This window comes from Ziziphus jujuba, chromosome 2, assembly GCF_031755915.1.
Source record: "Ziziphus jujuba cultivar Dongzao chromosome 2, ASM3175591v1".
In the NCBI taxonomy this organism is placed as follows: domain Eukaryota; kingdom Viridiplantae; phylum Streptophyta; class Magnoliopsida; order Rosales; family Rhamnaceae; genus Ziziphus; species Ziziphus jujuba.
This window is the reverse complement of record NC_083380.1, coordinates 14788404-14914108: the sequence shown is the minus strand read 5'-3', so window position 1 is coordinate 14914108 and position 125705 is coordinate 14788404. Positions and strand designations below refer to the sequence as shown.

The following is a 125705-nucleotide window of genomic DNA, read 5'->3' as shown; positions in this document are numbered from 1 at the left end:
AGCACTTTCACACTCTCCTCAACTTCCTTAATCACAACAACAACATTGCTCAATCAAAATTTCAAAATAAGCAAACTTGAAGAAGCAAACGAAGGAACTATAGCTAAAAACAAAAGGGTTTGGATCCAAAACAATAAAGGGAAAAAGCATACTCTTTTAGACTGTGGTACCTGGACAACAAGAGGGGTTGTGACACTTGGGTTTTTTTCATTGAGGGTTGCCCATGTTCTTGCTCCGTGAAATCTGAGGAGATTTGGTTTTATGGCCTTGGATTGGGATGGAAATTGGAGAGGGAAATTTGAGGGTCTGAAGGATGTTTGAGATGAATTTGAAGCAACCCAGATGGGAAAAGTGGTGGAAAACAGCTAGAAGGTTGCAGCTTAAGAACCCATTGCTGTTTGCCAATGCTGCTGCTGAAAGTTTTGATCTTTGATCCTGATCCATTCATTTTTTTTGTCTTACCGAGTGGATTGCAAAACTACTGGTATGGATTTTCGTTTCAGTTTTTTACAAATAAAAAAATTTAATATAAGCTTGTCGCTTTTATGTTTTGTACTTGTACAGTAACGCTACAAATTTTATTTTTTTTATGAGTAAAAAATGGGCCCAGACGGAAAGAAACTGTAGATGATTAACAGATGGGACTAGATAATCCGAATAAAAATCCCTAGTAATGCTACAAATTGAATATAATAAATGAATCATATTTTATATTCAACTTGTTTTTTTTTTTTTTTAATAAATTTTAAGCAACGATTTAGTACATGCAAAATTGGAATTAGCGATGAACCAAAAAAATCAGGAAATTTTTTGTGGATTATTTACCTATAAGAAAAAAAAAAAAAAACGGAGAAGAAAATTTTGTGGCTTGAATTGAACGTGTCAGGAAGCTTTCTGCTTATTTTTATTTTATATTAATTTTATTTTTTTTGTTTTTATTTTTTTTAATGGAATTTGTTAGTTGCAATGAATATTTTTTTATAGTGTGTGGAAGCATCTCAGTGGCTCATATAATTTTGGCATAGTAATAATCCCTCATGTGGATTTTGTAATTAAAAATATTATTTATTATTATTAATAAATAATTATTAATAAAATCTACTAGTTAAATATTATTATTAAAAATTTTATTTTAAAAATTTTAAAATAAAAAATAATATAATTAAATATTTTAATTAAAATTTACTTGATAAAATGGTATAAATAGCAAAATTATATTTTAAAAAAAAATAGTAAATCGTATTAAAGGTACACTGGTGCAAAATTTGACTTTAAATTTATCATAGATAAAATTTGGCATTAGATTTCATTATCAATTTTGATATTTGCTATTGGATTATCTATCAGGACCCGTCTAAAATTTTTCATTGGAATCCTAGACAAGTTTTGATCCCAGAGAAATTCTATCGGATCCTCCAATGGAAAATCCAGTAGAACCTTCTCTAAGGGTTGGACTTATCACAATTTTCCTGCACTGAAAACACACTTCTATATACACCACATTATTCCTCCCACATTACTACAATTTAATTCCACAAATCTGCAAAACTCCAAATGAATAATAAGAAATCAGTGCATAATTAATAAATAAATGTCCAAGACAGTGTACAAAGTTTCATAGAGTACAATTAAGTATGGAAGTTATACAACAAGGATGAAAGAAATATTATAATAGAAATAAATGAAAATAAAGAGAACTCCTCGAAATACGACAGCAACGAAGATTAAGCTCGCTCCGGACGAACGTCTACCAATCCTTGTACCTAGAGGAACGAAATTTAAAAATATGAGATGCTAATCATCTTAGTGAGTGACCCTATCTATTGTACAATTATAATAGTAATGATAATTATAGCACATTTGATTAATTAAGAATAAATAAGTAAATAAATAATAATTAATTGAAAATAATATTTTCTCTCAAAATTCTTACCATTCACTCCTTTTGGAAAAGTTCCCTTTTTAAAACATTTTCGCAAAACCCAATCTTTTATGCCCCAAAAATCAAGTAATAATTAATTTAATAAAATTTAAATAATCCAAATATAAATAAAATATAATAAAATAAATTTAGGATACTTGCATTAAAGAAATATAACATAAAAGTGAAATTCAACATATAATTCATAAAATTTGATTTAATAAACTAAAATAAACAATATCAAAAATATAATTTAAATAATTACAAACAGTCATGTAAAATAAATGGTAAAAATATTATAAAAATTCATTTTAAAATATTTAACCAATCTATATAATAAAAATACAGCAAGATGCATTTTAAAAATATTGATTTAAAATAAGTGACATAAAATATAAATAATTATATTTTAGAAAATACTAATTAGAAATAGATGATAAAACAAATTAAATACATTTAATTTAAATACGATTTTAAAGCATTTTGGTTTGAAATTCGTATCGAGAAAATAACTTGACACACCACACTATATACCAGTGATGCCCTATGATACCCAGCGTCCCGAGCACCATCTGGAGGGAGGTTAAAGAGAGAAACTTGCATACGTTCGCTTCGGCATCCCGACAGCGCCGCTGCTTAAACCGTCAACTCGGCCATGGAGGGGGGCTGCTTATGTGCACTAGATAAAATTTGCCTGCCCTCGGTCCGATGGTAACTCACGAGAGACATTATAACTTGCGCATTCATCCACATATACAGTACAGAACACCAGTACTGTATGAGTGCGTTTAAAACAAATAACCAATTTTATTATTAAAATACGCAATTTTTTTCCAAAATTCACCATGAGAATTATACCATTTTTCAAACTCACATTTCCATATTTTTCTTTAATCCTCATCATAAATCCATCACTTTAAAATCCATCAAGTTCAAATCCATCAATTTGAATATACAAATTTTTCATTGGCATAAGGTCAAGCCATTAATATTTCAATGCATAAATATTTTTAAAACATAATAATTTAAATCCATATTTTTCTCAATTTCTCAAAAATCAATTTAAATCAGTAATATGAAAACTATATAAATTTCATATATAATTAACTCATATAATTGTGCACAATAATTGAATAATAACCATAGCAATAATTAAAATAAATCAAAACCACAATTTTTTTAAATTTCCAAATATATTCTTTTGGCACCAAAACATATATTAAAAACATTATAAATTGGCAATACAATTCTAGATAGAAATTCTCGTAATATTGAACACATAAACATATTTTTGAAATATTCCATTATAAAATATTCCAACAATGAAATTTTATAATAATTACCAAAATCTCAAATTCCTTAAAACCAAAATATTTTATAATGTACAAATATTTAATTACATTCAATTTTGGCATCAAAATTCCAAATATAAATTTACTAAATATTCAACACATCAAACATATTTTTCAAATAATCAATTAACACAAAATATATATATTTTAACATCCCAAAATAATTTTGAATGTGGATCACTCACCTCGAGCACGTAATTAACCTAAGATCCTCCATGAGATCAATTCTATGATGCACACGTGCTCCTAAAACAACAATATTACACAATCTCAAATAAATTAATATTTTATTCGGATAAATAATATCCGGTATCTGGGGGGGTTTAACACAAACGTTAACCAAAATTTGTGAGTAATATACCGAAACGAAACTTATGGAACGAGGATCACGGATTGAGGCTTACCTCCCGGAGATCGAACCCGTGGTGGCCGGGATCTCGCTGGGAAGCTCTCAGAACTCAAGTCCTCGATTCTCTTAATCCATCGCAAATTGGAGGAAAACGACCTCGGATTTGGGTTTAGGGAGGTTGAATTAGTGGGGAAGGATAGGTGTGGTGATCGGAAACTCACCGGAATTGGGTTTTCCGGTGAGCCGCCGTGATCACCGGAATCTGCCACCGCCGGCAGCGCGTCGGTGGCCATTGGTCGTGATTTTTGGTGGGAAGGTAGATCAGGGAATGGGTGACTCAATGTGACCGGCGGTGAGGCAAACGGAGGTCGGAATATGGAGAAATCTAGGTTTGAAGTAATCGGCGCCGCCGTCGGAAAAAGTCTCGATCTGGGTATGTTGGAAGTCGGTTGGCCGTGATTTTTGGCTGGCTGGCCGGTTTTCAGGTGGGCTTCAAGCTAGGGTGGCGCGTGTACTGTTCTGGTGGCCAGAAATTGGTGAACGGCAGTTGGCCAATTGGGTTTCTCTCTCTTTCTCTCTCTCCTCCTTCTCCTACTCTCTCCTCCCTCCCCTTCTCAGCCAGTCAAAACGCCCGTGGGTGCCACTGTGCACTCACAGGTGGGTCTATTTTTTTGACACGTGGCACCATTGTTCACACACGTACAAATCCATAAATAGTAAATGCTGTCTCGGAAAAACTTTACAGTTCCGCAACTTTCAAACCACATGTTTAAATTGGACGTGTCGCTAGTCTATAAACTCGTATTGATGAGTACTTCACAACCATGCATGAGTCAAAACTCAACTTTGCATGAACAAAAAGTCAACTCCGGCACCCATTGGACAGTTTGGAGCTCAACTTGTTTTCCTCATAACTTTCAAACCGTAGCTCCGTTTTCAACGTGCTACTAGTCTATGGACTCGTGACAACGTGTACTTTTTAACGATACCTCGGTCAATGTGAAATTCCATCAAGAGCAAAAAGTCAATATTTAATCCCTTCTCGATCAACAACTGTCAAACCCCGTCTACCTTGGTCAAATTTTAGAAATTTTCGATGTACTTCGGAATGGGATGTTACATTATAAATGTTAAAATTTAGCAAATAAAAAAATTAAATGTTAAAATTTAATATTAATATTATCATTTATTATTCTAGTGCTCATTTTAATATCCAATTTTAAAAATAACAATATCAAAATATCATTTATAATTGAAGTTGTTATGCTTAATGTTTTGATAGTATGCATATCCTTTATAATTTTCTTATTTATTAAGAAAACTTTTTTAACTTAAACCTCTTTAAAATGGGAGAAATTATGAACAATTCTGGTTTAGATTTTTTTATTAGTATTTTTTTTTTAATCATAATAGTATTAGTATTTTTAATAAAGAGATTTTTTTTATTTTTTTTTTGTTTTAAAGAAAGGATACGATAAAGTTTTCTTTTTATTATTATTTATAATTATGATCATTCTTATTACTATTTGACAATGTACTAGAGCATTCAAAGCAAGTCTTCAGCAGTGATGTTTTTTTAATGGTGCATTTTTTTTATAACATTTTTAACGTCGGTATCCTATAAAATTAGGATAGGCCATGGATTTAGCTGAAACATAATATCAAAAATGATGAACGTGTAGCACTTATTAGGTATTTTATAATATCATCTACATTTTAAGGAATCTAAATTATTATTATACTCATATTATAATCGTGTATAAGTTAAATTACTTTCAAAAGTTTTTTATTTCTTTTTTTTGCAAAAACTAATTTAAAAACTCCAATTTTTTTATATTTTTAATTAACTTTTATCTAAATTATATGATCATTTTTCATATTTTATAAAAAACTATATGATAATTTTAATTACATAAATTTTCTTAAATAAATTATATATTTGATAAATATATTTAGTTAAATATATATGAAATATTATGATACATTTAGTTGAAGATATATGATAAAGTATTTGATAAATTATCATTTTGTTAAGAAAAACTTATTTTATCAAAATTACAATATATATTTTTTTGTCAAACTGAAAATTATCACTTACTTTAAGTAAAATTCATTCAAATATAGTTTAAAAAAATTTAAAGTTTTCAAATCAATTATTGTAAAAATTAATAAATTAAAAATTAAAAATAATTTAACATAAACAAAGATATAAAATTAATTTAGACACATATATTATATTATTATATTACTTTTAACCTCCTTCCCCCTTTCAGAAATAAAATAAATAAATAAAAAGTCAACCAAAAAAGAATGGTGGAAGGTGTTACATAATGTGTCAAGAATCTCAAGACACAATTCACATCCTTTATTTGACATCATCCTTAGATCACTTACATTTGTCACTTTACACAATGTAATGAATTTTTATTTTTTATGACCAAATACTTACATAATCTTTTTAACAAGGACATTTCAAATTGAACTATATCCATTTCATTTTCTATCAATCAAAAAAATTTAAAAAAAAAATTATACATCGTTGGGTAAACTACCCAAACTCGTTCTCTAGTTTCAAAATTTTCAAATATATTTTTTTTCATCTTTTTTTTTTTTTCCCTTTTAAAACCTCATATACATCCATTATTATTTTAATATTAACATACTTCTCTTTTAGTTTCAATTTTCTTTTACATACTTCCATTTCCTTATTCAAACTTTGAAATATGTTAATCAACATGCTTTAATTTTTTAAATAACAAAAATATCCTCAATATAAAATCTGAAAGTAAAAAATAATAATAATAATAATTTACTCCATCTCTTTAAAAGTTATCTAATAAATAAATTTATTTGTTAAAAAATCAAAATAAACTATAAAATGCCATCTTTTGAACAAAAAAAAAAAATAGATTTATTTATTTTTAAAATTATATTCATTTATATATGTCAATTTAAAGGCCAACTGTACAAACCCCATTGAATTTTTTATTTTAACAATTTATATTGAAGATACTTTGTCATTCTGAAAAAGATTAAAATATGTTGACTGTTAAATTTGAAAGTTTGATTAGAAAAAAATGAAAATATCCGAAAAGAAATTGTAATCACAGAGAGACTGCGTGATAGCTCTGATGGTAAAAATACCACTAATCCAAGCTTATGAGCCGGGATCGAGCCTTGGCAACAAAAAGAGAAATTGAAATTACAAAAGGAATATGTATAATTTTTCAAAAAATGAAGACCGTATATGAAAAAAAAAAATAATAATAATAATAATAAGTAAATAAAGCTTAAAACTAAGGGGAAGTTTGTGCAATTTATCTTATATAACAAAATTTTCCATATTAAGTAGTAGTGATATGATTCAAAATTGATAGTCTCGATCTACATTGGTGAATATCTTGATTATCATAAATGCATCAGATACCCAAATGAAATTTATTTCCAAAAAGAAAAATATCCAAATGGAGTTCTCTGAAAATTCGCTATGTTTTCGTAAATCTTATAAAATTCATAAACCCAGATTTTATTAGGGTATTTTTAATAAAATAGATCTAAACTTTTCATTTTAAAAAACTTTTATAGCTAAAATAGAGAAAATGTATAATTTTAGAGTAATACTATTAGTGATAATGATAGCTAGATATATATATATATATATATATATATATATTAAATCACTTTTTTAGAATAAGTAGTCATTTAATATGGAATTAGAGTCCAAAATTATAAATACTAAGATTCAAGTTACAATACCACTGATTTAAAAAAAAAAAAAAATCACGTCAAAAATAATACGATTTATAAGTGAGGAAAAATGTTGTTAGACACAGCTAGGTATTATATTAGACCACTTCATTTTAGATTAAGCTTTTAGAATTGGTAATAATTTAATATTTTACAATCAACCATTGTTGATATAATAATTATTAATTGATAATATTTAATTATGAATTTATTTTTATTCTAAAATTATAATTTTGAAAAATAAGCTTTTTTATATAGACACTTAAGCTCCAAATGGCATATAGGTTTCGACAGCAATAATCACGAATAATAATAAATAATATTTTTCATAATTTTACATAAAAGTTAGATCTTGTTAGGGATTGCTTTTTGAGCTCCAAAACTTATTATGAAATTATAAAAAAATTAAATTTAAATATTTTGTAAGATTAAAAAAAATCTAATTTTCCAAGAGCATCTATAAGCTGATTTTGAGGAGCATAATGTAACTTCTTAGATCCTGATTTTAAACTTTCTCATTGGCTATTATAAAATACCAATTTCGATCCTTGTTAACGAAACTAATGCATATATTTTTTTAAATTTCTAGTTTTATGATAAATAAGCTTTGATACATTAATTTTTTTCCCCCTTCCCTATAGTTGTGTTGGATAAAACATCGCTATGTTAAACAAAATATTTAAAAATATTATATACAGTAATAAAAATAATAAATATTATTACAATATTATCATTAATAAGACAATTAAAAAAAATAATAATAATAATCAATGTCTTTTTTAGTCATCATATATAGTTATAGTAATTAAATATTATTATTTACTAAACAAATAAATGTTAATTTTAAACCCATTGCAATCTTGAAACACTTTACACTTTCAATTATTTCTATAGTTGATTTTTTCTTTATTACAATTAAAGCGGATTCTTTTTCAAGTTGGTAATACCAACCCAAGCCTTAGCTAATTAAAATTAAAAAATATATTTTTCTATGTTCTTTGTTCTCCTTTAGTTTCTTAGCAACCAATAATTAAGTTTTATATTTGACAAGTAAACTTGGCTTAGTGGTAATATCCCTTGTATCCACACTTTTCGGATGGTGAATTTCACTCATCCCCTTGTTCCCTATTACGTTAAATTGTATTCTAATGATGACTGGAAAAAAAAAAAAATCAAGTTCATATTTTATATTCTAACCAAAACTAGATAAGATAAAATCTGTGAAATCTGTGAATTCTGAAAAATATAAGATAAAAATGTCCAATATTTATGAACAATATCATATTATTTGAAAGAAGTTGATGAAGTGTTATATAAGTATATACACTTGGGATAAATCTAGAGTGATTAAATATTTTTTATCAAAATTTTAATATTCATGATGTGACATCTTTTAAGTTATTTACCTTCTCATGTATATAAGAATAATATCAATAACTCCTACATAATTAGTTATCAAAATTTTGATAAAAAATTTGATATCTACAGTATTGCTTATATACTTATCCCGTTAGAATGAAGCTTTTAAACAAGTCAATTGGGCTTGAACCAAAATAAAACTGTACCAACATGCTAATAGAGCGGGTGATGGATATAGGTTATGAGGACGCCTGTTTTCTCCTCCAATATCATTCCAGCTGTTTTACCACTTTCTTTTCTTTATCATTATCCTCTTTGTTGGAGAAAGGAAAGCATGTTCAATATCATTCCAGCTGTTTTACCACTTTCTTTTCTTTATCATTATCCTCTTTGTTGGAGAAAGGAAAGCATGTTGAGAAGATGTCCATCTCAAGGCAACAACAATGTCACAGGTCGGGCACGTCCTTACTTCTGGCTACACAGGAACGAAGAGAAAGACAAATATTCATAAAAACGAGAGAGTTAACAACGGCAACCGCGTTAAAAGTCTATTTTAATGTTGATATGGTTCTTGATAAGTAACATTAATTGAATTGTTTTGTGTACCATATCCGGCCATCACAAGGAGTTATTGGTTTCAAATTAACCATTATTTGCACCTAAAAATTATTGGTTTCAAATTAATCATTTGAACCTAAAAATAAAATATTATTTAGCAGTAGCTAATAAGTATTGTTAATTTAGTTTTAAAACAATTTTGCGTAATTTCAAATGAAAACATCCAATTTTTTTTTTTTTATTGATTATAAAATTACACAGTGACTTTTTTTTTTCTTTTTATTATTACAATATAAAAGGAGGGGGATTTTTATTCAAATTAAGATTTGAACATTGAATGTGGAGGTGTACTCTTTTAGTAGTTTCATTACTGGACCGGGCTAATAATGAGTAAATACAGTTAATTTATTTACATCATATATTTAGCTAGAATTAGAAAATGAAAAATACCTACAAAGTTAAATATTTAAAAATTTAAACTTAAGCAAAATAACAATAAGATTAAAAAATAAGATTTATTTATTTATTTTATATTTAGCTAGAATTAGAAAATGAAAAATACCTACAAAGTTAAATATTAAAAATTTAAACTTAAGCAAAATAACAATCAGATTAAAAAATAAGATTTAAAAAAAAAAAGAAAATCTAAAAACAAACAAATTCAAATTACAGAATCAGAATTCCAAAAAACGAAATACTAATTAAAATAAATATTAAGCACGAATATTTTTCAATTAATGCATATTAAACTACTGATAAGAATCAATACATAATGTTTAAATGGATAAAGTCTGAAATTTGGAATAAATTTTACAATAAATACAAATTTTTTTAGATAGGTTGATACGGTAGGGGGCAGGCAATTATCCATTTCATTAGTTCATTTAAGTAAATCAATTAATTAGTTATTTAAATTTAATTTTTGGAAATGGTTTTTAGGAGACATTTAGTTAATAAAAACGGTTGTTTCCTTAAGCATGATTTAAGTTTGAATTGCTCCATCTCCAATATAAAGATAACTTAAAAAAAAAATGTATTAGATAAATTAATGCACACTATGTATTGAATAATTTCTCATTATGGGACTACTAGGAAATTCATATGTAATAACAATAGAGTTTATTCAAATTCAGAGAAGACAATTTAATACTAATTGCACCACACACTTTTATTTATTGCCTTCAACTTTCTAAACATATTATAAGCTGGAGTCCTTTTTCATGTCCTCTTCAGCTTGAAAGCTTCAGGCTGAATCAGGCTGGACTGGAATATATAGCTTTCATGAACTCGAAATCATAAAAATACAATCGTACTAATATTAAAGAACTTGTATCTCTTTATTCATCCCTCGAAACCCACATTTTCTAAATTGCTTTACGTTGGAGTAGAACAAATAGAGAGACATTTGTTTCCTCAGGATCAATGATAGAGAACGAATCTTCAAATCTCTTGCATAATAGATCAAACAGCTCGTCCAAAATCTCAGGTCCAAAATGTTTCTCTATCAGTGGTTCTAAGAAAGCTCGGAGTACAGACGAGAAGGCCATAGGTGATGGCTTTTCCAAAGGTAAGGCCTCCATTATTTCTATGCTGAAACATCCATTTCGATCCATAATTTCTTCCACTTGTTCAAAAGTTGCATTGTATTGTGGGTGGTTAAAACTGTCTATTTTCTCTTCACTTATAATACCCTGTTTCAGGAAATTAGCAGCATAGAAATATTAGGAGAGTTAGGCATTTTTCAAACATAAAATGAAAAAGGGGGGAAAAAAACAAATCTTAAAATAAGATGATCTACCACTTTTATAGACATTAGAAAGACATGATTAGACGAAACAACCAACAACAAAAAAAAAAAAAAAAAAAAAAAAGGAAAAAAAAAACCATTAAATGTTTAAATGATGCTAAAATCCAAAAGACTCTTCCTTTTCTCCGAATAGTTTGCCTAGGTTATATAAAGTAACTTAATGAAAAAGCAAGCATTATGCATGCTTTTATTGGGTAGCAATTTGCAGATTAAATTCACCAAATATGATAATAGATATATTAAAATAGTTTACATGTATTACCTGAAGTTTAAAGTTTTCTCTAATTATAAATTAGACTTACCAAATATAGTAATAGATATATTAAAATAGTTTATATGTATTACCTGAAGTTTAAAGTTTTCTCTAATTACAAATTGGACCTTAATCATGTAAACATAGGAGACACGACACTTGCCATATTTGTTTGGAGAGAATATTAGCTCCAGATAATTAATTATCCTAAAAAAAATTTTTTTTGGAATTTATGAAAGAAGGTAATCATAACTAAGGTCCAATTTATCAAGAATTTATGAAGGAAGATGATCAAAATTCATATAAATATTCCTTACTCTTTTGGCCATGTCCAAGAGGCAAAGCCCAAGAAGTTCAGTTGTCTTGTTGAGAAGAACTCGAGAATGAGGGGTTCCATTAGGGCAAGCAGGAAGGACAAGAGCCATCATACCCCCATGCAAAATCTCATGAGCTCTAGCATGAAGAAACCTCTGCATGTCCTTGTAAAATTGAGCCTCATAAGATTTTCGAACTTCGATCGCGGAGTTCGGGTAGTGAATCCTCCCTTTGTTCCAAGCAGGAGAGGTCTTGTCCAACAACTCTTTTGGGATTATTGAAAGCCATTGAGCAGCAAAGGAAGAGTGGACAAAATGCAGAGAAGAAGCCGGGAATAGTCGATCATGGAAAGAACCCGGCACGCCTGTCGCGTAGTATCTCCTTTCCGGAGGAAGCGTGGTGAAAAGCTGGTTGAAATCATTGGAGGCATGATCGTTAAAGAAGACTTGGAACTCGGGAAGAAGGTCAGCGAGTCCTTGGCTTTTATACTTGAGCTCCACGGAATCAACTATGTTTTGGACGGCGAGGAATGTGTTCGGTCCAACTGAGCAACCCAAATCGGCCACTCGAAAGGCGTTTGATGAAGGAAACTTGCTGAGATCAAGCTTCTCAGCAATTCCCTTGTTGATCAGTTCTGTGGCGAGCTCAACTCCTTTTCTCTGCAAATACACAACCTTGTATATCAAACTAACAAATTATACATACTACACGCATCAAAACTCCTACGTATCATCGCGTGTAAATCCATCAATAATGAAGGAAAGAAGTCAGATCTTACACATGCATAAATATAGTAAACATAGGGAGCATTTGAGATCCTCTGTCCCATTTTCTTATTCAATCAGCGATATAATGCCATCCCTTATTTAAAAAAGCATACTGTTTGACATAGTTTTTCAAGTGAGACGGCACGTTATATAACTGGTGGAACAGGATATTGAGGACAAAAGATTTTAATTGAAATGGAGAAATTAAAGTACAAATAATTTATTCTAAAAGTTTAAATTCATAAAAGAGTCAGCATAATTATATATATATATATATATCATGTTAACAAATTATAATACAAAAAAAGTTATGGAAATTAAGAATTTATTGATTCATGATTTTTGAAAGACTATAAGAAACTAGTGAAAGAGATGTACCTGAAAGGTGGAGTTTCTGCTGTAGCTATGGAGACCAGATCCACCAATCATTGGAATTGCTAGTTCTGCCATCTCTCTCTCTCTCTCTAATAGATATGTATGGTTTCTTTGAATGATGAAGAAGAAGAAGAAGTAGCTTGATACCCGAAGTCAATGGCCATCTAGCTATATATGCATTCAAATAGGATAAGAGGATATATATGTATATAGAATAATATTTTACTAGGCGATGTATCACATTGTCAGACAGCCCATTGATCACATATAATTCATCCATAAATTACATATTATTAATTTTTTGTCGAACAAAATAATGTATTTGACGCACCTAGTAGAAAACAACTATATATATGTATTTTTCACGTCTTCTTCTTCTTTTGTTTTCTTTTTTTGCAATACTATTATTCTATTTTATATTCATATATAAAGTACATAATATATACAATGGTATAAAAAGCTTCTTATTGTAAGCTTCACTTGTCATTTGACCCCCCCCCCCCCCCCAAAAAAAAAAAAAAGATATGATTTTTCTAATGTTTTTCATCTGTATTTCTCCATCTCTGCGCTAATAATCTTGTTGATCTTTTATTCAATATGAAACAAACATTCAACATTAAAAAATTTAAGATTTGGCTTTATGGGTTAACCAATATGTTTTTTCATATTGAATGAAACATGAATAATAATATTAAAGCAAAATAAAGAAAATCGAAAAAGAAATCACGTTTTTTTTTTTTTTTTTTTTTTTGGGGGGATATATGACCTCATGTAAAACTCACAATAAGCATTTAAAGTTTACAATAAGAAGGTTTCTATAGCAAAACTCATATTATTAAATACTAATTCTCATTACTTGTCAAAAGTAAAAAATAATAATAATAACATTAATATATCATATAACCCAAACTTCCAATTGGCATGGTATCATTCATTTCGAGTAATGCCACTCGGAATCAGAATCTTTTGTCCCATATGTCTATCCTATTTATGTTCCACTAATGGTATGATGTTATTTAAAAAGCAGTACTAAGAAATAGACGAAAAAAAAGAAAAAGAGAAATAATTGTATTTTAAATAAGGAGACAATATATTGTGATTGGAAATGAGAACACAAACGTTGAACAGAATATATAAATAAAACTCAACTAAAACGAGTTATTAAAAAAAAAAATCCGAGACCTTACTTGGGGTCGGGTATTATTATTAAATTCATTTCTCTCTCTATTTTTTTCTTCTTAACAAGTTTCTTCTTATTATTAGTACGATAGCATTTCAAAATTATGGAGTAGATGACATGCATTTTTTATTTTTTATTTTATTCTTTTATCACAACAGGAATGAAAAAATTGATTATTCAAAAAAACAAATTGCATTTGATTAAGTCCAAAATTAGATCTATCGGTAGAATTGAGATTTTTTTTTTTTTAACCCTTTTTCTGTCCTACTAGAAAAAAAATCCCATTTCATTTTCCATTGTTATTTTTTTAACCTCATTCCTTTTATCTTTTTGTTAATGTTTTTAAATAAAATGGTACAATATCATTGCGGAATATGAATACTAACAAAAGAAAAAAAGAGAGAGAGAGAAAGAGAACAAAAAAGGCCAATCCCTGTCAATGGAGAAATCCGTTAGCGTTGGTAGAGTGGCCGTAGAAATGTTGAGCCCAATCATTTTGCTAAAGGAAAAAATTAATTTTAAAAAATGTTTATTTGCAACTATTATTAACCATTATCTGTGGATCCATACATCATATAGTAATTTTTATAGTTATTTAATAGCAATTTCAATAGTGAACACTACAAAAAAACAAGCAACGCCTACAATTTTCTTAATGTCACTAGAAAAATTGTCACTGAAGGCCTAGCAATTGCGACAATTTGTTTATTGTCACAGTATCATACTGCATCAGTGATAAAAAAAATTTCTGTCACAATATCATCCTCTTTAGTGACAATTTTCATCTTGTCACATAATTTTGTCACTGTGGGCCTAAAAAATTATGGCGCCAAGTTTCCCTCCTTTATTTTCAAAAAGATTGTGATAAATTTTTGGCTTTGTCACCCAAAATGCTGAAGTTGACTGGCCAACCAACATTAGTTACAAGAAAAAAATTGTCAGTATGTGGATTAAAACCAAAACGCAGCGTTTTCACATCCATAACCTCATTTAAGTCCAAATTAGTGTGTTTTTGAGTAATGTAGGATCCTAGAATTTTTTGTAAGTGTCATTTCCCTCTTCACTTATACACACCCTGTTAGGACCCGTCCAAAATTCCTCACCGGAACCCTAGACAAGCCCTGATCCCAGGGAAACCCTACCGGACCCTCCAATGGAAAATCCGACAGAACCTCCCCTAAGGGTTGGACTTTTCACAAATTTCCTGCACTGAAAACACACTTCTATATCGTCCCCTTATTCCTCCCACATTACTACAATTTGATTCCACAAATTTACAGTATTCCCAATGAATAACAGTAACTCAGTGCATAATTAATACATAAATGTCCGAGACAGTATACAGAGCTTCATGAATTACTATTAAACATAGAATACAACAAGAGTGAAAGAAGTATTACAACTGCAATAAATGAAGGCAAAGGTACTTCTCGAACTAAGACAGTGATGAAGATCAAGTCCGCTCCGGATGAATACCGACCAAACCTGGTACCTAGAGGAACGGAATTTAAAAATATGAGATGTTAATCATCTCAGTGAGTGACCCTATCTACTGTACAATTATAATACCACGATAATTAAGTAGATAAATAATAATTAATTGGAAATAATATTTTCTCTCAAAACCCTTACAATTCTCTCGGTTGGAAAAGTTCTACTTTTAAAACATTTTCACGAAACCCTTTATTCGTATTCCCCGAAAACTAATGCATCAATTTATTCAACTAAATATCAAATAAAATATACTAAGTCAAGCATCCAAAATTTATAACTAAAAGAAATTAATTTATTGAATAATTAAGTAAAGGGAAAATTAAACCAATTTAAAATTCCCATTCAATAAATACTAAAAACAGTATTAATTATATTCTTAATTCCAATATAATTTCAAAATATTTGTTTTAAAATCCCAGTTCTGAAAATCACTTGATGCACCCACTATATACCAGTGGTGCTAACAGTACCCAATGTCCCAAGGTACCGCCAGACAGGAGGTTATAGAGAGAAATTGGCATACGGTCGCGTGGCATCCCACCGCGCCACTGCAAATAGGTGTCCCAGCCATGGAGGGGCGGCTTACCCTCATCCGATGGCAAACACAGGACAACCCCATAAATCACCTGCGCACTACTCACACCCAACTACGCGCTAATCACATCCATGTGCACACTAATCACATCCATATATCAGAACACCAGTACGTGTATGGTGCATCTAAAAATCATAAATTAATGCATCTCAAAATCTCAAATTTTCCATAAACATACCGGCTTTATTCCATCCAATTAAACCCGTAAATTTTCCACAATTTCTTTATAATCATCGTCATAAATTCCATGATTTTCAAATCCACCAACTCCCAAATCCACCAATTTAAATATTCAAATTTTTTTTTCCAATGGCATAAATATTTTTGAAATATAATAAATTAAATTACATAATATTCCATGGGCATACTTATAAAAATTGAAGTCACCAACATAAACAAATATTTTCCTTGAAATATTTGAAAATCAAATCATGCCTAAAATAATGTTAGAACCACAAGAATTTCATATATAATTGAATTCCACAATCCTCAATACCATAAAATAATTTTCACATGGCATAAATTTATATAATGCATATTTTCTTTAATCAAAATAAATCCACCAATAATTTCCACAATAAATCAATTAAATATTTGACACATAGAATATAAACTTCAAATATTCAATTCACACAAAATATTCACAAATTTAATTCCCGAAATTAATTTGAAGGTGGGTCACTCACCTTAAGCACGTATATCAATCAAAATTCTCCGCAGGATCGACTCCACTACCCGCACGTGCACCTAAAACATCCACAATACACCAAACCAAATATATTAATATTTTAATCGGATAACTCCCAAATGGGTACCCGGGGAGCGAACACAAACGACAACCAAAGTTGACGAGTAATATACCGAATCGAAGCTTGAGCGACGATGATTACAAATCCGGTCTTACTTCCGGGAGATCGGACCGGTGGTGGCCGGAATCTCATCGGAAAGCTTTCGGGGCTTAACTCTTCGATTCTCTCAATTCGTCATGAATTGGAGGAAAAGTACCCCCGATTTGGATTCAGGGGGTCGGAATCAGTGGAAAGGAACCGGCGGTGCAACTGGGTACTCATCGGAACAGTGATTTTTGGCGAGCCACTACGGTCACCGGCAACCGTCGCCGGCGGTGGCCGATGGCTGAGATTTTTTGGGGGTTTTGTAGATCAAGGGGAGAGGGTTCCAACGGGATCGGCGGTGAGGCAAATGGAGGCCGGACGGCGAAGAAATCAGGGTTTAAAGGTTTTCGGCGCCTCACCGGAAAATGCTCCGATCCCGACGTGTCGGAGGTCAGGTGGCCGTGAAATTTGGTGGGCTGGCCGGAAATGAGGAGGTGGTGAGGGGTGGCTGGCGCGTGTGGCCTGAAAGGTGTCAAACGGCGGTGGCCGGCGGTGGAGGGGAAAAATCACCGTCGAGCTTCGCCGGCTCGATCTGGGCTCGTCCGGCGACCGGCGGTCATAAGATTTTGGGGTTTGGCAGGAAATGGGGAGGCGCTCCCATCTGACCAGCGCGTGTAGCAAGGATCGGCCGGAAAATTTAATAATTCCGGCGGCCGGTCGTTTATCTCTCTCCTTCTCTCTCTTTCTCTCTCCTCCCCGTCGTTTTTGCCAAATAAAAGCCACCATGGGTGACACTGTTCATCCACGTGGACCAATAAGGTTTTGACATGTGGCGTTACTGTACACTTAAGCCAGATATAATAAAATATTACGGTATCCGGCAAACTTCACACGTCTATAACTTTTTAACCAGATGTCCGATTTAAGCGTACTGCTAGTCTATGAACTCGTATCGATGAGTACTTTACAACCATATAAAAGTCAAAGCAAATTATAAAATGATAAAAAGTCAACTCCCGGTACCTTTTGGACAGTTTGCACCACGACTTGTTTTGCCCATAACTTTCAAACCGTAGCTCCGTTTTCGACGTGCTACTAGTCTACGAACTCGGGGCATCATGCACTTCGTCACGGTACCCTGGTCAACTAGAAATTTTAACTGGAACAAAAAGTCAACTTTTGACCCACTCGGTCAATGGTCAACCTCGGTCAACGTGCACGAATTCCGATGTGGTTTGGGACGGGGTGTTACATACCCACCCACACAAACATAAACCTTCTCTAATTTCCCTTCCCCAAGGTCTCCGTATGAAACCCAAAGATCAAAATCAGCTTCCATAAAATCACTCACCTACTCAAGTAGCTAACCCCCTCAGTCCAATGTGCAATAGAAAACAATGGTGGAATCGTCTTCGCAACTACATTAGAGGCCCAGAACCTTGAAGAAGATCTCCAAACTCTTAAGCATTATCGCTCCAACATCGAACGCTAATCTAACTAGGGAATTTTTTTTCTTTTAAGTCTCTCAAAAACTTTGCCCCTGCCCTCAATCGAGTCTCTCACGGCCTATACAGAGGAGTACCAGACGTTCCTCGTCGATGGCTTATGCCGAATCCTCGAAGCCCTCGTAGACTTCAATGGGTTTTCGATGGAATCCATCAATGGAATCGTTTCTTTGACTAGTAGTGCGAACTCAGAAGATGTACGGGGCGAGAAAGTTGATGAATTGCCTAACCCTGCCTGGGAGGTATTGGGTAATTGAAATTCCACATGTTTTTGCTATTTTCTGCATGGATTTGCCCTTTTCTGTGTGTTATACAAATTTTTTCTGGTTTGCATATTGCTGGTAGATGTAAATTTTCTGGTAATTGAAATTCCACCTGTTAATGGATTTGCATATTGCTGCTGTTTTTGGCTTTCTGAAATCTTATAAGCTTTATTAGATTAATGAAATTGATTTATATTCCTCTGCTATTCTATAGAGAGTCTTTTGTGTTGCATTTTTTTTTTTTTTTTTTGGTTGGTGTGTGTGTGTGTTTGTGTGTGTGCGGGGGTGGGGGGGTGGGCTGGTGGTGGGTGGGTGACGAACTCTTCTACTGGGTTTGATGTGTGTTTATTCATATAGAGTTCCTACATCAATTATAAGAAAAGTCTAGTTGTTAACCTAGCGAGATCAAAATCTTCAAATATATAATTTGCATTGCTCTGTTATTTATTTATTTTTGTATGAATTGTGGAACTATTTCATTGTTGGCAAGGAAAATATGTTCGTGTGTGTGTGTGTGTGTGTGTGTACGTATGGAGAACATTGTCGAGCTTGCACTTTTCAAACTTTTATTCATTTGGTCTTCCTGAAATATTGAAATTGAAATGTGGTATTGGCCAAGGTATATAGGCATAAAATATATAATAATGCAGGTGAGGTGTGGATGTGATGAGGTTAACCCCAAAAACTGCATGAGCCTTGAAGGCCAAAGAATGAAAGACACAAGATAGGAGTGGTACTGCTGGCCGACCCACCATGGTGCTATCTTCTATCTTATTTCACTTTTAATATTCAAAGTACCACACGTTGTATGCATATGTGGATGCTAGATCACTCTATGATGCAGATTTATCTAACAGCATGCTTTGCAGAGATGAGCATAGATATTGTTAGGTAAGAATAAATTCGGGAACACTTGTCTCCTATCTGTTTTCTATTATTTTGAAGACTTCTTGTTCACATATTCATCCTTTCCATGTTTTACATTTGCATTTCTGATGCAAATCTGCATATCATTCCTGACATGATAGTCATTAAAGACGAGAAAGTTTTCAGGTTTGCATTTGTGATGTAATTGTAATTAAATTTTTATTTTACTTTATTTGATGATTAATGGGTCCTATACTACTTTGCTTTCTAATACTTCTTTCAGATTAATATATTCCCTTTTGTGGATCACAATCTGGAACTCTATTACTATGTTGATTTGGATATTTTAAGGATTTCTGGTAATATAGACTTAACATGTGATATAATGTTTTAGTACAATAAAAGATTTTCTATATTTGTTTATTCCTGTTTGTCTCTAACATTATTGGAGCACATTTTTCATTTTTTTTTTCCCTTACTTCGGGTTAAACTTTTTGGCTGAGACTATGATATATAATCTCATTTCCTTTTCTATCCATTGGAAATCTATAAGACATCACTTTATGGTAGTTGCCCAGTTTCACATAACCATTTCACATTGTCTTTTATGTTTATTATTATTATTCATTTTAATCATTTAGGTATTTATCTACTGCATATTTGGGAATGTGGGGCTCTTTGTCTGTTAAAAGAAGCTCATGTGGTACTTTCAGAGGATAGAAGGCATTCAAGGAGAATGCTGCAGCATTACAACATCAAGAAGGTTTAGAGGCTAACGAAGCACCATCTCCTTTATTTTTTTCCTCATTTTAGTTTAAGCTTATTGTACTTAGGCATTTTGTTTGGTGTACTTAGTAGTGCAATTTTAATGTAAAAGATATTTGGCGGTAATAATAGATTATTTGTTGTATGTAAATTGCATCATTTCAAATTTTGAAAAGAAAATCATGTAGTGCCAATCATAAAAAGTAACAATGTGAAAATTGTGGCATATCATGTAAAATATCACAGATTAACAGTGTCAATTTCAATATGTAACAGGATTAAATTGTGTCAAGACTAGTGTTGTCACAAATAAATTTGTTGTGTTGAATATCAAAATGGTCACAAAAACAACAGTGACAATATTATGTAACTAAATTACCAGATTTGACAAGATCGTAAATTGCAATTAGTGACAATATACCATTTACTGTGACAATTATTTGGACCCATATAGTGACATTTTTAATGTAGCTAATGCAATATAAAATACTGACAATGTATTTTTTTGTCACAAATAAGTATACTTTCAGTGACAACCACATTAGTGACACGTATAAATGCATTAGCATCACATTTTTTATGACAAAGCTGTGACACTGGTTCGTTGTTACTATATATGAAATTGTGACAAAAAAGGGGCATACACTGACAAAAATGAGCTGTAAGTGTTGCCCCTTTTTCTTGTAGTGGAATATAGAGTACTATTATGTATAGTATATAATTTAAAAGCATTGATATTTATATTGTATAAATATATACACTTTATTAGGTAAAGGAAATTAATATTTTTTAAAAAATATTATTTGTCATCACTATTAACCATTATCAATAAAATTTATATGTCATATGACAATCTAAATGATTACTTAATAGCATTTCTGTGGTCAATATGAATTATTATCTATGTGGTAAAAAATTTTACAATATTATTATTTATGTTATATAAATTTATAACCAATTCAAAAATTATTCTCTAATGACATTGTGTAAAAATTCTATTAAAAATGATTAATTAATTACACCTAAAAATTGAATTTTTTAAAAAAAGTGTTGCTTTCAAATAAAACTTACAATATTTGATGGAACCTCTATAAGTTAACGCCATCTAGATCACATTAATTTGCCTTTCATTATAAGCATTACTATAGGAGCAACTTTTTTTAAAAAAATGTTTATATAACTTATATAACATGTTAGTTAATTTTATGATTTATAATTCCATTAAAATACTCTAAAAAGAATTGACTATTCCCTATTTGAATTTAATATACAAATTCAATGCATAGTTAAGTACAACCAATTAATTATCAATTAAGGTACTATTAATCATTATCAGAGTTATAAACAGCACAGCTCATAGTTTGACTTGATATTTGTTTTGATGTTCGGTGGCAGCAAGAAAGTCATCAGCAATCTCTGTTTCTCTCACTTATTATTTTTTTACTTTTATTGAAAAGTATTACCACAGAGTCTATTGAGTAATATAGCCAAATACGTAAGTAATACAAAAAAAATATTTTATTACAATTTTTATAACTTCTCAATTACTTCATCAGATAAGACCAGCACCAAAAAAAAAAAAAAAAAAAAAAAAAAAAAAGGGAAAAGAGGACAGCAATCAAACTCATATTTCAACTACTTTTTATCTTTGTTTTGATTGTTGGTGGCAGAAGAAAGGCAACAGCGATCTCTGTCTCTCTCACTTATTATTGTTATTATTTGTTATTGAAAGTATTAATATAAAGTCTATTACAGTATTAAGTAATAGAGCCAAATACAGAATATATATATATATTATAAGAATTTTTATGTAAATTTTAAATTATTTCAACAGATAAGACCAAAAAAAAAAATAAAAAAAAGAAAAAAACGAAAGAAAACAAAAGAAGAAGAAAAGAAAAATACTGCTACTGTTTGATTGCATGATTAAGATAAAAATACAGAACTTTTCATTCCAAAGCAAAGCGAGGAGCGTATAGAATAAAAGTAATTACTGGATTGTGTCACAGTTAAATTATTTCTATTCTAAAAAGTTTAAGTAAAAGATGATTCATCATTTCTTTTATATTTGATTATTTTAGGTTCTTTTATATTTTTTTTAATGTTTTATGGAGTTATTAAGTTTTAAAGATAGAACCTTAAGAATTTTTAACTGATAAATTATTTTTTTTTCAAAAATTTAACTAATGAGAGATAAATTATCACTTTTTTTATTAAAAAATCTATTTCAAACAGATTATAATGATTAATGGACTATGTAAGGTAACAAATTGATGCACACACTTTTTTCTTGATTAGTACGAGGAAAAATAATATTAGAAATATCAAATTAATATACTAAGATGTGTATTAAATGTTATGTATTATTATTTGATTGGTATATATTTATTTTCACTTATTGTTTTATGGGTTTACTTATTATAATTATGTTATAATAATAGAGTGATGCTATAGGTACTATCTAATTTACTAATATATTTGTTAAATATATTTATTATTATTTTGATTGGTTAATATATTAATATAATATATAAATGGATATTATTTTCATTAAAATATATATAGAGCCTAACATAACTCTCAAAAATTAGTTTTTATAACACAAAAATAATCACATCTAAAACAAAAATAATCTTAAAAATTAATATTTACAGTTTCAAATTGCACCTTTTTCATGTCATCAATCAAAACTTTCTTTCTTAGAGACAATCAAATGTGGAAAAATTACTGTTTTTTTTTTTAAATAATAATTTTAAAATTAAATTTTCATGTCACAAATCAATAGGAAAAGTTATATGTCAACCGTAAACCAAATCTTACAGATTGCTATTGATCTTGTCTTCAATTCTATAATTTTTATTAATTAAAGTCATTATCATAAAGTCTAATTTCATGCTGCATGTTAGACAAGGCTTTAGTTGTAAGTCGCAAGCTGCAACTGAGTTTTTAATGGGTGGTTTCCAGGAATTATTAATGCATGCTCCAAAGCCACGAGTCCCACGACCCAACTAATTGGGTGATAACGATGTCTAGGGATGAGGATCGATGAATTAACGCATGCATGACGACAATTACTTTACTGTTAAATTCGAACCTCCTTTTGATAATAACTTTCACCGTTTCGAACTTTTTGGGATAACCTTCGCTGTTTTCGAACTTGAAGGAGGAAATTTTCTAAGTGAGGCATATCTGAAAAGTCAGACATCAAATAAAATAAATTATTATAAATGATAAAAAAATTTGAAGGAGAAAATTAATTTATTGTATATATCTTCAAAGTCTGATGTTGTCTCCCTCAATTGAAATGTCATAATATTTTCGTATATATAAAGAAAGTTTCAGATCAAATCTTGGATGATTTTGTGATAAAAAAAAATTATATATATATATATTGCTTATTTATCATATATATATATATATTTGATTAAGCCAGTGGGGTTTAATTAATTTATTTTATTTTTCATGTGATTTATATTATGTTAAATAATAATCATATCTGCAGTCATAATTCCATGGACATATACTACTATTGGCCGTGGCGGCTCTTGAAAAAAGAGGGAAGTCAAAATTATTATTGATGAAACAACGGTCTGACATCTTTAAAATTGCATTAGTAACTATTGGGTTAAAATTAATTTTATTATGCTATGTTTCATTTGTAAAATTTTATCATCTAGATTTTTAATTTTTAAATTTACAAATTGATTTAATTCTAAGTTTTGATCAAATAGATTGATAATAGTTCTTTTTTTTTTTATTGGTTAACACCTTAATTTCTTTTCTTACAGACTATGACGTAAGTTTCTGTGCAAAATTAATACAAATTTATTTAGTATAGTTTGTAAGTTTCTGTGCAAAATTAATACAAATTTATTTAGTTACAATTAAAAGTTAAACTAATTTATAACAAATTCAAAACTTAAAAGATTATATTTTTTACGTTTAAAAGTTAAAAGTCTAATTTACAAAATCTTATAAATTAAAGGTATTAAAGTTAAATTAACCATTAATTATTTTATTTTCAATGATGTATTGAGCTTTAACACTGTATTTTTTTGGATCTGGACATCCATTTGTCATTAGTAATTTCAATTAGAGAGACGATGTTGCATCTTGTCTATTAATATTTTACTCTTCTAGATTATTTTTTATTTGAGTCCATGTATACTTTTGGTCATCCATTTGAGATAGTGTTTTTATCAGCTTTGATAGACGTATTAAATACTCTATTTATTTCTTTTTCTTTTTCTTTTGAAACGTTATAATACTCTTCTAGATGGATTTAAATTTTGGTGCATACAATTTTTTTAAAAAAAAGATTAAGAAAACAGAATAATATAACAATTTTTATTTTTATTTTTATAATTCATTGATTTGTACTCAAGACTTTATATATGAATTGAAAGAGTGTAGACATTATCACTAGAATATCTCTATATCAACTAAAATAATAGTATATAAAGAATATCAATTAAACTTAGTGTTTTAAATTTATCAAATTGTTGTTAAAAAAATGTTAATGTTCTTCCTTCTTTTTTTTTTTTTTTTTTCAAATAAAGAAATGGGACTAAAGTGAAGATAATATAATATCGGAAGACAGAGAATCACTCAAAATCATATTGTCAATGTGAAGAAGATATAATTATCGCTACTATTCCACTATGCCATCTCTCTAAAGATTTTATTCTTGCTACATTTTTTGGGAACTAAATAAAATATTGTGTCTCTTGACCTGATCAAACTCGAGATTTATTTTATGTGGTTTTATTATTGGATCAAGATTATGAATAACGTCTTATGTTAAGTCTTATGCTAATTTGAAGTACTAATTTATAACTTTTAAAAAAACTTTAAAATATATTGTAAAGAAAAAAATTTATATTGATTCAATTGATTAATTATTTAATTTATAATTAAAAGTTATAAATTTAAAATATAAAAATGGAAGAAAATTTTGTAAACGTTAAATAAAATCACCTTGAAAAAACACCTAATTAATAATGTCGGTGGTTAATATGACAGTCTCATTATGAATGTTTAGTTTATTCTTAGTTTGGGTCTTCAGAACCTCAATCACATCATGCTTGACATGTTCTTTTTTTTTTTTTTTTTTTTAATAAAAAATGGGACCAAAATGAAGATAATATAATATCGGAAGACAGAGAATCACTCAAAATCATATTGCCAATGTGAAGAAGATATAATTATCGCTACTATTCCACTATGCCATCTCTAAAGATTTTATTCTTGCTACATTTTGATGTGATTCCGTCCAAATCCGTTCAACCAATAATTCGCTAGGGTGTTGATCCGACATGGATAAAGACCGGACCAATCACAAGAGTTCAAATTAAGAGATTTAAGGACAATCTGGGAGCATTTATATAGGGGATAATCAATTCTCAACAGAGCTTATCCATACTAAAAGATACAAAGTCTATTCTAAGCATCCAAGTGGTGGAACCCGATACGAATCCGGATAGCGATTTTGGTGCAAATATGGACACCGAGCAACATGAAATGGTTCCAAATCTTTATGAATTCAATACATATGTCTAAGAGGATATGGAATCAAGTCAAGCCAGCTTCAAAGGCATTCAAAAAGGGGTTGTACGGACAGCTTCAAATTTGGCCTGTTTTTGTTATATTTTATGCTGTCTTTATTGTATTTTATGGAATTGGCTTTTTCTCTTTCATCCAAGCAAGGGCAACATGTGGGACTCCATAATAAGCTTATTTGGCGTCCTAAAAAGCATATAGAAGCTGATTTGGAGCTCAAAGAGGTTAAAGATTGGTCAAAGTCAACTTAGTCAAAAAGCTAGTATTTTAATTTCTTAATTTGATTCTACTTTTTGTTTTAGGAAATTAGTCTTTTATTTTGATTTTTATTTATTTATTTTCTAGAAAAATAAGTTTAGGAAAGTTATTATTTTAGTATTTCAATTGTAAATTAATTAATTTCTAATTCAAAATAAATGAATTAATTAATCCAAATTAGTTTAGGAAATTAGAAAAAATTAGGCACTTTCCTTTTCTCTACTTTCTTTTTCTCCACACTTTTAGTTCGGTTTTGAATTAATTTTTTTTAGGATTTTTGCTTTGTAATCTTAGCCTATTTAAAGGCTTATTTTCAATGAGAAATCAAGCTTGAATTTTATACAGAAAATTATTTGTGAGATTGAATTCTTTTTATTTTTTTGAACACCTAAAACACAATTAGTGAATAAGTGTTTTAGTTTGACTTATCAATAGGTCTTCCATCAACTATTGTGGCGTCTTCATTATATACCAAGGTTTCTAATCACAAGTTGGTTAAGGGTTAAGGTAACCATTAGAACTTGAACATAAGTAGATCCGGATTAATATAATACAGGTTTAGGAGCAGATCGTCCTAAATTTATATCACATTTTTTGGGAACTAAACAAAATATTGTGTCTCTTGACTGGTCAAACTCAAGATTTATTTTATGTGGTTTTAGTATTGGATCAAGATTATGATTAACGTGTTATGTTAATTTGAAGTTCTAATTTATAACTTTTTAAAAAATTAATTAATTCTTTAAAATATATTGTAAAGAAAAACAATTATGAAGTAAGATTGATTCAATTGATTAATCATTTTAAATTTATAATTAAAAATTAAAAATTTATTTTATTTATTTTTAATTTATAATTATAAATTATAAATTAAAATTTTGCAAATGATAAAAAAAAAAAAAAATCGCCTCGAAAAACCCCTAATTAATAATGTCGGTGATTAATAAGAAAGTTCCAATCTCGTTATGAATGTTTAGTTTATTCTTAGTTTTGGTCTTCTTCAGAACCCCAGTCCCATCAGAACCGTGCTTGACATGTTCTAGAATTATTGGGGCTCTTTTGGCAGAAATAAAGTTAAAAAGAAATACCTTTTTTTCCTTTGTGAATTTTTATATTTTTATATGTATATATATATATATATATTGAAAAAAATAAATTTTATTGATATATGATAATTAATAAATATAATTTTAAATTTTATTTTATGTGATGTAAAATTGAAAAAGAAATCTTTATATTAGTTTTGATATTAAAAATTTGATTTGAACTAAATTATATATATAATTAGTCTTTAATATGAAGATTAACATTAGTATTTTTTTTTAATTATTAGATCATATAAAATATTGAAATTTAAAATTATATTTATTAATCATCAGTTCTAACATAATTTATTTTTCTTAAATAGAACTTTAATATGTTATTAAATTCATATAAAATTACTTTTAAATTTTAAATTTTAGTTATTAATGTGATTTTAAGGTTAATAAAAAAAATCTAACGTTAAAACCATTAATGGCTCTTATGTAAGCCTGACTATATATAATGCTATTTATCACCTTTAGTGATCCATTATTGTAGATTCTAAGCCTGATATGACAAATTTAATTGATTAATACTAAATGTTCACTTTTCCATATGTAATATAATACATATATATATATATATATATAATTTTCCTATAAAGAGTACCAAATTCATTTTATAAGATAAGAATATAACGTCGAATATCATTTTGGAAATGTCAATTTTACTCTAAAACAAACTCTCTATCATACAACAAAATGGACCTATCTATTTTAAGGCAAAACTAACCATTTTAAAATGATGTTTGTTACTATAAAGTGAAACCGATGTGTTCTATCACATTTTATAAAATGATGTTTGCGTTCGAAATATTTTTGAGCTCGATTAAGTTTCTTTTTCTTCTTCGTGTTCTAAGGTGTTGTAATTTTTGGTTGTCATTTTAATAAGGTGGCTTAACCCTATTTTGAAAATCCTGTATGGATGAGACTATGAAGCAATTTCAACAAAGCTTGATTGAGCTTGAAATTGAGGCATAGCATCTCCTGTTAGCTCGACACCAGGTCAGTCACTTTTGGAAACTGCTCTCGCAAATCTGTTTGTTTCAAATGATTGTGATTTTTGGCAAAGCTATTTTGGAATTTTGGCAAACCTGGTGCGGGCTGGATGCAAACGGGAATCCAGTTTGCTCACGAGCGGGAAGGGCAGAAGGGGGGCAAAATTTCACACGTGAGCGTCAACTTTGATCTGGGTCGATCTTGCCAGATGTACACATCCAACAGGTGCTATTTTTATTACATTTTTAGTCCGCATGGTTTCTATGCAGTCAGTCCCTATTTTAGACTCCCTGTATATATATATATATATATATATATAAAGCATGGATTTTCTTTGAAATTCCAAATGATTTTCATGTGAAATTGTGGTCAAGACGATGGTTATAATTTTAATTTTAAAAATAAATTTAAATTCTAACTGTGACTATTATAAGTAGTGACAAATATCTTTACTCAGGTAGGGTCAAGAAAATGTTAGGTACCTTATTTTTAGAAAAAACTTCAACCTTCATTAATAGAACATCAATCATTGTACCGATACTGAGTGGCTGCATTCAGTGAAGCAAATATCGCCGACATCGACGAAAAGTTGCCGATAATGTCGATTGTCGACCACCTCCAACACTGAAAGGGGGGAGAAAGAGTTTCCGTCATGGGTGCCATCGGAATATCGCCGGAATCGACAGGTTTCGACTGGAAACGCAGAAGTCGGTTGGAATTTCATTTTTTGGGTGAATATGGTGGAAAATCGGTATAGAAATCGATGGGAAGTCGTCGGGTGTCGGTGGAATTTTCGGGTAGATGTCGGCCGGCGTGTGTGTGGCTATGATTCTGAGATCTGATCTGGTTTTTTTGTATTTCTATGTTGTGATTTGTGAATTTGTTTCCCTGTGATGTGACTTGTGAATCACAAAACAAAAGGAAATAAAAAAAAAATGCAAAAGCACAAACAAAGAGAAGAGAAGAGAAGAGGAGAGGAAGGGGGAAGACCAGAAGAGGAAGGAAGGGGGATGGCAGAGAGAGGAGAGGAAGGATCTGGAAGGAAAAAAAATATTTTTTAATTGATTTTTTAATTTTTTAAAAATAAATTAATTTGTTTTATTTAATAATTAGAAGAGAAGAGAAGAGTAGAGGAAGGGGGAAGACCAAAAGAAGAAGGAAGGGGGACGGGACAGAGAGGAGAGGAAAGGATGTAGAAGAAAAAAGAAAAAAAATTAATTTTTTAATTTTTTTAAAATAAATTCATTTGTTTTATTAAATAACTATATTGTTTTTTATACTTTTCAATAATATTGCAAAGGAAAATTTACATTGAGTAGGATATTGAAAAAGAAAGAAAAAAAAACTAATAATTAATTTTATTGATTCAGAAAGAAATTGGGTTATAGAAAATCTTGTCAAAAAATTTTCAATTATGAAAATTTACATGTTAATAATAAACTGAAAAGATAAAACAATTAGGATAAAAAAAATTACGAGAGAATTAAAGGGAGGAATAAAATGTAATGTCTATTGTTATATTCATGAAATATCGAAATATGATCATCAATTTGAAAAACCAAAGAGTTCTTTTTTATATTGATAATGTATTATGATTTATATTTAAAAAATTTTTATATTTTAATATTATCTGTTAAATTATTCTACATTTTGATATTAAATAACATTATAGTTTATTCATTTATAATAATTTATAATATTTATGGACTATTTTATTATTATTGTATTCTAATTATTGTATTTTTATATTATTTTACTATATTAATTATCTTATATGTCAAAATTTGTATTCTAAATTAAAAATTTATAGTTTCCGTAACTTTATCGATATTTCTATCGATAATGACATTTCTATCAGCATTTTTATAAATTTATATTTTCGATATTTTTATCAACATTGATATTTTCATCACTAGCTGCATTTACGAAAAAAACATCAAGAGCATAAGGCGATTGCAATGCTTGCAAGCAGATGGTATACATGTACATATATATATATATATATATGTATATACAAATATCAATTAATGGAGTCACAGAGCAGACAATTTTGAACGATTGATGTTAAATATTAATGAAGCAATTTTGAAAAGACTATTATTATTATTATTTTGAAACAGAAAAGACTGCTTGAAGCACTGATAATTGTGATCCTGTATTTACATCATATTATAAATTGGATATGCTGTAGGAAAAAAATATCACAAATTGGATATACACTCGTATTAAGTATCATCATTTAAGGCGGGTTTTATTATAGGGATTATCATGCATCGTATTTTTATTTTATTTATTTTTCCTTGGGTAATAGAATCCTGCATTGTGTTGGATTATTACAATTCTAATACAATTATTAGACTAATTAAATGGTCTTCTACTTACACGACCAAAATCTTCTTTACACTATAAAATTTTCCATTGATATTTGCTTGGTGTCTTACAACAAAATATTAATACCTGTTTGGTGCCCACTGTCATATAGCCGAACATTTGAAGTTACTGGGTTAATATGATTGTAAAGAATTTGAAAATTATAGGCCAATGAGAACTGAAAAATATTGTGTGAAAAAAAAAAAAAAACAAAAAAACAAACAAACAAACATATTCTAGTCGTGCAAAAAGAATCAATAAATTTGGACATGATTTAAAACAAAATAGCCCAGTTTGTTATGCTGCATATGGAACAGCCACAACCATTCAGATTTTCTGGTGTTGTTGGTTCGGCCCACTTTCTAAGCCCAAAATCTACAACAAGTTTCTCATGGGGTTTCTTTTAGGCCTAAAATGGTGGCCCTTCCAAAATTGGATAGACACTTTTTTTTTTTTTTTAATGGTAAAATGTGTAATTCTAGAGTAATTAATTTTTTAACTAAAATTTTGGTACTGAGTGATTTTACATTATGATTTATGATATTATTAATTTAATAATTAATAAACTACCATAGCATTAATTATCAAAATTTTGATTATTAAATTTGGTACTTGTCTGGTAAAAATTAACCAAGACAGTACGTTATTGTTTTTTTAATTTTCTTTTTTGCTGAAAATCTTCCATTGTAGCTGAAGATAATTAATTAACATGGTTATGAAATATTATAGAAGAGTCATCTCAAAGGACTTGCAATGATATATACCTTATAATGCATTTTTTGTTTCTCCAAAGTACTACTAAAACACATGGTTTATTCATCTTAAAAAAAATTAGTAATAATAAAGCACATGGCTTATGATTAATAAGAAAGAAAACTTATTAATATACCTAATAAAGCACAACATATTTTGCAGCATCTCTATCATAAACAAATCCACATCTTTAAATTGGTTCTACATCTTTTGTTTGTCTAAATCACTAAAACCACATTAACAAAATGTTCCTTTACCAGTCCCTCTATCTCAGTTGTTTATATTTGCGTTTAAGTAAAACAAATAGACTGCTTTCTATCTTTAGCTCAAAGATGGATACTAATTCTTCTCATTTCTTGAAAAATAAATCAAACAACTCTTCTAAAATCTCATAACCAAGATGTTGTGTTATCATGCCCTCCGAGCTAGCTCTAACGGTAGATGATATCGTTTTGGGATTCGGCTTCTCTTGAGGTAGGCTCTTCATTATTTCTATACTAAAACATCCATTTCGTTTCACAATTGCTTCCACTTGTTGTAAAGATGCATGGAAAGTTGGTATGTTAAAAGAGTCAACTTTTTCTTCACTTATCATACCCTGGAATCTCATGGAAACGAGAAACATGAACATATGTGTATGTGCCAGCTTAAGTAGCATATCTTAAGCAGTGTGTCTATTATAGGCACTGCTATTATATTTTCTATTTTGCAGAATTACAGATTTGATTTTATTGATGGCTGTATTTGGAGGTTAGTAGTTTTACATAATAATTGTTAATATCAAATGAAATTTAACTATGTATGTTTATTATCTGCAGTGTATTTAACTTTAACAATTGCTATTAGATCCACATACATAATCAATTTTGAATTGTGTAATTTGTTACTCTATACCTATATATGCATGATCTATTATTGTATATATATATGCATCGACCATTGGTCATTAATCTAAGTATATATATATATATATATATATATATATATATGTTGTTTATATATATATATACATAACATATATATATATATATATATGTTGTTTATTTTTATTTTTCTCTTCTCTTAATTATTGGAAACTATGTTATATGTTCTGTGAAATTCTATGAGTTATCTGTGAAATAATTCTGCTTTTGTTTCCATAAAAAAATAATTATTTCTGATACATTCATGACTTGGATATTGTAGAATCATATTTGTGTATGGAATGAATATTTTCTAAACCCCTATTTTTTATCTGAAATACACAAATCATGTAAAAACCCATTAAAACCCATGTATGATCAAGTTGATTATTTATTATTTTTGGGTTGAAATTGTTCAAAATTGGACCTGGATTATGCTTGCTGGTCATCGAACGATTAGATTGCCACTGGAATGGTTAGAAATAGTGACTAGAAAGGCTGTTTTCAATTAGGTAGAAAACTAGGTTGCATGACCCGTTGAGGTAGAACTGGGTCAACTTATGCACCCAAGTGGTTTTAGAAGGTGACCCCAAACGACATGGCGTTTGGCAGTGCCGACATCATCAATGTTGATGTCAGCATGACATCATACGACATGTTGGTGATGCTGACATTAGCATGATGACATCAGCATGACATGTATGCTGATATCATTATGATGTCATATGACACATCATGGGTAAGCTTGTTGATGCTAGCATGCAGTTGCTAATGTCAACATGATGATGTTAGCAGACCCTTTTATTTTTTTAAAAACATGTGATGACATAAGCATGCCTCGTCATCATTCTAATGTCAGTATAAAAAATTCTTTATTAATCATCACTTTAATTAATTAATTTATTTATTTATTTTGTTTCTTTTTTTTTGGTTGATAAATTAAAAAAAAATTCTATTTCAATTTTTTGAATTAAAATACTATGGTCAGAATTAAATAGTGTTAGCTTTCTAAGGCTTTGTGTCTAGTTGGTATAATAGTGTGTGATTTTAGGTACTTACCTATCGTGGAACTTATTTTGCCTATATTATGCATGCTAATGTAATATGTATTGACATTGTAAATAGAATTTTAGGTTCTTACCTCTCGTAAGACCTAATTTATCTAGTTTATCGGTGTCAATACAATATTGACATAGTGGATAGGATGTTCTTGTATTTACCTATTTTATGAAATTGCCAGTATGTTAATTATCTCTCACTAGTTAACCAGAATCGATACAAATAATTAGACTACTTTGTCAGTGATCTTAATTACTCTGTATGATGCTTGGAATTATAGTAAAAGTTGATTAAATGCCATGAATTACAGATTCTAAGTTAACTTATCGGTGATTCAGTTCAATGCATTTGATCGTGGTTATTTGGTTGACTGTCCCTTGCCCATGAAAGGGTTTCTTTAGTCCTACAAAGACCCCAGTAATATTTCTATTTTATGTTTAATGTTGAGGGTCTAGAAAATAGTAATTGCGTTATTTTATGTTTTGAATACTTTGTTGTGTTTGCTATTTTCACAACTAGTAGCATCTTGACTGTTTTGCTAATGACTGCCATAATGAAGTTGGATGGGACAAATTACTAGAAGTGGAAGAAAAATCTTGTTATGAATCTAACTTTTATAGAATTAGATTTAGTTTTTGAGATGGATCCACCAAAGATACCAACCGATGAAAACAATACTACAGCCAAGAAACTCTATAAGAATTGGAAGCATTCTAGCAAATGTTGTATGATGATGATGGAGAACTATATGGATGAATCCATATATGCAAATATTCCAAATGTGAACACTGCCAAGAAACTTCTTGAGGAGATAGAAAAGAAGTTTATTAAGTTTAATATAAACGAGAAGTCTCATTATTTAGATCTTTTGAACAATACTAAGTATGATGGAGTTAAAGGAGTGAGGGAGCATATTATGTTACTTTTTTCTTATTACAGCAAGCTTAAGGACCTTAAAATAGACATTGGAGAGAAGTTCTTAATTTATTCTATAATGACAAGCCTTCCATTTCAGTTTGATAGTATAAGGTCAAGTCTGAATACCAAGAAGGAAGAATGTAACTTGAAGGAGTTAACTACCATTTTTGTTAAGGAAAATGACAATATCAAGCTAAATAGGTCGAGGTTTGTCACTATGGTATCGTATCATGTGGACAAGTCTAAAAAGTTTTTTCAGAAGAAGGTATGGAGGTTTAAGCCCAACAAGAAAAAGTTTTCCAGTGTGAAGTCCAAATGGCATAAGGGTGGTGGAAAGAAGAAAGAATACTTCAATGAAAATGCAACTCCTGCAACATGGTTGGTCACAAGAAGGTAGACTATTGGAATCTAAAGGGAAAGTAAGAGAAGAAAGGAAACTGAAAGGAAAGTAATATCTTGATTATTGAGATCAATATTATTGATGTGCCTATGAATATTTGGTGGTTAAATACTGGAACAATAATTCATGTTATTAATTCATTGTTGGGGATGATAAATCAAAGAGGGCCAACCAGTCTCGAACAGCATGCTTACATGGGAGATAGCTCAAGAGTGAAGGTCGATATCGTAGGAACAATCAAGTTGAAGATTGCCATAGGATGTGTTTTAGAGTTAATAGAAATTTTCTATGTACCCTCAATAAGAAGGAACTTGTTATCTGTTTCTCTTTTGGATAGTCAGGGTTATAGTTTTTTTATTTGGTAATAACAGAGTTGAACTATGTAAAAATGGTAAAGCTGTTGGTTTTGAATCTTTATGTGGTAATTTATTCCAACTTGATTTATTATTTATTTAGTAATGGTCTCACAAGAGTTTGTTGTTGCTTCCAAACACACAAGAGTTAATGATAATCCCTCCATGTTATGATATAGTGTTTGGGACATATTTCTAGGCACAGAATGGAAAGATTGGTGAAGGATGGAATATTTCATAATCTTGACTTCTTTGACCTGTCAACTTGTGTAAAATGTATGAAAGAGAAGTTAACTTACAAAGTTTGAGCAGATAAAATAGCTAAGTGTAGAGATGTTTTGGAGCTAATCTACATTGATATATGTGGACCTTTCACACCAACTACTTTGGGTGGTTATAGGCATTTTATTAGCTTCATTTATAACTTCTCTCGTTATGGATATGTTGAGCTTAATCATGAAAAGTTAGATTTTTTGGTTGCCTTTAAGGAGTTCAAGGTAAAGATAGAGCTTCAAAAGAATAAGAAGGTAAAAGTTATGAGGTCTGACAGAGGTCGTAAATTTTATGTCAGATATAACGAGACTGGATGGATTCTAGAGTCATTCGGCATTGATACACAGTATAGAATGCCTATATATGGTGCAGTATACAATGCTTATATATGCACAGTATACAATGGCATAGCTGAAAGGATAAATCAAACATTGTTGGATATAGTGCAATGCATGTTGGCAAATTCTAGTTTGCCAAATTACTTATGGGGAGATGCTTTAAGGATAATGGCCTATATTCTAAACCAAATGCCGAGTAAATCTATTCCTAAGACCCCTTTGGAGTTGTGGTTACGAAGAAAGCTTAATTTACATCATTTTCGAATATGGGGTTGCAAAGCTGAAATTTGAGTTTATAATCCTAAATAAAGATATTGGATCCTAAAATCATTAGTGGTTATTTTGTTGGCTATTTTATAGGATCCAGGGGTTCCACATTCTTTGATCCATCTAACACCACAAGGATCGTAGAGTTAGACAAGGCTGTTTATTTGAAGGTGATTTTAAATTTGATCACAGTAAGGGTCCAAGAGAGCTCCAATTTGGAGAAGAAGATGTTTTCATTGTCAATGTTATTGTTCCTGATAGAGATATTGTTGATCCAATTATTGATGGACTAGTGGATTACCATTACTGAAGAATAAGATGTTCCAACTGTTGTAGATGCTGAGATGCCTTTGAGAAGGTCACAGAGACTAGGAAATTAATTATTCTTGATGAGTATGTGGTTTACCTGCAGGAGCATGAGTTTGATATAAGTAATAAGTCAAAGCATGAGTTTGATATAAGTAATAAGTCAAATCCAGTCACTTATAAGGAGGCCATGAGCAGTTTGTACTTAAGTTTTTGGTTAGACGCAATGAAAAATGAAATGAAATCCATGGCATCGAATGGTGTATGGGACTTGGTTGAGCTAACGAAGGGTAGCAAAATTATTGGGTGCAAATGGATCTTTAAGACTAAAAGAGAGTTCAATGGTCAAATAGAGAGGCATAAGGCAATACTTGTTGCCAAAGTGTTTAGCAGAAGGAATAAATTTAATTATACAGAGACATTCTCTCCTGTAGCTATGAAGGATTCTTTTATAATTATTATGGTGATTGTGGCTTATTATGACCTGGAGTTACACTAAATGGATATCAGAACTACTTTTATGAATGGTGATTTGTATGAGGATATATATATGGTTCAACTAGTTGGCTTCCGGTAAACAGAGAATGATAATTTAGTTTGTAAGCTTAAGAAGTCTATTTATGGTCTTAAGGAGGTTTCGAGGCAGTGGTATCTTAAGTTTGATAAGGTTGTCACCAAAAATGGATTTAAGGAGAATATTGTTGATAGGTGCATATATATGAGGTTAGTAGGAGCAATTTTGTATTTATGGTATTATATGTTGATGATATACTCTTGGCTAACAATGACACTGATCGGTTAGTTGAGACAAAACAGATGTTGTGCAGTCATTTTGGCATGAAAGATTTAGGTGAGGTTTCTTTTGTTTTGGGCAGCAAGATTGTTCGATATATGACTAATTATATATTGTAGGTGTCTTAGAAAGCCTATATTGATAGTATCCTTAAAAAGTTTGATATGCACAATTATTTTCCTAGAGATATACCAGCCACAAAGGGTGAAAGACTATCTAAGACCAGCATCCCAAGAATAATAGAGAAAGGATGGCGATGAAAAATATTCGCTATTCTTTTGCAGTTGGTAGCTTAATGTATGCTCAAGTTTGTATACAGCCTGACATAGCTTGCTATGGGTGTGCTTGGTAGATTTATGAGCAATCCCAATCCTATTCATTGTCAAGTAGTTAAGAAGTTCTTTTAAGTATCTTTAGGGTACTAAAAATCATATGTTGACATATCAATGCACCAACTCTTTTAATGTAGTTAGTTATAATGATGCATATTATCAAAACTGTATGGATGATAAAAAATCTACCACTGGATATATATTTATTATGGCAGGAGGAGTTGTATGTTGGCATAGTGTCAAGCAATCTGTGACAGCATCCTCGACTATAGAGGTAGAGTATGTGGTGTGTTATGAGGCAACTTATCATGCAATTTGGTTTCAGACTTTTTTCTTGATTTGAGAGTAGTTGACTCTATTAAGAGGTTTATTATGATGTATTGTGATAATATTGCAGTTGTGTTTTTCTCCAATAATTTAAAAGGTACTTCTGGTACAAGGTACATTAATGTAAAGTATTTTGTAGTGATAGAGAAAGTTGAAAGGGCCTCATTATAGTTGTGCACACGTCGACTTACAACATGGTGGTATATCTACTGATTAAGGCCTCACCAATAAGCATATTTGAGTCATTATAGTTGTGCACACGTCGACTTACAACATGGTGGTATATCTACTGATTAAGGCCTCACCAATAAGCATATTTGAGGAGCATGTAATCCTGTATGTGACTGTTAAGTAGTTGAGACTGCTATGCGTCAGTGAGAGTTTATTATGTATTCTGCAATAATGTTCATGTTGAGTATTATTTATTTCTTTAAGTATTATTTATCTCTTTGAGTATTGTATTAATACATCGATATATGTGGATCATTATTTATTTATGAGATATTCATTACACATATTGTTACTCTTCATAGTCACTAGCCTGCTAAAGACTTTTAGTTTATGTATATATGTGTATGTTGATCCACAGGTGCCATGGTGAGTTTCTACTATCTAGTTTGGGTATGTTGCTGTATCTTGTTGGTACACAATATGCTCGAATGAAATGATATCATGTGTTGGAGGATTACACGTGATAAGGTAAATCTCTATAACCTAGACTGATTTATAGCATGCAAAGTGCTAAGTTGAAATGGTATCTAGTTATGAGAGATTTACTGATAAAATCTTTATCACCTAATCTAATATATTGTTGTGCTATATCGACATACTACATATTTAGATGAAATGGTATTTGTTTTGGAAGATTTTGTGGTAAATGAGTTTTGATGATACATATTTGATGATGATTATGTAGTCCAAATGGAAGAATGTTAAATATATATACATATATATATATATATATATATTATGTAGACTTGACATAATTAATTACTTATTTACATATCTCATTTATGCCATTAATGTAACTAACTTATTTTCTTATTCATGTAGTAGGGACCTTTGAACAGACAGTCTCTATAATACTCCAGTTGACTTATTGGATTGGAGAACAAGCTCTCTTTAGAAACCTATTTGACTTACCCTTTTATTATTGTTATTATATTTATTATAAAATTATTATTTTGGTGTGCATTAAAATTAATGGGTAAGTCATGTGACTTGCATATGACTTTAGCCTTCAAAAGGTTGAGATTTTATTGTTGGTGCAAGAGCAAATATACGCAGTATTAGTGTTAGGATTTTCAGAGAGAGATCACTCAGATCAAATAGAGAAGGGTTTGAGAGCAGTGTGTCCATTATAAATACTGCTATTATGTTTTCTATTTTATAGGATTACAGATCTGATTTTATCAACAACAACATTTGAAGGTTAGTAGTTTTACGTATTAATTGTTAATATTAAATGGAATTTAATAATGTATCTTTATGATCTGTAGTTTATTTAAATCTAACAGAGATGCCTTCAAAAACAAGCAACCATGGAATGAGCCTGGCATGCCCATTGCAAAGTATCTGCTTTCTAAAGGAAGAGATGTGAGAAGCTGGTTGAATCATTGGACATATGATCCTTGAAGAAGACTTGGAACTTAAGAAATTGCTAAGAATCGAGATGTCTTTGGCTTCGATACTTGAGATCAATAACACCAACTATGTTTTGGATAGTCAAGAATGTGTTAGGTCCAACTAAGCACCCCAAATCAGCAAATTGAAAGGTTTTTAAAGAAGAAAAGTTATTGATTTCAAGTTTTTCAGCAATTGCCTTATTGATTAGTTCTTTTGCAGCCTTTATGGCTTTTCTCTACCAATTAAACAGAAATTTGGTTAACTAATAGCCTTTTTTTAACCCTAAAGAATATGGAAATCTAGAAAAAAGGAAGACCATGATAAATTATGTCAACATCTAAAATGAGGAAACCTGAAAGAGACAATTAAGATTTCAACATTTCAATGTTAAACATGAACCTTGCCATAGATTCTTTTTTTTTTTTTTTTTCAAACTTGTAAGAAAAAGTTGGATTGGAGTCTGTAATTCAATATATATATATATATGAAAATGTAGAGAATATAAACCCGAAAGGCTGGGTTTTTGGTGTGGCTGTAGGGGCCGGATCCTCCATTCATTGGCTTTGCAACCATTTCTTCCATCTTTCTCTTTTCTCTCTTGGTACCTAGCTTTTAGATCTTTTATGTGATAATTAAAATCAATCAGCAAAGTCAATATCTCTTTTTATATATAAATATAAGAAAAAACCTTCACCTTAATTTTGTAAATTGAGTAAACAAGCATGAAGCACCATGCATCAGACTTTGTTTGACAAACAATCTGCGGAAGATTTGTTGTTGTTGTTGTTTCAGTTTCCAGGTTTTACTATTGATCCAATCGATGCATAGATAATATAATATTGATAAAGTATTGTGTATATAAAACAAAACAAAAAGGAAAAAAAAAATTCTGCTCAAAAGTTATGATAAACTATTAAAATTTTCAAATAATATAAATACAAATCAAAGACCGTACTGGTAAATTGTTCTGGTAAATTATACAGTTAGTGTCAGAGGTTATATATATAATGTTATGTATATAATATTGTAACAACTCAGACCACCCGCATGATATATTGTCCTCTTTGGGCCAACCTGCATGGTTTTGTCAAAATATATCTTAAGGGAAATGTATCCACATCCTCTTTTAAGATATGCTTTGTTCCCATTTCCAACTGATGTGGGACTTGACAATCCTTTCCCATTGGAGCCCAGCATCCTCGCTGGCACACCAATCTGGGTACTGGCTCTGATACCAACTGTAACAGCCCAGACTACCTACATGAGATATTGCCCGCTTTGAGCCCAACCCGCATGGTTTTGTCAAAATGCGTCTCAATGGAAAGGTATTTATACCCTATTTTAAGACATGTTTCATTCCCCTTTCCAACTGTTATGAGACTTTACAAATATAAACAGGATAATAGTACAAAAAAGATCAATTAAATTTGCCAAATTGTGGATATCAAATGATTGTGTGATAACATTTAAATGTGAAAATTAACTACATGCAACTAATTAAGTGAGACTAAATATAACTGTTCTAAAACTAACCAAAACATACAAAAAATACAAGAGTAGAGAAAGAATATATATATTCTCATCTTATTTTATTTGTCTTCTCTTCATCTCAAAGCCTTTATCCGAAAGCTCATACATTGATATGGTTTACAAATAGGACTAATTATAAAATAACGACAAAATTGAATGTTACACTTGTCACCAATGGTAATAAAGTAGGGAGTGTGTTGAGTTTTGTGTTTCCAAAAGAAATTATTGTGGCATACATATTTCCTTTCTATGCAGAAGGAGGCTTTTCAATAGATTTAGATTCATCTTGAACTGAACTTCAAAAAAATTCCAAGTGTTTTCTTTGTTGTTTAGTTTAAATTTGTGTATTCTTTTATTTTAATTTTTAATCCAACAGAGTAGTTATGTTGTTAATGACATGAAACGTTACAAAGAGGCTTTAAAAGTTTTTCAAAACTATATCCAACTGCACTAAATAATTATCTTAGCTAACTTTCAAGGCTGACTAGATTAATGTAAAAATCAAACATTATATCTAGCAATTTGTCAAAGTTATCTAAGCCAGTAATAATTAATAGATACCTAACCTCTAATAAGACAGTGTTGTTGTAATAGTTTTTTTTAACAATTTTGTAAGCTGTATCACATATATCCTTTAGCTATCATAGTTTTGTATACATCCTTTAGCTAGGCCTATTTTGTTGTACGTAGCTATCTTATCCATCCATCACGTATGCATATATCAACTTATTAATAATACTATTTGCACTTTTTCACCTCAGTCAAAAACCTTTATATGGTATCGGAGCATATTTTCTTCACTGAGATCTCCTTTTTCTTTTTTCTTTTTTCCATGCTATATCAAATCCAACCGTTCCATTTTCTCAAGGGTCCATTGTTGCTGAACCTTTACCAATCAGCCAATACTTGCCAGTCGATATGTTGATAGTTATTAATGTTGCTACCAAAGCTCCATTAAAGCTTACTAAAACAACATAGCAAAAGAAGTTTGATGCTCTTTTTGTTGGTATGATCTCTACATATTTATTGATGGTATAATTCATTATCCCTCACCAACTCTATCAGATAACTCTTCCAACCAGATTATCTTTTTTGAGTACGTCAAGACTCTTTGCTTCTTGGGGCTTTTCTTGGTTCTTTACCACTTGAAGTTCACCTATCTGTGTCAACAGTAGACACATCAAAACAAGCCTGGTGAAAACTTGCATTAGCATTTGCCAAACCCTCATAGTCACGTGTTCTTCACCTAAGAGAAAGGCTTATCAAGGCTCAAGGCTCACGTCCAGTTTTGAACTATTTGAATGATGTAAAAACATCAATCGATAAACTCATCTTAATTGATCAGCCTATGATAAATGATGACATCACACTCTATATTCTTAACGAATTGCCCTTTGAATTTGAAAGCACCTCTGCTGCCCTTTGCTTTAGAGATAATCCGATCAACTTTGAAGAACTATATGAAAAACTTGTTGAGCATTCCAACTATATCAAACGGCATGAGCCGAAACTTATTGACTCTCCCATTACTGCCCATACAGCATATAAATTTGGTTCATTCTCAAACCCAAGCAAAATATCTCCTCGATCTCAACCTCACCAACCCAACTCTTCTTCCTCTAGAGGGTGCAAAGGCTGCTGTCAGTTGTGATCCCAACATGGTCATTCAGCTCAATTTTGTTCTTTATTAAAGCAACAATGGACCTTCACATCCAAGTAACAGCAGCAGCCACCTATGCCTCAAAATTTCACTCCACAAGCATTTCACACAAGTTCTCTATTAGGACCGGCTCCTCATTGCTTTGTTATTTTTCATGATTATCAATTTTTTTTTTATAGAATTGTTATTCGCGTTTTCATTCTATGTTCAATATTTAGATAATATCAATATTTAACTTAAAAAAAAAAGAGTATTTAAAACAAGCGACAAAAACTGGTCTAGATCACATGTTATATCCTAAACTAATCAGTCACAGTCGAAGGATTGATGTCAGAGAACTGGTACATAATTATATAAAATTGGATCCAAATTTTCTATAACATTTTTTTGTCCATGAGATTCCAAAGTTCTGGTCAAACAAGAATGGATAAAGAAAAATGAGACAATAGATCTTTACTATATAAAATATATGTTGCTTTTCTTAATTATTTTCCTTTGTTTTATGTATTTATTATACTATTATTATTTTACCTTTTGAAACTTTTTAGCTTTTACATCATAGTTCCTTCTTTTTGTTTGGTTTTGTTTTTGTTTTCTTGGTTTTATAATTGTTTGTTGTGGAATTGAGAGAACTAAGAACAAAAACAACAAAGAACACACAACACGATTTAACGAGGTTCGGCCAAAGAATGCCTATGTCCTCATGCTCAGGTTCTCTGAGCTTCTGCTATTTTATTATCTGTTGAGGAGATTACAAGCTTGCAGGTTCTACAATGGTGATTCACACAGAGAATACCCAAGAAAGACCAACCCGTTAGCCCCTTTTACTCCCTCTCTCAGATTATTCACAAAGTTTCACAAAGAAACTTCAATTACCCTTACAGAACTCTTTCAGGAATTGAAACAAAAAAGAAAGAATAGATCTCTCTCTCACAAACCCAGAAAAACAACTCACAAAGAAGGTTCTGCAACTCTGAATTTTCTACTCTTTACGAAGAAGAAGAAGAAGTAGTTAAAATCTGGTGTGTATTAAACAGCCTTTTAACTCCCTATTATAACCAACCTAACCATTGCACCTGTATTGCACATGTTTTAGTTAATTAAAACAAACTTCAAAACGTTGTCGTTCCCTTTTGAAGTACTTAAACCCATCAAAGAAACGCTGCCGTTCCATCCTCTTCTTTCTTTATCTGAGAGCACCAGTTCAATCACTGAAGCACAGCTAAACTCTATTTCCTCAGCTCTTGAGGATTAATTCCTCACATTTCTCCATCTAATCCTCAAGAGCTTAAATATAGCAGAAACTTTAAGAACTATCCTTGAAAACTTCACCTTGTTCCACATTAACCTACCCCAACTCCGAGCAAGATTTTACATGATTTAAACTTGCTTACAGGTAGGACTTTTGTTCCCATATTTATGGGATTGAGCTCAGTTGGTATTTTCTCCAACACAAATTCTTTCCTTTCCACCATATCACGAATAAAGTGATATTTAATTTGAATATGTTTCAATCTCTCATGAAACATAGGATTTTTGTAGAGATGTATAGCACTTTGGCCGTCTGAATAAAGCACAACAGCCTTGTTAAGCACACCAAGTTCTAATAGCAATCCCTTGATCCAAATAACTTCTTTAGCAGCTTCAGTTACTGCCATATACTCAGCCTTTGTAGTTGATAAAGCCACCACTGCTTGTAAATGTGACTTCCAGCTTACACAATTTCCACAAACAATAAATGCATAAGTAGAAATTGATTTTCGCTTGTCTCGATCTCCAGCATAGTCGGCATCTATGTAGCCAAGCAACTCAACTCCATCCTAACTGCCTTTAAATAACAACCCTTCATTCATAGTGAACTTCAAGTATCTCATGAGCCACTTCATAGCATCCCAGTGACTTCTTCCAGGATTAGACATAAATCTGCTGAGAACACTTACAGCATGTGCCAGATTTGGCCTTCTACTAACCATTAAGTACTTAACTAATCCTATAGCACTAGAATATGGCACACCACTCATATCTTCTTTTTCCTGTTCAGTAACTGGACATTGATCTGCATATAAACTTATAATGTCCACCCAATGGTACACTAGCAAGCGTTGCTTCGCTCATGTTAAATTTGTAGATTATGTTCTGAATGTAAGTAGTTTGCTGAAGCTTCATCTTTCTATTCCTTATGTCTCTAATAATTGTCATCCCCAAAATTCTCCTAGCCTGCCCAAGTTCTTTCATATCAAACTCAGAACTGAGTAGCTGCTTCACAAAATTAATCACCTTTGCATTTGGTCCTGCCAGCAACATATCATCTACATAAAGAAGTAGATATACAACATTTACACTCATTGTATCCTTAAAATACAAACAACTGTTGAAATTACTCCTTGCAAAGCCAGCCTTCAACACAAAAGTATCAAACCTCCTATACCATTGCCTTGGGGATTGCTTTAAACCATATAGAGACTTCCTTAGCAAGCATACAAGCTCTCCACCCTTTCTAGTAACTTCATATCCCTATGGCTTCTTCATATAAATGGTTTCTTCCAAGTCTCCATGAGGAAAAGCAGTTTTTTCATCTAACTGCTCTAATTCCCAATCAAAATGTGTAACCAGAGAGAGCATGATTCGAATGGTGGTGTATTTAACCACAGGCGAGAAAATTTCATTATAGCCCACATCTTCAACCTGTGTGAACCCCTTTGCTACCAACCTTGCCTTAAACCTCACTGGATTAGACTTAGTTAATCCTTCCTTGACTTTGTAGATCCATTTGCAATCCACAATCCTTTGTTTTGAAGGAGCTAAAACTAGATCCCAACAGAGACTTCATTTCTTCATCCATGGCCTGTTTCCACTTCCTTGCTGCTGTAGACCCCATAGCTTCCTTATAATTCCTAGGTTCATTGTCTGAAAAATCTTGAAAACCAACCAAAGCATATGCAAGGAAGTCAGCATAGCTATATTTTCTGTTTGGTATCATTTTTCTCTTCGTCTTATCTCAAGTCAACAAATATCCAGGTGAAGCAATTGTTTTGGATGGTGAAGAAGCCTGTTGCACTTCCTTTTCATTATTCGAATCTGATTCTGTCTGCAGTGGAGTTTCATCTTGATGAACATCTGATTCATTATCCTTTGAGGAACCTCTTTCCTGGTGATCTAGTATATTATCTTCAAGTACAAGTAGCTTTCCCTGTCTAATCTCAGCTTGTTGCTTATCATCAATACCTACACTGTTAGTGATCTTGCAAGGCATGATATTTTCATTAAAAATTACATCCCTACTAACAATGACTCTAAACCCTTTACTTTCTCTATCCCAGAGTGTATAACCCTTAACTCCTTGAGGATACCCTATGAAAACACATTTCAAAGCTCTAGGTTCAAGTTTGCCCTTTGATTGGTGTGCATATGCTGCACAGCCAAAAACTCTCAAGTGGTCATAGTTTGGCATTTTCCCTGACCAAACAAACCCTAGTGATTGAAAATTGAGTATTGTAGAAGGAGATAGATTGACAAGGTGCATAGCAGTCATAATTGCTTCACCCCAAAACAGCTTTTGGTAGACATGAGGAGACTAACATACACCTTACCTTGTCTAACAAAGTTCTATTCATCCTTTCAACAATACTATTTTGCTGAGGAGTATGTCTTACTGTTCTACATCTCAAAATGCCTTGAGTTTTACAAAAATTATCAAACTCCCTATTACAAAACTCAAGTCCATTATCAGTCCTTAAGGCCTTCACAAACCTGTTGACCTGTTTTTCAACCAACAACTTACACTCCTAAAATCTACTAAAGGCCTCATCTTTTGTCTTTAAAAAGATTACCCAGACCTTCCTAGAACAATCATCAATTATGGACATAAAGTATCTGTTTCCACTTTGAGTAGAAACTTTAGGAGGGCCCCATAGATCAGCATGAATATAATCAAGCATAGACTTAGCTCTATTTGTACTTAAATTTTGTACTTAAATTGAAACTAAGTCTATGTTGCTTACCTAAGATGCAGTTTTCACAAAAGTCTAGTTTGCTTATCTGATCTTTACCAAACACATTTTGTTTATTCAAATAATACAAGCCTTTTTCACTAATATGTCCTAATCTATTATACCATAATATAGTATTATCAACCGGAGTATGAACAGAAGTATTACAAGAATTAAAAACAGCTTCACCAGACAAGACATATAAGCCATTTTTCTTAATACCCTTAAAAGCAACAAATGAGCCCTTTGATATTCTCATTTTTCCATTTTCAGTTTTAGAAATATAATCGGCATCATCAAGCATACCAAGAGAGATTAAATTTCTCCTTAAACCAGGAACATATCTTACTGAATTAAGAGTTCTGGTGGTGCCATCATACATTTTAAACAATACATTACCAATACCAACTACCTTGCATGAATGGTCATTCCCTAAAAGGACCTGTCCTCCCTCATACTCTTTATAGGACTGAAAGACATCAAGAACGAGACACATATGAAATGAGCATCCTGAGTCTAGAACCCATTCTAACTTGTTTTGCTCACTATCAGCAACAAGTACCTCCCCAGAATCTTCATTAGAAGAAACAACAGCAAGATCACCATTTTCATGGTTCTTGCTTTTATCATCTCTCTTTTTCTTATAATAAAACTTCATAATATGGCCTTCTTTCTTACAATAGTAACATTTTCTACCCCTTGTTTTAGACTTAAATCTAGAGTGGTCTTTGCTCTTCCCCTTAAAGTCAATATTTCCAGAATTCCTAGTGGCACTTCTACCCCGAGCACTAAGCCCTTCACTCTTTGACTTAGACTTTAATTCTATGTCCCTGGACTTTAAACAACTGACCACTATATCCAAAGACAGAGAATCACGACCATACTTGATGGCATTCTTGACATCTCTAAAAGCCCCGGGTAGAGAATTTAACAAAATTACAGCATTATGTTCATCACTGAACGTAACTTTGCAATTAGCCAGATCCAAAATTATTCGATTAAACATGTCAAGATTAGAGTCTAAATCCTTAGAAGTATCCATTTTAAAGTCAAAGAATTATTTTAGTAACAAAATTCGATCTGGAAGAGACCTTACCAAATAAAGATGTTCTAGTTTATTCCACATCTGAGAGGTAGTTGTTACCTCGTCTACGTTCCTGAGAACACTGTCCGAGAGATGCAGGATGATTGTACTCAAAGCAATCTCGTCCATCTCCAATCTCTTGTCCTCTGGAAGATTGGTAGAGAATGACCCATCAATGGCTCTAGCAACTTTCATCTATACGAGTACTGCCCTCATCTTCTTCCTCCATAACAGAAAATCCCCTTTGGCATTAAAGATCTCCACCTCTATTTTCGAAGCCATTGTTAAATCTTCAAGAAACCCAAGATTCTGAGAGTAGAATCTTTCTAAACACACTCAGAAGATTCAAGAAGACAAGCTCTGATACCACTTGTTGTGGAATTCAAAGAACTAAGAACAAAAAGTAGCAAAGAACACACAACACGATTTAACGAGGTTCAGTCAAAGAATGCCTACATCCTCGTGCTCAGGTTCTCTGAGCTTCTGCTATTTTATTATCTGTTGAGGAGATTACAAGCTTGCAGGTTCTACAATGGTGATTCACATAGAGAACACCCAAGAAAGACCAACCCGTTAGCCCCTTTTACACCCTCTCTCAGATTATTCACAAAGTTTCACAAAGAAACTTCAATTACCCTTACAGAACTCTTTCAGGAATTGAAACAACAAAGAAAGAACAGATCTCTCTCTCAAAAACCCAGAAAAACAACTCAAAAAGAAGGTTCTACAATTCTGAATTTTCTACTCTCTACGAAGAAGAAGAAGAAGTAGTTAAAATCTGGTGTGTATTAAACAGCCTTTTAACTCCCTGTTATAACCAACCTAACCACTGCACCTGCATTGCACGTGTTTCAGTTAATTAAAACAAACTTCAAAAGGTTGTCGTTCCCTTTTGAAATACTTAAACCCATCAAAGAAACGCTGCCATTCCATCCTCTTCTTTCTTTATCTGAGAGCATTAGTTCAATCACTGAAGCACAGCTGAGCTCTATTTCCTCAGCTCTTGAGGATTAATTCCTCACACTGTTGAACTTTGTAGACGCTAAATTACAACCTTCAAGTTCAATTTTTAATTTAAAAGGTTTGAAGGCATATATTTGATCAAAATCATGTACCAACATTTTGATAATAATGATGAGAATAATAAATACATATATATTTGACTAAATATATATCTACTCCAACTCTTTACACACAACAAGAAATTTGAGATTCATCGATAATATTATTTTGCCCCTAAATGCTTGTCGCTAAAGGTATTATCCAAAAAAATATTTTTGTTGAATTTGAGGCACTACATAAACAAAGTAATTTTGGGATATATCTTTTTCTTTTTATTTAAATTAATCATTTTAGCTAAGTGACGGACCTTATATTTTTCGTCTTTGATTCTTCCAAAAAAATTTAGCGCCTTCAATAACAAAATATAGTGATAATCAGGGCAGAGAAAAATAGAGTGACAAAATCATATTTTGTGGATAGTTTTGACACCTCATGAACTAACAGCCACAAACAAATTTTTTTTGTCTAAATGGGTGTATATATAATTCAATAACAGACCAGTATTTTTACTTTTGTAGCTCTAAATTGGTGGCTGAATCCAATGTATATAGTGTGCATGTATTAGGTAATACTACAAATACAATGGTTACCACTTATCTGGCTATGTAGACATTAACATATGTGACATTATTTTATTAGTTGAGAATTTAATATAAAATAAATATGCAAGATAAACTTTTAAAATAATAACTAATACTTTATACAAATAAATAAAATAATTACATATAATGGTAAATAGAGTTGGTAAAGTGCCCTACTATTATTGAAGCATAAAAGATATATCTGAACGGCTAAAAGTAAGAGTTAGAGACCGTAGTTGTATTATTGCCAAAAAACTAAAAATAAATAAAGAAAAACGTAAGCATGGTTATATTGTTTGAAGTATATGGGCATGACGCAGAAGGAACAAACCAAACCGAAAAAGAAAAAAAGAAAAAAAAAAGAGAAGTTTAGTGACACAACTGCAAAGGTCAAAAAATGTTTGGGCACCATGAAGACTTTGGGTTTTATTTCTAGTCCAGTTTGATTTGTTGCCCAGATTTTGTGGCGCCCCAGAAATCTCAGCTCCAAATCTACACCAACTTTCTGGGGCCTAATTTGGATCATAAATCCACGGCCAGCACAGCGCAGAGCATTCTTCATCAATGGGATAATTGCCTAATTTTTCTTATTTTTTATTATTATTGAATGAGTTGAATAGGATCTTTTATATATATATATATATATACGGAAATTTTATGGTGAGAACGGTTCGCATGAGGACCGCAGTATTAGTGACGGTTTTTCATAGTATTAACGATGGTTTCTTAGAAAATTATCACCAATACTATGAAAAACCGTCACCAATACTATGGTCCACATAAGGACCGTCCGCACCATAGACGGAACTGTATATATATATATATATACACATAAAAAGTGAATATTGTCATTAAACTGTCTCCACAGATACAGTTGCCTAAGTTTTGAGAGAGGAGGGGGTGGTGTTTGTTGGGGTTGAAATGAGCATTTGAAGATGTATAATAAATTAAAATCCACAATTTTTTTTAACTCTTTTGTAATGGTTATGAAAGTTGCTGGTGTTTTTTGTTCTTTTGTTTTTTTTTTTTGTTTTTTTTTGGTTCTTTTGTTTTTTTCTTTTTTGTGGGAAAGACTAAGAGCTATCTCAAAACACTTGTAATATACCAAATAAAACATTCCATTTTTTTTTCTCTTTTTGATAGTGAAAATGAAAAAAAAGTACATATTATTAACTTACATGATCATGATTGATAACAAATGGACATAATTAACTTCAAAGCCCCAAAAAAAATTAAAAAAAAAAACGATATTAATAAATAAATAAAGAAAAAAGTAAAAGAAAAGAAAAAGAAAGTGACATGATTAAATAATAAAAGCCTATTAAGGAGATATTTTCTAATCAATTGCTATGCGTCTGAGTAAAATAATTAGAGTGATTGCTTTCTGTGGTTGAAAGATAGAAAACCTTTCTTCACATTTCTGGCAAAATAAATCAAAAAGCTAATCTAGAATGTCATCACCAAAATGTTGCTTTATTAATATCTCCAAATCAGCTCTAAGTACGGCTGACAAAACTCTAGATGGTGGCTTCTTACGGGGTAGATTCTCCACTATTTCTACCGCGAAACATCCATTTCGCTCCACAATTGCTTCCACTTGATGGAAATTAGTACTGCTGTATGTTAATATGTTAAATGAGTCAACTTTTTCTTCACTTATCAAGCCCTGTGGACGTTAACAACACAACAAGCTGGATAATAATTAAACAAACTTTAGAATACTATTCCATGATTAATTAACAAAATAAATATGTTTATTTATTTATTTTGCTTATTTAAACTTTAAAATATTACTATTTGTTATCAGTTGACTATCATAGTTGGAATCAAGGCTAATATGTTAATTATCAATTGACTGCATCCAAATTAATGCAACAAATTAATAAATGCTAGATTAGCGTATGTCCTAGTAGCTAGTGATGGTCACTAAATGGTTGCAAATAAAATTTGTCTTAATTTATACGTTGTAACAGGCTAAAATTAGCTAGTAATTTATCAAAGTTATGTAATTAACTAGTTAATTTATATTGATAACTAAATTAGCTATATATATGTATATATATTTTAAGGTATTAGGTTTCTTTTTACCCTTTTGGCCATGTCTATGAGACAACATCCAAGAAGCTCAAGTGCCTCATTGAAAACTTCAAATGGGGAGTTCCATTGGAGCAAGCTGGAATAACGAGGTGCTTAGAGTATGAAGAGTTACTGATTTCAAGCTTTTCAGCAATTGCCTTGTTGATCAATTGTTTAGCAATCTCTATGGCTTCTCTCTACAAAACGGAACAACAACAATACAAGTAATTAGTTAATTGCATAAAAGATAATTGAGCTGCAAATTATTGGTATAATTCAGCATAATAGAAAAATGAAACAGAAGAGATATTACTCGACCTGAATGGTGGAGTTTCTGCTGTAGCTATAGATGCCAGATCCACCATTCATTGGATGGGCTACCATTTCTGGCATATTTTCTTCTCCAGCTAGCCGTTTGATCTGTTTTGTTTATTTGATTCAACCAAAAAAAGTAGCTACCTAGAATTCTAGTCCATCTCTCTATATGTTTTATGGGCAATGGAATGGCGTTCTTATCTGGATATCCAGATATAGCTTAATTATTATCCACATGTTATACCATTTCTTTTGTGCCACTTAACAAAAATTTATGGCGTAGAAATGAATTATTATTATTATTATTTTTTGGTTTAAACAGATATGAAAATTTTGTTCTTCAAATGAAAGAACGGTATCCTATATTTTCTTTCCATATTATCTTTTCAGTCCTTTGCCTTTTTTTCTTTTTTTTTTTTTCTTTTTTTGTAAGTCTTTCTCTCTCGCTTTGACCTCTTTCTACTCGCTCTTCAAAAATCTAAAACCAAAACAGACTAGATCTTAAGCTCATCTCCTTCCTTCACTCTTTCAAATATATATCCGTTTCATGTCTATCTAATAAAAAATTATTTCCAAAATAAAAATGGATCTTTTCGCTAGCAATTTTCAAAAATAATTTTTATAAAACAAATAAAAAAAACCGTATTTAGAAAACAATAAAAATGATGTTTTTAATTTATTTTGAAGATAATAAAATACATATTATTTTAATTTGTTTTCTTCATATTTTTTTTTAGTTAACATTATTTTATAGAAAAAAAGTTATAGAGAGAAAAAGTTATTCTAATTCATTAAAATATTTTAGAAAGAAAAAGTTGTAGAAAGAGAAAAATAGAAAATTATATTTTAATAAATACATCTAAAAAGTTGTAGAGAGAGAAAGATAAAAAATTATATTTTGATGAATACGTCCAATTAAATTTTCTCATCCTCTTATTTTATCTTTTTTTTTAAAAAAAAATTCAAATAGGACAACTTAAAAACTACTATTCCTCCTTTTTTTTTTTTTTAATCCTTTGTGAGTTATCACTTATATCAAGTATTTTTTTATTATTATTTTTTATTTTCTTTTCTGAGTTATCCTTTATATCAATTATTTTTTTATTATTATTTTTTATCTTCCTTTCCCTCTTTATATTCCGACAAGTTTATTATTTTATGTTGTTATTTTTTATTTTTTCTATCTTACTTCTTTTATCAGTTTTTGCAAAGATTTCTTACATAAGTTATGTTTTTTTTGCTATTTTGTTCTTTTTTCTTATTTTCTATTTTTTCCTTATCAAATATTCTCTCTCTCTTTTTATTTTGTTCTTTTTCCTAATTTTCCATTTTTCCTTTATCAAATATATATATATATATATATATTTTTTTTTTCTTTTCTTATCTATAGTTTTCCATTATTTTTTTCTGTTTTCTTATTTTCCATTTTCTATCAGATTTTTTTTTTCTAATTTTCCAATTTTTATTTTTTCTTTTTCATTGTTTTCTTTTTTCTATAAGATATTCTTTTTTCCCCCCTTATCTCCATTTTTTAAAATTTTTTCCTTGTCTCCCATTGTATTTATTTATTTTTTATTGTTTATTTTTGTTTTTACCTTTTTCTTTGTAACAATTTTAAAAAGGTCATTAAATGTGGCTTGACTATGCTAGTAATATATAAAAATTAATAATTTTATTATTATGCTAATATGAGATTTTGTGGATGTTTATAGAAAATATTATTTTAGACTTGTAGGATTTAATTCTTCAATTAATACAAAATCCCAAGTTTCAATAGTTATTTTATTTATGTATATATATAAATCTATTTGCTTGAAACTTCATATCAAAGAATTAATTATATATATATATTATATAATATCAATTAGGTCTACAAATCAATTCATGAAAAGATAATTGACTGATAATGTTGAATAATTGCTAATCACACAAGGAGTGGAAAGACATAACTCTAAAAGAGCAACTATAAATCAATGAAAAATTAAATACATATAATTAAAAAAATGATATATGTATATATATATATTATAATGTGAATGAATTAACAATAATGAATCAAAATTTTGAAAAAAAAAAAATGAAAGCATGAAAAAAAAAAGAAAAAAAAAAAAACAAGTTCCATGTATGTATATGTAATATGCAAAAAACTATTAATATTGATAGAGTTCAAATAAACGAAGTAGAAAAAAAATTGTTTAAAAATTTTTTGAAACTATTTGAAAATAATTTTTGCAAACTGTTTACCCAAACATGTTTTATGTTTTTTGCTTTTAAAAATTATTTTTAAACACCACTTGCCAACCATCTTTTGTTCTCATAAATAAATAAAGATAATTTTCTATTTGCTATTTTGAAAACAATGTTTTGAAACTAGAAAATAAAAAACATAGTCAAACAAACCCTAAATCATCATTATTTTATTTTTTATTGACACTCAAACGATTCCAAAGCTCCTATTCATTTTAGATAAAAAAACGTTCAGGCAGTTTACCCCTCAAAGATTTGCATCACTTGGAAATATAAGTGGCAAAACAAACATAATATACATTGTTGTTTAAATAATTAGGAAAGGAAGGTCGTGGGGGTAGATTTTGTTAAGAGGTTAGGCGAAATTATACGTGTACATATACTGAAATACAAATATGATTCAGATTTAGATCATCATTTCGTTTTTAGTAAACAAAAAATTACAGTGCCTTCATACAGGTGAATACAATGTGAATCAATAAATATTGTCACATCTTGGTATTTATAAAAAGTTAATAAATAATGTTATATCATGCTACCAATGACGTCAAAGAGATTAAACAATAGATTGGGTGGCAGACTTTTGTTTGGAAATTGTGGGAGAAAATGAAATTGTAATTTATTTATTTATTTATTTTATTTAAGAAAGCCCGACCCCCAAGGCAATTTGTGAGAGCATTATTTAATCAAAGAGTCTTAAATATAGTTGACCAGTCTCACTAAATAAGAAATTTGTATTCCATGAGCAGGATTATGCTTTTTAGTCTTTAATGTGGGCCTATATAAGTAAACAAAATAAGCCACGAAGTTTGCTTCAAGTCTTAGACAAGAAAATGGGACAAATAAAGCTTCTCGGCACAACCCAAAGTCGTTTCGGCTGCAGAATTCAGTGAGCATTGAAGCTCAAGGGTGTGGAATACGAACTTATAAAAGAAGATCTAAGAAACAAGAGCCCCTTGCTTCCCAGTGTAACCCTGTCCGTAGGAAAGTCCCAGTTTTTGTGCAAGATGGCAAACCATTTGCCGAGTCCCTTGTCATCCTCGAGTACATCGATGAGGTCTGGAAAGAAAAACCTTTTCTCCCTCATGATCCATCTGAAAGAGCCATAGCTCATTTATGGGCTAAGTTTGCTGATGAGAAGTTACATACTTCAACTAATTTATATATATATATATATATACTTTTGATCTTCTGAGAACGCTCCCAATATATATATATATATATATTTGATCTTCTGATAACTCTTCCAATTTAAAATGAAAGATATAATAACATGATAAATGTTAAGGGTCGTTACTCGTCACTTGCTCAACTGGTATTCTTCCTATGCAAATATTGGGAGAACAAGACTCATATATGTACGTATATATGCATGTATAACAACTGTATCTAAGCATGGATGTAAATTAGTTATGATATTGGTGTTGAATAAATTAATATTTGTGGACTTGGCATAATCAATTACTCATTTACAGGATCTATTTATGCCATTAATGGAACTGGCTTATTTTAATATTTTTGTAGTAGGATCCTTGGTCACACATTTTCTATAAGACTTCAGTTGGCCCATTAGACTGGAGGACCAACTCTCTTTAAAAGTCCAATGACTTACCCATATTTTTCTTAGTATTATTATATTATTAAATTATTAGTATTTTGTATGTGCTAAAATTAATGGGTAAGTGTGACTTGCAGAGACTATAAAAGGTTTAGGGCAAACAAATAAACAGATGCCATACGGTATTTTGATATTAGGGTTTTTAGAGATCTGAGAGTGGTTTGAAAGTAGTGTGTCCATAGGCACTACTTTACATTGTTTTCTATTTTGCAGGATTAAATATTTAATTTATCAATGGCTGCGGTTGAAGGTCAATAATTTATGATTTATAGAATTTATTATGTATATTTAGATCCACAAATTCTAACAATTGGTATCAGAGCACATGGTTAATATGCATAATAAATTATTTTGAAATTTGTTGTTATATTGATATGCGGCCATTAAACTTTGATCGTGTATATTGATGACATGATATTTATTTTATAATTATTCTCTCGTCCTCGTGATTCTATTATTACATGCTTGTTTCCTGAAATCCAATATGTGATATTCATTTGTGTTGGCGGCTATTGATTGTCTGGAGATCCAAATTTTAATTTTGAATTTTGTTGATTAATTTCTTTTCTCTTGCGCAATATCGAGTTTATATTGAGTTTGTGCAAATTATGTGAATTTTTTGTTTTAGTTCGAATTAAGATCTAGGCACGGTGGAAAAATAGGTTGTTGTTATGAATTGTATTCTTTAACATCTTTAATTGGACTGAAAACCTTTTTTGTTTTTTGAATAAAAAAAAAAAATTAAGAAACCCCGTTTTGGCCGAACGAATAAGTTTTCTTGGGCATTGATTTTGGTTGCTAAAACATTGAAATTGATTTGTGGAAAACATTTCCCATGAAAAGAGGAATCAAACGGCACCAAAATTGTAGAAAACGATTGACGAAAAAGAAATTTCTAGGCGGGGTCGAATTAGCAGGTCGCATGACCCGTTTGGACTGGAACCGGGTCACCCGTGACCCGGTTGGGTGAAGAAGAAGAGAGAAACGGCATGCCGTTTGGAGCCTTGGTGCTGATGTCAGCACGACGTGTTGTTTGCTGACGTCAGCAGAAAAAAAAATTCCTTTTTATTTTTATTTTTATTTTGTTTATTTATTTATTTGGTTAGTTGTTTATTTATCTATTGTTCACTCTTATTAACAAAAAAAAAAAAAAAGTGATGTTATTCATTTATTTATTTGTTTATTTATTTCATTCCAATTTTATTGAATTAAATTTAAATATCTATGCATGAAAATTTTGATTGTGTTAGCTTTCCCTAAAGAGGCTTTGTGCCTAGTTGGTATAGTAGTGTGGAATTTTAAGCACTCACCTGTCGTGAGACTTATTTTATCTGCATTATGTGTATTAATGTAATGTATGTTAACATAGTGGATGAGATGTTTTATATTTGCCTATTTCATGAAATTGCTAATATGTTATTTTCTCCCACTTATTAACTAGGGTCTATACGGGTAACTAGGCTACCCTGTCGGTGGTTTTAGTTGCTTAGTATGACGTCTGGAATGGCAGTGGATGTTGATTGAATGCCATGAATCGCAGGTTCTGAGTTACCCTGTCGGTAATTCAGTTCAATGCATTTGATTGTGGTTATTTGGTTGATTGTTCCTGGCCCGCGAAATGATATCTTTAGTGCTACAAAGACCCTAGCGATATTGATTTTATGTTATGTGATGAGGGCCTGGAAAACGGTTATTGTTTTATATATATTAAATGCTTTGTTGTGTTTACTATTTTCAAGGTTAGTAGCACCCCGAATATTCTGCCTATGACTGCCATGATGAAATTGGATGAGACAAATTATCAGAAGTGAAAAAAAAAAAAAAAAACTTTGGTTATGAATTTGACATTTATGAAATTGGATTTGGTTTTAGAGATAGATCCACCAGTGATACCAATTGATGAGAGTAGTGCAGCAGATAGGAAACTTTATGAGGTTTGGAGGCATTCTAATAAGTGCTGCATGACGATAATGAAGAATTATATGGACGAATCAATTTATGCAAGTATTCAAAAGGTGGAAACTGGAAAGGAACTTCTTGAAGAGATAGGAAATAAATTTATCAAGTTTGATATGAATGAAAAACATCATTATTTGGACCTTTTGAATAATACTAAGTATAATGACGCTTATCAGAAAGAATACTTCAATGGATGGTGTGGTTACTGCAATAAAGTTTGAAACAAGAAGATAGAGTGTTGAAATTTAAAGGGAAAGCAAGAGAAGAAAGATAATATTTTAATGATTGAAACCAATATTGTTGATGTGCCTTTGAATTCTTAGAGGTTAAATACTAGAGTAACAATTCATGTTACTAATTCATTGCAAAGGATGATAAGGTAAAGGGGGTCAACCAATCTTGAACAGCATGTTTATATGGGAGATAGCTCAAGAGTGAAAGTAAATATCATAGAAACAACTAAGTTGAAGCTTGTTACTGGATATGTTTTAGAATTACAAGAAGTTTCATATATATACCCTCAATTAGGAGGAATTTATTATCTATTTCTCTTTTGGATAATCAAGGTTTTAGTTTTTTGTTTGGGAATAATAAAGTTGAGATGTATAAGGATGATAAAGTTGTTGGTTTTGGAACTTCATGTGGCAATTTATATAAACTTGATTTATTTAGTAATGGTCTCAATTCTTCTATTAATTTTGTTGTTGACCCTGTTATTACTTTTAAACGTCCAAGAGTTAATGATAATTCCTCAATGTTGTGGCATAAGCGTTTGGGATATATTTCTAAGCACATGATGGAAAGGTTTGTGAATGATGGAATACTTGCTAATCTTGATTTCTTCGATCTGTCGACTTGTGTAGAATGTGTGAAAGGGAAGCTAACTTCCAAGTTAGAAAGGATAAGACAGTAAGGTGTGGAGATGTTTTGAAATTAATCCGTACTTATATATGTGGATCTTTCACTCCAACTACTTTGGGTAGTTATAGGTATTTTATTACTTTGTTGACTATTGTATAGCATCTAGGGGTTCAAGATTCTTTTGTACATCTCACACCACCAGAATTGTAGAGTCAGACAGGACTGTTTATTTTGAAGATGATTTTGGATTTGATGATAATAATGGTCCAAGGAAGCCTCAATTTAGAGAAGAAGATGTATTCATTCCCAATGTTTTAGTTCCTGATAGAGATATTATTAATCCAGTAATTAATGAACCAGTAGTTGGTCAGGATGAATCCATTATTGAGGAACAAGATATTCCAGCTATTGTAGATGTTAATGTGCCTTTGAAAAGGTCACAAAAGACTAGGAGGTCAACTATTCCTGATGACTATGAGGTTAACTTGTAAGAGCATGATTTTGACATAAGTGATGATTCAGATCCAGTCACTTATGAGGAAGCCATAAGCAGTTCGCACTCAAATTTTTGGTTGGATGCAATGGAAGATGAAATGAAATCCATCGCATTAAATGGTGTTTGGGATTTGGTTGAGTTACCATTGATAGCAAACCTATATGGTGCAAATGGATCTTTAAGACTAAAAGAGACTCTAATGGTCAAGTAGAGAGGTATAAGGCTAGACTTGTAGCCAAAGGATTTAGCCAGAAGGAAAGAATTGATTACACAGAGACATTCTCTCCTGTATCCACAAAGGATTCTTTTAGAATTATTATGGCAATTGTGGCACATTATGACCTAGAGTTGCATAAGATAGATGTCAGAACTGCTTTTCTAAATGGTGATTTATTTGAAGATGTATATATGGTTCAACCAGTTGGCTTCCAGCAAACAGGAAATGGTAATTTGGTTTGTAAGCTTAAGAAGTCAATTTATGGTCTTAAGCAGGCTTCGAGGCAATGGTATCTTAAGTTTGATGAGGTTGTCATCCAAAATGGCTTTAAGAAAAATGTTGTTGATAGATGCATATATATAAAGGTCAGTGGGAGCAGTTTTATATTTCTGGTGCTGTATGTTGATGATATACTTTTGGCTACTAATGATACTGATCTATTGGCTGAAACAAAGCAGATGCTATGCAACCATTTTGATATAAAAGATCTTGGAGATGTTTCTTTTGTTTTGGGCATCAAGATTGTTCGAGATAGGACTAATTATGTGTTGCAATTGTCTCAAAGAGCCTATATTGATAGAATCCTTAAGAGATTTGATATGCATAATTGTTCTCCTGGAAGTGTATCGGTCACAAAGGGTGAAAGATTTTCTAAGGATCAATGCCCCAAGAATGATAAAGAAAGGATGACGATGAGAAATGTTCGTTATTCTTCAGCAGTAGGTAGTTTAATGTATACTCAAGTATGTATACGGTCTGATATAGCTTTTGCTGTGGATGTGCTTGGTAGATTTATGAGCAATACTGGTCCTATTTATTACGAAGCAGTTAAGAAGGTCTTTAGGTATCTTCAGGGTGCTAAAGATCATATGTTGACTTATCGACATACCAACTCACTTGATGTAGTTAGTTATAGTGATGCAGATTATAAAGGCTGTGTGGATGATAAGAAATCTACCACTGGGTATATATATTTATCATGGCAGGAGATATTGTGTCTTGGCGGAGTGTCAAGCAGTTTGTAACAGCATCCTCGACTTTGGAGACAGAATATGTGGCGTGTTATGAGGCTACTCGTCATGCAGTTTGGCTTCGAAATTTTATTCATGATTTGGGAGTAGTAGACTCCATAGAGAGGCCTATCATGATGTATTGTGATAATACTGCAGCAGTGTCTTTCTCCAATAATTTAAAAGGTACCCCGGATGCAAAATACATTGATGTCAAGTATTTTGTGGTTAAGGAGAAAGTTGAAAAAAACCTTATTACTGTTGTTTACACGCCTACTTACAGCATGGTGGCAGATCCACTGACCAAGGGCTTACCAGTAGACATATTTGATGAGCATGTGTCCCATATAGGATTATTAGACAGCTGAGACTGCTGTAGGTTAGTGGGAGTTTGTTTTGTTTTCTGTAGTAATATCCATGTTGAGTATTACTTATTTCTTTGAATATTTTAATACATTGATGTATGTGGATAATTATTTATTTATGAGATGATTTATTACACATATTATTGCTACTTATATTTACAGGTCTGTTGAGACTATTAGTCTATGTATATGTGTATGCTGATCCACAGGTGCCATGGTGAATCCCTACTACCTAGTTTGGGTATATTGTTGTATCATGTCGATACGTAATGTGCTTGAATGAAATGGTCTTGTGTGCTGAGGGATTGCACATGGTTAGGTAAATCTCTACTACCTAGACTAAGTTTATGGCATGCAAAGTACTCAGTTAAAATGGTATAATGTTTTGGGAGATTTACTGAGAAAATCTCTACTGCCTAGTCTTGTATATTGTTGTACCATGTCGGTATACTATATATTTGGATGAAATGGCATTATGGTTCGGAAGATTCTATAGTAAGTGAGTTTGGATTTTATATGATGATGATTATGCAGTCCAAATGGGAGAATGTTGAATAAATTAATATTTGTGGACTTGGCATAATCAATTACTCACTTACATGGCCTATTTATGCCATTAATGGGACTGGCTTATTTTAATATTTTTGTAGTAGGATCCTTGGTCACACACTTTCTATAAGACTCCAGTTGGCCCATTAGACTGGAGGACCAACTCTCTTTAAAAGTCCAATGACTTACCCATATTTTTATTAGTATTATTATATTATTATATTATTAGTATTTTGTATGTGTTAAAATTAATGGATAAATGTGACTTGCAGATATTATAAAAAGTCTAGGGCAAGCAAATAAACAGATGCCATACGGTATTTTGATATTAGGATTTTCAGAGATCTAAGAGTGGTTTGAGAGTAGTGTGTCCATAGGCACTACTTTACATTGTTTTCTATTTTGCAGGATTAAATATTTAATTTATCAATGGCTGTAGTTGAAGGTCAGTAATTTATGATTTATAGAATTTATTATGTATGTTTAGATCCACAAATTCTAACAATTGGAAGGTGTAAGGCTCTTAGTATGCCAATTCTATTGTGTCCAGGTTGTATTTGGAGTCTCTGCAGCTTGGAAAGCTGAAGGAGAAGAGAAGGAGAAAACCATAGTCTCAGTTAAGGAATCAATAGTGTTTCTCGAGAAGCAGCTTGAAGGGAGGAAATTTTTTGGCGGAGAGAAAATAGGATATTTGGATTTAGTACTAGGTTGGATACTTCACTGGACTGGTGTTATGGAAGAAGTAGGAGACATGAAGTTGCTTGAAAAGGATAATTTCACATTAATCCATGAATGGTCTCAGAATTTCACTCATATTCCAATCATAAAAGAATGCCTTCCACCCAGAGAAAATCTCCTCAACCATGTCCGTACTTTCGTCAGTTACTTTCTCTTGTTAGCAGCAGACAAACCATGAATCCATGCCAATTTGGATGCCAAAGGAATAGAAAGGAAATTATTAATACATTTCCTACCAATGTTCTGAAATTTTTCTGCTTTCATTCGGCATTTTGTCTAATATAACCTACCCTGTTCTGTTTTTAGTGTAGGTGTTTCTAGTCTCCCTTTCCTTTTTTTCTATATGGGATTGTACCAAATGAGTGTTGCTTGATGCAATTTGTGAATAAAATGATGCATTATTTTCCTCCGCAAACTAGTCTTGAAGTTAACAGACTTTCTACTAGCTCTAAATGTTCAATGGAAGTTAAAGAGTGAAAACTCATGAACCTACATATAACCAGGTGTAAACCAGAGCATTGAACTAACTATCAGAGAATACTTTGCAAGTCAGAAATGACATCATAAACTACCAAAGAGGCGGTCAGGTAGTTGACAAGTCCGTATCTTACAGAGTCAGCAATAGCTCTGCAGGTTCATCCAGAAACTGAAAGTGTTCCCAGCCTAACTGCTATCTCTTTACAGATGAACGGCAGATAGAAAATAATCCAAGAAGCAGTAGGAGATGGGATGTGAAAGGGATGAAGGGGGGTTATACATTACCATACAAAATGATGCCAATAAAAATTGGCTTCTATAAAGTCAATATGCCTTCCATTTTTAGAGGTTTTACTACACGTATAAAAAGAGTCAGAACCCAATAATGGAGCCACATAACCAATTTTAAGACATTTTGATTAGGAATTTTTTGCAGAACCTACAAAATATGTAAATCCACATGCCTTAACAATATTGAGAAAAAAAGTAGACTTTGAACGGACGCCAACCACTCTTCTCTAAACGTCAACCACAAAAGGAAGACACTTGTAATACTGTTGACTATATAAATAATAAAGAATAGTCTAAGATGATTATTTAATGTGCATAGTTTCTCAGCAAAGTAACTATTATCTAATGAACAGAAAAGATCTGTACAAAGCAGCATATTTCATCCAAACCCCATAACACTTTCCAAACTAGCATGCTGTTGTTAAGATCCTAAACTAAAATCAAGTGGTGACACGGCTACATCGGCACCAGAATGCTGTCCCCCCACTTCTGCCTCGAGCAACTGCTATTTCCTCATCGATATAAAACCAAATAAAGAAAGGATCCTTCTTGGTGCTTGGCTCTCTGTCATCTTTTTGGCCAAGACTGATCTCTAAAGGTTTCAGAGGCCCAATTTTTATTCGAATACACTCAAAGATGAAACTCAGAATTCTATTCTTCCAAGAAAATCTTCCTTCAAATGTTAAGGCCCCAATTGGTCCAAGATATACTCCATTCTCAATTCTTTTCGCCTGAGAATATGGCCAGGCATTTATTAGTCTCTAAAGATAGTTGATAAGAACCAAGACAAAGCAACTAATGCTTTTTTATTACTTAGAAAATGGAACATTCCAAAGCTCCTATTCATTTTCCGTCAGCAATGTTCAAGCAAGTTCATCCCTAAAATGATACTTTCTCCATAGAAAAAAATCGCAAATGAAAGAACAAAAAATGATATGAAAACTTCTTTGAATAAAGGGGCAATGTTAAGAACTTAAAGAGGACTAACTTAAAGTAAACATATAGATGTTCTGAATATGAAATCATTGGCATGGGTTAAGAGATAGTTAGAAACTGTACATTTTTGGTGAACTAAAAGGTCACCATGAATAAGGGTTTACGCGAGAAAATTTAAGTTAAAAAAAAATGGTCATAACTTATTCCCAATAAAACATTTCTTTTGTTGGACATAATTTCAAGATCACTTGCCTGGCTTTTTACACCTCTAATTCAATATCCATTACTTCAAACTAGGTCAATTTGCGCCAGACTCAATAAGGAATAGCATGCGCTAAAAGATAAAAGCCCAACTAAATACAGCCTCAGATTCATATCCTCTTTATTTTGTTACTTTTCCTAGTCTTCAACAAAAGCCTTTTTACCAAATAAGCTGAAAGAAAGAAGAAAAGAAAGCAAGCAGAGATGAAAAAAGGCTTACAGCAGCATCGAATCTCTGAACAGCAGTAAGAGGGAAATAACGACCACCCTTCAATTTCTTCTGCAATCCAGAGAACAAACATTTTCATCTGGACCATTCTAAGATAAAATCACCAGTAATGAACATAGTGAAATGGACTTTAAATCAACCTTAGCAGTAAAAATGAGCATCCAAGTTCTTCCTGGAGACTCTGAACCACCAAGTGTTTGAAGAAACTCCGAGGGGTCGAGTTTCGCCTTCTCGATGACAGACATGGCTGATATAATATCCTCAGCCGCAACCTTTCTAGTTTTTGCAGCATTCTTCAGCACTTTCACACTCTCCTCAACTTCCTTAATTACAACAACAACAGTGCTCAATCAAAATTTCTAAAAATAAGCAAACTTGAAGAAGCAAATGAAGGAAATATAGCTAAAAACAAAAGGGTTTGGATCCAAAACAATAAAGGGAAAAAGCATACTCTTTTAGACTCTGGTTCCTGGACAACAAGAGGGGTTGTGACACTTGGGTTTTTTTCATCGAGGGTTGCCCATGTTCTTGCTCTGTGAAATCTGAGAAGACTTGGTTTTATGGCCTTGGATCGAGACGGAAATTGGAGAGGGAAATTTGAGGGTCTGAAGGATGTTTGAGATGAATTTGAAGCAACCCAGATGGGAAAAGTGGTGGAAAACAACTGGAAGGTTGCTGCTTGAGAGCCCATTGCTGTTTGCCAGTGCTGCTGCTGAAAGTTTTGATCTTTGATCCTGATCCATTCATTTTTTCTGTCTTACCGAGTGGATTACAAAACTACAGGTATCCATTTTTGTTTCAGTTTTTTCGTATAAATATAAAATTTAATAAAAGCTTGTCGCTTTTACGTCTTGTACTTGTACAGTACCACAACAAATTGAATGTCAAAAAATGAACCACATTTTATACTTACTTGATGGCTTCTTTTGGCAAGGACATACATGTAAAATCGGAACTAGTGATGAACCAAAAATATCAATCAGTAAATTTGTCTTCTTTCTTAAGCGTCATAAAATTTCGTGGATTGAATTGAACGGACCAGGAAGCTTTTGCTTTTTCTTTTTTTTTTTTTTTTTTTTTTGGCCTTTTTTAGTTAGTTGCAAACTTGCAATGAAGATTTTTTATTAGCATGCGTGCATCTTCATTGGCATATATCATTCGAGTATGCCATTGCTAAAGTATAATAATAATAATCCTTCATTTGGATCTTCCAAAGAGAAATTGTAAATTTTGTCAATGGCAAATTTGATGTAAAATTATTTGCCAAAATTCAGCATCAGATTTTTTTTTTTTTTCCTTGAAATTTAGCATCAGATGTTACTATCATAAAGTTTATGGATTATTGAATTAATTAAATATTTTATTTTTACTTTTATTTATGATAAGTAGCTCAAAAATGGGATCTGTTACTATTTAAGAAAATTTAAATTACAACAATAGTATTTTTTTTAATATTTGTTACTGTATTATAAAAATATTAAAATTTAATATTGATATCAGCATTTATCAGTTATCATTAAAAGAAAAAACTATATCAATATTAAATTTTAAAAATTACAATATCAAAATGGTAATTATAATCGGAGATGCTCTGACAATGAATCCTACCCTATGTTTTAGTGGTATGGATATCCTTTATAATTTTCTTATTTATTATGAAATTTTTGATGTTAAATATCTTTATCCTGGAAGAAGTTATGAATATTCTGGTTTAAATTTTTGGTTATTGTTTTTCTTCTTTTTTTTTTTTCTGGTTTATTATTGGTTTTAAATTTTTTTATTATTTTTTAATTGCAGAGATGAACAATTAATTTTTTTTAAGAAGGGAAAGTTTTTATTTAATATTATAATTATTATTACTAATTGATATTGTACTATAAGGCCTTTTTTTTTTTTTTTCTTTTCCTAAATAAATTGGGGAGGAGCACTGTAAAGTGCTCAAGGCAAGTATTTAGCAGCGATGCTTTTTTAAAGTTTGCATTCTAAGGTGATGGATTTAGCTCAGACATAAGGTCCATAATGATCAACGTGTAGTTTTGTCTTTTTTCTTTGGTAATAGATTAATTTGTTGGTATTAAACACAATATTGTTGGTCCTAATTGTCCATCAACATAATCAATTTGTGTGCATACGATATTGAAATTTGAACTTTTATCCTCTTAGTGAAAATCAAAACCCTTTATCAACCCATATATTCACACTATTTTATCATTTTTTGAACACTACTTCTACCGAAAAGAGAAAAAAGGAAATAGAAAAAAGTCGACTTAAAAAGAAATGGTGGAAGGAGTTAGATAATGTGCCAAGATACAATTCGCATCCTTAATTTAACAATCATCCTTAGATGGACTTAAATCTGTCACTTACACATTCACCAAAAAAAAAAAAAAAAAGACATTTTTCACTTACACAATTTAATGAATTTTTACGACCAAAACAAATATATAGTCTTTTTAATAAGGAAATTTCATATTGAATTGTGTTTTTTTTTTTTTTTTAATATCAATTACAATATATATATATATATATCCACATACATATATGATTAGGTAAATTTTCACAAATTTATCCTTTAACTTCAAGTTTTTCATATACAAACTTCATTCTTTAAAAATTGCAAATATTTCTCTTGTAATTCCAAATTTCTTTCGCATACATCTATTTTCTTATTCAAATTTTGATGTATGATGACTAACACACTTTAATTTTTTAGATGATAAAAATATCTTCAATGTAGTAGTAATAATAATAATAATAATTAATCTATCTCTTCAAAAGTTATTTTGTAAATAAATTTATTTGTCCAAAAACTAAAATAATCTATAAAATGCCACCTTTTGACCCCAAAAAAAAAAAAAACAAAAAACATATTTAAATTTGTTTAGTTTTAAAATTTAGTTATCTATAAACTCCATTGAATTTTAATTGTACAAGTCTCATTGAGTTTTTTACATTAGGATATTTTTATCATTATAAAAAAAAATAATAATAAAGTTTTTTTTTTACCACTAAATTTTAAAATTTAACAAAGGAAAGAGGGGTATATGAAAGAAAATTGAAATTAGAAAATGAATATGTGCAATTTTTTTAAAAAAATAATGCATATGAAAAAAATAAAATAAACTAAAAAAAATTGTGTAAATTATCCTATATAATTATATAAAATTTGTTGATATATTTATAATTTAAAAATTATAAATTCAAAATATTAAAGAAAATCTAAATGAGGAACCAAAAAGTCCTTGCTTTTCTATTTTATTTACCAAAACGACATAGAGTCTCCGACCAGACGAGCCATTTCCTCCCGGAAGCTCCTCACATCACAACCATGGTGCCAGCCTCCCTCCGTGGCACCACCAACTCTTCATTCTCCCCTCACGCACCCCACCGGCTATTTCCTCTCACGTGCCGCCCACGACGCCCCCACCTCCATCTCCTTGGCCGCTTCAGCACCACCGTCGCCGTCGAAACCGTTGTAGATGACCGGTTCGACGAGGGATTGCCTCCGATTCCGACGGCGCTTGAGGTGCTCGACAAGTCTATTAGGTTGGTTCTGGAAGTGGCACAGCATTTGGGTGATAGAGCTCTCAATGTTCACAATCTTGGTCCCTACTTCTTCAACTAGCTGAATGATTGGCTAATTTGGTAATGTGCTTGATAGAGTATTGAAAATAAGTCTATATATTCCATTTTTTTTCTTTCATTTTTTTAGCTTTTTATTTAGCTATTACTAAGATCATATTTATTTATTTATTTTTTTTCCAAAGTTTATCTACCTGCTTGACATTGCACTATGCTGATGATGTTTATTGTTGGCGTTGATCACTGTGAAGTTTAAGCCTTTCCATCCCATAATTTTTCTGGTTATTTTCATGGCAGACTTAACTACAACAGTTTAATTATAAGATGATAATAATGAGAAAAGCTGCTAAATATGTTTTGAACTTTGATTAGAACCACTGGGAAGTTGGTTTGATTGTACGGATTGTTTTCAGGGCAATGTTGTTGTAAGTTAGTAATGGAGAATTTATTTTCATGGTTTTCCACCCATATTTTGTATTGACCAAACTCCGCTAATTTATTTTCTTTATTTATTTATTTAATTTTTTTGGTGCTCTAAATTCTTTGCTCAATTTGGGTTTTGCTAGATACCTGTTGGTAGGGCGACCCTTGACCCTTGGCCGCATCATGAATGTTATTGGTGAACCCTTGTCTCTAATTTTATCAGAGACAGGTCACTTTCTTCCCATCCATAGAGAAGCTCAAGCTTTTGTTGAGCAGGCAACCGAACGGCAGATTCTTGTTACAGGAATTAAGGTATATCTGCTGTCCATCCTAATATCCTATTCTATTATACATAACTACAACGTGGCTGAATTTTCATGCAAACTCAAAAGAGAAACTGCTTATTTGTTCCGTGGAGGACTACTTGAGAGTTTTTGGGCATATGTTCTTTCATGAAGGATTACTTGTATTACTTTCTTACACATGCCTATTTGCAGTTTGCTAATTTGCATTACTTCTAAGTGGTCGTTATGTGGCTTGTATTCAGAAAAAGCTGTACATTTTTGTCATTAGTTTGAAGCAGTTAATAGGCCATATGTTAAATGTACAGTACAATTTAACAGAGAAGGAATCCATGGTTTGACATCAATTTCCTGCCTTGTTATTGCATGTTTCTCCTATTGCTCCAAAATAGTTTGAACATGGCTAGGCATGGTTATAACTAGCACTGGTGGTGCATTTATTCAATTCAGGTGCTGATCACTGGACCATATTCACAATGTAGATAGCCTTTTCTTTTTCCTCTATATTTTGAAAATGTTTCTAAGGTTCAGTTTTATTCCTCATGGTCTCTTGTTCCATTGTTACAAGGCCTGAGGTGATGTTGGGTGTATAAGGCCATGTCTTGTATAAAATGTGATGGTGCTCATGTCCGCGTACTCATCTAATGTAGGAAAAAATTTCTACACCAAAGTGCCTTTGTTATCATCAACTTGTTAAATGATCTCTGAGATCTATGACCATATTGTTAGCATCAAATCTTTTCTAGGTTGTTGATCTTCTTGCACCTTCCCAAAAAGGAGGAAAGATTGGACATTTTGGTGTTGCTGCCATTGGAAAGATGGTGCTTATCATGGAACTCATTAATAACATTGCACTGGTTCATGGTTTGCTCAATCAAATGGTCTTGTAATCGACTTTTGCATAAAACTAGCAGTTTCGAATTTTTAAGATGTTCCATTGTCTTTGGACAGGTGGTTTCTCTATGTTTGCTGGTGTGGGAGAACATGCCCGTGCGGGCAATAATTTGTACAGAGAAATGATTGAAAGTGGTGTCACTAATCTTGGAGACTAGCAGGTTCATTTGCTTAAAAAAATTTATGCTTTTTCCTTTTTCTTTTGAGTGAATTGTGTTTAGAAAAATTGACAAGACTAGCAGGTTCATTTACTTAAAAAAATTTATGCTTTTTTCTTTGCCTTTTGAGGGAATTGTGTTTAGAAAAATTGACTTTTCTAGATTTCTTTTGTAATTTTTTCCTAATTATATGTCCTTATATTTCAGGGTGACAGCATTTCCGAGATGCTGAAGGGCAAGATGTGCTTCTCTTTATTGATAACATTTTCCCTTTCACACAACTGAGCTGGCCTCTCATTCTCTTCAGCTTTACTATTTGGATTTCGGAGTTATAATGTATATCTATTTACTTGTTGATCCTTTCTTTCTGCTTCCATTGTATTGTTTTAGCAATGTGCCAATCCTTCCATTTTCTGTGTCCATTCTTTAGGCTAACTCAGAGGTATCTGCTTTGTCTGGTCATATCCCATCTGCTGTCAGTTACGAACCCTTTTAACTGATCTTGGAGGCCTTCGAGAGTGTATTACCACAACCAAGAATGGTTCTACTGCATCCGTTCAAGCCATTTATGTCCCAGCTGATGACTTGACTGATCCAGCTCTGGCACAACTTCTACCCATCTTGATGCCACGACAGTCCTTTCATGACAAATACAGAGTTTTGTCTATTTTAAACCTGAAGTGCAAACTACTAATCCTTTCAATTTATTTGTCTTAGTATTTTAAGTTGTTTTTTTCTTTTCCCATTATCTTGACTTTTATGTCTAACCACTGGTTCATTGTCAGATATCCAAGCTTGGCATCTATCCTGTGGTCATCCCCTTGGATTATACATCTCGCATGCTTTTGTCCCATACTCTGGGAAAAGTACTGCTCATGCTGTTCAAAACGTTCTTCAAAACTATAAGAATGTGCAAGATATTATAGCCATGTTGGGAATGGATGAGCATGGTGAAGATGACAAGTTGACTGTTGCTGGTAAGATTCAACGGTTCTTGAGCCAGCCTATTCAGGTTTCCAAAGTGTTTACAGGAGCTCCAGGAAAATATGTTAAATTGAAAGAGAGCATTGACAGCTTCCAGGTGACTGGTTGAAGATATAATTTCATTTTGCACTCATCATTAATCTTCCAGGTGTCAAGGATAGCATTGTGATCTTAACTCATTTCTATACGAATTTCTGTAAATGGATTGCTGAAATATACTATTAGCTTAGGAATTCTTAACGTGTTTGGCCAGTATTCCTCCCAAAGTCTATACCTTTGTTATGAATGTGCTGCCTCCGATTTCTGTACTGAGGGATTTCTATTTTTTACATGGAGTTCTTGATGGAAGATATGATGACCTTCTGGAGCTGTCATTTTATATGGGTTGGCAGGATTGGATAAGCCATTAATATGATGACCTTCTGGAGCTGTCATTTTATATGGTTTGGCAGGATTTTATATGGGTTGGCAGGATTGAATAAGCCATTAATATGATGACCTTCGGAGCTGACATTTTATATGGGTTGGCAGGATTGGATAAGCCATTAATATGGTGACCTTCTGGAGATGTCATTTTATGTGGGTTGGCAGGATTGAATAAGTCATTACAAAGGCCAAGAAGATTGCTAATGAGTCTGCTACTCAGGAACTTCCAGATGGTTTATCTCTGTTCTTCAGCAGCTTAGAAAGATCTGATTATATTTATATAAATTTCAATTGTAATGCCGCTAGTATCACAAATTACCGACGATGTTGAGGAATACTGGAGTTATGAAATGAGGAATGGGCATGTTATTCTTGGAAATTATACATGTAAGATCTAAAAGTGCCCTTTTTTATGGCTTGCATATCTCCTCTATCTTGTATTAAAAAAATAAAATTTTTTGGCTGACAGCTGTGGGATTTGAACCCACGCCCTTTCGGACCAGAGCCTAAATCTGGCGCCTTAGACCACTCGGCCAAACTGTCGGATGTTGATTTCTGCGTGGTCACTTTAATAAGATTAATTTATAACAACAGAAAGAAAACCACGCACTACATTATTGTATGATTACAAGATCACTGGGAACTTTATATGAATAATGAAACACAATAGAGTTTTACTCAAATTCCAACTTCCAAGAAGATAATTTAATACTTAATTGCACCACACGCTCTTTTATTTAGGGCCTTCAACTGCCTCAACATAATATAATCTGGAGTCCTTGTTCTTGTTCTTCACTTCTTCAGCTTAGAAAGCTTCAGGCAATTAGGCTGAATCAAGCTAGCTTGACTGGAAATTATAGCTGTCATGGACTTGAAATCTTAAAAATACAATACATATATAGTTATATATATATATATATATATATATTCTACTAGATAGAGAATCATTGTAGACCTTTAATTTTGTCTAATTCAATTGCTTTGTGCTTGAGTAGAACAAATAGTGAGGCATTTGTTTCCTCGGGATCAATGATTGAGAATGAATCTTCAAATCTCTTGCATAATAGATCAAACAGCTCATCTAAAATCTCAGGTCCAAAATGTTTCTCTATCAATGGTCCTAAGCCAGCTCTAAGTACAGACGAGAAGACCATAGGTGATGGCTTTTCAAAAGGAAAGGTCTCCATTATTTCTATGCTGAAACATCCATTTCGATCCAGAATTTCTTCCACTTGTTCAAAAGTTGCAAAGTATTCTGGGATGTTAAAACTGTCTATTTTCTCTTCACTTACAATGCTCTGTTTCAGGAAATTTGCAACATATTTTAAAAATTAAAAAAAAAAAAAAACCACTAAACATATCATTGATTGTCAGGTTAGCAATGAGTCTGATCTCATTGATTTTGATGATCACGTGGCAAAAAACAAAACTCATAATAATTAATACAAAACCTAGAAGTTTAAAGTTTTCTTGACTATAAATTGGACCTTAAATAATCATATGTTTTTTTCAGAATAAAAAAAAAGAAATTATATACAAACAACCGAGACACTTTTAATTAATCCAAGACCAAGAAAAAAAAAAAAAAAGTCTGGAAAAGCATGCATATGTTAAAATATGCTCAGATTGGATCGGTTTCAGAGGATTTTAATAAATTAATCATGAACTTGTTAAAAATATGCATATGTTAAAATATGATATTTAAATATAATAATCAAAATTAAAGAAGGTAATCAAAAAAAAATTTCCTTACCCTTTTGGCCATGTCCAAGAGGCAAAGTCCAAGAAGTTCAATTGCCTTGTTGATAAAAACTTTAGAATGAAGGGTTCCATTAGGGCAAACAGGAAGAAGAAGAGCCAACATACCCCCATGCAAAATCTCTTGAGCTCTAGCGTTTAGAAACCTCTGCATATCCTTGAAAAACTGGGCCTCATAAGATTTTCGAACTTGGACCACGGAGTTCGAGTAGTGAATCCTCCCTCTGTTCCAAGCAGGAGAAGTTTTGTCCGCCAGCTCTTTTGGCACTCTTGAAAGCCAATGAGCAGCGTAGGAACAGTGGACAAAATGCAGAGAAGAAGCCGGAAATAACCGATCATGGAAAGAACCCGGCACGCCTGTCGCATAGTATCTCCTTTCCGGAGGAAGCGTAGTGAAAAGCTGGTTGAAATCATTGGAGGCATGATCGTTAAAGAATACTTGGAACTCAGGAAGAAGATGACCGAGTCCTTGGCGTTTATACTTGAGCTCCACGGAATCAAGTATGTTTTGGACGGCGAGGAAAGTGTTCGGTCCAACGGAGCAACCCAAATCGGCCACCCGAAAGGTCTTTGATGAAGGAAACTTGCTGAGATCAAGCTTCTCAGCAACTCCTTTGTTGATCAGTTCTGCAGCGATCTCAACTCCTTTTCTCTGCAAATACACAACTACGTATGTCCAACAAACAAATAATACACCGCACAAATTTCCCATTTTACACGGGAGTGTCTACATTGAGACCCGTAGCTATGGTCCATAAAGTGTGTAGCATTGTCAATAAATGGATAACATTAAACTATAAAATGAGTAACATTTCAAATTTTGAAGTAATACTCATTTTATGATTAAAAATTATACATCCATGTACCATGAATATTACACATTTTATGAATCATTTTTATTGGTCTTACCATAAGATCGGTCTCACCTCAAAAATTTCCCTTATTACACGTATTAAAATTCCTACCCTCCTTGAACCCAATAATTAGTGAAGGAATGAAGTCAAACCTTACACATACCCAATATAGGGAGCATTGGGATCTTTTGTCCCATTTTCTTGTTTAACTAATTATATGCTGCCATCTGTTAATACAATAAAGCCTGCTCTTTAATACAATTTTTAAGAGGTGGCACATTATATGATTGGTCGGATAGAGACAGGAACGAGGACAAAAAATCTTAATCCAATTGAGCATACCAATATATGAATAATTTATTTCAAAAATTTTAATTAATAGAAAATGAACACAATTGCATATATCAAGCTAACAAGTTACTGTATGCACAAAGCTATTGAAATTAAGAGAATTTATTGATTCATGGGTTTTGCAAGAAAAAAAGAAACTAGCTACTTAAAAGAGATATACTTGAAAAGTGGAGTTTCTGCTGTAGCTATGGATACCAGATCCACCATTCATTGGAGATATTGCCAGTTCTGCCATTTCTCTTTCTCTCTCTCTTATAGATATGTATGGTTTCTTTAAATGAAGAAGAAGAAGAAGAAGAAGTAGAGAAGAAAGCACCCTCAACCGACAAAGCACTTATTTCCTGCTCTACCTGCTTGGCCAAGATGTGTTAAATAGAGCTTTCTTAAAAAATATATCTAAAGGTGGATAAGGGAACTACTGGTCTGCTGCTTTGACTTTTTTCTTTTTCCAGCTACTGTGACGAAAGAAAGCAAAGAAACTATGTTTCTTGCAGGTCCCAATAAGTGGGTAGCTACGGTCTACTCGTCAAGTAAAGCCTCACTTTTTCAGTGAAGCCCAGAACCGATTTTGGATCTGAAAGTGTACTTATATTGGATTCACTATTAAGCTAAGCCAATAATGAGTACGTACGAGTAACTTCTTTGGCGAATGTATTCAGCTAGAGTTAGAAAATATTGAAAGATACCTACAAAGTTAAATATTAAAAATTTAAAATCAAGCAAAATAACAAGCAAATTAAAAATAGGGTTTTTTCTTTTTTAAAATAAAATCTAAAACAAACAAATTCAAATTAAAGAATCATAATTCAAAAGAAAGAAAAAAACGGAAACTAATTAAAATAAATATTAAGAATGAATAGTTGTCAATTAATGCAAATTAAACTACGAATATGAATTAATATACATATAATATTTAAAGGGATTAAGTCTAAAATTTAGCATAAATTTTGCGAGAAGTCCCAATTTTTTTAGATAAGTTGATATTGATATGGGTGGTGGCGGCAATATCCATTTAATTAGTCCATTTAAGTAGATCAATTAATTAGTTATTTAAACTTAATCATTGCAAAAGGTTTGTAAAAGCGGTTGTTTTCTTGAGCAATGATTTGAATTCCCCCATCTCCAATATAAAAATAAATTAAAAGAAAAACGTATTAGATAAATTAATACACACTGCGTATCGTATTATGGGAGTATTAGGAAGTTCATATGTAACAACAATGGAGTTTATTCAAATTCAAAGAAGAAAATTTAATACTAATTGCACCTCACACTTTTATTTAGTGCCTTCAACTGCCTAAACATATTATAAGCTGGAGTCCTTGTTCATCTTCTCTTTAGATTAAAAGCTAATTCAGGTTGAATCAGTCTGGATAAAGAATTAAAATAAAAAGAATAATATTGTATATATATTATGTTTTCCAAGATGACACTACAGGCTACACGTCCTGTATATAAATAGGCAGCAGGAAGTTTTTACAAGGAGAGAAAGAACAAAGCCTGAATACTACAATATAGCCTTAACAATAACAGTTGACTAAATACAATTTTTTTTTTTTTTATTCTAAAAATAGTTCCTATAATTTTGGTCTTTTGTCTCTCTTCATTGCTATTTCCTTTTGAATTTGTGTTGACCTGTGACATGTGAGATAGAGATATTGTTTGATATATTTGGATCCTCATCAATTGAATCATGCATGCCTCTGTCCTTGCTTTCCTTTTTGAATTTGTGTTGACCCGTGATATTTGAGATAGAAATATTATTTGCTTTATTTGCAACCTCATCAATTGAATCATGAATGCCTTTGTCCTTGCTTTCCTTTTCTAAATAAGTTACCTCTTTATATAGAGCTTTCATGAACTTGAAATCTTAAAAATACAATCGTAATAATATTAAAGAACTTGTTTCTCCTAGTTCATCCCACAAAACCCACATTTTCTAAATTGTTTTGCGTTTGAATAGAACAAATAGAGAGACATTTGTTTCCTCATGATCAATGATAGAGAACGAACCTTCAAATCTCTTGCATAATAGATCAAACCGCTCATCTAAAATCTCAGGTCCAAAATGTTTCTCTATCAATGGTCCTAATGCAGCTCTGAATACAGATGAGAAGACCATAGGTGAAGGCTTTTCAAAAGGTAAGGTCTCCATTATTTCTATGCTGAAACATCCATTTCGAACCAAAATTTCTTCCACTTGTTCAACAGTTGGATTGTATTGTGGTTGGTTAAAACTGTCTATTTTCTCTTCACTTATAATACCCTGTTTTAGGAAATTAGCAACATAGAAATATTAAGAGAGCTAAGCATTTTTCAAACATAAAAATGAAAAGGGGAAAAAAATACTAATCATAATATAAGAAGATCTACCACTTTTATAGGCATTAGAAAAACATGATTAGAAGGGGAAAAACAAAGCACCATTAAATGCTTAAATGATACTAAAATCCAAAAGATAGACACTTCCTTTTTTTCGAATAGTTTGACTATTTTATATAAAGTAACTTAATGTAAAGCAAGCATTATGCATACTTTAATTAGGTAACAATTTGTTGATCAAATTTACTCGATATAGTAATAGATATATTAAAATAGTTTATATGTATTACCAGAAGTTTAAAGTTTTATCTAATTACAAATTGGACCTTGGTCATGTAGACATAGTAGACACCTGCCATATATGTTTGGAGAGAATATTAGTTTCAGATAATTAATTAATTTTAAAAAGAAGTTAATCAAGATTATATGAAAGAAGGTAATCATAATTCATAAAAATATTCCTTACTCTTTTGGCATGTCCAAGAGGCAAAGCCCAAGAAGTTCAGTTGTCTTGTTGAGAAAAAACTTGAGAATGAGGGGTTCCATTAGGGCAAGCAGGAAGAACAAGAGCCATCATACCCCCACGCAAAATCCCATGAGCTCTAGCAACAAGAAACCTCTGCATGTCCTTGTAAAACTGAGCCTCGTAAGATTTTCGAACTTCAATCGCAGAGTTCGAGTAGTGAATCCTCCCTTTGTTCCAAGCAGGAGAGGTCTTGTCCACCAACTCTTTTGGAACTCTTGAAAGCCATTCAGTAGCATAGGAAGAGTGGACAAAATGTAGAGAAGAAGCCGGGAATAATCGATCATGGAAAGAACCCAGCACACCTGTAGCGTAGTATCTCCTTTTCCGAGGAACCGTGGTGAAAAGCTTGTTGAAATCATTGGAGGCTTGATCGTTAAAGAAGACTTGGAACTCGGAAAGAAGGTAACCGAGTCCTTGGCGTTTGTACTTGAGCTCCACGGAATCAACTATGTTTTCGACAGCTAGGAATGTGTTCGGTCCAACTGAGTAACCCAAATCGGCCACTCGAAAGGCCTTTGATGAAGGAAACTTGCTGAGATCAAGCTTCTCAGCAATTCCTTTACTTATCAGTTCTGTAGCGAGCTCAACTCTTTTTCTCTGCAAATACACAACTATGTATATCAAACTAACAAATTACACATATTACGCGTATCAAAAACTCCTGTGTCTCATCGCTCGCGTGTAAATCAGATCTTACACATGCGTAAATAAAGGGAGCATTTGAGATTTTCGGTTCCATTTTCTTATTCAAACAGTGATATAATGCCACCCCTTATTTAAAAGAGTATACTGTTTGACTCAGTTTTTTAAGTGAGATGACACGTTATATAACTGGTGGAACAGGATATATTAAGGACAAAAGATTTTAATCCAAATGGGGATATTAAGGTACCAACTTATTTATTTTAAAAATTTAAACTGATAAAGAGTGAGTATAATTATATATAATTATATATCATATTAACAAATTACAGTATGAAAAAAGTTATTGAAATTAAGAATTTATTAATTCATGGTTTTTGAAAGACAAAAAGAAACTAGTTAAAGAGATGTACCTGAACGGTGGAGTTTCTGCCGCAGCTATGGAGACCAGATCCACCATTCACTGGAAATATTGCCAGTTCTGCCATCTCTCTCTCTCTCTCTCTCTCTATAATAGATATGTATGGTTTCTTTAAATGATGATAGCTTGATACCCGAAGTCCATGGCCATCTAGCTATATATATATACACATTGACAACTTGCATGCATCTGCATCAATGACTGAAGATATTTTTGTTTCTTTTTATTGAATTGATTTCTTAACAATTTGAGTAAAGACTAACTCTCATATTGATTCGGAACAATTATTAATGGCTGGAGTTTTTATTTTATTCAACGTTTTGACCATATTAATAATAAGAACATGTACCAGGTGAGGTCACGTATTCCATTAATAATTATATGCATTCAAATAGGATAAGAGGATATATATGTATATAGAATAATATTTTACTAGGCGATGTATTACATTGTCATACAGCCCGTTGCTCACATATAATTCATCCATAAATTACATATTATTAATTGTTGTCGAACAATATAATGTATTTGACGCACCTAGTAGAAAACAACTATATATATGTATTATTCTTTTTTTTTTTTTTTGCCATACTATTATTCCATTTTATATTCATATATAAAGTACATAATATATACAATACTATAAAAGGCTTCTTATTGTAAGCTTCACTTGTCATTTGACCCCAAAAAAAAATAATACATGATTTTCCAATGTTTTTCATTTGTATTTCTCCATCTTTTCTCTAATAATCTTGTTGATCTTTTATTCAACATGAAAGAAACATTCAACATTAAAAATTTTAAGATTTGGCTTTATGGGTTAACCAATATATCTTTTCATATTGAATGAAACATGAATAATAATGTTAAAGCAAAATAAAGAAAATCGAAAAAGAAATCATGTTTTTTTTGGGTTACATGATCTGTAAAACTCACAATAAGCATTTAAAGTTTACAATAATTAAGAAGCTTTCTATAGCAAAACTCATATAAATAATAAATGACATTAATATATCATATAACCCAAACTTCCATCATTCATTTCGAGTAATGCCACTTGGAATCAGAATCTTTTATCCCATTTGTTTATCCTATTTATGTTCCACTAATGGTATGATGTTGTTTAAAAAGCACTACTAAGAAATAGACAAATAAATAAATAAATAAAAAAATAAGAGAAAAATAATTGTCTTTTAAATAAGGAGACAATATGTTGTGGTTGAAATGAGAACACAAAAGTTGATCAGAATCCATAAATAAAACTCAATCAAAACGACTTATTAAATATCCAAGATCATTGCTTGGTGTTTGGTATTATTAGTAAGCTTATTTGTCTCTCTATCTTTTTCTTCTTAACAAGTTTCTTCTTATTGTTAGTACAATATCATTTCAAAATTATGCAAAATTATCGAGTAAGTGACATGCATTTTTTATTTTTTCTTTTGGTTTTTTTATCATTAGACGGCATGAAAAAATTGATTATTCAAAAACAATTTGCATTTGAATAAGTCCAAAATTAGATTTATCGGTAGCATGAGGATTTTTTATTTACCTTTTCTCTGTTCTGCTAAAATCTTATTTCATTTTACATTCTTATATTTTTTTAAACTCATTTCTTTTATTTTTCTATTGATGTTTTTAAATAAAATGGTACGATATCATTGTGGAACATGAATACTAATCCCTATCAATGGAGAAATCCATTAGTGTTGGTAGAGCAGCCATAGAAATTTTGAGGCATGTAAAAAGAAACGGTTTGGTATGTAGAGATAGACATTTGATTCAAATTCACAACTATCGTTTTGCTAAAGGAAAAAAAATAAAAATGAAAATGTTATTTGCAGCCATTATTATCCATTACCCGTGGGATTCATATATCATATGGTAATTTTAGTGGTTACTTAATAGCATCTCCAATGATAAATATAGAGTATTAATTGTGTAGTATAAAATTTGAAAGTATTGATTTTTAGATTGTATAAATTTATATACTTTATTAGGTAAAGGAAATTAATATTAAAAAAAAAAATTGTCATCATTATTAACAATTACCAATAAGATTTATATGTCATGGCTATTTAAGAGCATCTTCAATAATCAATGTGGATTGTTATGTATGTGGTAAAAAATTAACAGTGTTGATATAAATTATATAAATTTATAGCCAATTTAAAAATTATTTTTTAATGGTAATGTGTAAAAATTATATTAATAATGATTAATTAATTGTACATATATTTTTTTTATTATTATTATTTAAAAAAAAAAACTTACAATATCTGATGGAGCTTCTATTAAGTAAACATCATTTAGATCACATTAGTCTAACTTATTATAAACATTACCATGGTAGCATCTTTTTTTTATATTTTATTTTTATTTTTATAAAATAATGTCTATATTACTTATATAACATGTTAATTAATTTTACAATTTGCATTCCCATCAAAATACTCTAAAAGAAATTCACCGCTCCATGTTTAGGTTTTAGTATATAAATTTAATACAATCAATTAATTAGCAATTACGATGTTACTAATCATTATCACATGTTACAAATAGCAAAACACATAGTTTGACTTTATCTTTGTGTTGATGTTTGGTGGCAGCAAGAAAGTCACCAGCAATCTCTGTTTCTCTCATTATTATTATTATTATTATTATTTGAAAAGTATTACCATAAAGGTCTATTAAGTAATAAAGCCAAATATGTACGTAACACAAAAAAAAATATTTTATTACAATTTTTGTAACTTTTCAATTGCTTCATCAGATAAGACCAAAAGAGAAAAAAAAAAATAATAAAAAATAATAAAAAAAAAGGAGGAAGGAAGAAGGAGATCGGTAATCAAACTCATATTTTAACTACTTTTTATCTTTGTTTTGATGGTGGTGGTAGCAAGAAAAGCAACAGCAATCTCTGTCTCTCTCACTTGTTATTGTTATTATTTTTATTGAAAATATTAATAATAAAGGCTTTTATAGAATTAAGTAATAGAGCCAAATAAAAAAATATTTTATAAGAGTGAAGTGTAACACCCCGTACCAAAAAATATACATGATTAAACAAGTTTCATCAAATTGACTAAGTTTAACAAAGTTTGACAAAGTGAACAATATATGGATTCAAGTTGACCTTTTCAATAGCCAATATTTTTGGTTTGACTAAAGTATCATTGTGTAGATTTCGTCGATACAAGTTCATAGACTGGCGGCACGCCAAATTATGAGTTACGGATAAAAAGTTACGGTTCTAAGAAGTTTTAAGCATAAATTTTAAATCAATGTCCAAGCCAGTCCCCAGTCTTTGTCTGTTAGTGACCTAAGGATTTATATAATCCTAGGTAAGCGTGTCAAATAGGAAACAAAGCCCAAAATACCCATTTCTTCCCCAAAACCTGATAAATTCTCTTCTCAGACCCGTGAGTCCGAATTGGGTCGTTTCAATCCATTTAGCGTCGAACCAGGTCACCGCCGTTTTGCCCATTTCCGACCAACCACCACTTACACGCTCCGGCCAACTAGAAAGATCACTTGAAGGCGAGCTCAGCCATGAAACTTCATGACAAGAAGTGGCCGGACGCGCCCAGATTGGGCCGGCGAAGTTTGAGGTGACCGGCGAGGTGGGTCGCCGGATTTTCTCATTTTTTGACCGTTTCAGGCCAGCCCATACATCTTTTCCACTACTTTCGACCCCTCTGAGCTCATTTCCGTGGTTATTTTGTCCAGATTCCTCACTATTTAAAAGATCCGACAACGGGAAGTTTGGCCGATGCTTCAACAGTGTTTTCTGGCCACCGGAGGAAACTTTGGACCAAGGTGAGCATACTGATGAGTTCCTTGTCTCTTGGGCTTTCCATCAATATAAATTTTGTAAATTTTGGAGATCGTTTGATAATTTTTCCATTTTTGGATCAATTAGTTAATGTTCGGATAAGTTTGGGACTGTGTTTGGATAAAATTAGTCAAATTAGTTAAAATTGGAGTTGAATTAGTGAAATTAGATATTATTAGGACCCATTAGGTGGTTCGATTTTGAAAAATTAGGCTTTGGATGAAAATCCCCAATTTTTGGTATCGGGTCCTAAGGGCACGCGGTATAATTGGACTGCCTGGTGTCCAATTTATGCAATTTTGTAGTACTGTAAATCATTTTGAGACATTTGGGTTATACAAGTCTCTCTGGTTTAGTTGTTTGGAGCCTGAGAAATATTTTATTATATTACAGACACTCGAGTTGAGCTTGGAGGCAATCCTGTAGAGGAGCAGGCATGAGCATCTACAATACTGTGAGTGGTTATATCATTTTTAAATATTTTGGGTATATAATATAATATATATGTGGTTTAAATATTTTACGCATATACCATTTGATTGAAATGTTGTTTTATGCATATATAAATATTTGCTTTCACATATATGTGTTATCATTTTATATGACTTTTGATAATATTTTAAGTGATTTCCAATTTTAATGGGTCCATAAATGGACTTGTGGTATTTAAATATTTTAGTAATTAAATTGAGGTTTTAAATCATTTTGGAAACTATTTGGCTTGAGAAACCAGATTGAAAATCATATAATTTTAAGCATGATTAAATATTTTATAATTTTATGTGTTTAAAATTGGTTTATGGTGAATCTGTGGTATTTCTGGTTTTCGTATGAAATGATGTTTTGAGATTTTTGAAGTATTTAATTAAGCAGTGGAAGTTTAAATGTTAAATTATGATTTATGATGCAGTATCGTTTGGAAAAGTAAATGTATAATCTTACAAGATTGTTTCATGTATACTGTATTGGTTATTTTTAAATTGATGTACCATGTGACGCCAATACCTTGGATCAGTATTATATTATATTATATTACAGTGCACTGGATTTACCACAGTGCCGTGAGATTGGTTTCATCCAACGGTTATCTATTATTACCACGGACTGTGAGATCGGGTTTATCCGACTGTTTATTATTATTACCACGGTGCCGTGAAGTTGGTATCATCCAACGATTTATTATTGCCACGGACCGTGAGGTTGGCTACGTCTCGACGGTTAATTATTATTACCACGGTGCCGTGAAGTTGGTATCATCCAACGGTTTATTATCGCCACGGACCGTGAGGTTGGGTACGTCTCAACGGTTAATTATTATTTCCACGATATCGTTCACATATTGAGGGTCGTGAGGTGGGTGTATCCCACGGTTTGCAAATTGGTACATCTTATGGTACATTGTATATGTTTGTATATATTGTTGATTTACAAATATTTTTGTGATTTCTGCATTTTTATATTTATTTGGTGGAACTGTATTTATTATAGTTATGCTCAAATGTTTATATCTTGATTTGAGACATTTCATAATATTACGATGATCGTTCATTCATACTATTGAGCATCGGTTTTTATGATATTAATTGGGGTACAAGTTTGGGTTTTGTGAAATGATTTTTAAACAGAAAACTTTTCAAACGAGTGGAATGAGAGGTCTTGAGAGAAAGATTTTTCAGAAATAAATCATTATTTTTCTATTATACTATGCCACTCACTGAGATTTCTTTATCTCACGTTTTATTGTTTTAAATTCGTTCCCCTAGGCCCAGGTAGCTAGTAGCAGTCTACCTTACGCACAGCCTATCGTTTTGTTCCTTCCATGACAGCAGCCGTATTTATCTTTTCTTTACCTATTGTTATCTTCTGAATAGTACTCATAGACTTTGTTGACACTCTTAGAATGCTCTAATTTTAAATATGGGACTCAATAGAGACCATGGTACTCATGTGTGTAGTTATGGCCTGTAGTATAGTAGGCCGGTTGTGGACTTATATATATATATATATTGAGGTATTAATGTTAATGCTAGTGTTTGATTATCTACATTTTAAGGTGAGGTTCCATTGGATATTTTCTAGGGATTGTCCAGTGAGACCTCACTAGGCGGGATCACCCGGGAGGTCCTGGGAGGTTTCCCGGGGCAGGTCCTGTTAGCTTAGTATCAGAGCTTTAGGTTCTAAATTCCTTGGGGTTGTGCATTGCTATACAACCCATCCTGCATTTTACCTTCCATACCTACCCTTTTGTTGGTTGTTAAATATATTTTAGCTTATTCTATCATATAGAACTTTTTCTTGATGTTGCAAGGAAGTCGACTTGGTTGCTAGCATTCCATAGCTGGAGGTACAAATGCCTCCATTTATTTGGAGCATCTTGTCGAGCGCCTGGCTTGATCACTCGAGAGGTGTGGGTTTATTAGGTATTCTATTAAGTAGGCTTGTAGACTTGGAGCAGTTGGTTGTGATGGCTCCATAGATCCTATGCAATGTCCGGATGAGGACAAGGTCACATTAGTTAGCTTTATGCTAGAAGGAAACTCGAGGAAGTGGTGGACGTATGAAAGGAGTAGGAGACATCACCCTTGATCATAGTTTAAGACTACATTTCACAATGAGCTTTGTTCTCCAACTGTTATTAAGATTAAGAGGTTAAAGTTGAGACACCACTCAGGGTTCAAGACAATGGACAATGAACAATGATAGCAGTTTTTTTTTTTTTGTTTTTAGAGATCTGCAGTCCGAGGTAGCTTATGTGGCAGGTTTCATGATGAGTAGTGCCAATAGGATGGATCATGCTTTCATTACAAGCAGTCGGAACACTTTAAAAATGATTAACCTTATCGAGAATATGGTCATGCTAGAGCTTTAAGACCGGGTGCACAATTTCAACTGATTGATGGGTACAAAGTACATGATACATAAACAAGCCAGACTTCCAAGATTCTACCAACACTGGACAACGGTCTTCGTCCACAGCCAAAGGTAGAGGTCAGAAGGGATGACAACTTACCAGAGATAAGGTACATGCTATGATCAATTAGGAGGATCACTCTGATGTTGTGACAGATACATTATCTATGCTTGGTAGTGACGGACATATTTTATTGGCTCAAGGACCACACGCTCTTTTGTTTTACGTGAATATGTTACACTAGTCGAGATGACTCAAGTTCGTTGGGGGTGTTACCTGAAAAGTTCCACATCCATAGGAGGATTCTTTTAATCTTGTCAGGTGTTTAAGAGTAGTTATCTTCGTTGCATGGAAATTAAGATTCTTAATATTAGAATCTAGCATAGATAAAGTTTGTTTATGCATTTTGCTGATCTTGTGTAGGACAATTTGCTGAGAATTAAGCGGTGAATTTCATAAGTTGGTTTTGTAGCATCTGCTTTTGGATGATGATTTTAGATCTTGGTTTTGATATTTTGTTTTCTTGAAGATTGAGGATTTTATATCGATGATGTTTTATGGATCTAAGGTGGTTGATATTCTTGATGATAATTTCATCTCCTAAGGAATATGATTTTTTGGGGCATAATTAGAATATAAGCAAGTAATAAATATTTTCTTATGGTTTGAGAATCCAGTAACTAGTTTATAGTATTTGGTTGTGATATTAGAATTAAGATTTAAATTTCTTTATTGCTCGAGTTATGTATTCTTGGAGTTTGTTTGAAATTGGAAGAATTTGAGGTATCTTCAAGAATAATATTTGAGATGGTGAGAGGACTCGAACTTGATCTTTTGGCTTCATATTTCTTGGTATTGACAATCTTGAGGATTTTTTTTTGGCTTTATAAGCAATCTAAAGCTCTCCATTGGAATAAATATAAGGAACTTTATTTTATGACTTTGATGAATTTGGTTAAAAGAAAGATGTTTGTCGAGGTTAAGGAAATTGGATAATCAATGAGGAACATGGATCTTATAATTACAAGTACTAGGAGTGTAATCAGAGGCAAAGAGAATAATTTACATTTTAACTTTGTGATACTAGTATTTGGTTTGAGGAAATTAGATTTAAGTTCTAAGCCTTCTTTTTGAATTGATGGATGGATTTTCTTTTAGAAAGTTATGAGTTGTTACTTATGCTTCTAGACAGTTGAAGAAGCACGAGCTAAATTATCCGACTCATGAGTTAGAGCTTGCTGCAATGATTTTTATATTGAAAGCTTGGAGACACTACTTGTATAGAGTTGCTTGTCGGACCCTTACTGATCATAATAGCACTAATTATTTATTTTACTCAGAAGGAGATGAACTTAAGGCAAAGGAGATGGATAAGATTGCTCAAGGATTATGATTGCACTATTTCTTTGGTGTTTGAGTTGCACATTTGGGTGTTAATTTGTGCATGCATACTTCGTGAGTACTTTTTACTAACTTTTGACTACGACCAATACTTATGGGTTGTGTTTTTGAGGTCCAATTTGAAGTCCCTTACTTAATGAGCATAAGAAGGAAAGTTAAACAAAGGGAAGTCAGATTTCACTATCAGAGGCAATAAAGCATTGGTGATTGGTTCGAGACTTTGTATTCCCGCAAATGAAGAGCTGAAAAGGCAAGTACTGGATGAAGCGCATAATTCTGTGTATGCCATGCACCCCGGTAGTATCAAGATGTACCATACCCTGAAAAAACATTATTGATGGGCAGGGATGAAAAGAGAAGTTGCTGATTATGTATCCAAGTGTTTCATTTGCCAATAAGTGAAAGTAGAGAGACAAAAGCCTTTTGGACTTCTACAGCCCTTATCCATCCTAGAATGGAAATGGGAGCGTATCACGATGGATTTGGTATTCAAGCCCCCCCCCCCCCCCCCCCAACAGTTCAGAGGCATGACGGTAATTGGGTGATCGTGGATCGACTCACTAAGGCTGCACATTTCCTACCCACTTATGAGAAGTTTTCTCCTCAAAAGTTAGCGGAACTCTTTATAAGCATGGAGTGCCAATATCAATTATATCTGACACAGATCCATGATTCACTTCGAGATTTTGGCGAAGATTAACGAATGAACTTGGTGTCAAGTTGAATTTGAGTACCGCTTTTCACCCTCAAACCAATGGACAATCTGAGAGGACTATTCAAACCTTAGATGACATGTTGAGGTCATGTGTGCTACAGTTCAAGGGAAATTGGAATGAGTATCTACCTTTAGCAGAGTTCACCTACAACAATAGCTATCACTCGAGCATTGAGATGTCACCTTATGAGGGTTTGTATGGGAGACAATGTTGGACTCCATTATGTTGGAATGAGGCGGGTGAAAGGAAACTTCTAGGCCCTGAAGTTGTACAGGCGACAGTGGACAAGGTCAATATTATACGGGCCAAATTGAAAGCAGCATAAGACAGGAAAAAGAGCTATACGGATGTGCGTAGGAAAGATCTCAAGTTTGAGGTTAGCGATCGAGTATTCTTACGGCTCTCTCCTTGGAAAGGTGTAGTACGTTTTGGAAAACGAGGGAAGTTAAGTCCTCGCTACATTGGACCGTATGAGATAGTATAGAGGATAGGTCCAGTGGCTTACACGGTTGACTTGCTGGAGGAGCTTTCTTGAGTCCATGATGTTTTTCACATCTCCATGCTCTGCAAGTATATCTCAAACCCATCACATGTGTTGGAGACACCAGAGATTGAATTTAGGGATGACTTGTCTTATATGGAGCAGCCAGCACAGATTTTAAGAAGGGAAGAGAAAAGGCTTCGCAACAAGATAATAGCTTTGGTGAAGGTTCTTAGGAGAAACCACCTTGTCGAGGAGGCAACTTGGAAACGAGAGGATCAAATGCGGAGTCAATATCCTTACCTCTTCCAAAACTAAGGTACAAATTTTGTGGATGAAATTTCTTTAAGGGGGGTAGGTTGTAACACCCCGTAGCAAAAAATATACATGATTAAACAAGTTTGACCAAGTGAACAATATATGGGTTCAAGTTTACCTTTTCAATAGCCAATATTTTTGGTTTGACTAAGATACCATTGTGTAGATCTCGTCGATACGAGTTCATAGACTGGCGGCATGCCAAGTTTTGAGTTACGGATAAAAGTTATGGTTCTGAGAAGTTTTAAGCATAAGTTTTAAATCAGTGTTCAAGCCAGTTCTCAGTCTTTGTCTGTTAGTGATCCAAGGCTTTATATAAGCCTAGATAAGTGTGTCAAACAGGAAATAAAGCCCAAAATACCCATTTCTTCCTCATAACCTGAGAAATTCTCTCCTCAGACCTGTGGGTCCGAACTAGATCATTTCGATCCGTTTACCATCGAACCAGATCACTGCCGTTTTGCCCATTTTGTGGCCAACCACCACTTACACGCGCCAGCCAACTAGAAAGATCACTTGAAGGCGAGCTCAGCCGTGAAATTTCACCGCAACAAGTGGCCGGATGCGCCCAGATCTGGCCAATGAAGTTCACGGCGGCCGGCGGGGTAGGTCGCCGGATTTTCTCATTTCTTGACCGTTTCAGGCCAACCCATACACCTTTTCCACTATTTTCGACCCCTCTAAACTCATTTTCAGGGTTATTTTGTCAAGATTCCTCACCGTTTGAAAGATCCGACAATAGGAAGTTTGGCCAACTCTTCAACAATGTTTTTCGGCCACCGGAGGAAACTTTGGACCAAGGTGAGCATACTGATGAGTTCCTTGTATCTTGGGCTTTCTGTCAATATAAAGTTTATGAATTTTGGAGGTCGTTTGATAATTTTTCCATTTTTGGATCAATTAGTTAATATTCGGATAAGTTGGGGACTGTGTTTGGACAAAATTAGTCAAATTAGTTAAAATTGGAGTTGAATTAGTGAAATTGGATATTATTAGGACCCATTAGGTGGTTTGATTTCGAAATATTAGGCTTCGAGTGAAAATCCCCAATTTTGGGTATCGGGTCCTAAGGACACGTAGTATAATTGGACTGTCATGTGTCCAATTTATGCAATTTTGTAGTATTGTAAATTATTTTGAGACATTTGGATTATACAAGTGTCTCTGGTTTAGTCGTTTGGAACCTGAAGAATATTTTATTATATTACAGGCACTCGAGTTGAGTCTGGAGGCGATCCTGTAGAGGAGCAGACGTGAGCATCTACAATACAGTGAGTGGTTATTAGTTTTAAAACTGTTTTGGGTATATAGTATAATATATATATGTGGTTTGAATATTTTACTTATACCTATCGTTTGATTTGAATGTTCATTCTATGGATGCATGAGGATCTACTTTTACATATATGTGTTATCATTTTATATGACTTTTGTCAATATTTTAAACGTTTGGCAATTCTAATTAGTTCATGAATGAACTTGTGGTATTTAAATATTTAGGTATTTGAATTGAGGTTTTAAATCACTTTGGAAATTAATCGATTTAAGAAGGTATATTGAAAATTATATGATTTTAAGTATATTCAAATATTTTATAAATTTTTAGATGTTTAAAATCGATTTATGGTGAATATATTTCACTGTGGTATTTTCTTATTTTAGTAAGAAATAATGATTTGAAGTTTTTTTTTTGAAATATTTAGACAAGCGGTTGAGCGTGAATATTAAATTATGATTTATGATACGGTAGGGTACTGTATCAGTTATTTTAAATTGATGTACCGCATAGTACCAGAGTTTGGTTTAGTATTATATTACAGTGCGTTGGGTTTACCACGGTGCTGTGAGATTGGTTTCATCCAATGGTTATCTATAATTACCACAAACTGTGAGGTCGGGTTTATCTGATGGTTTATTATTATTACCACGGTGCCATGAGGTAGGTATCATCCAACGTTTTATTAATGCCACGGACCATGAGGTTGGGTACGTCCCGATGGTTATTTATTATTTCCACGATACCATTCATATATTGAGGGTCGTGAGGTGGGTGTATCCCACGATTTGCAGATTGGTACATCGTATGGTACATTGTATATGTTTGTATATATTGTTGATTTACAAATATTATGGTGATTTCTGCATTTTCATATTTATTGGTGGAACTGTATTTATTATATTTTATGCTCAAATGTTTATATCTTAATTTGAGACATTTCATAATATTACAATGATCGTTCATTCATACTTTTGAGCATCGGTTTTTATGATATTAATTGGGGTATAAGTTTGGGTTTTGCAAAATGATTTTTAAACGGGAAACTTTTCAAACGAGTGGAATGAGAAGTCTTAAGAGAAATTTTTTTCAGAAATAAATCATTATTTTTCTATTATACTATGCCACTCACTGAAATTTCTTTATCTCACATTTTATTGTTTTAAATTCGTTCCCCTAGGCCCAGGTAGCTAGTAGAAGTCTAGCTCGTGCACAGCCTATCGTTTTGTTCCTTTCATGACAGCAACCGTATTTATCTTTTCTTTACCTATTGTTATCTTCTGGACTTATTTATTACTTATTTGTACTCATAGACTTTGTTGACACTCTTAGAATGTTCTAATTTTAAATATGAGACTCAGTAGAGACCATGGTACTCATGTGTGTAGTTATGGCCTGTAGTACAATAGGCTGGTTATGGACTTATATATATATATATATATATTGAGGTATTAATGTTAATGCTGGTGTTTGATTATCTACATTTTAAAGTGAAGTTCCATTGAATATTTTCTAGAGATTGTCCAGTGGGACCTCACTAGGCGAGATCACCTGGGAAATCCTAAGAAGGTTCCTGAGACGGATTGATGTGATTCCGCCCGAGCCCGCTCCACCGATAACCCGCTATGGTGCTGACTCGACACGGATGAAGACTAGGCCAATCACAAGAGCTGAAATTAAGAGATTTAAGGACAACCTGGAAGTATTTATATAAGGGGTAATCAATCTCAACAGAGCTTGTCCGTACTTGAAGATACAAAGCCTATTCTAAGCATCCAAGTGGTGGAAGCCGATACGGATCCGGGTGACGGTTTTGGTACATTTTTGGAGTCTGAGAAGCATGAAATGGTTCCAATGCTTTATGGGTTCAATACATATGCCTAAGAGGTCATGGAATCAAGTTAAATCAGCCTCAAATGCAATCAAAAAGGGCTTGTACGGACAGCCTCAACAATTTGGCCGAATTTGCTGTATTGCTTGCTGGCTTTACTGTATTTTACTGTATTAGCCTTTTCTTATTTTTACAAGCATGGGCAACGTGTGGGACTTCATATTCAGCTTATTTGGCATCCTAAAAAGAATATAGAAGCTGATTTAAAGCTCAAAGAGGTCAAAGATTGATCAAAGTCAACTTGATAAAAAAGGCTAGCATTTTTAGTTTCCTAATTTGTTTTACTTTTTGTTTTAGGAAACTACCATTACTTTTTGGCTTTTATTTATTTATTTTCTGGAAAAATAACTTTAGGAAGGTTTTTATTTTATTCTTTCCATTGTAAATTAATTAATTCCTAATTTAATATAAAGAAATTAATTATTCAAACTGAGATTAGGAAAGAAAGTATAGTTTCAGCCAACTAGGTTTCTTTATGTGTGGTGGCCGGTTTTTCTTTATTTTTAGGGTTTTATTTCGTGGCTTTGTAGACTATTTAAAGGCTTATTTTTCAATATGAATACAACTTTGATTTGATTGAGAAAATACTTGTGAGATTAATTATCTCTTTGTTCTTCGAGAACACCTAAAACACCATTAGAAAATTGGTTGTTTTAGCTTGACTTATCAATAGGTTTTCCATCCCCTATTGTGGCGTCTACATTATACCAAGGTTTCTAACCACAGGTTGGTTAGGGGTTGAGGTCCATTCCATTAGAACTTGAACTTAATTAAGATCCGGGCTAATATAATACGGGTTTAGGAGCAGGTCGTCCTAGGTTCGTATCATTTGGTATCAGAGCTAAATTTTGTTCAGGTTTGATCTATCTTTATTTGCTTTATTTGTTTTTATGTTATTCTGCAATTTTAGCATTAGGTTAAGGTTGATTCTATCATCATACACATTCTGCATCATCAAAAAAAAAAAAAAAATTCATTCCTAGTTGAATTAGGATTTCCTAGTTTTACCGTATTTTTGTTTCCTAGTTTGTTGGTTGTTTTTCATCATTGTTCTTGTTGATTTTGGTTATTGTTGATTTTTCTTTGCTGTTTTAGTCTTAAATATTTGCATTCATATATTCAAAAAAAAAAAAAAAAGAAAGAAAGAATTTACGGCAACATTTAAAAAAAAAAAAAAAAAACTGCACATTTGTGTTTATTTGGAGGTCACGGGTTTGGTGAATTTTTGGAGTTGGAATTGCAAATTTTTTTTATTCTTGCTACTGCATTTGTGTCTGATATTCAGTGAGTGAAAAAAAAACAAAAAAAAGAAAGCCGAATATAAAAAAATTAAAAAATTATATATATCGGTTTGTTGAAAATTGGTGTTGAAGTTTGTTGCTGGAAATTTTTTTGTAACTGCTGCTTTGCTAATTATTTATTCCATATTTGGAGTTTCTGGAGAGTTATTTTTGCTTCTGGATATTTGAGTTTGAGGGCTAAATTATTTGGATTAAAATTAGTTAAAGGATTTGATACAAAAACTTGAATTACAAAGAACAACAACCAACAACTATTCTATATTTTTGTTCTCTTTGATTCTTGTTCGTATTTGAATTTCTTTTTCTGGAATTTTATTCTTGAACTCATAATCTACTACCATCTGGTGCAGTTTTCAAAAATTCCAACGTTTTCCCATTATTTTGTGTTTTCTTGTCTAGAAAGCCGAAAAATTAGGATTTGTTGGATTCTTTCGGTATTGCCTACTTTTTGCTTACTGTTTGTTGATAAGTTCAATTAAAATATACTAGTGATCTAATTGCTGTTTTGTGGGTGTTTTAATTAGAACTTTGAGATAATTCATTGAGTGGAAAAAGGCAAGAGTGTGTGAGCTTAAAAGAGAGTAAAAAGCCGAAACAAGTGTGCAAACACGAGTGTCGAGTCCTCATTTGAGTGAAACACGTAAGGGAGTGAAATTGTAAGGTCCTATTTTATTTCTATTGCATTATTATACTAACATGACAGAATCAAGAATGAGGAGAGAGGAGCCACCCTTGAGGATCAATGAGGAGGAGCCCGTAGCATTCCATGGCGATGCCCGAGCTACCGAGAGTGGAGACCAAGTGGACATGAGAGCTGTTTTGGAGTCAATACAGCGGGTTAGTGCTCAAGTTGAGCATGTGAATCAAAGGATGGGAAGGCTAGAAGTTTCCCAAGGAATTCCGAACACAAGAAATAGGCAAGAATTCCATGGAGGACGAGGAGGTCGCGAGAGACAGAGAGAGGAATTTGAAAAGGAGCCATTCGGTGGAGACTTTGAGGAAGGTATGGACGAAAATTTTGCTGTCCAAGATAGAGCTGGCCGTGGAAGATATAGGAGGGAAGAAACAGATGACAATCTTAGCAATATCAAGATCAACATCCCTCCATTCATGGGAAAAAGTGACCCCGAAGCATATTTGGAGTGGGAAGAAAAGATGGAGATGATATTTGACCGCCATAATTATTCGGAGGCTAAGAAGGTGAAATTGGCAGCAATGGAGTTTGGACATTATGCATTCCAATGGTGGACCAATGAGAAAAACACCCGAAGGAGAGTTGGTGATGACTTGATTACTACATGGCGACAAATGAAAGGAGCCATGAGGAAGCGATTCGTACCATCACACTATCATAGGTTGCTGCATCAAAGACTTCAATCTTTATCTCAAGGACATGGATCCGTGGAGGATTATTACAAGGAGATGGAGATGCTTATGATAAGATTGAACTTGAATGAAGATAGGGAGGCAACCATGGCAAGGTTTCTTGGTGGTTTGAATCGTGAAATAGCCAATAAACTAGAATTGCAACAATATGTGGAATTGGAGGAGATGTTGCATGTGGCTATTAAATTAGAGCATCAATTCAAGAGGAGGGGTGTAAGATCACGGTTTAGAGGTGTTTCCAACAGTGGAAGGTCCAATTCTAGTGGCTGGAGGAACAATCCCATCTATGAAAGCAAGCTAAAGCCGAAAGTCAAAGAAGAAAGTTCAAACTGGCCAAGGAAGGAGACTAGAATCAAATCTGTCCAAGCACCAAAGAATGAGGTAAAATTAGATCCTAAACCTTCTAGAACTCATGATGTTGTGTGTTTTAAGTGCCAGGGAGGAGGACACATTGATAGCCAATGCCCGAATAGAAGAATCATGGTGTTAAAGGGCAATGATGAGCGAGAATCGAAAAGTGAAGAAAGTGAGGATGAAGCCAAGCAAGAGGAGGAGGACTTGGAGGATGAACCCGAAACCTTGCAAGCATCCAATGCTGAATTAAACTTGCTTTCTAGGAGAGTACTTGCTACATACAAAGATAAGGATGAAATTCAAAGAGAGAACATCTTCCACACCCGATGTGAAATTCAAGGTAAGATTTGTAGTATGATTATTGATAGTGGAAGTTGTACAAATGTAATTAGTAACATTGTAGTTGATAAATTAGGCTTAATAACTATTAAACATCCAGAACCTTATAGATTACAATGGCTTAATGATAGTGGTGAAATAAAAGTGAATAAACAAGCCAATGTAAAATTTAATATAGGTAGATATGAGGATGTAGTTTTATGTGATATTGTACCCATGATTGCTGGACATATACTATTAGGTAGACCATGACAATTTGATAAAGATGCTACTCATTTTGGTTGAGAAAATAGTATTGTTTTCAGGTTTAAAGGGAAGAAGGTCAAGCTGGAACCATTATCTCCTAAAGAGGTTTACAAAGACCAATTACAAATGCAACAAAGGAGAGAAGCCGAAAAGCTCAAGGAAAAAGCAAGTATGGCACAAACGGCTTCACCATCCTTTCAAGAAGGTAAGAATGAGGTTGCTGATCAATGTAAGGTTTCTAAGACTCATATTGAGTGGAAAGATCAAGGAAAAACAGAAAGAGTGGGGAAAGAAAGTGGCAAACCCGAGAGCTTGGAGAAGGAAGGGAAATCCAAAGGTTTGCGCCAATCCGAGAGAGAAAAAGAAAAAGAAAGAAAAGAAAGGTCAAGTAGCAACTTTTATTTGAGTTTAGGGGATATTAATAAGGTTATTAAGTGTAAGAAACCTTTGCTGGTCATGATTTATAAAGAAAATTATTTTAATGATCAAACTAACTTTGAAGAACTTGAATTGCCAAGTTCAATGATTTCTTTTTTGAAGGAATTTGGAGACGTTTTCCCAAATGAAATTCCAAGTGGACTACCATCCAATCAAGAGGGAAAAGGTGAGCTTGCTATCCAAGGTAAGTTTTCTAATACTCAGGTTGTGTGGAAAGATTTTAATAAAACCAAGAGTGAAAAATTTGGTGCAAAAGCCGAGAGTGAGGAAGGCGAGATGGCATTGAGTGAGAAAGGAAAAGGAAGACAAGAAAGGAAGAATATAAATTTTTATCTTAGCTTTGGTGATGTTAATAAAGTAATTATGAATAAAAAATCATTGCTGACCATGAATTTTAAAGATACTTATTTAAAGATGTCTTTATTGCATAGAACTTTATCTGCATTGTTGAGAGCTTTACTTAGTGGCAATTTGAAAATTTGGGAAATATTGTTTGCTAACTTTAAAAAATGTAATTTTTACCATAATGAGTATGTATTTCTAGATTTTGTTGTAATAGTGTTTGACCCAGGAGAATTGGTTTGGTTGCACTTATGAAAGGAAAGGTTTCCTAAACAAAGAAAGTCAAAGCTCATGCCACCTATGGATGGACTTTTTCAAGTTTTAGAACCGAATAACAAGAATGCCTACAAGTTTGATTTACCGGGTGAGTATAACATGAGTGCTGCATTTAATGTTGCTGATTTAACTCCTTTTTCTGCAGGTGATAATCTTGATTTGAGGACAAATCCTTTTCAAGAGGAGGGGAATGATGTGATTCCGCCCGAGCCCGCTCCACCGATAACCCGCTATGGTGCTGACTCGACACGGATGAAGACTCGGCCAATCACAAGAGCTCAAATTAAGAGATTTAAGGACAACCTTGAAGTATTTATACAAGGGGTAATCAATCTCAACAGAGTTTGTCCATACTTGAAGATACAAAGCCTATTCTAAGCATCCAAGTGGTGGAAGCCGATACGGATCCGGGTGACGGTTTTGGTACATTTTTGGAGTCCGAGAAGCATGAAATGGTTCCAATGCTTTATGGGTTCAATACATATGCCTAAGAGGTCATGGAATCAAGTTAAAGCAGCCTCAAATGCAATCAAAAAGGGCTTGTACGGACAGCCTCAACAATTTGGCCGAATTTGCTGTATTGCTTGCTGGCTTTACTGTATTTTACTGTATTAGCCTTTTCTTATTTTTACAAGCATGGGCAACGTGTGGGACTTCATATTCAGCTTATTTGGCATCCTAAAAAGAATCTAGAAGCTGATTTGAAGCTCAAAGAGGTCAAAGATTGATCAAAGTCAACTTGATAAAAAAGGCTAGCATTTTTAGTTTCCTAATTTGTTTTTACTTTTTGTTTTAGGAAACTACCATTACTTTTTGGCTTTTATTTATTTATTTTCTGGAAAAATAAATTTAGGAAGGTTTTTATTTTATTCTTTCCATTGTAAATTAATTAATTCCTAATTTAATATAAAGAAATTAATTAATCAAATTTAGATTAGGAAAGAAAGTATAGTTTCAGCCAACTAGGTTTCTTTATGTGTGGTGGCCGGTTTTTCTTTATTTTTAGGGTTTTATTTCATGGCTTTGTAGCCTATTTAAAGGCTTATTTTTCAATATGAATATAACTTTGATTTGATTGAGAAAATACTTGTGAGATTAATTATCTCTTTGTTCTTCGAGAACACCTAAAACACCATTAGAGAATTGGTTGTTTTAGCTTGACTTATCAATAGGTTTTCCATCCCCTATTGTGGCGTCTACATTATACCAAGGTTTCTAACCACAGGTTGGTTAGGGGTTGAGGTCCATTCCATTAGAACTTGAACTTAATTAAGATCCGGGCTAATATAATACGGGTTTAGGAGCATGTCATCCTAGGTTCGTATCACGGATCCTATCCGAAGTGTTGAGAATCAAGTCGGTCGGGTTGAGGACAAACTTGCCAGAATTGGCAGAAACTTATGCCGTCCTTCAAGGATTGATCATGGCCAAAGAGGAAGGTTGGGATAACCTATGGTGTGAATCAGATGCCAGAAATGTTATCTTGAGTATTAACAACCCAGACCCCCAAGCTTCACACTGGACAACTGAAGGCTTAATCAATGATGTTCTTCTACTTAAGGACAAGTTTCAGCAAGTGCAATTTACATGGACCCCAAGGAAAAATATTTTTTTTGGCACACTTTGTTTGTAATTGGTGCATGAAAAATGATGTAATTGGTACATTAAAGATAGAGTCTCTGCCTAGCATTTTTACTTCTTTTGTAGCTCAGGAGAATGGCATCTGAGCCAGCTCCTGCCAGTTGGATGTTTTCCTCTGGTTCATTTGGTATAAAACCTTCTATTTAGCCCCAAAAAAATGTAATAGAGCCAAATACAAAAATATATATATATATATATATATTTTATTAGAATTTTTATGTAACTTTTAAATTACTTCAACAGATAAGACAAAAAAAAAAAATGACATCTCCAGATATCTATTAACTTTATATGATCAAAAGTCAAAATTCAAAATATTAATAAATAAATAAAATAAACGAAACAAAAACAAAAGAAGAAGAAAAGAAAAGAAAATTACTGCTACTGTTTGGTTGCATGATTAAAATGGAAAAGTACAGAAGTTCTCATTCCAAAGCAAAGCGCGGAGCGTATCGAATATACTTAATTATTACATTGCGTGACGTAGTTAAATTATTATTTTAAAAAAATTTAAATTAGTAAAAGATGAATCATATTTCTTTTATATTTTGATTAGTTTTAAATTTATATACGTATATATATATATATTAATTTCTTCTATGGATTTATTAAGTTTTGAACGTAGAATTTGAAAATTTTTTAACTATTGAATTATTATTTTTCTCAAAAGTTTAATTAGTGAAATATAAATTATCATTTTTTTCATATAAAAATATTTTTTCAAACAGCTGATAATGATTAATGGACATATAAGATAACAAATTGATACAAACATTTTTTTCTTGATTAATACGAGAAAGAATAAATCTAGAAATATCAAATAAATGTACCAAAATGTATATCAAATTTTTGTATCATTATTTAATTGGTTTATATTTAGTTACATTTATTCTTTTAAAGTTTTACTTTTATAATAACAGCGTAATACTATAGCCACTATGTAATCTATTAATATATATATCAAAAATATGATTGTGATTATTTTGATTAATTAACATATTAATATAATCTAAAAATAAATAAATGAATCTTTAAAAAGTTAAATATTATTAAATATAAACCAATTAAATAATAATGCATGTGCTCTTAGTAGATATATTGGTAGACTTTGGTAGGTATAGTATTATTCATAATAATATATTAATCAATAAAATATAAACACATTATACTTTAAATATTTATTTGATATCTTTAGAATTACTCTAGAGCAATATTTGCCAGTCTTGTCCAAAATAGAAAAAAAAAAAAAAATTATTGCCATAGTGACTCCACAAGTAAATAGAATGTTGATCCAACTTTATATGGTAAGGAAGTGATAAAATTAAGCACATTTTTAAGATGCATACTCTTAAAGCCACAGGAGCGCATGGAATGATGGCTCATTTTTTAAGAACAAATATGAAGATATGGTCGGCGAAGAAATAACTCAACCATGTTTTGAATGTGTTAAATGATGAAGTAGCATGGATAGTATTATTCATATTTTCAATGCATTGTTCCTAAGGTGAAGGCTGCTACTACAGTGACAAATTTGGGGTTGCTACCAGTTTTGCTGAGAGAGTAAGAGAGCAACCCTATTTCTTACATTTCGTGGATAATTAGATCCAACGATCGGAAGTCTATGGCTGACTTATTAGTTTATCCAATGTTTTGTACAAAAGCATTGCAAAATCCTTGGCAAATTGCTTGAAATTAGTACTTCCCCATATTATTTTAAATCAATCATAGGCCTGAGATTTATGAACATACAGAGAAACTCATGGTTTTACCAATTGAGATGATTTAAGAATTTCAGTTTTGGATCTCTAAAATAGATTAAAAAGAAAAGTGTTCGGTAAATTTAAAATTTCAGATTCTTAACAATCTCTTCCTTTTAAAAATTAAAATTTAAAAAGCAACTTGAAATTTTTATAGAAGCACAATCAAGCACAAAACCCTCCTACTCGATTCATTAAGCATATTTTTTCATTATTTGCTACTGATCAATGTTTTAAAATGGGTATGTGATTATCATAATTAAAGTCTAAAAATTAGTATCCAGTGCCAAACACATTGTCCAAAACTATTGCTTATTATTTTCATAAATATATATATATATATATATATAGAGCTTAACATACCTCCCAAAATTTATTTCTTGTAACACAAAAATAATCACATCTAAAACAAAAATAATCTTTAAAATTGATATTTACAGTCTCAGACTGCAAGTTTTTCATGTTATCAATCAAAACGTTCCTTCTGAGAGTCAAATGTGGAAAAATTACTCTTTCTTTCTTCTTCTTCTTCCTTCTTTTTTTTTTTTTTTAAAAAAAATAATGATTCTAATTTTAAATTATCATGTCCCACGTCAATAAAAAAAAAAAATTATGTAAACGGTAAACAGGAAAATGACTGTTTATTTTTTTCTCTTTTAAATAATGATTCTAAATTTAAATTTTCATGTCCCACATCAATAAAGAAAAAGTTATGTCAAGGTAAACCAAATAATATAGATCGCTAATGATCCAAGATCTAAATCTTGTCTTCAATTATATAATTTTTATTAATTAAAATCATTAACATAAAGTCTAATTTCATGCTACGTGCTAGACAAGGCTTTAATTGCAAGTTGCAACTGAGTTTTGAATGGGTGGTATCCAGGAATTGTTAATGCATCCTCCAAAGCCACGACCCAACTAATTGGGTGATGGCGATGTCTAGGGATGAGGATCGATGAATTAACGCATGCATGACGATAATTACTGTTAAATTCGGACTTTTTTTAAAAAAATATATATAATAACTTTTACCGTTTCGAACCTTTTGGGTTATAACTTTGCTGTTCCGAATTTGGAGGAGGAAATTGTCTAAGTGAGGCATGTCTGAAAGGTCACGAGTTTTGAGACATCAAAATAAAAAATAAAGAAAAATTATTATAAATGATAAAAAAAAAAATTTGAAATGTTATAATATTTCTCTATATATAAAGAAAGTTTCAGATCAAATCTCAGGGATGATTTTGTGATGAAATATATATTGCTTTTTTATCATATATATGATTGAGCCAGTGGGATTTAATTAATTTTTTTTATTATTCATGGTGATTTATATTATGTTAAATAATAATCATGTTTGCAATTATAATTTCATGGACATATACTACTATCGGCCGTGGCGGCTTTTAGAAAAAAGAGGAAAGTCAAAATTATTATTAACAAAATAACGTCTAATAATTTTAAAATTGCATTATTAATTATCAAGTTAAATTTAATTTTATTATGCTTTTTTTTATTTGTAAAATTTTACGATTTAAATTTTTAATTTATATGTAACAATTTAGACTATCAATTTTTAAAATTTTAAATTAGTTTAATTTTAAATTTTGATCGAATAGATTGATAATGATTTTGTTTTTTTTATTGGTCAACACCCTAATTTATTTTCTTACATATTATGATGCAAGTTTATGTGCAAAATTAATGTCAATTTACCTAGTCAAAATTAGAAGTTAAATTAATTTACAACAAATTTAAAATTTAAAGATCTATAACTTTACGTATAAAAAATTAAAAATTTAATTTGGAAAACCCTATAGATGAAAGGTATTAAAATTCAATTAATCATTAATTATTTTATTTTCACATATTGTTATATTGAGCTTTAACATTGTATTATTTTGAATCTGGAGATTCATTTATCATCAGTAATTTCAATTAAAAAGAGGATTTTGCATATTGTCTATTACTATTTGATTCTTCTAGATTATTTTTGAAATTTGAGTCCATATAGACTTTTGGTCATCCATGTGATAATTGTTAAGAGTCGTCACTCGCCACTTGCCCAACTAGTCTTCCTATGCAAATAGTGAGAGAACAGCACCCATTTATGTACATATTTATGCATGTATACCAACTGTACCTAGGCATGGATGAAGATTAATTATGATAATGGAAGGTGTAAGGCTCTAGTATGCCAATTCTCTTGTATTCAGGTTGTACTTGGAGTGTCTGCAGCTTAGAAAGCTGAAGGAGAAGAGAAGGAGAAAGCCATAGTCTCAATTACGGAGTCATTAGCATTTCTTCATAAGCAGCTCGAAGGGAAAAAAAAATTTTGGTGGAGAGAAAATAGGGTATTTGGATTTAGGAGTTGGTTGGATACCTCATTGGCTTGGTGTTATGGAAGAAGTAGGAGACGTGAAGTCACTTGAAAAAGAGAGTTTCCCATCGCTCCATGAACGGATATAAAAAACAATCAAAACCCAAGAATGAAGCCAAATAAGCAACTTTAAGACATATCGATGAGGAATTTTTGTCACAAACTACTAAATGTGTAAACCCACAAACCTTAAGAATATTGAAGAAAAAACCTTTAAACAAACACCAACCACTCTTCTGTACAAATCAACCATAAAAGGAAGACAATCATAACAGATGATTGACTATATAATAATAAAGAATAGACTAAGATAATTATTTAATGTGTATAGTTTCTTAGCAAAGTAACTATTATCTAATAAACAGAGAAGATCTGTACAGTGCAGCATAACACTTTCCAAACAAGCATACTGTTGTTAAGATCCTAAAACCAAAATCAAGTGTGACACGGCTACATAGGCACCAGAATGCTGTCCCCCACTTTTGCCTCGAGCAACTGCTATTTCCTCATCCATATAAAACCAAATAAAGAAAGGATCCTTGGTGCTTGGCTCTCTGTCATCTTTTTGGCCAAGACTGATCTCTAAAGGTTTTAGAGGCCCAATTTCTATTCGAATACACTCAAAGATGAAACTCGGAATTCTATTCTTCCAAGAAAATCTTCCTTCAAATGTTAAGGCCTCAATTGGTCCAACATATATTCCATTCTCAATTCTTTTTGCCTGAGAATACGAAGAGGCATTTATTAGTCTCTAAAGTTAGTTGACAAGAACCAAGACAAAAGGCAACTAATGCTTTTTTATTACTTTGAAAATGGAAACATTCCAGAGTTCCTATTCGTTTTCCATCAGTAATGCTCAAGCAAGTCCATCCCAAAAATGATACTTTCTCACATAGAAAAATCACAAATGACAGAACAAAAAATAATATAAAAATTTGTTTGAATAAAGGGGGAATGTTAAGAACTTAAGAGGGCTAACTTATATTCTGAATATGAAATCATTGACATGGGTTAAGAGATTGTTAGAAACTTTGCAATTTTTGGTGAACTAAAACGTCGCTATGAATAAGGGTTTAGGCAACAAAATTTAAGTTAACAAAAATGGTCATGACTTATTCCCAATAAAACCTTTTTTTTGGTTGGAAATAATTTCAAGATCACTTGCTTGGCTTTTGATACCTCTAAGTCAATATCCATTACTTCAAACTTGATCACTTTGCTTCAGACTCTATAAGGCATAGCATGCTCTAAGATGATAAAAGCCCGACTAAACACAGCCTCAGATTCATATCCTCTTTATTTTGTTAGCTTTTTCTAGTCTTCTACAAAAGCTTTTTACCAAATAAGCTGTAAGAAGGAAGAAACGAAAGCAAGCAGAGATGAAAAAAGGCTTGCAGCAACACTGAATCTCTGAATAGCAGTAAAAGGGAAGTAACGACCACCCTTCAATTTCTTCTGCAATCCGGAGAACAAACATTTTCATAGGGACCATCCTAGGATAAAATCACCATTAATGAACATACAAATCAATGTGAAATGGACTTAAATCAACCTTAGCGGTAAATATGAGCATCCAAGTTCTTCCTGAAGACTCTGAACCACAAAGTGTTTGAAGAAACTTTTAGGGGTCGAGTTTCGCCTTCTCGATGATAGACATGGCTGATATAATATCCTCAGCGGCAACCTTTCTCATTTTTGCAGCATTCTTTAGCACTTTCACACTCTCCTCAACTTCCTTAATCACAACAACAGCATTGCTCAATCAAAATTTCTAAAAATAAGCAAACTTAAAGAAGTAAATCAAGGAAATATAGCGAAAAACCGAAGGGTTTGGATCCAAAACAATAAAGGGAAAAAGCATACTCTTTTAGACTGTGGTTCCTGGATGTTGTGGTTCTCCGACCACTTTAGAGAAGAAATATGATAAGAAAAATAAAAAGAATTCTATTACTCTCTTGGAAATAGAATACAAAAAAATAAAAACTTCTCTCGTGGAGATTCTCACGTGGAACCTCTCTCTACAATGTCAAATTCTCTCTGGAATTGCTCACTCTTCTCTCAAGCTCTCTCTGGAACTTAAACACTCTCTCTCTCGGAGTTTTCTCTCAATATTCCTCACTTGGGATAATATTGACCTTGCTCTCTTGGCTTGGCTTGCATGCAACGGGATGGAGCCTATTTATAGGCTTACAAGGTCGGTTGCATGGCCACAATCTTCAACAGCTTCTGACAATAGCCCACAATTGTTGAGAATTCCATTTTCGGTGTTAAATGCAGCAATGGCCATTGTCAAAGATGGTGGCTGTGCAGTCTTCACACTGTCGGTGCAGTGGTGGTGCGGCTGGACTTCACAATTCTCCCCCTCCAGCCGCATTTAAAACTGATGGTCATCTGCCATCCATTCCGGCTATGTCTCTGCATAGCTTCAGCTTCTCTTGAGCAACAACTTTTGTTAGCATATCTGCTGGATTCTCTTTTGTGTGGATCTTCATCAGTTTCAACAACTATTGATCTATTACTTCGCGTATCCAATGATAGCGGATATCAATGTGCTTTGTACGGGAATGATACATTGAGTTTTTGCTCAAATCCATGGCACTTTGATTATCACAATGTATCTTGTAGTTTTCTTGCTTGATGCCCAATTCTGTGAGAAAACGCTTTAACCACAACATTTCCTTACCCGCTTCCGCTGCGGCTATGTACTCTGCTTCAGTAGTGGATAAAGCAACACACTTCTGCAATTTTGGCTACCATGACATAGCTCCCCCCGCAAAAGTGTAGAGATAGCCTGATGTAGACTTTCTATTATCAGGGTCTCCGGCCATATCTGCATCTGTATAGCCTTCTAAGATTGGATCACCTCCCCCGTAGCACAAGCACAGCTTCAATGTACCTTTAAGATACCTGAGAATCCATTTGACTGCTTCCCAGTGTTTCTTTCCAGGATTTGAAAGAAATCTGCTCACAACACCTACTGCGTGAGCAATGTCTGGTCTGGTACACACCATTGCATACATCAGACTTCCTACCGCTGAAGAATATGGTACTGAAGCCATCTCCTCTATCTCTTCTTTGGATGAGGGGCACAATCTCTTGCTCAACTTAAAATGATTTGCAAGTGGAATGCTGACCGGTTTGGCTTTATCCATGTTGAATCTCTTTATCACCCGTTCAACATACTTCTCTTGAGATAGCCATAACCTTCTATTCTTCCTGTCTCGGATTATTTGCATTCCCAAAATTTGTTGAGCTGGTCCTAAGTCTTTCATATCAAAGGACTTAGACAATTCTTTCTTCAGCTGACAAATCTTCATTGCATCTTATCCAACGATCAACATTTCGTCCACATATAGCAAAAGTGCAATGAAGTTTCCTCCTGAAAATTTTTGAATATAAACGCACTGGTCTGCTACAGTCCTTTTATAGCCTTGACTCACCATAAACGAGTCAAACTTCTTATACCATTGTCTTGGTGCTTGCTTGAGGCCATACAAGCTCTTCTTCAGCTTGCATACGAGGTTTTCTTTCCCTGAAACCTCAAATCCTTCTGGCTACTCCATGTAGATTTCTTCATGTAAATCACCGTGAAGAAATGCTGTCTTCACATCCATCTGTTCAAGCTCTAGGTTTAGACTTACTACTAAACCAAAAATGACTCGAATTGAAGTCATTTTTACCATTGGTGAAAAAATCTCATCAAAGTCAATTCCTTTCTTCTGAAGAAATCCTTTGACCACCAATCGGGCTTTGTGTTTCACCACCTTTCCACTGCCATCTTTCTTGAGCTTGAACACCCATTTATTCTTTAGTGGCTTCTTTCCTGTTGGAAGCTCAACCAAGTCATAAGTATGATTTTTCTACAAGGATTCCATCTCATCTTGCATTGCTTGCAGCCACTTTTCCTTCTCTTGATGAGAAACAGCTTCCTGGAAACTTTCTGGCTCCCCCTCTTCAGTAAGCAGAATATACTCAGATTCTGGAAATCTCTTTGATGGAATTCGGCCTCGCTCAGATCTCCGAACTTGTAAACCACTGGTTTCAGGAGGTGTACCATCATCTGACCGCTGTGATGGCCCTGCAGCTGCTTGAGAGGATTGAGTCTCCCCCTGCTCAATATCCCCTTCTTCCTCCTGGTCTGCTTCTGGTATATCTTCATGCACCTCATTATCTTCTGTGGCTATTTGTGCTGGTGCTGGATTAGGACAAAAATTCTCGTCACTAGAATTACAATTAGGAGACATTCTGGGCTTTTCAATGTCTTCCATTGTCTGGTTTTCATGGAATACTACATCCCTGCTTCTAATAACCTTCTTTGTTTTCGGGTCCCATAACCTATATCCGAATTCTTCATCTCCATATCCTATAAAGATGCATGGAGTAGATCTTGTATCGAGCTTCTGTCTGAGCTCCTTGGATACATGTACATAAGCTAAACAACCAAACACTCTTAAATGAGAGTAGGAGGGAATCTTACCTGACCACACTTTATCCGAAATTTCAAAATTCAACGGTACTGATGGTGATCTATTGATTAAATAGCAGGCGGCACGAACAGCTTCTCTCCAGAATGGCTTTGGTAGCTTAGCCATACTGATCATACTTCTGACCTTTTCCATAATTGTTCGGTTCATTCTTTCAGCTATTCCATTATGTTGTGGGGTGCGAGGGACCGTCTTCTCATGTCGAATGCCGTGTCTTCTGCAGTAGGCATCGAACTCCTTGGAAGTATACTCACCTCCATTATCTGAGCAGAGACATTTCAGCTTCTTTCCTGTTTCACGCTCTACCACGGTATGAAACAGTTTGAAGTAATCCAATACCTAGTCCTTAGTCTTCAAGAAATATACCCACACCTTCTGAGAAGCATCATCAATGAAGGTCAGGAAATACTTGTTGCCACCTAATGATTCCACCTCCATGGGACCACAAACATCAGAGTGCACCAGACTAAGCAACTCTGATCTTCTCGATGCAGAGGAACTGAAGGAGACTCTATGTTGCTTACCAAACAAGCAGTGATTACAAGGATCTAGCGCAGCATCCTTGCAAACAGTGATAAGCTTCTTCCTTGTCAAAGTGGACAATCCTTTTTCACTCATGTGACCGAGTCTCTGGTGCCACAGGTTTTGAGACGCCTCTCCTTCTACAATATTGAGGCTATCTGCACATATCTTCACATGAGTCTTGTACAGCATTCCACAAATATGTCCTCGGCCGACAACTATGGCACCTTTCGTCATTTTCCATGTGCCTTTGCTGAAGTAGTTGTCATAGCCTTGCTTGTCTAAGGCTGCTCCCGAAAGTAGATTAAGCCGAAGATCTGGAACATGACGGACATCCTTCAAAGTGATTGTACAACCAACATTTGTTTTTACCTGAATATCACCAGTTCCCATAATCTTTACGAAACTGGAATTTCTCATCTTTACCGTACCAAAGTCTCCTGCTTTATACGTTTTGAAGAAATCTCTGTGTGGAGTGACATGGTAGGATGCTGCAGTATCGACTACCCACTCAACATCTTAGGTTGATATATGAAGGCATGTCTCTTCTTCGGTGGAGCAGAGCGCCACTTCTCCTGTAACAGTGACTAGTGTCTCTCCATCCTTCTTCGGCTGATTACCTTGGAGTCTCTGCTCTCTTAACAACTTTCTGCAGTTCTTCTTCATGTGACCCTCCAGGCCACAATGATAGCACTTATATGATGATTATCTGCCATCTGTAGATCTGCCTCTGCTCTTGCTCCTGCCTCTCCCCCTATCTCGACCACCTCTTTGCTGTCTTCCTCTCTCTGTGACAAGGGCATGTGACTGATCCATGCCAATGTCATTTCTCCTAGCCTCTTCATTAAATAGGGCATCCTTAACCATAGACATAGTAAGTTTGCCATTCAGGGCCGAATTGCTGAAAGAGATTACCAATGTCTCCCAGCTATCTGGAAGAGAGCTTAGAAGTAGGAGGGCCTGATCCTCATCCCCTAGTTGGTAATCCACAGCAGATAGTTGATTTACCAAGCTCTGGAACTCACTGGTATGCTCGGCTACAGAAGTTCCACTCTGTAATTTTAAATTTACCAATCGCTTAAGCAACAGGGCTTTGTTCCGAGCAGTCTCAGCCTGGTACATGTCCTCCAATTTTGTCCAGAGGGCATATGCATCCGTTTCCTTCGCTACATGATGGAAGACAATGTGGTCGATCCATTGCCTGATCTGACCGATCGTTTTCTTGTTTAATTTCTTCCATTCTGCTTCTTTAGCTTCTATAGGATCAAACAGATCCTTACAATTGAGGAGATCTTCCATCCGAGGTCTCCAAAGTGTATAATTTATGGCAGTGAGCTTAACCATAGCTCCCGAAGATGATTCTTCCATTGACATTATGGCTTGACCAAAAATGGAGCCGAATTTGGCAAAACGGAGTTAATCGTTGCGTTCGGAACGGCCGAAAATGGTGGACTTGACTCTTCTGGGGTCAAAATATAATTACCAGAAATTTTGGGGCAAAAATGTAATTTCACAAAACTTCTGGGTCAACCTGTAAATACAAAAATTACAGGGGTCAATATGTAATTTCCAACAATTTAGGGGCTGTTCCATAATTTCAGAAAATATTGATGACGTGGCAGATTATGGTGACGTGTCAACACGTGGCAGATGACGTGTCGGCTGGCGTGGCAGATGACGTGGCTTGGTGCGCTGATCTGTCTGCTGACGTGGTCGTCTTCAACCTCCAGACGGCGCATACGGTGCGTGAGGCGCGTGAACTGCTGCAGAAAATTTCAGACGGAGCGTGCGGGTGCGTGAGACGCTGTCTTTCTCTCCGGTGAACTTGTGTGTTCTCGTTTCGTCAGGTACTTTCACCTGGTATTGTCAAATTAATTATTTGAGCAACTTTTCGAAACACCAACTTGAAGAACAGTAGCTCTGTTTCTTCAAATTTTGAACCCAAGCTCTCGACCTGGAGCTCTGATACCACTTGTTGTGGTTCTCTGACCACTTTAGAGAAGAAATATGATAAGAAAAATAAAAAGAATTCTATTACTCTCTTGGAAATAGAATACAAAAAAATAAAAACTTCTCTCGTGGAGATTCTCACGTGGAACCTCTCTCTACACTGTCAAATTCTCTCTGGAATTGCTCACTCTTCTCTCAAGCTCTCTCTGGAACTTAAACACTCTCTCTCTCGGAGTTTTCTCTCAATATTCCTCACTTGGGATAATATTGAGCTTGCTCTCTTGGCTTGGCTTGCATGCAACGGGATGGAGCCTATTTATAGGCTTACAAGGTCGGTTGCATGGCCACAATCTTCAACAGCTTCTGACAGTAGCCCACAATTGTTGAGAATTCCATTTTCGGTGTTAAATGCAGCAATGGCCATTGTCAAAGATGGTGGCTGTGCAGTCTTCACACTGTCGGTGCAGTGGTGGTGCGGCTGGACTTCACACTGGACAATAAGAGGGGTTGTTGACAAAACATGGAAATCAGATTATCCTGAGTAATGGTAACTGTTGTAACTGGTTTGGGCTTATCACAAGTGTGAGTGTAAAAAAAAACAAGTCTTTCAATAAAGTTTAATTTTGTTCAAAATTTCTCTCTATTATTATTTTCATCATGGTATCAGAGCGTACTTTCCTAGACCTTAATGTTCAAACTGAAGTTGAGCCAAAGTTGTCAATCTAATCATCCCATCAGTGCTCCAGCCTCATCTCCATCAAGTTGGACTCGTCAAACTACCTCCTATGGCGATCACAAATTATACCACTTATCCGGAGTTTAGGTGTGCGCCATCATATTAGTAGACCAGACAAGCCATTAATGGAAAATGGTGATAAGTTTCCCAATCCAAACTATGCTCTCTGGAACAACAATGATGGTCTTCTAACCACCTGGTTACTGGGTACTATGAGCATAGATGTGCTTAGCCACACGTTTGGACTAGAAATAGCTTATCTTGTGTGGCATTCCATTGAAGAACACCTGCTGCCGGCAACAAAGGAAAAGGAGATCTTCCTCAAAGACAATCTCATGGTATTGAAGAAAGGAAATTCATCAATTGATGAGTACATTAGTAAGTTTATCTCTGTCTATGATAATCTTGCTGTTATTGGCAAACCGGTAGGTGATCTTGACAAGTGTTTTCATTTATCTCGAGGTCTTGGTGCCAAATATCAAGATTTTCGCCTAGCTATGTTATCTAAGGCACCATATCCATCTTTTACATAGTTTGTGTTGGCTTTGAAAGCACATGACTAGACCTTATCATATAATTAGTTTGAGGATAGCTCACGGGTGGATCAAACTCAAGCATTTGTGAGTAGTCGTGGAAGAGGAAGAGGACAACAAGGTGGACGTTTTTCTTCTAGTGGAAGAGGTTCCAGTCCTACTGGCTGATCCACATTCTCATTTCCTGCGAACAATTGACCTATCAAGCTAATCAAAATGCACGGACTTCTGAAGGTAAAACAGATCCAAAACCCATACCTAACAATGCTGTGGTGTGTTAGATTTGCACAAGGCCTTATCATACAGCAGATAAGTGTTGGAATTGTTATGATCTTGTCGATGAACCAAGGAATGTACAGCAAGCTTACACAGCTTTTCAAGGAGCAGATGACAATGTCTTTTATGCCAATTCAGGTGCAAATACTCATATGACAAATCAAGAAGGTAATCTAGTGCATAAAAGTCCTTATACTGGTCATGATAAAATTTTTGCTGGAAACAGAAATTCTTTGTCTATTTCACATACTGGAAAGGCTATAATTTCCACTGGCTCAACTAATTTGAAGTTGGATGATGTTTTAGTGGTCCCGAAATCGAAGAAAAATCGGTTGTCTATTTGTAAATTAACTTCTGACAATGAATATACTGTTGAATTTTCTTCTTTGGGCTTTGTAATAAAGGATCAAAGCAAGCGGATAATAGCAAAGGGGAGTAGAAGAGGTGGTCTATATGCATTTGACAATGGGTACCTAAATGCACTAAATGTTGTACGGCAAGGAACAGTTTCTTCTGGCCTATGGCATCAGCGATTAGGACATCCAAATTCAAGAATTCTTCAAGTTTTGAGTCAAAATAAAAAAATTTCAGTTTCAAGTTGGTTAAAGTCCTCAGTTTGTAATAGCTGCCAATTAGGAAAGCAATGTAAATTTACTTTAGTATTTCCAATAATGTAATGGATTTTCCTTTAGAGAAAATTCATTGTGACTTATGGGGACCAGCTCCAGTAATTTCGAATCAAGGTTTTAGATACTATGCAATTTTTGTGGATGATTACACTCGTTTCTCATGGCTATATCCTATGAAGAAAAAGTCAGATTTTTATGACGTTTTTATTATTTTCCAAAAGCTTGTTGAAAATCGTTTTGAAAGAAAAATCAAAATTTTTCAATGTGATAATGGAGGAGAATTTATTTCAACAAGTTTTACAGCTCATTTAGCTTCATGTGGAATACAATAGCAGTTTTTATGTCCAGGCACCCCTCAACAAAATGGCATTGCTGAGAGGAAACACTGCCATATTGTTGAGACTAGATTGACTATGATGTTTCATTCTAATCTACCACTAAAATACTGGACTGAAGCTTTTCTCAGAGTAATTTATCTTATAAATCGGCTGCCATCAAGTGTGTTGAAAATGGAAACTCCCTATTATAGATTGTTTAGACATGAGCCACAATATAGTGGCCTTCAGGTGTTAGGTTGTAGATGTTATCCTCACTTAAGAAAGCAAGATGAACATAAATTTACCATGAAGACATATCCCTTTGTATTTATTGGTTACAGCACTTTGCACAAAAGTTATAGATGTCTTGATCCTGTCTCCCATAAAGTATATATATCTAGACATATGGTCTTTGATGAAAATGTTTCTCCTTTTGTATCTAACAAATCCTCTTCTGAGACTATTATGCAGGACCCACTACTTCTAACTGAATTTCCAGAGACGGATGAGTGGATTCAAGCACCCACACTGAAAAATATCAATGCTCATACAATGCCGACACCTATTCAGCCTCATGCAATGCTGCCACCTCATGCTAGCTGCTGTGAGTCATCATATGAGCCTTTAAATATCAATGCTCATACAATGCTGACACCTATTCAGCATCACACAATGCCACCACCTCATGCTAGCTATTGCGAGTCATCAAATGAGCCTTTAAATGTTAGTACACCACGTGTAGAGTCTCTAGCTCCCCATGTGATACCCATTGAATTTCAGCAAGAGTCAATTACCACAAATTCTCACTGTCATATGACAACCACTACTACTTCCCACTCAAATTCAATGCCCAAGTCTTCAACTACAAATGACCGTGTGTCCCAACTCACTAGTGATCCTCCCTTTGATAGTCAAACCTTTCCAATAGATTTAAACACTCAACCCGACATTTTTTCTCAATTATTTGTTGACTTGCCTATTCATAATAACCTTCAATCCGTCCCACCACCTCCACATAGTCATCCAATGTTAACTCGGCACCAGTTAGGTAAGCATCCAAAGAGACAAAGTGAATTAAATATGTCCCTTGCTTCTCATACCAATCTTTTAACTAATAGGTGTCATCCAATACCCAAACCAAAAACTCTCAAAATGGTTCTCAAATCAATAGAATGGGTTGCTGCTATGAAGGAGGAAATTCAAGCATTGCATAACAATCATACATGGGTGTTGGTTCCTTGTCCCGTTGATGCAAATGTAGTTGGATCCAAGTGGGTCTATCGTACAAAATTTAAAGAAGATGGCTCTTTGGACAGATACAAAGCCAGGCTAGTTGCAAAAGGATTCACACAAGTTGAAGGATGAGATTATAAAGACACCTTTAGTCTAGTGGTAAAACCAGCAACTATAAAGCTCATTCTTTCGGTTGCTCTAATGTCAAAGTGGGATATCAAATAGCTAGATGTTAAAACGCTTTCCTTCATGGTGACTTAAGAGAAACCGTGTTTATGAAACAACCTCTAGGTTTTCATGATCCCCTCAAACCTTCTCATGTTTGTCTTCTAAAGAAGTCACTTTATGGAAACAGGCACCAAGAGCTTGGTTTGGCAAGCTCTCTCAATGTCTCGTTCAGTTTGGTTTTCTTTGCAGCAGAGCTGATCCTTCTTTATTTATTCACAACAATGGTAAATATATTGTACTTCTTTTAATTTATGTAGATGATGTCATTATAATAGGATCAAGCACAGCTTTCTTAAGCCAGATTATTCATTATTTGGGTACACATTTTGCTCTCAAAGACCTTAGAGTTGTTCATTACTTTCTTGGCATTGAAGTCAAGCATTTCAGTGGGGGACTCTTCTTGTCTCAGTCCAAATACACACAGGACCTCCTTAAGCGTGCAAACATGCTTGGAGCAACACCTATGTCTACTCCCATATCTATCAAACCACTAACTCTACAAGATGCAACTGAACCCATGGATGCAACAGAGTATCGCAGCATTGTTGGTGCCTTACAGTACCTAACTTTTACTCGTCCAAATATTCAATATGCAGTAAATAAGGTTTGCCAACACTTTCAGATCCCTACGAAGGCAAATCTTCAAGCAGTTAACTGCATTCTACGCTACTTGTGTGGAACCTTGAACTATGGGATTCGGTTATTGGCACAAACCTCCTCTACTTTGTTTGCTTATTCAGATGCTGATTGGGCTGGCTGTCCCATTAGAAGGAGAAGTACATTAGGTTACTGTGTTTATCTAGGAGCTAATTGTGTGTCATGGTCCTCCAAGAAACAAGTCATTGCCTCACGTTCAAGTGCTAAAGCAGAATACCGAGCTATGGCTGCAGCCACTGCTGAATTGCTTTGGTTGTCTTATGTTCTTCAAGACATTGTCTTTAGTTACATAAAACTAGTTCAGCCTTTATGTGATAACATGAGTGCATTACATATGACAATTAATCTAGTCTTTCATCAACGGACTAAGCACATTCAGCTGGATTATCATTTTGTAAGAGAAAAGTTTTTTGATGACACAATGCTTACAAGGTATTTACCATCTTCTCAACAGGTAGCAGATGTTTTTACTAAAGCCTTATCCAAACAATCATTTGCTGCTTTTCGTTTCAAGTTGGGAGTGCCATCTAATCCACTCATCAGCTTGAGGGGGCCTGATAGAACATGGAAATCAAATTATCCTGAGTAACGGCAACTGTTGTAACTGATTTGGGCTTATCACAAGTGTGAGTGTAAAAAAAACAAGTCTTTCAATAAAGTTTAGTTTTGTTCAAAGTGTCTCTCTGTTTATTATTTTCATCAGTTGTGACACTTGAGTTTTTTTCATCGAGGGTTGCCCATGTTCTTGCTCTGTAAAATCTGAGGAGATTTAGTTTTATGGGGTTGGATTGAGATGGAAATTGGAGAGGGAAATTTGAGGGTCTGAAGGATGTTTGAGATGAATTTGAAGCAACCCGAATGGGAAAAGTGGTGGAAAACAACTGGAAGGTTGCAACTTGAGATCTCACTGCTGTTTGCCAATACTGCTACTGAAAGTTTTGATCTTTGGTCCTGATCCATTCATTTTTTTTGTCATTCTTTTTTTTTTTTTTTTTTTTTTGGTAAATATAACTGCATTAAGCACAAAAAGGGAAGAGGAGAGCCAGTTAAAAAAACCTATTTACCCTAAAAAACAAATATCATTCTCCTCTAAGGGGATTTGAGCTAAAATAGAAGTTGGGCAATTACATAGACTAGCATTAGAGCAAAAAATAGAAAGGTTATCCTTCAAAGCTGCCTTGGCTGCTAGGTTTGCACATTTATTTGCTTGCCTTGGGGTCCAAGACTATTCATATGTATTTTTTGTGTCTTACCAAGTGGATTACAAAACTATTGGTATGAATTTTTATTTCAGTTTTTTTCATATACATATAAAATTTAATAAAAGTTTGTCGCTTTTATGTCTTGTACTTTTACAGTACTACAACAAATTGAATATAAAAAACGAACCACATTTTCTATCTACTTGATAGCCTTTTCTAGCAAGGACTTACATGTAAATCGGAACTAGTGATGAACCAAAAATATCAATCAATAAATTTGTCTTCTTTCTTAAGCCTTATAAAAATGCTTATCATTTTTCGTGGATTGAATTGAACGGCCCAGGAAACTTTTCCTTATTTTATTCTTTTTTCTCTCCTTTTTTTATTTATTTTATTTTTTAGTTAGTTTCAAACTTGCAATGAATATTTCTTATTAGCATGGATGCATCTACATTGGCATATATCATTCGAGTATGCCATTTCTAAAATATAATAATAATCCTTCATTTGGATCTTCCAAAGAGAAATTGTAAATTTTGTCAATGGCAAATTTGATGTAAAATTATATGCCCAAATTTAGCATCAGATGTTACTATCATAAAGTTTGTGGATTATTGAATTAATTACATATTTTATTTTAATTTTAATTTGTGATAAGTAATTCAAAAATGGGATTATTACTATTTAAGAAAATTTAAATTACTATATTATTATTTAAGAAAATTTAAATTACTATATTAGTATTTTATTTTACTTTTTAATATTTGCTACTATATTATAAAAATATTAGAATTTAATATTGATATTAGCATTTATCAATTATCATTAAAAAAATCAAAATTTATATCAATATCAAATTTTAAAAATTGTAGTATCAAAATGGTAACTATAATTGGAGATGCTTTGACGATGAATCCTACTCTATGTTTTAGTGGTACGGATATCCTTTATAATTTTTATTATGAAAATTTTGATGTTAAATCTCTTTTGCCTGGGAAAAATTATGAATATTCTGGTTTAAATTTTTGGTTATTTTTTTTCTTTTTTCCTGGTTTATTATTGGTTTTAAATTTTTTTTATTATTTGTTAATTGTAGATATAAAAAATTAATTTTTCTAAGAAGCGAAAGTTTTTATTTAATATTATATTTATTATTACTAATTGATATTGTACTATAAGTTTTTTTTTTTCTTTTTTCTAAATAAATTGGGGAGGGGTACTATAAAGTACTCAAGGCAAGTATTGAGCACCGATGCTTTTTTAACGTTTGTATTCTATAGGATAGGTGATGGATTTAGCTCAGACACAACTCATACAAGGTCCAAAATGATCAACATGTAGGCTTTTATTTTATTTTATTTTTTTTCCCCTTCCTTTGGTAATAAATCAATTATCCATCGACATAATCAATTTTTGTGCATACGATGGTGAAACTTGAACTTTTACCCTCTTAGTGAAAATCCAAACCCTTATCAACCGATATATTCACCCTATTTATCATTTTTTGAATACTACTTTTACCGAAAAGAGAAAAATGGAAATAGAAAAAAGTAACGGTGGAAGGATTTTTTTTTTTTTTTTTTTTTTTTTTTGGGTTGGGTAAAGTAATGGTGGAAGGAGTTGGATAATGTGCCAAGTCACAATTCGCATCCTTCATTTAACAACCATCCTTAGATGGACTTAAATCTGTCACTTACACAGTCACACAAAAAAAAAAAAAAAAAAAAAACATTTTTCACTTACACAATTTAATGAATCTTTATGACCAAAACAAATATATAGTCTTTTTAATAAGAAATTTCATATTGAATTGTTATTTTTTTTTTTAAATGTCAATCACAATATATATATATATATACATACATATATGATTAGGTAAATTTTCATGAATTTATCCTTTGACCTCAAGTTTTTCATATACATACTTCATTCTTAAAAAAATTGCAAATATTTCACTTGTAATTCCAAATTTCTTTCACATGCATCTATTTTCTTTTTCAAACTTTGATGTATGATGGTTAACACACTAATTTTTTAAATGACAAAAATATCTTCAATGTAAAATGTAAAAAGCAAAGCAATAATATTAATAATAATAAATCTGTCTCCTAAAAAGTTATTTTTAAATAAATTTATTTGTCCAAAATGAAAATAATTTATAAAATGCCACCTTTTGACAAAATATATATATATTCAAATTTGTTTAGCTTTAAATATTAGTTATCTATATATGTTCGATTAAAAGTAAATTATACAAACCTCATTGAATTTAATTATACAAATCTCATTAATTTTTTACATTTACATTTTACATTAGGATATTTTTATCATTATAAAAAAAATTAAAGTTTTTCTACCATTAAATTTTAAAAGTTAACAGAGAAAACTGGGGTATATGAAAGAAAGTTGAAATTAGAAAACGAATATGTGCAACTTTTTTCAAAAACATAATGCATATAAAAAAATAAAATAAACTAAAAGAAAATTTTTGTAAATTATCCTATATAATTATATAAAATTTGTTAAACAAAGTTGATGCAATTAATAAATTATTTATTATTTATAATTTAAAAATTATAAATTCAAAATATTGAAGAAAATTATTGTAAATGTTTTAAAAAATATTGTGTAAAATTTTTCCTATTGTATAAACCACAAAAATTAAATTTTTTTTTTTAATTTTTAATAACTACAACAATTAGTTAAAATTCAAATATAAATGAAATGAACGTCTATCTTTCATTAGCTTAAATTTTTTAGATCAATGGTATTTCAATATGGTATTATAACAAAAAATCTAAGAGATCATAAATTTAAAATTCAACAATTCCATCCAAATAATTAAAATCACATGTAAATATCTTAAAAAAAAAACAAAAAAAATGGACAGAAGAAGCTTACAAATCTCAACACTATCTCACTGTTTCCCTCCCTATGGTAAAGTCATGGCCATTGGTGACACAGACCCCAACTCCCTCTCCACTGTGTAGACTAAGCGAGAAACCAAAAAAGTCCTTGCTTTTCCATTTTATTTACCAAAACGCCATAGGGTCTCCGACCAGACCAGCCATGTCCGCCCGGAAGCTCCTCACAGCACAACCATGGTGCGAGCCTCCCTCCGTGGCACCACCAACTCTTCATTCTCTCCTCACGCACCGCCCGCTTCAGCACCACCGTCGCGGTCGAAACCGTCGTGGATGACCGGTTCGACTAGGGATTGCCTCCGATTCCGACGGCGCTTGAGGTGCTCGACAACTCTATTAGGTTGGTTTTGGAACTGGCACAGCATTTGGGTGATAGAGTTCTCAATGTTCACAATCTTGGTCCCTACTTCTTCAACTAGCTGAATGATTGACCAATTTGGTAATGTGCTTGATAGAGTTTTTAAAATAAGTCTATATTTTCCATTTTTTTCCTTTCATTTTTTTTAGCTTTTTATTTAGCTATTACTAAGATCATATTTTTTTTGGATTTCCTTTTTTATTTTTTATTTTTTATTTTTCCAAAGTTTATCTGCCTGCTTGACGTTGTACCATGCTGATGATGTCATTGTTGGTGTTGATCACTGTGAAGTTTAAGCCTTTCCATCCCATTATTTTACTGGTTATTTTCACGGCAGACTTCACTACAAACTGTCGCCTTAGAACACTCTGCCAAACTGTCGACTGTGTAGTTTTGGTATACTTAATATCTTATTAATATTAACCTATAATAACAGAAAGCAAAACATGCAGTTCATTATTGTACGATTACAAGATTTCTGGCAACTTTATATGAATAATGAAACACGAGTTTTACTCAAATTCCAACTGCCAAGAAGACAATTTAATAATTAATTGCACCACACACTCTTTTATTTAGTGCCTTCAATTGCCTCAGCATAATATAATCTGGAGTCCTTGTTCTCGTTCTTCACTTCTTCAGCTTAAAAAGCTTCAGGCAATTTGGCTGAATCAAGCTAGCTTGACTGGAAATTATAGTTGTCATGAACTTGAAATCTTAAAAATACAATACATATATAGATATATATATCCTACTAAATAGAGAATCACTGTGGATCTCTAATTTTGTCTTATTCACTTGCTTTGCGCTTGAGTAGAACAAACACTGAGGCATTTGTTTCCTCAGGATCAATGATAGAGAATGAATCTTCAAATCTCTTGCATAATAGATCAAATAGCTCATCTAAAATCTCAGGTCCAAAATGTTTCTCTATCAATGGTCCCAAGCCAGCTCTGAGTATGGACGAGAAGACCATAGCAGATGGCTTTTCGAAAGGAAAGGTCTCCATTATTTCTATGCTGAAACATCCATTTCGATTCAGAATTTCTTCCACTTGTTCAAGAGTTGCAATGTATCGTGGGTAGTTAAAACTTAAAACTGTCTATTTGGTCTTCACTTATAATGCCCTGTTTCAGGAAATTTGCAACATATAAAAATTAAAAAATTTTAAAAAAAAACCATTAAATGAGCAATCAATGGACAATTGTCAGATTAGCAATGGATCTGATCTCATTGATATTGATGATCACGTGACGAAAAATAAAACTAATAATAATTAATACAAAACCTCGAAGTTCAAAGTTTTCTTTATTATAAATTGGACCTTATTTACTCATATGTTTTTTCAGAATTAAAAAAAAAAAAAAATCATATACGAACACACGAGACACTTTTTATTAATCCAAGACCAAGAAAGAAAAAAAGTTTGGAAAAGCAGGCATATGTTAAAATATGCTAAGATTAAATCGGTTTCAGAGGATTTTAATAAATTAATCAAGAACTTGTTAAAAACATGCATATATTAAAATATGATATTTAAATATAATAATCAAAATGAAAGAAGGTAATTAAAAAAAAAAAAAAATTCCTTACCCTTTCGGCCATGTCCAAGAGGCAAAGTCCAAGAAGTTCAACTGCCTTGTTGATAAAAACTTTAGAATGAAGGGTTCCATTAGGGCAAATAGGAAGAACAAGAGCCAACATACCCCCATGCAAAATCTCTTGAGCTCTAGCATTTAGAAACCTCTGCATATCCTTGAAAAACTGAGCCTCATAAGATTTTCGAACTTGGACCGTGGAGTTCGAGTAGTGAATCCTCCCTTTGTTCCAAGCAGGAGAGGTCTTGTCCACCAGCTCTTTTGGCATTTTTGAAAGCCAATGAGCAGCATAGGAACAGTGGACAAAATGCAGAGAAGAAGCCGGAAATAACCGATCATGGAAATAACCCGGCACACCTGTCGCATAGTATCTCCTTTCCGGAGGAAGCGTAGTGAAAAGCTGGTTGAAATCATTGGAGGCATGATCGTTAAAGAAGACTTGGAACTCAGGAAGATGATGACCGAGTCCTTGGCGTTTATACTTAAGCTCCATGGAATCAACTATGTTTTGGATGGCAAGGAATGTGTTCGGTCCAACTGAGCAACCCAAATCGGCCACTCGAAAGGCGTTTAATGAAGGAAACTTGCTCAGATCAAGCTTCTCAGCAATTCCTTTGTTGATCAATTCTGCAGCGATCTCGACTCCTTTTCTCTGCAAATACACAACTACGTATGTCAAACAAACAAATAATACACCGCACAAATTTCCCATTTTATACGGAATCTACACGGGTAACAATGGTCTATTAAGTGTGTAACATTGCCCATGGATAACATTGAACCATAAACTAAGTAACATTTCAAATTTTGAAATGATATTCATTTTATCATTAAAAATTATACATTTATGGACCATGAATATTACACATTTTATGAATCATTGTCTTACCATAAGATCGGTCTCACATTAGAAATTTCCTTATTATACGCAGTAAACTCCTATGCTCCGTGAAACAAATAATAGTGAAGGAAAGAAGTTAGACCTTACACATGCCCAATATGGGGAGCATTGGGATCCTTTATGCCATTTTCTTGTTTAACCAATAGTATAATGCCAGTTATTTAAAAATGCCAGCTCTTTGATACAATTTTTAAGAGATACAGGTATGGGGACAAAAATTTTTAATCCAAATGAGCATACCAAGGTACAAATCATTTATATCAACAGCTTAAGCAAATAAGGAATCAACACAGTTGTATATATTAAGCTAACAAGTTACGGTATGAGCAAAGCTATTGAAACCAAGAATTTATTGATTCATGGGTTTTGAAAGAAAAAAGAAACTAGCCAGTTAAAAGAGATATGCCTGAAAGGTGGAGTTTCTGCCGTAGCTATGGATACCAGATCCACCAATCATTGGAAATATTGCCAGTTCTGCCATCTCTCTCTCTCTAATAGATATATATGGTTTCTTTGAATGAAGAAGAAGAAGAAGAAATAGGTTTATACTGCAAGAGTCCATGGCCATCTAGCTATATATATATATATATATATATGTATACACGTTGACAATGAATGACTCATAATATGATTTTTGTTTCTTTTATTATGAATTAACACGTTTCTTAATAATTTGGGTAAAACTAACTCTCACATTAATATAGTTAAGAATTATTGGCTTGATTTGACATTTTTTACTATATTAATAATGGTAATTGCCTGTTGCGTATATGGTGGCAAAATTGAAATTGATTTTGTATTTGGTATGAATATTATCGTGATAAGGGCGTGGAAAGAGTTGACAAATGGGAATGCAACACGTGCTAGAGTTTTATTTAGAAATGATGAATTGGAGACAAGATGTTTTTATTAAGGGGAAAAAAAAAAAGTTGGTTGGTTGTGAAAGGATAGATAATGACTACGTTTTTAGAAACAAAAAGTTTATAAAAAAAAAAAAATATTTATCTGACATGCAACTATAGAAATCTCTGAGTGGACACACGTAATTTTGATTCGAAATTTTTAAAACTTTTCCGAATCTTCCGAATCTTGAAGGTAACCGTTTTGAAAAGATTTTAGTTTTATGAGCTAAAGTGATTATTATTATATTTAAATTATTTTTTAATTCAAACTCGGACGATGTAGGATTAGATATTAGATAGCCTATTAGTATCTTTTGCACTCATCCATACTGGTCATCACAATCCATTTTTTTTGTAGCATCCTAGCTAGTACATTTTCGGTTGAGTACAAGCTATGATACCATTTGTAACATCTCATCTCTACTATCGGACCTATCACTCTTTATTAATTGTTCAAAACTTTCCAAGAAATCACCCATCTTTAAACTACTCTTACTTGAGCATGCTTAATTTTGGAGTTTTTTCGGACCATGAAAGCAATCACTCTGAAAAGGCTTTGGCTTTATGAAAGTGATCATTATTATTACATTTGAACCATCCTCTTATTCACTCTGAAATGATGTAGAATTGACATCAGATAGCCTGTCAATATCTCTTGCATCCGCCCACACTGATCGTCACATTGATAATGACAAATTATGTACATAACCGATAAAAAATCTACTTGGTTAAGGTTGCATTAATAATTATATGCATTCAAATAAGATAAAAGGATTATTCACCAAGACAAATAGGATAAGAGGATATACATATATGTCTTCGGTTTGCCTATTGATTACATGTAATCTAACCATAAATTGCATATAATTAATGGACCTTACATATAATTAATGGGCCTTCAAACAATAAAATATGTGGGATATCGTCCTATAGAAAACAACTATATATATATATATATGTATTGTATTTTAAGAAGATCAATCTCATTGTTAATTACCATACATAAAATCTTATTATTTAACAATAAAATAAATACAACAAATCAATAAAGATATTAATGTACAAATTATAAAATCTTTTTTTTAATGTGTTTTATTCTGACTATTCTTTTTTTTTTTCCCCTTATCCCGTACAAGTAATTAATTTTTCTATATTATATCCTTATAATCTAATTTAATTGCCTTTATTATTATTATAAGGAAAAAAAATTCAAAATGAGAAGGAAAAAAACATAATTGTTTCATGAATGAGTTTTTTAAAATATTATTTAACCCTATTAGTAGCCATAAATAATAAGGAGAAAGGTAGATTCAATTTTTCTTTTTTTCTTTTTTTATGATTTTGGAAAGAATCATAAAGAATCTCATGATAACTTGGGACAGTTTTATTTATTAACTATTCAACTATTATGTAGATTATTTACCATATGCTTAAATGTTAATTTTAAAATCTATAGCAATTTTGAAACACCTATACTTTCAATTATTTCTATAGCCGATTTTTTTCTTCATTATAGTTAAAGCTGATTCTTTTACATGTTGTTGCAATAATACCAAACAAAGCCTTACCTAATGAAAGCAAAAAAAATATGTTTCCATGTTCTTTCTTCTCCTTTAGTTTCTCAGCAACCAAATCGAGTTTTACATTTGACAGGTGAGGTTAGCGCAGTGGTAATGTTCTCCTTTAGTTTCTCAGCAACCAAATCGAGTTTTACATTTGCAGGTGAGGTTAGCGCAGTGGTAATGTCCTTTGTATCCACACTCTTTAGTCTTTTTTTTTTTTTTTTTTGGGTAAAAATCCACACACTTTAGTTGGTGGGTTTAACTTATCCTCCTCTTCCCTATTAGATTAAATTGTATTCTAATCGTGATTAAAAACCAAAAAAAAGGAGTCACATTTTAAATTATTGCCAAAACCCAATAATACTACACTTGTAAAACCTATATATCTTGAAGAATGCAAAGTAAGAAAATGTACGATTTGTGAACAATTTTACATCATTCGAGAAGTCGGTGAAATAATATGTATGTGTGAACACTTTTCCTACTAAAACGAGGCTTTTTAAGCAAACCAGTTGGGTGTGGATCAAAATAAAGCCATATGAGCTTTGTCCGTTTCGTGGACCTTTCAATTTTGAAGAAAGGAAAGAATGCAGACAAGATGTCCATCTCAAAGCAGCAACAATGTCACAGGTCGGGTAGGTCCTTCCTGTGAAGTCCAGCCACACCAACCACAGCTGCACCAACCACAGCCACCATTTTTGACACCATTGCTGCACCGAATGGATTGTTCAACAATTGTGGGCTAAGCTGTTGAAGATTGTGGCCATGCAACCAACCTTGTAAGCCTATAAATAGGCTCCTTCCCGTTGCATGAAAAAAAAAAAAAAGCCAAGTGAGCAAAGCTCAATCATCCCAAGTGAGGAGAATTGAGAGAAAACTCCGAGAGAGAGAGTCTTTAAGTTCCAGAGAGAGCTTGAGAGAAGAGTGAGCAATTCCAGAGAGAATTGGAGGGTGTAGGGAGAGATTCCACGTGAGAATCCAAGATAGAGAAGTTTTTGTATTTTTGTATTCTATTTCTAAGCAATTAATATAATTCTTTTTATTTTCTTCTCATATTTCTTCTCTAACGTGGTCAGAGAACCACAACACTTCCTTCTGGTGGCACAGGAACTAATAAAAAAACAAATATTCATAAAAACGAGAGAGTTAACAATGGTAACGGCATTAAAAGTCTATTTTATTGTTGATGTGTGATAGAGTACCAACTATTCCTTCTTTGGTAAGTCCAATCGGAACAAAGCCTTGTTGCTTAAGCGATTGGTAAATTTAAAATTACAGAGTGGAACTTCTGTAGCCGAGCATACCAGTGAGTTCCAGAGCTTGGTAAATCAACTATCTGCTGTGGATTATCAACTAGGGGATGAGGATCAAGCCCTCCTACTTCTAAGCTCTCTTCCAGACAGTTGGGAGACATTGGTAGTCTCTCTAGGCAATTCGGCCCCGAATGGCAAACTTACTATGTCTATGGTTAAGGATGCCCTATTTAATGAAGAGGCCAGGAGAAAGGACATTGGCATGGATCAGTCACATGCCCTCGTCACAGAAAGAGGAAGACAGCAAAGAGGTGGTCGTGATAAGGGGAGAGGCAGGAGCAAGAGCAGAGGCAGATCTACAGACGGTAGAAAATCATCATATAAGTGCTATCATTGTGGCCTGGAGGGTCACATGAAGAAGAACTGCAGAAAGTTGTTGAGAGAGTAGAGACTCCAAGGTAATCAGCCGAAGAAGGATGGAGAGACACTAGTCACTGTTACAGGAGAAGTGGCGCTCTGCTCCACCGAAGAAGAGACATGCCTTCATATATCAACCCAAGATGTTGAGTGGGTAGTCGATACTGCAGCATCCTACCATGTCACTCCACACAGAGATTTCTTCAAAACGTACAAAGCAGGAGACTTTGGTACGGTAAAGATGGGAAATTCCAGTTTTGCAAAGATTATAGGAACTGGTGATATTCAGGTAAAAACGAATGTTGGTTGTACAATCACTTTGAAGGATGTCCGTCATGTTCCAGATCTTCGGCTTAATCTACTTTCGGGAGCAGCCTTAGACAAGCAAGGCTATGACAACTACTTCAGCAATGGCACATGGAAAATGACGAAAGGTGCCATAGTTGTCACCCGAGGACATATTTGTGGAACGCTGTACAAGACTTATGTGAAGATATGTGCAGATAGCCTCAATATTGCAGAAGGAGAGGCGTCTTAAAATCTGTGGCACCAGAGACTCGGTCACATGAGTGAAAAAGGATTGTCCACTTTGGCAAGGAAGAAGCTTATCACTGTTTACAAGGATGCTGCGCTAGATCCTTGTAATCACTGCTTGTTTGGTAAGCAACATAGAGTCTCCTTCAGTTCCTCTGCATTGAGAAAATCAGAGTTGCTTAGTCTGGTGCACTCTGATGTTTGTGGTCCCATGGAGGTGGAATCATTAGGTGGCAACAATTATTTCCTGACTTTCATTGATGATGCTTCTCGGAAGGTGTGGGTATATTTCTTGAAAACAAAGGACCAGGTATTGGATTACTTCAAACTGTTTCATACCATGGTAGAGCGTGAAACAGGAAAGAAGCTGAAATGCCTCCGCTCAGATAATGGAGGCGAGTATACTTCCAAGGAGTTCGATGCCTACTGCAGAAGACACGGCATTCGACATGAGAAGACGGTCCCTCGCACCCCACAACATAATGGAATAGCCGAAAGAAAGAACCGAACCATTATGGAAAAGGTCAGAAGTTTGATCAGTATGGCTAAGCTGCCAAAGCCATTCTGGGGAGAAGCTGTTCGTGCTGCCTGCTATTTAATCAACAGATCACCGTCAGTACCGTTGAATTTTGAAATTCCGGAGAAAGTGTGGTCGGGTAAGATTCTCTCCTACTCTCATTTAAGAGTGTTTGGTTGTTTAGCTTATGTACATGTATCCAAGGAGCTCAGACAGAAGCTCGATGCAAGATCTACTCCATGCATCTTTATAGGATATGGAGATGAAGAATTCGGATACAGATTATGGGACCCGAAAACAAAGAAGGTTATTAGAAGCAGGGATGTAGTATTCTATGAAAACCAGAAAATGGAAGACATTGAAAAGCCCAGAATGTCTCCTAATTGTAGTTCTAGTGCCGAGAACTTTTGTCCTAATCCAGCACCAGCACAAATAGCCACAGAAGATAATGAGGTGCATGAAGATATACCAGAAGCAGACCAGGAGGAAGAAAGGGATATTGAGCAGGGGGAGACTCAATCCTCTCAAGCAGCTGCAGGGCCATCACAGCGGTCAGATGATGGTACACCTCCTGAAACCAGTGGTTTACAAGTTCGGAGATCTGAGCGAGGCCGAATTCCATCAAAGAGATTTTCAGAATCTGAGTATATTCTGCTTACTGAAGAGGGGGAGCCAGAGAGTTTCCAGGAAGCTGTTTCTCATCAAGAGAAGGCAAAGTGGCTGCAAGCAATGCAAGATGAGATGGAATCCTTGCAGAAAAATCATACTTATGAGTTGGTTGAGCTTCCAACAGGAAAGAAGGCACTAAAGAATAAATGGGTGTTCATGCTCAAGAAAGATGGCAGCGGAAAGGTGGTGAAACACAAAGCTCGATTGGTGGTCAAAGGATTTCTTCAGAAGAAAGGAATTGACTTTGATGAGATTTTTTCACCAGTGGTAAAAATGACTTCAATTCGAGTCATTTTTGGTTTAGTAGCAAGTCTAAACCTAGAACTTGAACAGATGGATGTGAAGACAGCATTTCTTCACGGTGATTTACATGAAGAAATCTACATGGAGCAGCCAGAAGGATTTGAGGTTTCAGGGAAAGAAAACCTCGTATGCAAGCTAAAGAAGAGCTTGTATGGCCTCAAGCAAGCACCAAGACAATGGTATAAGAAGTTTGACTCGTTTATGGTGAGTCAAGGCTATAAAAGGACTGCAGCAGACCAGTGTGTTTATATTCAAAAATTTTCAGGTGGAAACTTCATTGCACTTTTGCTATATGTG

General features: G+C 32.7%; 7 protein-coding genes, 2 long non-coding RNA genes and 1 other non-coding gene across 20 annotated transcripts; 4 read left to right on the top strand and 6 right to left on the bottom strand.

Annotated features, from left to right (window-relative positions):
* Nucleotides 1-10500: 10500 nt before the first annotated feature.
* On the bottom strand, nucleotides 10501-12888 carry LOC107418725 (loganic acid O-methyltransferase-like). The gene is made up of 3 exons (XM_016027430.4): nucleotides 12807-12888; nucleotides 11664-12320; nucleotides 10501-10977 (listed from the first exon to the last, which is right to left on the bottom strand). The coding sequence occupies exons 1-3, from the start codon at nucleotides 12876-12878 to the stop codon at nucleotides 10651-10653; spliced, it is 1056 nt and encodes a 351-aa protein (XP_015882916.3). The 5' UTR covers nucleotides 12879-12888; the 3' UTR covers nucleotides 10501-10650.
* Nucleotides 12889-18281: 5393 nt separating this feature from the next.
* On the top strand, nucleotides 18282-20450 carry LOC125422410 (uncharacterized). 2 transcript variants are annotated; one of them, XR_007241030.2, is made up of 3 exons: nucleotides 18282-18652; nucleotides 19324-19564; nucleotides 20182-20450. It is a non-coding gene; the product is annotated as an uncharacterized LOC125422410 (long non-coding RNA). The 2 variants fall into 2 exon arrangements; XR_007241029.2 differs by having other exon boundaries at nucleotides 18282-18659.
* A 29824-nt stretch (nucleotides 20451-50274) lies between these two features.
* On the bottom strand, nucleotides 50275-52029 carry LOC112491650 (uncharacterized). 2 transcript variants are annotated; one of them, XR_003056030.3, is made up of 3 exons: nucleotides 51521-52029; nucleotides 51215-51399; nucleotides 50275-50817 (listed from the first exon to the last, which is right to left on the bottom strand). It is a non-coding gene; the product is annotated as an uncharacterized LOC112491650 (long non-coding RNA). The 2 variants fall into 2 exon arrangements; XR_003056031.3 differs by having other exon boundaries at nucleotides 50275-50792; nucleotides 51521-52015.
* A 6105-nt stretch (nucleotides 52030-58134) lies between these two features.
* On the top strand, nucleotides 58135-61755 carry LOC132800735 (glutathione transferase GST 23-like). Its single transcript, XM_060814991.1, has 3 exons — nucleotides 58135-58207; nucleotides 58563-58681; nucleotides 61390-61755. The coding sequence occupies exons 1-3, from the start codon at nucleotides 58135-58137 to the stop codon at nucleotides 61753-61755; spliced, it is 558 nt and encodes a 185-aa protein (XP_060670974.1).
* An 811-nt stretch (nucleotides 61756-62566) lies between these two features.
* On the bottom strand, nucleotides 62567-64561 carry LOC107418748 (uncharacterized). Its single transcript, XM_048473961.2, has 4 exons — nucleotides 64223-64561; nucleotides 63912-64094; nucleotides 63763-63822; nucleotides 62567-63076 (listed from the first exon to the last, which is right to left on the bottom strand). Exons 1-4 carry the CDS (start codon nucleotides 64460-64462, stop codon nucleotides 62786-62788), a joined length of 774 nt encoding a protein of 257 aa, XP_048329918.2. The 5' UTR covers nucleotides 64463-64561; the 3' UTR covers nucleotides 62567-62785.
* Nucleotides 64562-66919: 2358 nt separating this feature from the next.
* Nucleotides 66920-71901, top strand: LOC107418723 (ATP synthase subunit beta, mitochondrial). 9 transcript variants are annotated; one of them, XR_007241025.2, is made up of 5 exons: nucleotides 66934-67416; nucleotides 67920-68088; nucleotides 69030-69133; nucleotides 69338-69787; nucleotides 69916-71901. XR_007241025.2 is itself a non-coding variant. In XM_048473963.2 (3 exons), exons 1-3 carry the CDS (start codon nucleotides 66995-66997, stop codon nucleotides 68966-68968), a joined length of 636 nt encoding a protein of 211 aa, XP_048329920.1. In that variant the 5' UTR covers nucleotides 66920-66994; the 3' UTR covers nucleotides 68969-69008. The 9 variants fall into 9 exon arrangements, 2 of the variants coding, with proteins under 2 accessions (XP_048329920.1, XP_048329921.1); XR_007241026.2 differs by lacking the exon at nucleotides 69030-69133 and having other exon boundaries at nucleotides 66937-67416; nucleotides 69338-69466; nucleotides 69561-69787; XR_007241024.2 differs by lacking the exon at nucleotides 69030-69133 and having other exon boundaries at nucleotides 66948-67416; nucleotides 69916-70927; nucleotides 71010-71901.
* On the bottom strand, nucleotides 69285-73134 carry LOC107418747 (loganic acid O-methyltransferase-like). Its single transcript, XM_016027449.4, has 3 exons — nucleotides 72294-73134; nucleotides 71496-71838; nucleotides 69285-71400 (listed from the first exon to the last, which is right to left on the bottom strand). Exons 1-3 carry the CDS (start codon nucleotides 73008-73010, stop codon nucleotides 71333-71335), a joined length of 1128 nt encoding a protein of 375 aa, XP_015882935.2. The 5' UTR covers nucleotides 73011-73134; the 3' UTR covers nucleotides 69285-71332.
* On the bottom strand, nucleotides 71004-71083 carry TRNAL-UAG (transfer RNA leucine (anticodon UAG)). The gene has a single exon. It is a non-coding gene; the product is annotated as a tRNA-Leu (tRNA).
* Nucleotides 73135-111658: 38524 nt separating the features above from the next.
* LOC132800734 (uncharacterized mitochondrial protein AtMg00810-like) lies at nucleotides 111659-112857 on the top strand. The gene is made up of 2 exons (XM_060814990.1): nucleotides 111659-111752; nucleotides 111869-112857. Exons 1-2 carry the CDS (start codon nucleotides 111659-111661, stop codon nucleotides 112855-112857), a joined length of 1083 nt encoding a protein of 360 aa, XP_060670973.1.
* A 4383-nt stretch (nucleotides 112858-117240) lies between these two features.
* On the bottom strand, nucleotides 117241-119086 carry LOC112491744 (loganic acid O-methyltransferase-like). Its single transcript, XM_048474398.2, has 2 exons — nucleotides 118346-119086; nucleotides 117241-117879 (listed from the first exon to the last, which is right to left on the bottom strand). The coding sequence occupies exons 1-2, from the start codon at nucleotides 119060-119062 to the stop codon at nucleotides 117838-117840; spliced, it is 759 nt and encodes a 252-aa protein (XP_048330355.2). The 5' UTR covers nucleotides 119063-119086; the 3' UTR covers nucleotides 117241-117837.
* Between the last annotated feature and the right edge of the window lie 6619 nt (nucleotides 119087-125705).

Bases quoted from the DNA above. Each gene is read 5' to 3' on its own strand.
- LOC132800735 (XM_060814991.1), top strand. From the start codon at position 58,135: ATGATGGAAAGGTTTGTGAATGATGGAATACTTGCTAATCTTGATTTC. The intron at 58,208-58,562 runs GTGTGAAAGGGA...TTAATGAACCAG, and splicing joins TCTGTCGACTTGTGTAGAAT to TAGTTGGTCAGGATGAATCC. The intron at 58,682-61,389 runs GTTAACTTGTAA...TATTGTGTCCAG, and splicing joins CTATTCCTGATGACTATGAG to GTTGTATTTGGAGTCTCTGC.
- LOC107418748 (XM_048473961.2), bottom strand. From the start codon at position 64,462: ATGGGCTCTCAAGCAGCAACCTTCCAGTTGTTTTCCACCACTTTTCCC. The intron at 64,095-64,222 runs GTATGCTTTTTC...GTTGTAATTAAG, and splicing joins AGGAACCAGAGTCTAAAAGA to GAAGTTGAGGAGAGTGTGAA. The intron at 63,823-63,911 runs GTTGATTTAAAG...TCTGGATTGCAG, and splicing joins TGCTCATTTTTACTGCTAAG to AAGAAATTGAAGGGTGGTCG.
- LOC112491744 (XM_048474398.2), bottom strand. From the start codon at position 119,062: ATGGGAAATTTGTGCGGTGTATTATTTGTTTGTTTGACATACGTAGTT. The intron at 117,880-118,345 runs GTAAGGAATTTT...TTCCTGAAACAG, and splicing joins TCTTGGACATGGCCGAAAGG to GGCATTATAAGTGAAGACCA.
- LOC107418723 (XM_048473963.2), top strand. From the start codon at position 66,995: ATGAGGAACCAAAAAGTCCTTGCTTTTCTATTTTATTTACCAAAACGA. The intron at 67,318-67,919 runs GTTGGTTCTGGA...GGGTTTTGCTAG, and splicing joins GTGCTCGACAAGTCTATTAG to ATACCTGTTGGTAGGGCGAC. The intron at 68,089-68,824 runs GTATATCTGCTG...AATCTTTTCTAG, and splicing joins TTCTTGTTACAGGAATTAAG to GTTGTTGATCTTCTTGCACC.
- LOC107418725 (XM_016027430.4), bottom strand. From the start codon at position 12,878: ATGGCAGAACTAGCAATTCCAATGATTGGTGGATCTGGTCTCCATAGC. The intron at 12,321-12,806 runs GTACATCTCTTT...GTGTATTTGCAG, and splicing joins GCAGAAACTCCACCTTTCAG to AGAAAAGGAGTTGAGCTCGC. The intron at 10,978-11,663 runs GTAAGGAATATT...TTCCTGAAACAG, and splicing joins TCTTGGACATGGCCAAAAGA to GGTATTATAAGTGAAGAGAA.
- LOC132800734 (XM_060814990.1), top strand. From the start codon at position 111,659: ATGAAACAACCTCTAGGTTTTCATGATCCCCTCAAACCTTCTCATGTT. The intron at 111,753-111,868 runs GTTTGGCAAGCT...TAATTTATGTAG, and splicing joins AAACAGGCACCAAGAGCTTG to ATGATGTCATTATAATAGGA.
- LOC107418747 (XM_016027449.4), bottom strand. From the start codon at position 73,010: ATGGGAAATTTGTGCGGTGTATTATTTGTTTGTTGGACATACGTAGTT. The intron at 71,839-72,293 runs GTAAGGAAATTT...TTCCTGAAACAG, and splicing joins TCTTGGACATGGCCAAAAGG to AGCATTGTAAGTGAAGAGAA. The intron at 71,401-71,495 runs GTCTACAATGAT...AGTCCATGACAG, and splicing joins TGAATTAGACAAAATTAAAG to CTATAATTTCCAGTCAAGCT.